The sequence below is a fragment of the Poecile atricapillus genome, chromosome 3 (genome assembly GCF_030490865.1).
Source record: "Poecile atricapillus isolate bPoeAtr1 chromosome 3, bPoeAtr1.hap1, whole genome shotgun sequence".
NCBI lineage: Eukaryota > Metazoa > Chordata > Aves > Passeriformes > Paridae > Poecile > Poecile atricapillus.
Window position 1 is genome coordinate 1,619,768 of NC_081251.1, and position 141,739 is coordinate 1,761,506.

The following is a 141,739-nucleotide window of genomic DNA, read 5'->3' on the forward strand; positions in this document are numbered from 1 at the left end:
CCCACGATTTCCTGGGATTTTGGGATCGTGGGATTATGGGATGATGTCCTTGTCCCTTCTGCACAGACCATCCACAGCGTTATCCCTGTCCCACGATTTCCTGGGATTTTGGGATCACGGGATCATGGAATTATGGGATTGTGTCCTTGTCCCTTCTTCTCAGCCAACCCACAGCCTTACCGCCATCCCAAAATTTCCTGGCATCTCGGGATCGTGGGACAGCGGGATCTGGGAATCCCGCCATCCCAGGAACCATGGGATTCCAGGATCCGGGAATCCGGCCATCCCGGGCACCACAGGATTCTGGGATCCAGGAATCCCACCATTCCAGAAACCACGGGATTCCGGGATCCGGGAATCTGGCCATCCCAGGCACCACAGGATTCCAGGATCCGGGAATCCCGCCATTCCAGGAACCACGGGATTCCGGGATCCGGGAATCCGGCCATTCCAGGAACCACGGGATTCCAGGATCTGGGAATCCACCCATCCCGGGCACTGCGGGATTCCGGGATCCCCGGACCCACCCCGGCCGTCCCCACCAACCCCGGTCCTCTCCCTTCCCCCACCCTCCATTCCCACGGGAGCTTTTCCAGGGATCCGCGTCCTTCCCAGCCGTTATTCCCGATATTCCCGTTGTTATTCCCGATATTCCCGTTGTTATTCCCGATATTCCCGTCGTTATTCCCGGCGGGATCCTAGATCATCCCGGCCATGTAGGGCGGCAGGAAGAGCCCCACGGTGCCCAGCAGGCAGACGATGATGAAGATCCAGAGGAAGATCCGGTCGATCACCATGGCCACGTATTTCCAGTCCTCCTTCACCTGCCACCGGTGGGAAAAAAATCCCTCGGGAATCCCTTCCCGGGAATCCCTTCCCGGGAATCTCCTGGGGGTAGGAGAGCACCCAGAACTTTCTGGGAATTTTCCTGGCTTGGGAAAATCGGGAGTTTTCCCAGGAATCCTTGGGGAGCTGATCCAAGATTTGGGAAAAGGGCGGGAGAGGGATCCCCGGCATTCCCGAAGGGAGCAGGAGCTGGAGGAACCCGTGAGGGACCCTTGAGGGACCCGGGAATCTTCCTGGAGGTGGGAGGTGGATCACGGATCTTCTCCCGGGTTTTGGGGTCCTCGGGAATCAAACCTGGCTCCCCGAACTGATCATTCCCATTTTTTGGGATCTCTGGAATCAAATCTGGATCCCAGAACTTTCCCATCCCAATTTTGGGATCTCCAGACCCATCCACAAATCCCAGAACTTCCCAGTTTTTTGGGATCTCCATCCCCACCTACAAATCCCAGAATTCCCCAATTTTTGGGGATCTCCACCCCCATCCCCAAATCCCAGAACTTCCCCAATTTTGGGATCTCCACCCCCATCCACAAATCCCAGAACTTCCCCAATTTTAGGGATCTCCAGCCCCATTCCCAAATCCCAGAATTTCCCCAATTTTGGGATCTCCATCCCCATCCACAAATCCCAGAACTTTCCCAGCTTTGGGATCTTCACTCCCATCCACAATCCCAGAACTTCCTCATTTTTTGGGATCTCCTGCCCCATCCCCAAATCCCAGAACTTCCCCAATTTTAGGGATCTCCACCCCCACCCATGAATCCCAGAACTTTCCCAATTTTGGGATCTTCACCCCCATCCCCAAACCCCAGAACTTTCCCTTCCCAATTTTGGATCCTCAGGAACCAATCGTGGATCCCAGAACTTCCCAATTTTGTGATCTCCACCCCCACCCACAAATCCCAGAACTTTCCCAGTTTTGGGATCTCCACCCCCATCCACAAATCCCAGAACTTCCCAGTTTTTGGAGATCTCCAATCCCATCCCTGGATCTCAGAACTTTCCCTTCCCAACTTTGGGATCTCCAGCCCCATCCACAAATCCCAGAACTTCCCTTCCTATTTTTGGATTGTCAGGAACAAACTGTGGATCCCAGAACTCAATTTTGGGATCTCCACCCCCATCCCCGAATCCCAGAACTTTCTCAGTTTTAGGGACCTCCAGACCCATCCATAAATCCCAGAACTTCCCCGATTTTGAGATCTCCAGCCCCATCCACAAATCCCAGAACTTCCCTTCCTATTTTTGGATCGTCAGGAACAAATTGTGGATCCCAGAACTCAATTTTGGGATCTCCATCCCCATCCCCGAATCCCAGAACTTTCTCAGTTTTATGGACCTCCGGACCCATCCACAAATCCCAGAACTTCCCAATTTTGGGATCTCCAGACCCACCCCTGGATCCCAGAACTTTCCCGTCCCAATTTTGGATCTCCACCCCCATCCACAAATCCCAGAACTTCCCCATTTTAGGGACCTCCAGTCCCATCCCCAAATCCCAGAATTCCCCAATTTTTGGGGATATCCAGTCCCATCTACACATCCCAGAACTTCCCCAATTTTGGGACCTTCATCCCCAAATCCCAGAACTTTCCCAATTTTAGGGATCTCCAGTCCCATCCCTGAATCCCAGAACTTCCCCATTTTTTGGGATCTCCATCACCATCCACAAATCCCAGAACTTTCCCAATTTTTGGGATTTCCAGCCCCATCCCCAAATCCCAGAACTTCCCCAAATCCCAGAACTTCCCCAATTTTAGGGATCGCCACCCCCATCCCCAAATCCCAGAACTTCCCCGTTTTTTGGGATCTCCATCCCCAGCCCAGGATCCGGGCACTCACGGAGCAGTCGGCGTCCTCGGCCCGCAGGTGATCGGCGATGTACTGCACCCCTTCCAGTGCCTTCAGCATCCGGGGAGACAGCGCCAGGCCCCGCTCCGAGCCTTCCTCCTCCTCCTCCTCCTCCTCCTCCTTCTTCCCCCCCTTGGACGAGCCTCGCCCCGCCGAGCCCCCGGAGCCTTTCCCGGCTCGGTTGTAGCGGAATTGCCTTTCCCGGGATTCCACGGGGCGGCCGGGATAGCTCTTCTCCTCTTCCTCCTCCTCCTCCTCTTCTTCCTCCTCCTCCTCCTCCTCCTCATCCACGTCGGTCTCCAGCCAGCAGCGGGAGGTGCTCAGCCCGCTCCCGGCCGGCTCGTACTGCCCCCCGCCCCCTTCGGCCGGCACCGGCCTCCGCATGAGGATGCGGGGCGGCAGCAGGTCCAGGAAGAGGCGGCGCACCCAGCGCGGCATGGCGTGCGTGCCGGGCGAGCGGTGGTGCACGTTGAGCACGAAGACGGTGATGATGATGGAGAGGGTGACGAAGATCATGGTGAAGAGCAGGTACTCGCCGATCAGCGGGATGACCAGCGAGGTGGAGGGGATGATCTCGGTGATGAGCAGCAGGAAGACGGTGAGGGAGAGCAGGACGGAGATGCAGAGCGTGATCTTCTCGCCGCAGTCGGAGGGCAGGTAGAAGACCAGGACGGTGAGGCAGGAGATGAGGAGGCAGGGGATGATGAGGTTGATGGTGTAGAAGAGCGGCAGGCGGCGGATGACGAAGCAGAAGGTGATGTCCGGGTAGATCTCCGTGCAGCAGTCGTACTTCTTGGAGTTGTAGGTGCCGGTGGCGTCGATGATGGCCCACTCGCCGCTCTCCCAGTAGTCCTTCAGGTCCACCTGGTGGTCCATGTTCTCCAGGTCGATCTTGGCCTTGTCGTAGGTCCAGGAGCCGAACTTCATCTTGCAGTTCTGCTGGTCGAAGGGGAAGAAGGTGACGTCGATGCTGCAGGAGCTCTTGTAGATGGCCGGCGGCACCCAGGTGACCGTGCCGTCCCACAGCAGCTGAGCCTTGGTCATGTGCGTCACCGCGAACTCACCGTCGGCGCTGGAAAACAGGGAATGACGGGATAATGGGATATGGGATATGGGATATGGGATAATGGGATAATGGGATAATGGGATATGGGATAATGGGATAATGGGATAATGGGATAATGGGATAACGGGATAATGGGATAATGGGATATGGGATAATGGGATAATGGGATAATGGGATAATGGGATAATGGGATAATGGGATAATGGGATGGAGGTGCCGTCCCACAGCAGCTGAGCCTTGGTCATGTGCGTCACCGCAAACTCACCGTCGGCGCTGGAAAACAGGGAATAACGGGATAACAATGGGATATGGGATAATGGGATAATGGGATAATGGGATTGGGAATGATGGGATATGGGATAATGGGATAATGGGATAATGGGATAATGGGATAATGGGATAAGGGATAATGGGATGATGGGATAATGGGATATGGGATAATGGGATAATGGGATAATGGGATATGGGATTGGGAATGGGATAATGGGATAATGGGATAATGGGATATGGGATATGGGATAATGGGATAATGGGATAATGGGATATGGGATAATGGGATAATGGGATAATGGGATAATGGGATGGAGGTGCCGTCCCACAGGAGCTGAGCCTTGGTCATGTGCGTCACCGCAAACTCACCGTCGGCACTGGAAAACAACGAGATAACAATGGGATAACAATGGGATAATGGGATTTGGGATAATGGGATAATGGGATAATGGGATAATGGGATAATGGGATATGGGATAATGGGATATGGGATATGGGATAATGGGATATGGGATCTGGGATAATGGGATAATGCGATATGGGATAATGGGATATGGGATAATGGGATAATGGGATAATGGAATAATGGGATGATGGGATAATGGGATATGGGATAATGGGATATGGGATAATGGGATAATGGGATATGGGATAATGGGATATGGGATAATGGGATAATGGGATAATGGGGTAATGGGATAATGGGATATGGGATAATGGGATGGAGATGCCTTGGAAGAACAGGTGCACATTGGTCATGTGCGTCACCGTTAACAGGGAATGGGATAACGGGAACAGGAATGGGATGGGACTCAGGGAAGGGAAGGGATTTTGGGAAGGGATTTTGGGAAGGGATTTTGGGAAGGGACTCAGGGATTGGATTTCGAGACGGGATTTTGGGAAGGGATTTCGGGAAAGGATTTTGGGAAGGGATTTTGGGAAGGGATTTTGGGAAGGGACTCAGGGAAGGGACTCAGGGAAGAGATTTTGGGAAGGGATTTTGGGAAGGGATTTAGGGATGGGATTTAGGGAAGGAATTTCAGGAAGGGATTTTGGGATGGGACTCAGGGAAGGGATTTTGGGAAGGGACTCAGGGATGGGATTTCGGGAAGGGATTTCAGGGAAGGGATTTCGGGAAGGGATTTCAGGAAGGGATTTCGGGATGGGATTTCGGGATGGGATTTTGGGAATTCCCAGGAATCCGCCGGGCCGGCCGGGTGTCCCACTTGTTGTAGAGGACGATATCCGGGATCCAGATCATCTCGGAGGGCACGCGGATGGAGGTGACGTTGTCGTACTCGGCCGGATCCCAGCGCAGTTTGTAGTCGCTCCATTCCTGCCGGGACACCCCGAGCGAATCCATGGGGACATTCCCGGGAATTCCATTGGGGAATTCCTGGGAAGGGCCAATCCCAAAATCCTGGACTTTGGGATTTTGGGATTTTGGGATAAGGGCTCCTACCTGCTTCAGCCAGACGTTGGTGGTCATCATCTGGTTCTTCTCATCCTGCGCTGGGAAAAGAGGGATCAGCCGGGAGATCCCGAGGGATCCTCCCGAAATCTGGGATTCCAGCGGGACCGGCTGCTGAGGCCAGCCCGGGAATGAGATTTCCTGGGAATTCTGGTCGGCAGAGGGCAGCAGGGAATGGATTTCCTGGGAATTGTGGTTGGCAGGGAATGGATTTCCTGGGAATTGTGGGCAGCCGGGAATGGATTTCCTGGGAATTCTGGGCATCAGGGAATGGATTTCCTGGGAATTCTGGTTGGCAGGGAATGGATTTCCTGGGAATTGTGGTTGGCAGGGAATGGATTTCCCGGGAATTGTGGGCAGCCGGGAATGGATTTTGGCAGGGAAGGGCTGGGAGAGGGAATGGGAGGGAGGGGTGGGGAGAGAGGGAGAGAGGGATTGGGAGAGAGGGATTTAGGATAGAGGGATTGGGATAGAGGGATTTGGGATAGAGGGATTGGGATTTGGGATAGAGGGATTTGGGATAAGGGAGAGGGATTGGGATAGAGGGATCGGGATTTGGGATAGAGGGATCGGGATTTGGGATAGAGGGATTGGGATATGGGATAGAGGGATTGGGATATGGGATAGAGGGATTTGGGATAGAGGGATTGGGATAGAGGGATAAAAGGATACCGGGATATGGGATAGAGGGAGAAAGGGACTGGGATAGAGGATAGAGGGAGAAAGGGATGGAGGGATTTGGGATAGAGGGATTGGGATGGGGAGAGAGGGATTGGGATTAAAGGAGAGGGATTGGGATTTGGGATAGAGGGATTGGGACAGAGGGATTGGGATAAGGGATGGAGGGATTGGGATATGGAATAGAGAGATTGGGATAGAGGGATTGGGATAAGGGATGGAGGGATTTGGATTAAAGGAGAGGGATTGGGATTTGGGATGGAGGGATTGGGATGGGGAGAGAGGGATTGGGATTAAAGGAGAGGGATTGGGATATGGGATAGAGGGATTGGGATAGAGGGATAAAAGGATAACGGGATATGAGATAGAGGGAGAGAGGGATCAGGATTTGGGATGGAGGGATTGGGATAAGGGAGAGGGATTGGGATAAGGGATGGAGAGATTGGGATAAGGGATAGAGGGATTGGAATGGGGAGAGGGATTGAGATTTGGGATGGAGGGATTGGGATATGGGATAGAGGGATTGGGATATGGGATAGAGGGAGAAAGGGATGGAGGGATTTGGGAGAGAGGGATTTGGGATAGAGGGACTGGGATAGGGGATGGATGGATTGGGATAAAGGGATTGGGATAGGAGGAGAGGGATTTGGATTTGGGATGGAGGGATTGGGATAGGAGGAGAGGGATTGGGATTTGGGATGGAGGGATTGGGATATGGAATAGAGGCAGAAAGGGATGGAGGGACTTGGGATAGAGGGATTTCGGGACTGGGATTTGGGATAGAGGGATTTGGGATTGAGGGATTGAGATTTGGGGTAGATTGGGATTGGGATAGGGGATAGAGGGATTGGGATAAGGGATAGAGGGATTAGGATGGGAAGAGGGATTGGGATTTGGGATAGAGGGATTAGGATGGGAAGAGGGATTGGGATTTGGGATAGAGGGATTGGGATGGGGGAGAGAGGGATAAAGGGATCGGGATGGGGGATGGAGGGTGGGACATGAGGGGACAGAGGGATAACGGGATACGGGATAACGGGATAACGGGATACGGGATATGGGATAACTGGACAACAGGATACAGGATACAGGATAACGGGATAACGGGATAACAGGATATGGGATAACAGGATAACGGGATAACGGGATAACGGGATAATGGGATAACGGGATAACGGGATAATGGGATAACGGGATACGGGATAACGGGATAACGGGATACAGGATACAGGATAATGGGATAACGGGATAACGGGATACAGGACACAGCTCCCATCCACAGAAATCCCAGAGAGCTCTGTGATCCCCAAAGTCTCCGGTCCTGGATCGGGATCACCCTTAAGGACCCATCCTGAAATTCCGGGATCCCAGCCTCCCGCGGAATCCCGGGAATCACGCACCACGTCGATGAGCTGGGCGATGGAGAGCCCGAAGCGGACGATGACGACGTCGGAGGTGTTGGGAACGGGCCGGGACCAGCGGTTGTATCCCGAAAAAAGGCGCTTGAAGAGCCGGTCCTCGGCGTGGCTCCGGCGCTGGCCCGCGGCTGTGCCGGGAATTCCGGGAATTCCGGGATTTAGGGATCCGATCCATCCCGGATCCATCCCCCGGCCCTCCCCATCTCCCATCTCCCTGGTGGTGGCACCGGTTTGGGAACATTCCCAAGGGTTGGGATGGGAACATTCCCCAGGGTTGGGATGGGAAGATTCCCAAGGTCTGGGATGGGAACATTCCCGAGGTTTGGGAACATTCCCGAGGTTTGGGATGGGAAGATTCCCAAGGTCTGGGATGGGAACATTCCCGAGGTTTGGGATGGGAACATTCCCGAGGTTTGGGATGGGAAAAAAGGTTGGAAAAAAGATGGGAAAAGGATGGAAAATGGGGTGGGAAAGGGGGAAAAACAGGGATGGGAAAGGGGTGGAAAAAGAAGGGAAAAAGAGATGGAAAAGGATCGGAAAGGGATGGGAAAAGGGATGGGAAAAGGGGGGAAAGGGATTGAAAAGGGAGGGAAAAAGGGATGGGAAAGGGATGGAAAAAATTATGGAAAAGGGATGGAAAAAGGGATGGGAAAAGGATGGAAAAGGGTGGGGAAATGATGGAAAAAGAGATGGAAAAGGGGTGGAAAAAAAGATGGGAAAAGGATGGAAAAAGGGGTGGGAAAGGGGGTGGGAAAGGGGGAAAAACAGGGATGGGAAAAGGATGGAAAAGAGGTGGGAAAAAGATGGGAAAAGGGGGGGAAAAGGGGTGGAAAAAGGCAAGGAAAAGGGATGGAAAAAGGGATGGAAAAGGGATGGAAAAAAGGGATGGGAAAGGGGTGAGAAAATGATGGGAAAGGATGGAAAAAGGGATGAAAAAAGATGGGAAAAGGACGGAAAAAAGGGGTGGGAAAAGGAGGGAAAAGGGGGGAAAAGGGTTGGGAAAAAAGATGGGAAAGGGATGGAAAAGGGATGGGAAAGGGACGGGAAAAGGATGGGAAAAAGGATGGGAAAAGAGGGGGTAAGGTTTGGAAAAAAAATGGGAAAAGGATGGGAAAAGGGGTGGAAAAAGGGATGGAAAAAAATGGGAAAAGGGATGGAAAAAGGGATGGGAAAAGGAGGGAAAGGGGGCAGAAAGGGGGTGGGAAAATGGGTGGAAAAAGAATGGGAAAAATGATGGAAAAGGATGGGAAAGGGATGGGAAAAGGGGGAAAACAGGAATAGGAAAAGGGATGGGAAAAGGGGTGGGAAAGGGATGGAAAAGGGATGGAAAAAGGGGTGGAAAAAAGGGTGGAAAAGGATGGGAAAAGGATGGAAAATGGGGTGGGAAAAGAGGTGGAAAAAGGGATGGGAAAAGGGATGGGAAAATGATGGAAAAGGGAGGAAAAAGGGGTGGAAAAGGATGGGAAAGGGTTGGAAAAAAAATTGGAAAAGGATGGGAAAAGGATGGAAAAAAGATGGGAAAAGGGATGGAAAAAAAAGATGGGAAAAGGACGGAAAAAAGGGGTGGGAAAGGGAGGGAAAAGGGGGGAAAAGGGGTGGGAAAAAAGATGGGAAAGGGATGGAAAAGGGACGGGAAAGGGACGGGAAAATGATGGAAAAAAGGATGGGAAAGGGATGGGAAAGGGACGGGAAAATGATGGAAAAGGGTGGGAAAGGGATGGGAAAGGGACGGGAAAATGATGGAAAAGGGTGGGAAAAGAGGGGGTAAGGTTTGAAAAAAAAATGGGAAAAGGATGGGAAAAGGGATGGGAAAAAAGATGGGAAAAGTATGGAAAAAGGGATGGGAAAGGGAGGGAAAGGGGGCAGAAAGGGGGTGGGAAAATGGGTGGGAAAAGAATGGGAAAAATGATGGAAAAGGATGGGAAAGGGATGGGAAAAGGGGGAAAACAGGAATAGGAAAAGGGATGGGAAAAGGGATGGGAAAAGGGGTGGAAAATGATGGAAAAGGGAGGAAAAAGGGGTGGAAAAAGGATGGAAAAGGATGGGAAAAGGGATGGAAAAAAGGGGTGGAAAAGGGAGGAAAAAGGGATGGAAAAGGATGGGAAAAGGGGGGGGAAGGGTTGGAAAAAAATGGGAAAAGGGGTGGAAAAAGGGGTGGAAAAAGGGATGGAAAGGGATGGGAAAAGGATGGAAAAAAAGATGGGAAAGGGATGGAAAAGGATGGAAAAAAGGGGTGGGAAAGGGGTGGGAAAATGACGGAAAAGGGGTGGAAAAAGGGACGGAAAAATGGATGGAAAAGGATGGGAAAATTATGGAAAAAGGGATGGGAAAGGGGTGGGAAAAATATGGGAAAAAGGGGTGGGAAAGGGAGGGAAAAAGGGATGGAAAAAAAATGGGAAAAGGATGGAAAAAGGGGTGGAAAAAGGGGTGGAAAAAGATGGGAAAAGGGATGGAAAAGGATGGGAAAAGGATGGAAAAAAGATGGAAAAAGGGATGGAAAAAAAGATGGGAAAAGGGACTCAGGGAGGGAGGGCCCTGCACATCCCAACCCTCACGCTCCAGGCAATCGGGAATGGGAATTTCCCGGGAATCGGGATGGGAATGAGGCCCCAGCACCCATCCCAAACCCCTTCCAAGCTTTTCCAGAGGTTTTATCCAGGAATTCGTGTGAATTCCCAAAAAACTTGGAATTTATTTCAATTCTAATCAGCCTTGGGGGTGGGAATTGGGGAATTCTGCTGGAAACCGAATCCCACTTTTCCCCCCAGCATTCCCACATTTTTTGGGAGCCCCTTCCCGAATTTTCCGGGCCGGATCCTCAAGGAAACGACGCCCATCCCAGCCTGGCCGGTGGAAAACTGGGAATTCTCGGCTCTTCCCGAGTTTTTTTCCCCCCCTCTCTGGGAATTCCGGTGGGAGGAGGAATTGGGAAAAACTCCCGGGAAAAGCGGATCCGACCTTACCCGGCTGGAAAAGGAGGAAGCAGCAGAAGAAAAGCGGGAAAATCCCAGGGGAAAAGCATCCCAGGGATCCCATCCTGGGAATTACAACGGGAAAAAATCCCTCTGGAAAAGGAGCTCGGAGGGATCCAGGGAATTCCGGAGGCGTCTCCGTGGATTTGGGCCCCGTCAGCGCTCCTGGGTTTCGTCCCTGGGAAAGAGCGGAAAGTTCCAGGAATATTCCCGAAGTTTTGGGTCAAAATCCTGGGATTTTGGGGGTTTGGAGGATCCCAAAGGTTCTCTGGAGGAGCTGGGAGATGATCCCGGGGAAAATATTCCCAAAATTCTGCTTCCCAGTCCTTGGGAATGGGGAAAAATCCAGGGATTCATCCATGGATTTCCCTCCTCAAATCCCTGGAAAAGGAGGAATCCCACCTAAGGAAAATATTCCCAAAATTCTGCCTCGCTTTCCTTGGGAATGGGGGAAATCCAGGGATTTGCTGCTTTTCCAAGGATTTTTCCATGGATTTCCCTCCTCAAATCCCTGGAAAAGGAGGAATCCCACCCAAGGAAAATATTCCCGAAGTTCTGCTTCCCGGTCCTTGGGAATGGGGGAAATCCAAGGATTTGCTGCTTTTCCAAGGATTTTTCCATGGATTTCCCTCCTCAAATCCATGGAAAATCAAGCCAAGGAAAATATTCCCGAAATTCTGCTTTTCTGTCCTTGGGAATGGGGGAAATCCAAGGATTTGCTGCTTTTCCAGGGATTTATCCATGGATTTCCCTCCTCAAATCCCTGGAAAAGGAGGAATCGAAAATATTCCCTAAATTTTGCTTCCCAGTCCTTGGGAATGGGGGAAATCCAGGGATTTGCTGCTTTTCCAGGGATTTTTCCATGGATTTCCCTCCTCAAATCCCCAGAAAAAGGAGGAATCTCTTCCCGAAATCCCATCCCGGGATATTCACAGGAATCCCGGAATTCTTTGGGTGCTCCGAGATTCCCGAATTCCCCGGGGCAGGGAAATTTTCCCTCTTCCCATTTTCCCCACATTTTATCCCCTCAGGATTCAAATCCTGGAATTTCATGGGATTAAAAAATAAACCAAATTCCCACCGGGAATGGGAAAAGTTGGGAATTGGGATGGATTTGGGAGGGGGGGAGGGGAGATGGTTCCTTCTTCCCAAATCCTGCGGCATTCCCTGGAAAAATTCCTCCCTCTCGGGGCTTTTCCAAGGTTTTTCCAGGGTTTTTTTTTCCTGGATTCTGCATCTTTCTCCATTCCCTGGGAAAATTCCTCTGCTTTGGAGCTTTTCCAGGGTTTTTCCGGGATTTTTCCAGGATTTTCCCAAGGTTTTCCCTTGACCCCTCATCCCTCTCCATCCCCTGCAGAAATTCCTCCCCCTCAGAGCTTTTCCAGGATTTTTCCGGGATTTTTCCGGGTTTTTTCCAGGATTTTCCCAAGGTTTTTCCTTGACCCTGCACCCTCTCCATCCCCTTCAAAAATTTCCTCCCTCTGAGGACTATTCCAGGATTTTTCCAGGGTTTTTCCTGGATTTTCCCAGGATTTTTCCTTCCTCCCTCATCCCTCCCCATCCCCTGCAGAAATTCCTCCCCCTCGGAGCTTTTCCAAGGCTTTTCCCCATTTTTCCAGGATTTTTCCAAGGTTTTTCCTTGACCCCTCATCCCCCTCCATCCCCTGCAGAAATTCCTCTCTCTCGGAGCCTCTCCATGATTTTTCCAGGATTTTTCCAGGATTTTTCCAGGATTTTTCCTTGACCCTGCACCCCCCTCCATCCCCTGCAGAAATTCCTCCCTCTAAAGACTTTTCCAAGCCTTTTCCAGGATTTTTCCAAGGTTTTTCCTCCCTCCCCCACCCCTCTCCATCCCCTGCAGGAATTCCTCCCCCTCAGAGCCTTTCCAAGGTTTTCCTCATTTTTTCCAGGACTTTTCCAGGATTTTTCCAGGGTTTTTCCAGGATTTTTCCTTGACCCTGCACCCCTCTCCATCCCCTTCAGAAATTCCTCTCTCTTGGAGCCTTCCCATGATTTTTCCAGGATTTTTCCAGGATTTTTCCATACTCCTGCACCCCCCTCCATCCCCTGCAAGAATTCCTCTCTCTTGGAGCTTTTCCAAGGCTTTTCCAAGGTTTTTCCCCATTTTTCCAGGATTTTTCCAAGGTTTTTCCTTGACCCCTCATCCCCCTCCATCCCCTGCAGAAATTCCTCCCCCTCTGAGCTTTTCCAAGGTTTTCCTCATTTTTTCCAGGATTTTTCCAGGGTTTTCCCAGGGTTTCTCCATGATCCTCCATCCCTCTCCATCCCCTGCAAAAATTCCTCTCTCTCGGAGCCTCTCCATGATTTTTCCAGGATTTTTCCGGGATTTTTCCATACTCCTGCACCCCCCTCTATCCCCTGCAGGATTTCCTCTCCCTCAGAGCCTTTCCAAGGTTTTTCCCCATTTTTTTCTGGGATTTTTCCAGAGTTTTCCCTTGATCCCCCATCCCCCTCCATCCTCTGCAAGAATTCCTTCCCCTCGGAGCTTTTCCAGGATTTTTCCAGAGTTTTTCCAGGATTTTTCCAAGGTTTTTCCAGGATTTTTCCTTGACCCTGCACCACTCTCCATCCCCTGCAAAAATTCCACCCCTCGGAGCCTTTCCATGATTTTTCCATTATTTTTCCAGGATTTTCCCAAGGTTTTTCCTTGACCCCTCATCCCTCTCCATCCCCTGCAGAAATTCCAACCCCTCAGAGCCTTCCCAAGGTTTTTCCAAGGTTTTTCCAGGATTTTTCCAGGATTTTCCCTTGATCCCTCATCCCTCTCCATCCCCTACAAAAAATTCCTCCCTCTAAGGACTTTTCCAAGATTTTTCCAGGGCTTTTCCCCATTTTTCCAGGATTTTTCCAAGGTTTTTCCTCCCTCCCCCACCCCTCTCCATCCCCTGCAGGAATTCCTCCCCCTCAGAGCCTTTCCAAGGTTTTCCTCATTTTTTCCATGATTTTTCCATGATTTTTCCAGGGTTTTTCCAGGATTTTTCTTTGACCCTGCACCCCTCTCCATCCTCTGCAGAAATTCCTCTCTCTCGGAGCCTCTCCATGATTTTTCCAGGATTTTTCCAGGATTTTTCCAGGATTTTTCCAGGATTTTTCCATACTCCTGCACCCCCCTCCATCCCCTGCAAGAATTCCTCCCCCTCTGAAGACTTTTCCAAGGTTTTTCCCGGATTTTTCCCGGATTTTTCCAAGGATTTTCCTTGTTCCCCCATCCCCCTCCATCCCCTGCAGGAATTCCTCCCTCTAAAGACTTTTCCAGGATTTTTCCAGGATTTTTCCAGGGATTTTCCCGGATTTTTCCAAGGATTTTCCTTGATCCCTCATCCCTCCCCATCCCCTGCAGGAATTCCTCCCCCTCTGAGCTTTCCCAAGGTTTTTCCAAGGCTTTCCCAAGGTTTTTCCAGCGGCAGCAGCAGCTCCCGCAGATCCCAACCCTCCTTCCCGATCCTCCCGCATCCCAAGGAATTCCCGGCTGGAATTTTCCCTCCCTCCCTCCGCTCCTGGAATTCCCGAGCGCTTTTCCCGGAATCCTGGAAAAAAAAAACAACTCCCGGCATCAGGAATTGGGGGAAAAAACCAAAAAACGGGAATTTCTGGGATTTCAAATCCACCCGGGAAAGATTCCCAGGAATTTTTCGGGAATTCCAACCCGGGGGGAACTTCCCGGGGAAACTTTCCAGCTCTTCCCAAGAGCGGGAATCGCGGAGATTCGCCGGGAAAAAAGGAAAAAATTCCCGATTTTCCCAGCGGGAATCCAAGGAATTTCCTTACCTGCTCCCGGACGAGATTCCCGAGCCGCTCATTCCCGCTGGAAAATCGGGATCGGGAGCGCTCCCAGGGAAAAAAAAATCCGGGATGAGGATGGGGAAGGCTCCGGGAGGGCGGAGACTCCTGGGAATGGGGAGGAGGGAAAATCCTGGAAAAGCTGGGAAGGAGCGGCGGGAATGAGGATTTGGGAATGAGGAGCGGGAAGGGATTTGGGAAAGGGAAGGATGGGGAGGGAATTTTTTTGGGAATTCGGGATGGGAATGGGAAGAAAGGGTTGGGAATTTGGGATGAGGATGAGGAAGGAATCAGGGAATGAGGGAAGGAGGATTTGGGAAAGGATGGATTAATCGGGATTTTTTTTGGGAATTTGGGATGGGAATGGGATGAAAGGGTTGGGAATTCGGGATGAGGATGAGGAAGGAATCAGGGAATGAGGGAGGGGAAGGATCGGGAAAGGATCAGGAAAGGGTTTGGGAAAGGATCAGGAAAAGACTGGGAAAGGACGGATTCGCTGGGAATTTTTTTGGGAATTCGGGATGGGAATGGGATGAAAGGGTTGGGAATCCGGGATGAGGATGAGGAAGGAATCAGGGAATGAGGGTGAGGAAGGATCGGGAAAGGATTTGGGAAAGGACGGATTTGCCGGGAATTTTTTGGGGAATTCGGGATGGGAATGGGAAAAGGGACTGGAAATTTGGGATGAGGATGAGGATGGAATCAGGGAATGAGGATTGGGAAAGGATTTAGGAAAGGAGGGATTCACCGGGAATTTTTTTGGGAATTCGGGATGGGAATGGGAAGAAAGGGTTGGGAATTCGGGATGAGGAAGAAATCAGGGAATGAGGGAATCGGGGAATGAGGGCAGGAAAGGATTTGGGAAAGGATTTAGGAAAGGACGGATTTGCCGGGAATTTTTTGGGAATTGGGATGGGAATGGGATGGGGAGAGGGAATAAAGGGCTGGGAATTCGGGATGAGGATGAGGAAGGAATCAGGGAATGAGGATTTGGGAAAGGATTTGAGAAAGGACGGATTCACCGGGAATTTTTTGGGAATTTGGGATGGGGATCAGGATGGAATCAGGGAATCAGGGAATGAGGGCAGGAAAAGATCGGGAAAGGATTTGGGAAAGGACGGATTTGCTGGGAATTTTTTGGGGAATTCAGGATGGGGATGGGAAGAAAGGGCTGGGAATTCGGGATGGGGAAGAAATCAGGGAATGAGGGAATGAGGGAAGGAGGATTTGGGAAAGGATTTGGGACGGATTTGCCGGGAATTTTTTTGGGAATTAGGGATGGGGAGAGGGAAGAAAGGGCTGGGAATTCCGGATGAGGATGAGGAAGGAATCAGGGAATGAGGATCAGGAAAGGATTTGGGAAAGGACGGATTTGCCAGGAATTTTTTGGGAATTTGGGATGGGAATGGGATGAAAGGGCTGGGAATTCGGGATGAGGAAGAGGAAGGAATCAGGGAATGAGGATCGGGAAGGGATTTGGGAAAGGAAGGATTTGCCGGGAATTTTTTTTGGAATTCGGGATGGGAATGGGAAGAAAGGGTTGGGAATTCGGGATGAGGACGAGGAATCAGGGAAGGGCTCGGAGCGGGGAAGGAGGGGTTCAGAATCCCGGGGGATCCCAAATCTTGGGGATCTTGGAAATTCGGGAATGTTTTCCCCAGGAGCCCCCCGGGGATTTCCAGGGATTGGGAATTTCCCTGGGAAAAAACCAGGATGGGAGCCATGGGATGAGCGCTTATCCCAAAAAAAAAACCCTGGGAAAAATGGGAATATTCTGGGAATATTCTGGGAATATTCTGGGAATATTCTGGGAATATTCTGGGAATATTTTGGGAATATTCTAGGAATATTTTGGGAATATTTTGGGAATATTTTGGGAATTTTATGGAATTTTTCCACTGGAAAACATCGAGGGAATGGGGACAGGGAACTGGGAATATTCAGGGAATTCCAGGAAAATCGTATGAGAATTCCAGGAAGATTCCAGGAAAATTCCAGGAAGATTCCAGGAGAATTCCAGGAAAATTGCAGAAGAATTCCAGGAAAATTCCTCGCAAAAAATCTTTTCCCACCTTTTTTTTTTTTTTTTCCCTTTTTTTTCGGCAGAGATTCCCCAAAATCCCTGGGATTCCCAAAAATCCCCCCCAGGATTCCCAAAAATTCCTTGGGAGCCCCTAAAATCTCTCCAGGATTCCCAAAATTCCCTCTGGGATTCCCAAAAATCCCACTGGGACTCCTGAAATTCCTCAGGAAATCCCCAAAATCCCACAAGGACCCCAAAAATTCCCACTTTGACCCCCCAAAATTCCCACTCCGATCCCAAAAATCACACTTTGATCCCAAAAAATCCTCCTGGAACCCCCAAAAAATCCTCCCGGGACCCCAAAAAATCCTCCCAGAACCCCCCAAAATCCTCCTGGAACCCCCAAAAAATCCCACTTTGACCCCAAAAAATCCCAGTTTGATCCCCAAAAATTCCCCTGGAACCCCAAAAATCCCCATGGAACCCCAAAATCCTCCTGGAAACCCAAAAAAATCCTCCTGGAACCCCCAAAAATCCCACTTTGATACCAAAAAATCCACCTTGGACCCCAAAAATCCCCATGGAACCCCAAAATCCTCCTGGAAACCCAAGAAAATCCTCCTGGGACCCCAAAAAATTCCACTTTGATCCCAAAAAATCCTCTCGGAATCCCAAAAAATCCTCCTGGGACCCCAAAAAATCCCAGTTTGATCCCAAAAAATCCTCCTGGAACCCCCAAAATATCCTCCCAGAACCCCAAAAAATGCCCCTGGAACCCAAAAGAATCTTCCTGGAACCCCAAAAATCTCTCTGGAACCCCAAAAATTCCCCTGGAACCCCAAAAATCCATCAGTCACCCCAAAAAAATCCCACTTTGATCCCAAAAAATCCTCCTGGAACCCAAAAAATCCCATTTTGATCCCAAAATATCCCCCCTTGGACCCACTAAAACCCCCCTGGGACCCCAAAAAATCCCACTTTGATCCCAAAAAATCCTCTCGGAACCCCCAAAAAATCCTCCCGGCGCCCCAAAATCCCCCCCGGCGGCTCCAAATTCCTGGAAAATCCCGGGATTTGGGGAAAATCGGGAATGGGGCGGAGGCCGGGGCCCCGCGGAGGGGGCGTGGCTTCCAGGAGGGGGCGTGGCCTCGGCGATGGGGGCGTGGTCTCTACGATGGGGGCGTGGCCACAGCGAGTGGGCGTGGCTTCAATAACGTGGATTGGCTCATTAAGGGGCGTGGCTTAGCCGAGGGGGCGTGGCCTGAGCTCTGCCAAAGTCCGAGGTCGCGGGTTCGAGTCCCGGCTCCGACCATGGCGGCCCCGGCGCGGCGGGCGGTGCTGTTCGACCTTGGCGGCGTTTTGCTCACGCCGGGCCTTCAGCACTTCCTGAGCTCCTGCGAGAGCGAATGGGCCTTGCCCAGGTAGGGCACGGCTCGCTCCGGTTCGCTCCGGTTCGGTTCCGGTTCGGTTCCGCTCCGGTCCGAACCTCCCGGACTCCGCGCGGCCGAACGCGCCCGCCCGCGAGTTAAAGCGCGCCCCGCTCTGCCCGAGAACCGCAAAAACAACGCGGCCATTTTGTGTTTGACGGCGCCGCCCGCACCGGAGTTTGCGGCTGGAAATTTTGGGGTTTTTAAGGCGGGAAAAGAAAAAATTTGGGAATAAAAAATTTGGGAAAAGAAAAAATTTGGGATGAAAAATTAGGGATTTTGAGGCGGAGGAGGGGTGGGAGAATCCCTGTGGATGCGGGACAGCGCTGGAAGCAATTCCCCAGCTGGGATTTTCTTGGGAATGCTGGGGGAGTTGAATTAATAATTAAAAATTAATTAAAAATTAATAGGATTAATTAATAATTAAGCCCATCCCAGCGCGGGAATGCTGGCGGAGAACCGGAAAAACCGGGATTTGGAGATCCCAAAAGTTGCCGAGCGGGTTGGAAAAGCCGCGGGGAGGAGGGGGAGGGAGAAAAAAAATGGGAAAAATGGGAAAAATCGATCCCGGAAAAAAATGGGATCGTAAATTCCCGGGAAAAAAAAATTGGGATCGTAAATTCCCGGGAAAAAAAAATGGGATCGTAAATTCCCGGGAAAAAAAATGGGATAATGAGTTCCTAAAAAAAAAATGGGATAATAAATTAATCCAGGAAATGGGATAATGGATTTCCCAAAAAATAAATGGGATAATAAATTCCCAAAAAAAAAATTGGGATAATAAATCCCAAAATATTGGGATAATAAATCCTGAAATATTGGGATAATAAATTCCCAAAAAAATGGGATAATAAATTGTAAAAAAATGGGATAATAAATTGTAAAAAATGGGATAATGGCTTCCCAAAAAAATTGGGATAATAAATCCCGGAAAAATAAATGGGATAAAAAATTCCCAATAAAATTGGATTATAAATTCCCCCCAAAAATTGGGATCATTAAATCCCAAAAAAATGGGATAATTAATCATAAAAAATGGGATAATTAATTGCAAAAAATGGGATAATAATTCCCAATAAAATTAGATAATAAATCCCAAAAAATGGGATAATTAATTCCCAATAAATGGGATAATTAATTCCCAATAAATGGGATAATTAATTGCAAAAATGGGATAATAAATCCCAAGAAATGGGATAATAAATCCCAATAAATGGGATAATTAATCATAAAAAATGGGATAATTAATCATAAAAAATGGGATAATAAGTCCCTAAAAATGGGATAATTAATTCCCATAAATGAGATAATAAATCCCAAAAAACCGGGATTATAAATCCCAAAAAATGGGATAATAATTCCCAATAAAATGGGAAAATAAATCCCAATAAATGGGATAATTAATTAAAAAAAAAATGGGATCATAAATCCCAAAAAATGGGATAAAAAATCCCTAAAAAATGGGATCATAAATCATAAAAAATGGGATAATTAATTTAAAAAAATGGGATAATAATTCCCAATAAAATGGGATTATAAATCCCAAAAAACTGGGATAATTAATTCCAAAAAAATGGGACAGTTAATCCCAAAAAATGGGATAATTAATCACAAAAAATGGGATAATTAATTGCAAAAATTGGGATAATAGTTCCTAATAAATGGGTTAATAAATCCCCCAAAAAATGGGATAATTAATTCCAATAAATGGGATAATTAATCCCCAAAAAATGGGAAAATGAATTTAAAAAAATGGGAAAATTAATTCCAAAAAATGGGATAAAAATTCCCAATAAATGGGATAATAAATTCCTGAAAAAATGGGATAATAAATAAAAAACCCCAGGATAATTAATTCCAATAAATGGGATAATTAATCCCAATAAATGGGATAATTAATTCCAAAAATGGGATAATAAATCCCAATAAATGGGATAATAAATCCCAAAAAAATGGGATGATAAATCCCAATAAAAAGGATAATAAATCCAAATAAATGGGATCATAAATCCCTAAAACATGAGATAATTAATCCCAATAAATGGGATAATAATTCCCAATAAATGGGATAATAAATCCCCCCAGAAATGGGAAATAAATCCCTAATAAATGGGATAATTAATTCCAATAATAGGGGTAATAAATCCCCAATAAAATGGGACAATTAATTCCCAATAAATGGAATAAATCCCCCAATAAATGGGATAATAAATTCCAAAAAAATTGGGATAATAATTCCCAATAAATGGGAAAATAAATCCCAAAAAATGGGATCATTAATTCCAAAAAAAATGGGTTAATTAATTACAAAAATGTTATAATAATTCCCAATAAATGGGATAATTAATTCCAATAAATGGGATAATTAATTCCAAAAATTGGGATAATAGTTCCTAATAAATGGGATAATAAATCCCCCCAAAAATGGGATAATTAATTCCAATAAATGGGATAATTAATCCCCAAAAAATGGGAAAATAAATTTTGAAAAATGGGATAATTAATTCCGAAAAATGGGATAAAAATTCCCAATAAATGGGATAATAAATTCCTGAAAAAATGGGATAATAAATAAAAAAACCCAGGATAATTAATTCCAATAAATGGGATAATTAATTACAAAATATGGGATAATTAATTCCCAATAAATGGGATAATAATTCCCAATAAATGGGATAATAAATCCCAAAAAAATGGGATGATAAATCCCAATAAAAAGGATAATAAATCCAAATAAATGGGATCATAAATCCCTAAAAAATGAGATAATTAATCCCAATAAATGGGATAATAATTCCCAATAAATGGGATAATAAATCCCCCCAGAAATGGGAAATAAATCCCTAATAAATGGGATAATTAATTCCAATAATAGGGGTAATAAATCCCCAATAAAATGGGACAATTAATTCCCAATAAATGGAATAAATCCCCCAATAAATGGGATAATAAATTCCAAAAAAATTGGGATAATAATTCCCAATAAATGGGAAAACAAATCCCAAAAAATGGGATCATTAATTCCAAAAAAAATGGGTTAATTAATTCCAAAAATGGGATAATAATTCCCAATAAATGGGATAATTAATTCCAAAAAATGGGATAATTAATTCCAAAAAATGGGATAATTAATTCCAAAAAATTGGGATAATAAATCCCAAAAAAATGAGATAATTAATTCCTATAAATGGGATAATTAATTACAAAATATGGGATAATAAATTCCCAATAAATGGGATAATTAATTCCAAAAAATTGGGATAATAAATCCCAAAAATTTGGATCATAAATCCTGGAGCAAACGGGGTCTCCCGGTCGATTTTTTTGGGAATTTCTCATTCCTGGGATTTGTTGGGATTGATCCCGGGAGTCGCGATTCCCAAAATTCCTCAGGCAGAGCCCAGGATTTCTGCCTCAGTTTCCCTGGAATTGGGAATTTGGGATCTGGGATTTTGGGATTTGGGGTTTGGGATTGGGGATTGGGATTGGGAATTTGGGATCTGGGATTTGAGGTTTGGGCTCTGGATTTGGGATTTGGGATCTGAAATTTGGGATTCGGGATTTGGGAATTGCGGATGGGGATTTGGGATTTCGAATCTGGGATTTGGGGTTTGGGAATTGGGATCTGGGATTGGGAATTTGGGATTTGCGATTTGGGATTGGGATCTGGGATTTGGGATTGGGATTGGGATTTGGGATTTGGGGTTTGGGAATTGGGGTTTGGGATTTGGGATCTGGGATTGGGAATTCAGGATTTGGGATTTGGGATCTGGGATCGGGAATTGGGATTGGGTTTGGGATTTGGGATTGGGATTAGGTTTGGGTTTGGGATTTGGGATCTGGGATTTGGGATCAGGATCTGGGATTTGGGATCTGGGATCCGGAATTCAGGATTTGGTATTTGGGATTGGGATCTGGGATCAGGGATTTGGGATCTGGGATCTAGGATTGGAATCAGGGATCTGGGATCTGGGCTTTGGGATTTGGGATTTGGGTTTGGGATCTGGGATCTGGAATTCAGGATTTGATATTTGGGATCTGGGATCAGGGATTTGGGATCTGGGATTTGGGATTTGGGATTTGGGATCTGGGATTTGGGATTTGGGATCTGGGATTTGGGATTTGGGATCTGTGCTCTGGGGTTTGGGATCTGAGATCTGGGATGGGGCTCTGGGATCTGGGATTTGGGATCTGGGATCCGGAATTCAGGATCTGGGATCTGGGATTGGGTTTGGGATTTGGGGTTTGGGATCTGGGGTTTGGGATTTGGGATCTGGGATCTGGGATTTGGGATCAGGGATTTGGGATCAGGGTTTTGGGATCAGGGTTTTGGGATCTGGGATCAGGGATCAGGGATTCCCATCGTGGCTGTTCCCGGCAGGAATTTCCTGCGGGACGCGCTGTTCTCCGGCGGATCCCAGAGCCCGTATTCCCGAGCCTCGCGCGGACACATCACCCTCAGCCAGGTGGGAATTCCGGGAATTCTGGGAATTCTGGGAATTCTGGGAACGGCCCCAATGATCCCTGGAAAAACCCCGGAATTCCCACGGGAGCAGCGGGAAGGACAAATTCCCCTTCTGGGATTTTGGGAGCAATTCCCGGGAAAAGGCGCTCAGGCCTCAGGAGTCGCCGTTCCCGGAGGATTCCGGAACTTTTCCAGCCGGGAATTTCCCGGATTCCGGGATTTTTCCAACCAGGAATTTCCTGGATTCCGGGATTTTTCCAGCTGGGATTTTTCCCAGATTCTGAGTTTTTTTCCAACCAGGAATTTCCTGGATTCCTGGGATTTTCCAGCCGGGAATTTCCTGGATTCCAGGATTTTTCCAATCAGGAATTTCCTGGATTCCTGGGATTTTCCCAGCTGGGATTTATCCCAGATTCCAGGACTTTTCCAATGGGAATTTTTCCCGGATTTCGTGGCTTTTCAAGCCAGGATTTTTCCTGGATTCTGGGGTTTTTCCAGCTGGAATAACTCCCAGATTCCCTGACTTTTCCCATGGGAATTTCCCAGATTCCAGAACTTTTCCCATGGGAATTTCCCAATTTCTTGGATTTTTCCCACTGGGGAATTTCCCAGATCCCAGAACTTTTCCAATGGAAATTTCCCCAAATTCCAGAACTTTCCCACCAGGAATTTCCCAGATTCCAAAACTTTCCCAGTGGAAATTTCCCCAAATTCCAGAACTTTTCCAGTGGAAATTTCCCCAATTCCAGAACTTTTTCCACTGTGAATTTCCCAATTTCTTGGGGTTTTCCCACTGGGAATTTCCCCAAATTCCAGAACTTTTCCAATGGAAATTTCCCAATTTCTTGGGTTTTTCCCACTGGGGAATTTCCCAGATCCCAGAAATTTTCCCATGGAATTTTCCCCAGTTCCAGAACTTTTCCCATGGGGAATTTCCCGAATTCCCCACCTTTCCCACCTGGGAATTTCCCCAAATTCCAGAACTTTTCCAATGGGGAATTTTCCATCTCTGTGGGTTTTTCCCACCAGGAATTTCCCCAATTCCAGAACTTTTCCCATGGAAATTTCCCAATTTCTTGGATTTTTCCCACTGGGGAATTTCCTGGATCCCAGAACTTTTCCCACCGGGAATTCCCCCCTTTCCTGGGTTTTTCCCACCTGGGGAATTCCCTCATTCCCAACTTTTCCCAGCCGGGAATTCTCCTCTCTCCTTGTTTTTTCCAGCTGCTCTCGGAGCTGGATTCCGGCTGCCGCCGTCGCGCCCTTTCCTTGGGAATCGCCATTCCCGAGGGATTTTCCGCCTCCCGGCCCTTCCAGGAGCTCCGGGAGCGGGCGCGGATCCAGGGCCGGATGCTGCGGGCGGCCGGGATCCTGCGCAGGAACGGTGGGAATGCGCCCCTGGAAAAATCCGGGATTTGGGGGGTTTGATTTGGGATGGAAACGGTGAAATCCGGGAAAAAATCCGGGAATTCTGGGATAAAATTTGGGGATTTGGGGATTTTGGGGATCAGGATCCCAGAATTCCTGAAAAAATCCAGGAATTTGAGGATGAAAGTTTGGGATTTGAGGGGTTTTTGGGATCAGATTTCCAGAATTCCTAGGAAAATCTGGGAATTTTAGGGAATTTTGGGATAAAAGTTTGGGATTTGGGGATTTTTGGGGGTCAAAATGATGAAATCCAGGGGGAAAATCTGGAAATTTTAGGGGGTTGGGGATCAGGATTCCAGAATTCCTGAAAAAATCAGGGAATTTTGGGATAAAAGTTTGGGATTTGGGGGATTTTATTTTGGGGTCAAAATGATGAAATCCAGGAAAAAAAATCTGGGAATTTTGGGGGTTTTGGGGATCAGGACTCCAGAATTCCTGAAAAAATCAGGGAATTTTGGGATAAAAGTTTGGGATTTGGGGGGTTTTATTTGGGATGGAAACGATGAAATCCGGGAAAAAATCCGGGAATTTTGGGATAAAAGTTTGGGATTTGTGGATTTTTGGGATCAGGATTCCAGAATTCCTGGGAAAATCGGGGAATTTTAGGGAATTTTGGGATTAAACTTTGGGATTTGGGTTTTTTTGGGGGGTCAAAATGGCCAAATCCAGGAAAAAATCTGGGAATTTTGGGATTTTGGGATCAGAATTCCAGAATTCCTGGGAAAATCAGGGAATTTGGGGTGGGGTTTGGGGATAAAAGTTTGGGATTTGGGGGTTTTGGGGATCCCAAAGGTCCCGGTTGGTCCCAGCAGGAGATCCCACGGGGTCATTCCCACGCCCCAATCCCACCATTCCCGGGGCAGAGAACATTCCCGGGATGGGGGAGGATCTCAGGAACCCCGGGAATTCCTGAGAGAGATCTGGGATGGAGAATTCCCGAGATCTGGGATCGAGCATTCCCGAAATCCGGGATGGGGAATTCCCGAAAGAAATCCGGGATGGAGAATTCTTGAGATCTGGGATTGAGCATTCCCGAAATCTGGGATGGAGAATTCCTGAGATTTGGGATGGAGAATTCCCAAGAGAGATCCAGGATAGAGAATTCCCGAGATTTGGGATGGAGAATTCCCAAGATTTGGGATGGAGAATTCCCAAGGTCCAGGACAGAGAATTCCCAAGGTCCAGGACGGAGAATTCCCAAGGGAATTTTTGTTTTCCCCTCCCCCCAGGATTCCGGACGTGCATCCTCACCAATTCCTTCCTGGACGACTCCGGCTCCGGGAATTTCCCGCCGGCCGCGCTCCGGCGGCGCCTCCGGAGCCAATTCCAGCCGCTGCTGGAATCCTGCCGGATCGGGATGAGCAAACCGGATCCCGGGATTTACCGCCACGCCCTGGAGCAGCTGCAGGCACAGCCACAGGAGGTGCCGGAATTCCCATCCCCAAAAAAAATCCTGGGAATTTGGGGGGTTTGGGAGCTCAAATTCTTGGATTTTCCTGGGAATGGGAAGTCTTGGGAGACACCAAAATCCCAAAAAAATCCTGGGAATTTGGGGGTTTTTGGGAGCTCAAATCCTTGGATGAATCCTTGGATGTTCCTGGGAATGGGAAGTCTCAGGAAGTGCCAAAATCCCAAAAAAATCCTGGGAATTTGGGGGGTTTTGGGGAGCTCAAATCCTTGGATTTTCCTGGGAATGTGAAGTCTCAGGAAGTGCCACAATCCCAAAAAAATCCTGGGAATTTGGGGGGTTTTTGGGGTCTTGAATCCTTGGATTTTCCTGGGAATGGGAAGCTCCTGGAAATGCCAAAATCCCAAAAAAAATCCTGGGAATTTGGGGTTTTTTGGGAGCTCAAATTCTTGGATTTTTTAGGGAATGGGAAGTCTTGGGAGGTGCCACAATCCCAAAAAAAATCCTGGGAATTTGGGGGTTTTTTTTGGGATCCCAAATCCTTGGATGAATCCTTGGATGTTCCCAGGGATTTGAAGCCTCAGGAGATCCCAAAATCCCCAAAATCCACGGCCGGGAGGATTTTTCCCGCCATCGGATCCGAGCCGGGGCCATTCCCGGTTTTTATTCCAGGTGATTTTCCTGGATGAACTGGAGGAAAACCTGGAGCCGGCGCGGGAATTGGGAATGGCCACGATCCTGGTCCGGGACACGGAATCCGCTCTCCGGGATCTGCAGGAGCTCTCCGGGATCCAGGTGTGGGGAAATAAAACCCCGGAATTCCCAAGATTCCCGGGATTGTGGGAATTCCCACGGAATTCCCGGAGATCTTTCCGTGCTCCCCATTCCCGCAGCTCCTGGGCCCAGAGGAGCCGCTGCCGACCCCCTGCGCTCCGGGTGACGTCGCCCACGGATACGTCTCCATCCGGGTCCGGAAAAAGGCGGGAATGGGCGGGAATCCAGGCTGGGATCTGCTGGGAATGGGAATGGGCGGGAATCCAGGCTGGGATCGGCTGGGATCTGCTGGGAATGGGAATGGGAAAGATTCCAGGCCTGGATCTGCTGGGATCTGGGTGGGGTTCCAGGCTGGGATTCCAGGCTGGGAATGGGAATGGGAAAGATTCCAGTTTGGGATCTGGGAATGGCCGGGATTCCAGGCTGGGATCTGCTGGGATCTGATGGGATCTGCTGGGAATGGCCGGAATTCCAGGCTGGGATCTGGAAATGGGAGAGATTCCAGGCTGGGATCAGCTGGGATCTGGGAATGGGAGAGATTCTGGGCTAGGATCAGCTGGGATCTGTTGGGAATGACTGGGAATTACTGGGAATGGCTGGGATTCCAGGCTGGGATCTGGGTGGGATCTTCTGGGATCTGCTGGGAATGGCCGGAATTCCAAGCTGGGATCTGGAAATGGCAGAGATTCCAGGCTGGGATCTGCTGGGATCTGGGAATGGGAATGGGAATGGGAAAGATTCCAGGCTGGGATCTGGGAATGGGAGAGATTCCAGGCTGGGATCAGCTGGGATCTGTTGGGAATGACTGGGAATTACTGGGAATGGCTGGGATTCCAGGATGGGATCTGCTGGGATCTGCTGGGAATGACTGGGATTCCAGGCTGGGATCTGCTGGGAATGGCTGGAATTCCAGGCTGGGATCTGGGAATGGGAAAGATTCCAGTTTGGGATCTGGGAATGGCTGGGATTCCAGTTTGGGATCTGGGAATGGGAAATATTCCAGTGTGGGATCTGGGATTCCAGGCCAGGATCTGCTGGGTTCTGGGAATGGGAATGGGAAAGATTCCAGGCTGGGATCTGCTGGGAATGGGTGGGAATGGCTGGGAATGGCTGGAATTCCAGGCTGGGATCTGGGAATGGGAGATTCCAGTTTGGGATCTGGGAATGGGCGGAATTCCAAGCTGGGATCTACTGGGATCTGCTGGGAACAGCCAGGATTCCAGGCTGGGAATGGGAATGGGTGGAATTCCAGGCTGGGATCTGCCAGGATCTGGGTGGAATTCCAGGCTGGGATCTGCCAGGATCTGGGTGGGATTCCAGGCCGGGATTCCAGGCTGGGATCTGCCGGGATCCAGGAATGGATCACGGAGCTGCTTCAGCCTTTGGGAATTCTCCGGGCATTCCAGGAGCTCCGGAATTCCAGGCCAGAGAGGGCTCTGGGCTCCGGAATTGTGGCTGCCGGCCTGGGGGAATTCCCGTTTTCCTGGGATCCCTGAGGAAAGAATTCCCATTTTCCCAGGAATCCCTGAAGAATTCCCATTTTCCCAGGATCCCTGAGGAAGGAATTCCCAGAATCCCTGAGGAAGGAATTCCCATTTTCCCCGGAATCCCTGAGGAGTTTTCCCGGGATCCCTGAGGAATTCCCATTTTCCCAGGAATCCCTGAGGAATTTTTCCTGGGATCCCTGAGGAATTTTTCCCAGGAATCCCGGAGGAATTTTTCCTGGGATCCCTGAGGAAGGAATTCCCATTTTCCCGGGAATCCCTGAGGAATTTTCCCATGATCCCTGAAGAATTTCCATTTTCCTGGGATCCCTGAAGAATTCCCATTTTCCCAGAATCCCTGAAGAGTTTTCCCGGGAATCCCTGAGGAATTTTTCCCAGGAATCCCTAAGGAAGGAATTCCCATTTTCCCGGGATCCCTGAGGAAGGAATTCCCATTTTCCCAGGATCCCTGAGGAGTTTTCCTGGGATCCCTGAGGAATTTTCCCGTGATCCCTGAAGAATTTCCATTTTCCTGGGATCCCTGAGGAATTTTTCCTGGATCCCTGAGGAAGGAATTCCCATTTTTCCAGAATCCCTGAAGAATTCCCATTTTCCCGGGATCCCTGAAGAAGGAATTCCCATTTTCCCAGAAATCCCTGAAGAATTCCCATTTTCCCAGAATCCCTGAGGAATTTTTCATGGGATCCCTGAGGAATTTTCCTGTGATCCCTGAGGAATTCCCATTTTCCCAGAATCCCTGAGGAAGGAATTCCCTTTTCCCAGGAATCCCTGAAGAATTCCCGTTTTCCCAGAATCCCTGAGGAATTTCCCCGGGATCCCTGAGGAAGGAATTCCCATTTTCCTGGAATCCCTGAAGATCTCCCATTTTCCCAGAATCCCTGAGGAGTTTTCCTGGGATCCCTGAGGAATTCTTCCCAGGAATCCCTGAGGAAGGAATTCCCATTTTCCCAGGATCCCTAAGGAAGGAATTCCCATTTTCCCGGGATCCCTGAAGAAGGAATTCCCATTTTCCCTGGATCCCTGAAGAATTCCCATTTTCCCGGGATCCCTGAAGAATTCCCATTTTCCCAGGAATCCCTGAGGAATTTTTCCTGGGATCCCTGAGGAAGGAATTCCCGTTTTCCCGGGATCCCTGAGGAATTTTTCCAGGAATCCCTGAGGAATTTTCCTGGGATCCCTGAGGAATTTTTCCCAGGAATCCCTAAGGAAGGAATTCCCGTTTTCCCGGGATCCCTGAAGAATTCCCATTTTCCCAGGAATCCCTAAGGACGGAATTCCCATTTTCCCAGAATCCCTGAGGAAAGAATTCCCTTTTTCCTGGGATCCCTGAGGAATTTTTCCCAGGAATCCCTAAGGAAGGAATTCCCATTTTCCTGGGATCCCTGAGGAAGGAATTCCCATTTTCCCTGGATCCCTGAGGAAGGAATTCCCATTTTCCCTGGATCCCTAAGGACAGAATTCCCATTTTCCCAGGATCCCTGAGGAAGGAATTCCCATTTTCCCGGGATCCCTAAGGACGGAATTCCCATTTTTTTTTCCAGCCGGGAGTTCGTCTGCACTTTGCGGAGCTGGGCCAGGGCCCCGTGATCTGCCTGTGCCACGGATTCCCGGAATCCTGGCTCTCCTGGCGCTTCCAGGTGACCCAAAAATCCCGGGAATTCACCCCCGGCCTTGGGGGGGAGGAGGGAAAGGATCAATCCCAGCCGGAATTCCCGAGGGAATTCCCGAGGATCCGTGGGAATTCCGCTCTTTTCCCGCCGCAGATCCCGGCCTTGGCCGACGCCGGATTCCGGGTGATCGCCCTGGAAATGAAGGGATACGGAGAATCCACGGCTCCGCCGGGTGAGCACGGAATTCCCGGGAATTTTTTTGGGATTGGGATGTGGGGGGGACGGGAGGGGATGGAGATGGGAAAATTGGGAATGTTGGTGGGGAATTCCTGGAATTTTTAGGGGTTTTTTGGTGGGGATGGGGAGGGAAAAGGAGGAAAAATGGGGAAAAGGAGAAAGATTGGGAAAAGGGAAGGGAAAAATTGGGAAAAGGAGGAAAAATTGGGAAAAGGAGGAAAAATCAGGAAAAAGGAAGGGAGAAATTGGGAAAAGGAGGAAAATTGGGAAAAGGAGGAAAAATCGGGAAAAAGAGAAAAAATTGGGAAAAGGGAAGGGAAAGATTTGGAAAAGGAGGAAAAACGGGAAAAGGAGAAAAAATTGGGAAAAGGGAAGGGAAAGATTGGGAAAAGGAGGAAAAATTGGGAAAAGGGAAGGGAAAAATCGGGAAAAGGAGGGAAAATGGGGAAAAGGAAGGAAAATTGGGAAAAGGGAGGGAAAAATCGGGAAAAGGAGGAGAATTTTGGGAAAAGGGAAGGGAAAATCGGGAAAAGGGAAGGGAAAAATTGGGAAAAATCGGGAAAAAATTGGGAAAAGGGAAGGGAAAATTGGGAAAAGGAGGAAAAATCAGGAAAAGGAGGAAAAATTGGGAAAAGGAGGAAAAATCGGGAAAAGGAGGAAAAATTGGGAAAAGAGAGAGGAAAAATTGGGAAAAGGAGGAAAAATTGGGAAAAGGGAAGGGAAAAATCGGGAAAAGGGAAGGAAAGATTGGGAAAAGGAGGAAAATTGGGAAAAGGGAAGGGAAAAATCAGGAAAAGGAGGAAAAATCAGGAAAAGGAGGAAAAATTGGGAAAACGGAGAGGAAAAATTGGGAAAAGGAAGAAAAATCAGGAAAAGGGGAAAGATTGGGAAAAGGAGGGGGGAAATTTGGGAAAAGGAGGAAAATCGGGAAAAGGGAAGTGAAATTTGGGAAAAGGGAAAGGAAAAATTGGGAAAAGGAGGAAAAATCGGGAAAAGGAGGAAAATCAGGACAAGGGAAGGGAAAAATCGGGAAAAGGGAAGGGAAATTTGGGAAAAGGAGGAAAAATCAGGAAAGGGAGGAAAAATTGGGAAAAGGAGGAAAAATAAGGAAAAGGGAAGGGAATAATTGGGAAAAGAGAGAGGAAAAATTGGGAAAAGGGACAGGAAAAATCGGGAAAAGGAGGAAAAATCAGGAAAAGGGAAGGGAGAAATTGGGAAAAGGAGGAAAAAATCGGGAAAAGGGAAGGGAAAATTGGGAAAAGGAGGAAAAATCGGGAAAAGGGGGAAAAATGGGGACAATGGAGGAAAAATCGGGAAAAGGAGGAAAAGTTGGGAAAAGGGAAGGGAAAGATCGGGAAAAGGGAAGGGAAAAATCAGGAAAGGGAGGAAAAATTGGGAAAAGGAGGAAAAATCAGGAAAAGGGAAGGGAAAAATTGGGAAAAGGGGGAAAATTGGGAAAAGGGAAGGGAAAATTGGGAAAAGGAGGAAAAATTGGGAAAAGGAGGGAAAATCAGGAAAAGGGAAGGGAAAAATTGGGAAAAGGGGGAAAATTGGGAAAAGGGAAGGGAAAATTGGGAAAAGGAGGAAAAATTGGGAAAAGGAGGAAAAAATTGGGAAAAGGGAAGGGAAAATTGGGAAAAGGAGGAAAAATCGGGAAAAGGAGGAAAAATCGGGAAAAGGGAAGGAAAAATCGGGAAAAGGGGGAAAAATTGGGACAATGGAGGAAAAATCGGGAAAAGGAGAAAAAATCGGGAAAAGGGAAGGGAAAGGTCGGAAAAAGGGAAGGGAAATTTGGGAAAAGGGAAGGGAAAAATCAGGAAAAGGAGGAAAAATTGGGAAAAGGAGGAAAAAATTGGGAAAAGGGAAGGGAAAATTGGGAAAAGGAGGAAAAAATTGGGAAAAGGGAAGGGAAAATTGGGAAAAGGAGGAAAAATCGGGAAAAGGGACAGGAAAAATTGGGAAAAGGGACAGGAAAAATCGGGAAAAGGAGGGAAAATGGGGAAAAGGAGGGAAAATTGCGAAAAGGGAAGGAAAAAATGGGGACAATGGAGGAAAAATCGGGAAAAGGAGGAGAATTTTGGGAAAAGGGAAGGGAAAGTTGGGAAAAGGGAAGGAAAGATTGGGAAAAATCAGGAAAAAATTGGGAAAAGGGAAGGGAAAATTGGGAAAAGGAGGAAAAATCAGGAAAAGGAGGAAAAATTGGGACAATGGAGGAAAAATTGGGAAAAGGAGGAAAAATTGGGAAAAGGGAAAGGAAAATCTGGAAAAGGAGGAAAAATCGGGAAGGGGGGAAATTTGGGAAAAGGGAAAGGAAAAATCGGGAAAAGGGAAGGGAAAGATTGGGAAAAGGAGGGAAATGGGGGAAAAGGAAAATCAGGAAAAGGAGGAAAAATCAGGAGAAGGAGGAAAATCGGGAAAAGGAGAAAAAATTGGGAAAAGGGAAGGGAAAGATTTGGAAAAGGAGGAAAAATTGGGAAAAGGGACAGGAAAAATCGGGAAAAGGAGGAAAAATTGGGAAAAGGAGGAAAAATTGGGAAAAGGGAAGGGAAATATTGGGAAAAGGAGGAAAAAATTGGGAAAAGGAGGGAAAATGGGAAAAGGAGGAAAAATCTGGAAAAGGAGGAGAATTTTGGGAAAAGGGAAGGGAAAATTGGGAAAAGGGAAGGAAAGATTGGGAAAGAAGGGAAAATTGGGAAAAGGGAAGGGAAAAATCGGGAAAAGGAGGAAAAATTGGGAAAGAAGGGAAAATTGGGAAAAGGGAAGGAAAGATTGGGAAAAGGAGGAAAAATCGGGAAAAGGGAAGGGAAAAATTGGGACAATGGAGGAAAAATCAGGAAAAGGAGGAAAAATTGGGAAAAAGGAAAGGAAAAATCAGGAAAAGGAGGAAAAATCAGGAAAAGGGAAGGGAAAAAGCGGGAAAAGGGAAGGGAAATTTGGGAAAAGAGGAGGGAAAAAATCCCAGAAAAAATGGGGAAAAAAATGAGGGAAAAATTCAGGAAAATTCGGGAAAATTTGGGAAAAATTCCTGAAAAAAGAGGGAGAATCCGAGGGGAAAGGGAGGGGGAAAAAAGGGGGGAAAAGGAGGAAAAAAACAGAAAAATTGGGAAAAATGGGGAAAAGGAGAAGGAAAAAAACAGGAAAAATTGGGAAAGGGAGGAAAAAAAAACAGAAAAAATGGGGAAAAAATGAGGGAAAAATTCGTGAAAAATTCCTGAAAAAAGAGGGAGAATCAGAGGGGAAAAGGAGGGGGGAAAAGGGGGGAAAAAGGAGGAAAAAATTGGGAGAAATTGGGAAAAAAAGGGAAGAAAAATGAGGGAAAAAAGAGGAAAATGCAGGAAAAATCGGGAAAAAGAGAGGGAAAAAACCCGGGGAAAAATGAGGGGAAAATTCGGGAAAATTTGGGAAAAATTCCTGAAAAAAGAGGGAGAATCAGAGGGGAAAAAGGAGGGGGGGAAAAGGGGGGAAAAAGGAGGAAAAAACCAGAAAAAATTGGGAAAAATTGGAAAAAATTGGGAAAATGAGAAGGAAAAAAACAGGAAAAATTGGGAAAGGGAGGGAAAAAAAATCCCAGAAAAACGGGAAAAAAATGAGGGAAAAATTCAGGAAAATTCGGGAAAATTTGGGAAAAATTCCTGAAAAAAGAGGGAGAATCCGAGGGGAAAGGGAATGACGGATCCGGCGTTTTTCCCGGCAGATATCCCGGAATATTCCCAGGAGCAGATCTGCAAGGTGAGGAATTTCTGGGAATGAGGGAGGCTGGGAAGGGCCGATCCCGACGGGATCTGATCCCGATCCCTCGTCCTTTTCCCAGGATTTTGTGACTTTCCTGGATAAACTGGTGAGGAACCCGGAGGGATCCGGATTGATGGGAAAAGTTGGGAATTCTCGGCGTTCCTGGGAAATTTGGGAATTCTTGGGATGGGCAATGTTCCCGGGGGAGGGATTTTAGGGATGGGATCCCGATCGGTTTTCCAGGGGATCCGGGGATTTCTGGGATGGGAAATTTGGGAATCACGGCTGGGAGAATTCCAGGATTTCTGGGAATCGCGGCTGGGAGAATTCCAGGATTTCTGGGAATCAGAGATGGAAGAATTCCAGGATTTCTGGGGTGGGAAATCTGGGAATCACGGCTGGAAGGATCCGGGGATTTCTGGGAATCAGAGATGGAAGAATTCCAGGATTTCTGGGATGGGAAATATCCCAGAAAAAAGAGGAAAAAATCAGGGGGGGGAAAGGAGGGGGAAAAGGGAAAATTAAAGGGAAAAAAAGGAGAAAAAAATCCCCAAAAATGGGGAAAATTCCAGAAAAAAGAGGGAGAATTGGGGGGAAAAGGAGGGGAAAAAAACAGGGAAAAATGGGAATTTAAAACAGAAAAAAGGGGGAAAAGAGAGGAAAAAAAGGGAAAATTAAAGGGAAAAAAAGGAGAGAAAAATTCCTGAAAAAATGGGGAAAAGGAAGGAAAAAAGGAGGGAAAAATGGGGAAAATCCCAGAAAAAAAGAGGGAGAATCGGGGGAAAAGGAGGGAAAAAAAACAGGGGAAAATGGGAATTTAAAACAGAAAAAAGGGGAAAAGAAGGGGGAAATGGGAAAATTAAAGGGAAAAAAGAGAGAAAAAAAATCCAGGAAAAAGATTTGGAATACAAAGAAAAAAACGGGGAAAAGAAGGGGAAAAACGGGAAAATTAAAGAAAAAAAACAAAGAAAGAATAAAAAAAAAAAATGGGGAATATAAATGGAAAAAAAAAGATAAAAAATCCGGGAAAAAAATGGGAATGCAAAAAAAAAATGGGGAAAAAGAGGGAAAAAAAGGAGAGGGAAAAAGGGGAAAATTAAAGGGAAAAATGGGGAAAAAATCCAGAAAAAAACGGGAAAAGGGGGAAAAAAGGAGGAAAAAAAGGGGAAAAATCCCAGAAAAATGGGGATAATTGGGAGGGGAAAAAGGAGGGAAAAAACCGGGGAAAATGGGAATATGAAACAGGAAAAAAGGGAAAAGGAGAGGAAAAATGGGAAAATTAAAGGGAAAAAAACTGGAATAAAAAATCCCAAAAAATGGGGAAATTAAAGGGAAAAAAAAGGATAAAAAATCCGGGAAAAAAATGGGAATGCAAAAAAAAAATGGGGAAAAAGAGGGAAAAGAAGGAGGGAAAAGAAGGAGGGAATAAATTTTGGGAATTTCCCGTTTTCCGTAGGGAATTCCGCGGGTGATCCTGGTTGGGCACGACTGGGGCGGCGCCGTGGCCTGGAACATGGCTCTGTTCTACCCAGAGAGGCTCCGGTGAGTCCGGAATAAATCCTGGAAAATTCCGGAAAATCACGGAAAATATCCTGGGAAATCCTGGGAAATCCTGGAAATCCTGGGAAATCCTGGAAATCCTGGAAATCCTGGGAAATCCCAGAAAAATCCCAGAAAATCCCAGAAAATCCTGGGAAATCCTGGAAAATCCTGAAAAATCCCAGACAATCCCAGAAAGTCACAGAAAATTCTGGAAAATCCCAGAAAAATCCCAGAAAAATCCCAGAAAATCCCAGGAAATTCCAAGAAAAAACCTTAAAATTCTGGGAAATTCCAGAAAATCCCAGAAAAATCCCAGAAAGTCCCAGAAAGTCCCAGAAAATTCTGGAAAATCCCAGAAAAATCCCAGAAAAATCCCAGAAAAAATCCCAGAAAACCCCAGAAAATCTGGGAAAAATCCCAGAAAAATCCCAGAAAATCCCAGAAAAATCCCAGAAAACCCCAGTAAATTCTGGAAAATCCCAGAAAATCCCATAAAAAATCCCATAAAAAATCCCGAAAAAAATCCTGGAAAAAATCCCAGAAAAATCCCAGAAAAATCCCAGAAAATCCCAGAAAAATCCCAGAAAATCCCAGAAAATCCCAGAAAAATCCCAGAAAACCCCAATAAATTCTGGAAAATCCCAGAAAATCCCATAAAAAATCCCATAAAAAATCCCGAAAAAAATCCTGGAAAAACCCAGAAAATCCCAGAAAACTCCCAGAAAACCCCAGTAAATTCTGGAAAATCCCAGAAAATCCCATAAAAAATCCCATAAAAAATCCCGAAAAAAATCCTGGAAAAAATCCCAGAAAAAATCCCAGAAAAATCCCAGAAAATCCCAGAAAATCCCAGAAAAATCCCAGAAAACCCCAGAAAATTCTAGAAAATCCCAGAAAATCCCATAAAATCCCCTAAAAAATCCCATAAAAAATCCTGGAATAATCCCAGAAAAAATCCCAGAAAAATCCCAGAAAATCTGGGAAAAATCCCAGAAAATCCCATTGAAAATCCCAGAAAATCCCAGAAAAATCCCAGAAAACCCCAGAAAATTCTGGAAAATCCCAGAAAATCCCAGAAAATCTCATTAAAAAATCCCATAAAAAATCCTGGAAAAAATCCCGGAAAAAATCCCAGAAAAATCCCAGAAAATCCCAGAAAATCTGGGAAAAATCCCAGAAAATCCCAGAAAATTCCAGAAAATCCCAGAAAATCCCAGAAAATCCCAGAAAATCCTGGAATTCCCAGAGCCGTGGCCTCGCTGAACACTCCGTACCGCCCGGCCGATCCCAGCGTGGATATCATGGAAAAGTTGGAATCTCATCCTGCCTTCGATTACCAGTTCTACTTCCAGGAGCCGGTGAGAATTCCTGGATTCGATCCCGGGGTTTTTTTTGGGATCCAGTGCCTGGGTTGGGCTGATCCCGGTTTTTTTTTCTGGGATTTTTCCGTAGGGAGTGGCGGAAGCGGAGCTGGAAAAGGACGTGGGAAGGACCCTGAAGATCCTGATCCGCTCCTCGAGCCGGGAGGTGACGCTGGGATTCGGGATCGGGATCGGGATCGGGATTGGAATCGGGATTCGGGATCGGGATTGGGATTTGGGATTCAGGATCGGGATTGGGATTGGGATCGAGATTGGGATCAGGATCGGGATTTGGGATTGGAATCGGGATTGGGACTCAGGATCAGGATCGGAATCGGGATTGGGATTGGGATTGGGATCGGGATCGGGATTCGGGATTCAGGATCGGGATTGGGATCGGAATCGGGATTGGGATTGGGATTGGGATCAGGATCGGGATTCGGGATCGGGATCGGGATCGGGATTCAGGATCGGGATTGGGATTGGGATCAGGATCGGGATTGGGATTGGAATCGGGATTGGGATCGGGATTTGGGATTGGGATTGGGATTGGGATTCAGGATCGGGATTGGGATTGGGATCGAGATTGGGATCAGGATCGGGATTTGGGATTGGAATCGGGATTGGGACTCAGGATCAGGATCGGAATCGGGATTGGGATTGGGATTGGGATTCAGGATCGGGATTGGGATCAGGATCTGGATTCAGGATCGGGATTCAGGATTGGGATTGGGATTGGGGTCGGGATCGGGATTGGGGTCGGAATCAGGATTGGGATTGGGATTGGGATTGGGATCGGGATTCAGGATCGGGATTCGGGATCGGGATTGGGATTTGGGATTCAGGATCGGGATTGGGATTGGGATCAGGATCGGGATTGGGATTGGAATCGGGATTGGGATCGGGATTGGAATCGGGATTGGGATCGGGATTTGGGATCGAGATTGGGATCAGGATCGGGATTCGGGATTGGAATCCGGATTGGGATCGGGATCAGGATTGGGATCGGGATCAGGATTGGGATCGGGATTCAGGATTGGAATCAGGATCGGGATTGGGATTGGGATTGGGATCAGGATCGGGATCGGGATTGGCATTGGGATTCAGGATTGGAATCAGGATCGGGATCGGGATCCAAAAATTCCGGAGGAATCCCTGAGTTTTGGAGCATCCCAGATTCCCCCTTTTTTTTTTTTTTTTCCCCTGGGAATTCCTGGAGTTGGGCTCCGGAATCTCTCGGGATCCTCCCGGAATTCCCGGGAATTCCGGGTGGATCCCGAGGTTCATTTCCTGCTGCTCCCCCAGGATCGCCTGCCCGGAGGCCTCGACATGAGCAGGGTCCGCGAGAAAGGTCGGGAATCCCGGGAATGGGGGATCCCCTGGGATTTGGGGGGGATCCGGGAATGGGGGGAATCCCTTGGTATTGAGGGGGATCCCGGGAATGGGGGATCCCCTGGGATTTGGGGGGGATCCGGGAATGGGGGGAATCCCTTGGTATCGAGGGGGATTTGGGAATGGGGGATCCTCTGGGATTTGGGGGGGATTTGGGAATGGGGGGTTTGGGAATTTGGAGGATCCTGGGGGATTTGGGGGGATCCTGAGAATGGGAGATCCGGTGGGATCCGGGAGGGATCCGGGAATGGGGAGGGGGATCCCAAGGGGTTTGGGGGGATTTGGGAATGGGGGGGATCCCCTGGGATCAGGGGGGATCTCGGGGGGAATTTGGGAATGGGGGATTTGGGAATCGGGAGGATCCTGGGGAATTTGGGGGATCTGGTGGGATTTGGGAATGGGGGATCCCCTGGGATTTGGGGGGATTTGGGAATGGGGGGATCCAGTGGGATTTGGGGGGATTGAGGGGATTGAGGGGATCTTTTGGGATTTGGGGGATCCAGCGGGGTTTGGGAATGGGGGATCCCCTGGGACTGGGGGGATCCGCTGGGATCTGGGGAAAGGCGAGAGGAAGGGAGAATGGGGGGATCCTGTAGGATTGGGGAACCCTGAGGGATTTTGGGGATCCCGAGGGATTTGGGGAGGATCCCGAGGGATTTCTGAAGGGAATTCTGAAGGGGAATCCCCAGGGATTGGGGAATCCCAAGTGATTTGGGGGAATCCCGAGGGATTTGGGGAATTCTGAGGGATTTGGGGGATCCGGAAGGATTTGAGGGAATCCCGAGGGATTTGGGGACCCCAAGGGATTTTGGGAATTCCAAGGTATTTTGGGAATGCTGAGGGATTTCGAAGAGATCCTGAGGGATTTTGGGGAATCCCGAGTGATTTGGGGGAATCCCGAGGGATTTTGGGGATCCCAAAGGATTTGGGGGAGATCCCAAGGGATTTCTGAAGGGAATTCTGAAGGGGAATCCCAAGGGATTTGGGGGAATTCCAAGGGATTTTGGGAATCCCACAGGATTTGGGGGGGATCCTGAGGGATTTGGGGGGGATCCTGAGGGATTTGGGGAATTCTGAGGGATTTGGGTGATCCCGAGGGATTTGGGGGTGATCCCGAGGGGGGTCCTGGGGGCCGTTCCGGGTGGATCCCTCTCCTCCCAGGGGGGCTCCTGGTGGGATTCCCGGAAAACCCCCCCGGCAGCCGCCTGCTGCCCCCTCCGGAGCTGGAATATTACATCCAACAATTCCGGAAATCCGGATTCAGGTGGGATCCCGGGATCCATCCCCCGATCCCCCCAGAGCTCCTGGGATTCCCTGGAATTCCCGGGGTTCCCGGGGATTTCCGGGATTCCCTGGGATTCCCGGGGTTCCCTGGGATTCCCGGGGTTCCCTGGGATTCCTGGGGTTCTCTGGGATTCCCGGGGTTTCCTGGAATTCCCAGGATTCCCTGGAATTCCGGGCACATTCCCGTTTTTCCTAGGGGTGCCCTGAACTGGTACCGGAACATCAGAGCCAACTGGGAATGGGCCCTGCGCGCCCGACACCGCAAGGTGGGAACGGATCCCGAGCACGATCCCGATCCTGATCCTGATCCTGAGCCCGATCCCGATCCTGATCCTGATCCTGAGCCTGACACTGATCCTGATCCTGATCCTGATCCTGAGCCTGAGCCCGATCCTGATCCTGATCCTGATCCTGAGCCCGATCCTGATCCTGAGCCTGAGCCCGATCCTGAGCCTGATTCCAATCCTGATCCCGGTCCCAGTCCCGAGCCCAATCCTGATCCTGATCCCAATCCTGATCCCAATCCTTGTCCCAGTCCTGACCCTGATCCCCATCCTGATCCTGATTCCAGTCCTGATCCCCATCCTGATCCTGATCCTTAGCTCCATCCCAATCCTGATCCTGATTCTCATCCTGATCTTAATCCCAGTTCCAATCCCGATCCCAATCCTGATCCTGATCCTGATCCTGAGCCCGATCCTGATCCTGATCCCAATCCCAGTCCTGATTCCAGTCCCCATCCAGATCCTGATCCTGATCCCAATCTCAATCCTAAACCTGATCCTGATCCCGATCCTGATCCCAATCCTGATCCTGATCCTGATCCCGATTTTAATCCTGATTCCAGTCCTGATCCTGATCCCGATCCCATTTCCCCTCCTCTGGATCCCGTCTGGATCCCCTGGGGATCCCCCATTTTCCCTCCTTTCCTGCTGGATCCCCCCAATTCCTGGCTGGATTCCCTTGGGATCCCCCAAATCCCATTTTCCCCCTCGGGATCTACCGGGGATCCCCCATTCCCATTCCCATCCCCATTCCCATCCCTGTTCCCATCCCCATTTTCCCATTCCCATTCCCATCCCTGTTCCCATTCCCATCCTTCCCATCCTTCCCACCACTCCCACCACTCCCATTATTCCCATTATTCCCATTATCTCCATTATTCCCATTATCTCCATTATTCCCGTTATCCCCATTATTCCCATTATCTCCATTATTCCCATTATTCCCATTATTCCCATTATTCCCTTTGTTCCCGTTATTCCCGTTGTTCCCGGTGTTACTCCCACTATAATTCCCGGTGTCGTTCCCGTTATTCCCAGTGTTATTCCCACTGTTATTCCCAGTGTTATTCCTGCTGTTATTCCCGTTGTTCCCACTGTTATTCCCTCTGTTTTTCGCATTATTCCCGCTGTTATTCCCATTATTCCCGTTGTCATTCCCGGTGTTAGTCCCACTGTTCCTGTCATTCCTGCTGTTATTCCTGGTGTTCTCATTCCCTCTGTTCCCGTTGTCATTCCCGCTGTTCTCATTCCCATTATTCCCGCTGTTATTCCCGTTATTCCTGCTGTTGTTCCCATTATTCCTGCTCTTCTTATACCCGCTATTCCCGCTGTTTGTTGTTATTCCCGCTGTTCTCCCCATTATTCCCGTCATTCCCACTGTCGTTATTCCCGTTGTTCTCATTCCCACTGTTCTCCCCGTTATTCCCGTTCCCGTTATTCCCGCTGTTCCTGTTATTCCTGTTCCTGTTATTCCCACTGTTATTCCCGGTGTTGTCATTCCCGCTGTTCCCAGTGTTATTCCCGCTGTTCCCGTTCCTGTTATTCCCGCTGTTCCCATTATTCCCACTGTCATTCCCTCTGTTCCCGGTGCTGTCATTCCCGCTGTTCCTGTTATTCCCAGTGTCGTTATTCCCGGTGTTATTCCCGTTCTCATTCCCACTGCTTTTCCCGGTGTTATTCCCGCTGTTGTTATTCCCGCTGTTCCCGCTGTTCTCCCTGTTATTCCCGGTGTTGTTATTCCTGCTGTTCCCATTGTTCCTGGTGTTGTCATTCCCTCTGTTCCCGGTGTTATTCCCGCTCTTCCCGGTATTGTCATTCCTGCTGTTCCCTCTGTTCTCATTCCCATTATTCCCGCTGTTCCCGTTCCTGTCATTCCTGCTGTTCCCACTGTTGTTATTCCCGCTGTTATTCCCGCTGTTCCCGTTATTCCCGTTGTTTTTTCCCGTTTTTCCCAGCCGTCTCTCCCGGCGCTGTTGGTGACGGCCGGGAAGGATCCGGTGCTGGCGCCCGCCCTGAGCCACGGCATGGAGAGATGGGTGAGAGAGCCGGGAATTCCCAGAATTCCAGGGGGAAAAATGGGAATTCTGCAGGGAAAATGGGAATTCTGCGGGGAAATGGGAATTTGGGGGGGGAAAAGGGGAATTCTGGGGGGAAATGTCTGGGGAAAGAAATCTGGGAGTTGTGGGGGAAATCTGGGAATTCTGGGGAAATCTGGGGAAAATCCAGGAATTATGGGAGAAGTTGTGGAGTTCTGGGAAAAATCTGGGAATTCTGGAAAAATTGGGGAACAAATCTGGGAATTCTGGGAAAGTCTGGGGCAAATCTGGGAAGAAAATCTGGGAAAATTATCTGGGAAAAAATCTGGGAAAAAATCTGGGAGAAATCTGGGAATTCTGGGAAAAATCTGGGGAAAATCTAGGAAAAAAATCTGGGAGAAAAAATCTGGGAGAAATCTGGGAAAAAAAAAATTTGGGAACTCAGGGAAGATCTGGGAAAAATCTGGGAATTCTGGGAAAAATCTGGGAAAAATCTGGGAAAAAAATCTGGGAAAAATCAGGGGAAAATTTGGGAGTTCAGGGAAAAAATCTGGGAATTCTGGGAAAAATCTGGGAATTGTGGGAAAATAGAGGGAAAATTTGGGAGTTTGGAGGAAAATGTGGGAAATAAATCTGGGAAAAGTCCAGGAATTCTGGGTAGCGCTTGATTCCCGATGGATTCCCGATGGATTCCCGGGATTCCCAATGGATTCCTGATGGATTCCCGATGGATTCCCGATGGATTCCCGATGGATTCCCGATGGATTCCCGGGATTCCTGATGGATTCCCGATGGATTCCCGGGATTCCGGGTGGATTCCAGGTGCCGCGGCTGCAGTGGAGGCACATCCAGGACTGCGGCCACTGGACCCAGCTGGAAAGGTGGGAATTCCCCATTCCCAGGAATTCCTGGGAATTCCGGCTCCCCATTCCTGAGAATTCCAGTTCCCACATTCCCTGGAATTCTGGATTCCACATTCCCAGGAATTCTGGGAATTCCAGCTCCCCATTCCCAGGAATTCCAGGAATTCTGGCTCCCCATTCCCAGGAATTCCCAGAATTCCAGCTCCCCATTCCCAGGAATTCTGGATCCCACATTCCCTCCTAAAAACCGGGATCTCCCCCATTCCCAGGAATTCCTGGGAATTCCAGCTCCCCATTCCTGAGAATTCCCAGAATTCTGGCTCCCCATTCCCAGGAATTCCAGGAATTCTGGCTCCCCATTCCCGAGAATTCCAGTTCTCACATTCCCAGGATTTCTGGATTCCACATTCCCAGGAATTCTGGGAATTCCAGCTCCCCATTCCCAAGAATTCCCAGAATTCTGGATCCCCATTCCCAGGAATTCCAGTTCTCACATTCCCAGGAATTCTGGATTCCCCATTTCTGAGAATTCCCAGAATTCTGGTCCCCCATTCCCAGGAATTCCCGGAATTCTCTCCGCAGGCCGGCCGAGGTGAACCGGATCCTTCTGGAATGGCTGGAGCAGCTCCCCCCGGATCCTCCTTTTCCCGGGAATTCCAAGCTTTGAGCGGGAATTTTCCCCTTTGGAATTTCCTTTGGAATTTTCCCCCTTTGGAATTTTTCCCTTTGGAATTTTTTTCCCTTTGGAATTTTCCCCCTTTGGAATTTCCTTTGGAATTTTTTCCCCTTTAGAATTTTTTTCCCCTTGGAATTTTCCCCTTGGAATTTTTCCCTTTTAGGAATTTCCTTTGGAATTTTTTTCCCTTTGGAATTTTTCCCTTTGGAATTTTTTTCCCTTTGGAATTTTTTCCCTTTGGAATTTTCCCTGTTTTAGGAAATTTTCCCTTTAAAATTTTTCCCTTTGGAATTTCCTTTGGAATTTTTTCCCTTTGGAATTTTTTTCCCTTTGGAATTTTTTTCCCTTTGGAATTTTCCCCCTTTTAGGAATTTTTCATCTTTGGAATTTCCTTTGGAATTTTCCCCCTTTAGAATTTTTTTCCCCTTGGAATTTCCCCCTTTGGAATTTCCTTTGGAATTTTTTTTCCCTTTGGAATTTTTTTTTCCCTTTGGAATTTTTTCCCCTTGGAATTTCCATTTTCCACCTGGAAACCTCGGAAAAATTCCAGGATTTTTTTTGGGAAAGGATTTTCTGGGAATTTTCTGCTGGATTTGGGCTTGGCTCGGCTCCCTGAGCCCATTCCCGGCTTTTCCCGGGAGAATCCCAGAAATTTTCATGGAATAATCAATAATTAATAATTAAAAATCAATTTATTTGCTGGTTACTAATTAATATTCATTAACCTCTCGTTAATATTAATAAACAGCTCATTAATATTCATGAACTGGTGACAAATTTTCCTTTCCCGGCAATTCCCAGATCCCTGAAATCCTTGGGAAGGCGCCCCTCCCCCACCCCGGGCCCACAGAATTCCCAGAATTCCCAAAAAATTCCCAAAGAAAAATTCCCAAAAAAAATCCCAGTAAATCCCAAAAATAATTCCCAAGAAATTCCCCAAGAATTCCCAAAAAATTCCCAGTAAATCCCAAAAATAATTCCCAAAAAATTCCCAAAGAATTCCCAAAGAATCTCCCAAGAGTTCCCCAAGAATTCCCAGGGATTTCCAGGGAATTCCCCAAAGAATTCCCAAATAATTGTCAGTAAATCCCAAAGAATTCCCCAAAGAATCCCCCAAGAATTCCCAAACAATTCCCAAAGAATTCCCAAAACATTCCCTAAAAATTCCCAAAGATTTCCTGAAGAATTCCCACAGAATTCCCAAAGAATCCCCCAACGAACTCTCGATAAATCCCAAAGAATTCCCGAAGAATTCCCAGTAAGGAATTTCCCAAAGAATTCCCAAAATATTCCCCCAAAATTTCCAAAGATTTCCTGAAGAATTCCCAAAAAATTCCCAATAATTCCCAAAATATTCCCCCAAGAATTCCCAAAATATTCCCCCAAAATTCCCAAAGATTTCCCAAAGAATTCCCAAAGAATCCCCCAAGAATTCCCAAAGAATTCCAAGGAATTTCCAGGGAATTCCCACAGAATTCCCAAATAATTGTCAGTAAATCCCAAAGAATTCCCAAAGGATTCCTGAAATATTCCCCAAAAATCCCCAAAGATTTCCTGAAGAATTCCCAAGAATTACCCAAAGAATTCCCAAAGAATTCCTGAAATATTCCCCAAAATATTCCCCCAAAATTCCCAAAGATTTCCTGAAGAATTCCTAAAAAATTCCCCAATAATTCCTTGGAAATTCCCAAATAATTCTCAGGAATTTCCAAGGAATTCACCAAAGAATTCCCAAAATATTCCCCAAACATTCCCAAATAATTCCCAATAATTCCCACAGAATTCCCAAAGAATTCCCAAAAAATCCCAAAAACTTCCCAAATAATTCCCAAAAAATTCCCAAATAATTCCCAAAAAATTTCCAAATAATTCCCACAGAATTCCCAAAGAGTTCTCACAGAATTCCCAAAGAATTCCCAAAATATTCCCCAAACATTCCCAAATATTTTCCAAATAATTCCCAATAATTCCCACAGAATTCCCAAAGAATTCCCAAAAAATCCCCCAAAAAATTCCCAAAAAACTCCCAAAAAATTCCCAAATATTTCCCCAAGAATTCCCAAGAATTCCCACAGAATTCCCAAAGAATTCCCAAAAAATCCCCAAAAAAATCCCAAAAAATTCCCAAAAAATTCCCAAGTATTTCCCCAAGAATTCCCAAAGAATTCCCAAAAAACCCCAAAAAATTCCCTAAAAAATTCCCAAAAAATACCCAAATAATTCCCAAAAAATTCCCAAATAATTCCCACAGAACTCCCAAAGAGTTCTCACAGAATTCCCAAATGATTCCCAAAATATTCCCCAAACATTCCCCAATAATTCCCACAGAATTCCCAAAGAATTTCCCAACAATTCCCAAAAAATTCCCCAAAATTCCCAAATATTTCCCCAAGAATTCCCAAGAATTCCCACAGAATTCCCAAAGAGTTCTCACAAAATTCCCAAATAATTCCCAGGAATTTCCAGGGAATTCCTCCAGAATTCCCAAATTTCCGGGGCCATTCCCAAATTCCTGGGGTTTTTTTGGGGTTTTATTCCCAAATTTTATGGAATAAATTTGGGGAATTATCAAGAAAATCTTTGGGAATTCTGTGGGAATTCTTTGGGAATTCTTCAGGAAATCTTTGGGAATTTTTGGGGAATATTTTGGGAATTCTTAGGGAATTCTTTGGGAATTGTTTGGGGAATTTTTTGGGAATATTCTGGGAATTTTGGGGGGGATTTACTTGGGAATTGTTTGGGAATTCTGTGGGAACTCTTTGGGAATTCCCTGGAAATTTCTGGGAATTCTTTGGGAATTTTTTGGGAATTCTTGGGGAATTCTTTGGGAATTCTTCAGGAAATCTTTGGGAATTTGGGGGGAATTCTTTGGGAATTGCTTGGGAATTGTTTGGGAATTATTGGGAATTATTGGGAATTCCTGGGGATTTACTGGGAATTCTTTGGGAATTTGGGAATTCCTGAGCTGGGAACGCTCTGGGAATTTGGGAATTGCTGGAAATTTGGGAATTGCTCAGCTGGGATCGCTCCAGGAATTTGGGAATTCCTCTGGAAATCTGGGAATTGCTCACCTGGGAATGCTCTGGGAATCTGGGAATTCCTCCAGGAATTTGGGAATTCCTGAGCTGGGAAAGCTCCGGGAGTTTGGGAATTCCTTTGGGAATTCCGGAATCCTCTCAGAAATCCCAAATTCCCGGGAATTCGGCGCCGCCCCTCCCCCCTCCGGTGGCCTCTGGATAATCCCAAGGAATTTTTGGGATCAATCCCGACCTTTGGCCCGAGCCCATCCCGGGATTTGCCGGGGCCGGAGGTCAAAAAAACTCGGGAAAAACAAAAACCTTTGGAATTCTCGGAGCTCCTTCCCAGCTCCAGCCGGGAGCTTTTCCAAAGGGAAAAAATTCCCGGGATTTGGGGGTTCCCTTCCCAACCCAGGAGCCGGAAATTCCCCCAAATCCCAAAATCCCGGGAATATTTTTCCTTTTTTCCAAGAATTCCCTGCCCAAATCCCAAAATCCCTGGAATTTTCCCCCTATTTTTCCCATTTTTCCCCTCTTTTCCCAGGAATTCTCGCCCCAAATCCCAAAATTTTTGGGAACTTTTCCCTCTTTTCCCCTTTTTCCCAGGAATTCTCTGCCTTGGACCCCCCTGGTGCTCCCCAAATTCCAAAATCTTTGGAATTTTCCCCATTTTTCCCAGGAATTCCTTCCCAAAATCCCCAGAACACCTGGAATTTTTTTCCCCATTTTCCCCCTTTTTTCCAGGAATTCCCGCCCCAAATCCCAAAATTTCGGGAACTTTTTCCCCATTTTTCCCCATTTTTCCCTCTTTTCCCAGGAATTCTCTGCTCGAACCCCCAAAATCCCGGGAATTTTTCCCTCTTTCCCCTTTTTCCCAGGAATTCTCTCCCCAAAGCCCAAAATTTTGGGAACTTTTTCCCATTTTTCCCTTTTTTCCAGGAATTCTCTCCCCAAATCCCCAAAATCCCGGGAATTTTCCCCCCATTTTTCCCATTTTTTCCCTCTTTTCCCAAGAATTCCCCCAAATCCCAAAATCCCGGGAATCTTTTCCCTTCTTTCCAGGAATTCTCACCCCAAATCCCAAAATCTCTGGAGTTTTTTCCTTCTTTCCCAGGAATTCTCTGCCCAAATCTCCAAAATTTCGGGAATATTTTCCCTCTTTCTCCCTTTTTCCCAGGGATTTTCCAGGTTTTCCCAGGAATTCTCTGCTTGAACCCCCAAATTCCTGGATTTTCCCCCATTTTTCCCCTTTTTCCCAGGAATTCTCTGCCCAAATCCCAAAATCCTTGGGATTTTCCCCCATTTTTCCCAGGAATTCCCTGCCCAAATCCCCAAAATCCCTGGAATTTCCCCCATTTTCCAGGTTTTCCCAGGAATTCTCTGCTTGAACCCCCAAAATTTCTGGAATTTTTCCCTCTTTTCCCCTTTTTTCCAGGAATTCTCTCCCCAAATCCCAAAAATCCCTGGAATTTCCCCCATTTTTCCCTTTTTCCCAGGAATTCCAGCCCCAAATCCCCAAAATCCTGGGAATTTTCCCCCCATTTTTCCCATTTTTTCCCTCTTTTATCAGGAATTCTCACCCCAAATCCCCAAAATCTCTGGAGTTTTTTCCTTCTTTTCCAGGAATTCTCTGCCCAAATCTCCAAAATTTCGGGAATATTTTCCCTCTTTCTCCCTTTTTCCCAGGGATTTTCCAGGTTTTCCCAGGAATTCTCTGCTTGAACCCCCAAAATTTCTGGAATTTTCTGCCATTTTCCCCTTTTTTCCAGGAATTCTCTCCCCAAATCCCAAAATCCCGGGAATTTTTCCCCATTTTCCAGGAATTCCAGCCCCAAATCCCCAAAATCTCTTGAATTTTCTCCATTTTTCCCAGGAATTCTCTGCTCGAACCCCCAAAATCCCTGGAATTTTTCCCTCTTTTCCCCTTTTTCCCAGGAATTCCTTCCCCAAATCCCAAAATCCTTGGGATTTTCCCCCATTTCCCCATTTTTCCCAGGAATTCCCTGCCCGAATCCCCAAAATCCCTGGAATTTCCCCCATTTTCCAGGTTTTCCCAGGAATTCTCTGCTTGAATCCCCAAAATCCCTGGAATTTTTCCCTCTTTTCCCCTTTTTTTCAGGAATTCTCTCCCCAAATCCCAAAATCCCTGGAATTTTTCCCCATTTTTCCCAGGAATTCCCTGCCCAAATCCCCAAAATCTCTGGAATTTTCCCCATTTTTCCAGGAATTCCCTCCCGCAATTCCCGGCTCCAATCCCGGCCCCGCCCCGCCCCCTCCTCCCTCTGGAATTTCGCAATTCCCGAGGGAAGAATTCCCGAGGCTCTTCCCGGTTTTTCCGCCATTCCCGAGGAATTCCCGAGCCGGGAGCGCGCTCGGATCCAGCGGGATCGGCCCCGAAATTCCAACCGGGAATTCCCAGCGAGGCTCCGGGATGGTGAGAAAATTCCAAGCGGGAATTTTTTCCCGGTTTTTTTTTTGTTTTCTTCCCCTCCCCCCCCTCCTCCCCATGCTGGAGAAATTTGGGAATCCGAGCAGGGAAAAAATTGGGGGAAAAATGGGAAAATTCCCTGGAAAAATGGGAAAATTCCCCGGGGAAAATCCGGGAAATTCTCCGGGAAAAATCGGAACATTCCTGGGGGAAAATGGGGAAAAATTCCCAGGAAAAATCCGAAAATTCCTGGGGAAAATAATCCAAAAAATGCCGGGAAAAAATGCGAAAAATCCCGGGGGGAAAATCCAAAAATTCCTGTGGAAAAATCTGAAAATTCCCAGGGAAAAATAAAAAAAATTCCTGGGAAAAATTTTTAAAAATCCTGGGAAAATCCGGGAAATTCCCGGGGGGAAAATCCAAAAATTCCTGTGGAAAAATCTGAAAAATCCCCGGGAAAAAACCCGAAAATTCCCGAGAAAAACCCAAAAATTCCCAGGAAAAATCCGAAAATTCCCGGGGGAAAAAATCCAAAATTTCCCTGGGAAAAATCCGGAAAATTCCCCGGGAAATAATCCCAAAAATTCCCGAGAAAAAATAAAAAAATTCTCGGGGAAAAATGGGGGAAATCCCCGGGAAAAAAATCCAAAATTTCCCGAGAAAAACCCAAAAATTCCCAGGAAAAATCTGAAAATTCCGGGGGGAAAATGGGGAAAAATCCCTGGAAAAAAAAATCCAAAAAATTCCCGGAAAAAAAATGAAAAATATTCTGGGAAAAATCGGAAAATTCCTGGAAAAATCTAAAAATTCCCCGGGAAAAAAATCGGAAAATTCCTGGGGAAAAATCCGGAAAATTCCCGGGGGAAAATGGGGAAAAATCTCCGGGGAAAAAAACCCCAAAAATTCCCGGGAAAAAATCAAAAAATTCCTGGGAAAAATCGGAAAATTCCCGGGGAAAAATTCCCAGGAAAAATCGGAAAATCCCCGGGAAAAAAAATCCAAAAATTCCCTGGGAAAAATTCGGGAAATTCCAGGGAAAAAAAACCCAAAAATTCCCGGGAAAAAAAATCCAAAAATTCCCGAAAAAAACCCAAAAATTCCCGGAAAAAAAACCCCAAAAATTCCCAAAAAAAACCCCAAAAATTCCCAAAAAACCCCAAAAATTCCCGGGAAAAACCCCGAGAATTCCCAGGAAACCTCGGTGGGAATTTTCCTTCCCGATCCAGCTGAAAATTCCCGGGATTTTGGTGCTTTTGGAGTTTTTTTTTCCCGATTTTCCTGCTCGGATCCCGAGTTTTTCTTGGATTTGGGAAGAGGCCGCCCCTCCCCCCCCTCCCCCACCCTCATTCCCGGTTTTTTTTTCTGGGATCTTTGGAATTTCTTCCCGAAATTCCCGGCCCGGGATGGGGGGGGTGGGGGAGGGGAGGGAGGGGGGGGAGGGGGAGGGCTGGAATTCTTTGGGAATTTTTTGGGAATTCTTTGGGAATTCTTTGGGAATTTTTTGGGAATTCTTTGGGAATTATTTGGGAATTTTTTGGGAATTCTTTGGGAATTTTTGGGGAATTTTTTGGGAATTTTTTGGGAATTCTTTGGGAATTTTTTGGGAATTTTTTGGGAATTATTTGGGAATTATTTGGGAATTCTTTGGGAATTCGGGAATTGGGGAATTTTGGAAGGGAAAGGAAATTGGGAAGGGAATTTTTGGGAATTTGGGAAAGGAAATTGGGGAAGGATTTTGGGAATTTGGGAAGGAATTCAGGAATTTGGGGAGGGAATTTGGGGATTTGGGAATTTTGGGATTTGGGAATCTGGGAAAGGAAATTGGGAGAGGATTTTGGGAGGGGAATTCGGGGATTTGGGGATTTGGGAATTTGGGAATTTGGGAAAGGAATTCAGGAAGGGAATTTTGGAGCGTTTGGGAATTTGGGGCAGGAATTTGGGAAAATAATTTGGGAAGGGAAAGGAATTTGGGAAAGGATTTTGGGAGGGAAATTTGGGAATTTGGAATTTGGGAATTTGGGAATTTGGGATTTTGGGAATTTGGGAAGGGAAAGGGAATTTGGGAATTTGGGGATTTGGGGATTTGGGGAAATTGGGAAGGGAATTTGGGGAATGGAATTTGGGAATTTGGGAAAGGAAAGGAATTTGGGAATTTGGAAATTTGGGAATTTGGGAAGGAATTTGGGGAGGTAATTTGGGAATTTTGGAGTTTGGGAATTCAGGAAGGGGAAGGAATTCAGGAATTTGGGAAATGAATTTGGGAAGGGAAAGGGATTTGGGAATTTGGGAAGGAATTTGGGGCTGGAATTTGGGAATTTGGGACAATAATTTGGGAAGGGAAAGGAAATTGGGAATTTGGGAAGGGAATTCAGGAGTTTGGGATTTTGGGAATTTGGGAAGGGAAAGGAATTTGGGATTTAGGGAAAGGAAAGAAAACTGGGAAGGGAATTTGGGAATTTGGGAATTTGGGGAGGGAATTCAGGAGTTTGGGAATGGAATTTGGGGATTTGGGGAATTTGGGAAGGGAATTTGGGGAGGGAATTTGGGAATTTGGGAAAGGAAAGGAATTTGGGGATTTGGGGAGGGAAATTGGGAATTTTGGAGTTTGGGAATTCAGGAAGGGGAAGGAATTCAGGAATTTGGGAAATGAATTTGGGAAGGGAAAGGGAATTTGGGGATTTGGGGATTTGGGGATTTTGGGATTTTGGGAAAGGAAATTGGGAAAGGATTTGGGGGATTCAGGAATTTGGGATTTATTTGGGAATCTGGGAATCTGGGAAATGAATTTGGGAAGGGAAAGGAAATGGGGAATTTGGGAAGGAATTTGGGGAGGAACTTTGGGAATTCAGGAATTTGGGAATTTGGGAAGGGAAAGGAAATTGGGAATTTGGGAAGGAATTTGGGGCGGGAATTTGGGAATCTGGGAAAGGAAATTGGGGCTGGAATTTGGGAATTTGGGGCAATAATTTGGGAAGGGAAAGGAAATTGGGAATTTGGGAAGGGAATTCGGGAGTTTGGGATTTTGGGAATTTGGAAAGGGAAAGGAATTTGGGATTTAGGGAAGGGAAAGAAAACTGGGAAGGGAATTTGGGAATTTGGGAATTTGGGGAGGGAATTCAGGAGTCTGGGAATGGAATTTGGGGATTTGGGGAATTTGGGAAGGGAATTTGGGGAAAGGAATTTGGGAATATTGGGAAAGGAAAGGAATTTTGGGATTTGGGGAGGGAAATTGGGAATTTTGGAGTTTGGGAATTCAGGAAGGGGAAGGAATTCAGGAATTTGGGAAATTAATTCGGGAAGGGAAAGGGAATTTGGGGATTTGGGGATTTGGGGATTTTGGGATTTTGGGAAGGGAAAGGAAATTGGGAAAGGATTTGGGGGATTCAGGAATTTGGGATTTATTTGGGAATTTGGGAATCTGGGAAATGAATTTGGGAAGGGAAAGGGATTTGGGAATTTGGGAAGGAATTATTTGGGATGGGGATTTTGGGGATTTTGGGGATTTGGGGATTTCGGGATTTGGGGATTTGGGGATTTTGGGAATTTGGAAATTTGGAAATTCGGGGATTTTGGGAATTTGGGAGGGATTTGGGAACCATCCCTGGGATCCCAGGTGGGAATGGGGGAAGGGAAGGGAGGGAAATGGGATCCAGATCCCGATCCTGGGCCGGGATCAGCTCCAGCCCCTCCGGATTTCCTTGGAATGACCCCAAATTCCCTTGGGATCAACTCCAGCCCCTCCAGATTCCCTGGGATGATCCCGATCCCATCGGGATCGGCTCCAGCCCCTCCAGATCCCAAATCTCCCTCATCCCCACGGAATGTGATCTGGATTTCCCGGGATGATCCCAATTCCCTCAGGATCGGCTCCAGCCCCTCTGGATCCCCCCGGGATGATCCCAATCCTGCCAGGATTGATTCCAGCCCCTCCCGATTTCCTGGATCGATCCCAGCTCCCCCCCCAGGATCGGCTCCAGCCCCTCTGGATTCCCAAATCTCCCTGATCGCCACGGAATGGGATCTGGATTTCCCGGGATGATCCCAAATCCCTTGGCATCGGCTCCAGCCCCTCCGGATCCCCTCGGAATGATCCAAATCCCTTGGGATCGATTCCAGCCCCTCTGGATCCCCTCGGCATGATCCTGATCCCTCAGGATGGATTCCAGCCCCTCTGGATCCCCTCAGGATAATCCTGATCCCACTGGGATCAATTCCATCCCCTCTGGAGTCCCTTGGAATTATCCCAAATCCGTTGGGATGGATTCCAGCCCCTCCGGATCCCCTCAGGACGATCCCGATCCCTTGGGATGGATTCCAGCCCCTCCGGATCCCCTTGGGATGATCCCAATTCCCTTAGGATCGATTCCAACCCCTCTGGATTCCCTTGGAATGACCCCAAATCCCTTGGGGTCGACTCCAGCCCTGCCTGATTCCCCGGGACAATCCCAATTCCCTTGGGATCGATTCCAGCCCCTCTGGATCCCCTCAGGATGATCCTGATCCCCCTGGGATCGATTCCAGCCCCTCTGGATCCCTTTGGAATGACCAAAATTCCCTTGGGATGGATTCCAGCTGGGATCCAGATTTCCCGGGAATGATCCTGATCCCTCGGGATCGGCTCCAGCCCTGCCAGATTCCCTGGGACAATCCCGATCCCTTGGGATCCATTCCAGCCCCTCTGGATCCCCTTGGGATGATCCTGATCCCACTGGGATCGATTCCATCCCCTCTGGATTCCCTTGGAATGATCCCAAATCCCTTGGGATCCATTCCAGCCCCTCTGGATCCCCTCAAGATGATCCCCAATTCCCTTGGGATGGATTCCAGCCCCTCTGGATCTCCATGGTCACCACGGGCTGGGATCCAGATTCCCTTGGGAATGATCCTGATCCATTTGGGATCAGCTCCAGCCCCTCCAGATCCCCTCGGGACGATCCAAATTCCCTTGGGATGGATTCCAGCCCCTCCGGATCTCCATGGTCACCACGGGCTGGGATCCAGATTTCCCGGGAATGATCCCGATCCCTTGGGATGGATCCCGGCCCCTGCGGATCCCCTTGGGAATGATCCCGATCCCTTGGGATGGATCCCGGCCCCTGCGGATCCCCTTGGGAATGATCCCGATCCCTCGGGATGGATCCCGGCCCCTCCGGATCCCCTTGGGAATGATCCCGATCCCTCGGGATGGATCCCGGCCCCTGCGGATCCCCGGAGCCGATCCCTGGGGATCTCCCCCCGCAGGTGGAGGGTGAATCCGGGTTCCGGTTCTGGAACTGGTCCCGCACCTACGGCTGCAGCCCCGAGCTGCTCTTCCGACCACGGTCCCTGCACGAGCTGAGACAGGTACGGCCAAAGGGAATGGGAACAACAACAATGGGAATAACGGGAATAACAACAACAACAGGAATAACAACAGTGGGAATAACAACAATGGGAATGGGAATAACAACAGCAACGGGAATAACAACACCGGGAATAACAACGGGAATAACAATGGGAATAACAACGGGAATAACAACAGCACTGGGAATAACAACAACGGGAATAACAACGGGAATAACGGGAACAGCGGGAATAACAGCACTGGGAATAACAACAGCGGGAATAACTGGAATAACAACAATGGGAATAACAACAATGGGAATAACAACAATGGGAATAACAACAATGGGAATAACAACAATGGGAATAACAACAATGGGAATAACAACAATGGGAATAACAACAATGGGAATAACAACAATGGGAATAACAACAGCACTGGGAATAACAACAGCACTGGGAATAACAACAACGGGAATAACAACAGCAATGGGAATAACAACGGGAATAACAACAGGAAAAACAACAATGGGAATGACAACAGCAGGAATGACAACACTGGGAATAACAACAACACTGGGAATAACAACAATGGGAATAACAACAATGGGAATAACAACAACGGGAATAACAACAACGGGAATAACAATGGGAATAACAACAGTGGGAATAACAATGGGGAAAATAACAACAGCAACGGGAATAACAACAATGGGAAAAAAAAGGGGAAAAAATGGGAAAAACAATGGGAAAATAACAATGGGAAAAACAACAATGGGAAAAACAACAATGGGAAAAACAATGGGAAAAACAACGGGAAAAACAACGGGAAAAACAATGGGAAAAACAAGGGGGGGAAAAAAGGGGGGGAAAAAAGGGGGGAAAAAAAGGGAAACAACAGTGGGAAAAACAATGGGAATAACAACAATGGGAAAAACAATGGGAATAAACAGCAATGGGAAAACAACAACAGCGGGAAAAATAACAATGGGAAAAACAAGGGGGAAAAAAAGGGAAACAACAGTGGGAAAAACAATGGGAAAAATAATGGGAAAAATAATGGGAAAAACAAGGGGAAAAACAATGGGAAACAACAACAGGGAAACAACAATGGGAAAAACAATGGGAAAAACAAGGGGGGAAAAAAGGGAAACAACAACGGGAAAAACAACAGGAAAAACAACAACAGTGGGAAAAACAATGGGAAAAATAATGGGAAACAACAGCAGGAAAAACAACAACGGGAAAAACAATGGGAAAAACAATGGGAAAAACGATGGGAAAAATAATGGGAAAAACAATGGGAAAAACGATGGGAAAAATAATGGGAAAAACAATGGGAAAAACGATGGGAAAAATAATGGGAAAAATAATGGGAAAAACAAGGGGAAAAACAACGGGAAAAACAATGGGAAAAACAACGGGAAAAACAATGGGAAAAACAACGGGAAACAACAATGGGAAAAACAACGGGAAACAACAATGGGAAACAACAGCAGAGATGGGAATTCTGGGATGGGAAAACAATGGGAATTCTGAGCTGGGAAACAATGGGAATTCTGAGATGGGAAACAATGGGAATTCTGAGCTGGGAAACAATGGGAATTCTGAGCTGGGAAAACAAACAGCAACGAGAATTCCAGGATGGGAAACCAGCAACGGGAATTCTGGGATGGAAAAGAATGGGAATTCTGGGATGGGAAACAGCAATGGGAATTCACAGCCGGGAAAAACAGCAGGAATTCTGGGATGGAAAAACAGCGGGAATTCTGGGATGGAAAAACAGCGGGAATTCTGGGATGGAAAAACAGCGGGAATTCTGGGATGGAAAATGGGAATTCTGGGATAGAAAAACAATGGGAATTCTGGGATGGGAAATGGGAATTCTGGGATGGGAAAGCAACAGAATTTGGGATGGATTTTTCCAGCCCATTCCCGGTGTTTCTGGGATGGATTTTTCCAGGATATTCCCAGTGTTCATGGATTGAGTTTTCCAGCCCATTCCCAATGTTTCTGGGATGGATTTTCCAGGATATTCCCACTGTTTATAGATTGGTTTTTAGGGATATTTCCGGTGGTTTTGGGGATGGATTTCCCACCCCATTCCCGGTTTTTGGGATGGGTTTTCCTGGTGCCCATTCCCACTGTTCCAGGGATGGATTCTCCCGGTGCCCATTCCCAGTTTTTGGGATGGATTTCCCTGTGCCATTCCCAGTGTTTCAGGGATGGATTTTCCTGGGCCATTCCCGGTGTTTCAGGGATGGATTTCCCACCCCATTCCCGGTGTTTTTCCAGCAGATCCTGGGATGGATTTCCCAGCCCATTCCCACTGTTCCAAGGATGGGTTTTCCCGGTGTCCATTCCCGGTGTTTTTGGGGATGGATTCTCCCGGTGCCCATTCCCAGCATTTGGGATGGATTTTCCCTGCTCCCATTCCCGGTGTTTTTGGGGATGGATTTTCCAGCCCATTCCCGGTGTTTTTCCATAGATTCTGGGTGGGTTTTCCAGGACATTCCCAGTATTTGGGGTGGATTTTCCAGGCCATTCCCAGTGTTTTTGGGATGGATTTCCCAGCACATTCCCGGTGTTTTTAGGATGGATTTCCCAGCACATTCCCGGTATTCCAGGGATGGGTTTTCCAGGCCATTCCCAGTGTTCAGGGGTGGATTCTCCCTTGGCCATTCCCGGTATTTTTCCAGCAGATCCTGGGATGGATTTTCTGGGACATTCCCGGTGTTTTTGGGATGGATTTTCCATCCCATTCCCGGTGTTTCTGGGATGGATTTTTCCAGGACATTCCCAGTTTTAATAGATTGGTTTTTAGGGATATTCCCAGTGTTTTTTGGGATGGATTCTCCCATGCCCATTCCCAGTGTTTTTCCTGCAGATCCTGGGATGGGTTTTCCTGGTGCCCATTCCCAGTGTTCAGGGATGGATTTCCCAGCCCATTCCCAGTTTTTAGGATGGATTTTCCAGCCTATTCCTGGTATTCCAGGGATAGATTTTCCTGCACCATTCCCGGTGTTTTTGGGGATGGATTTTCCAGCCCATTCCCATTGTTTTTCCATAGATCCTGGGTGGGTTTCCCAGCCCATTCCCAGTTTTTGGGATGGATTTTCCAGGCCATTCCCGTTGCCCATTCCGGGTGTTGTTTCCCGTTCCGGCAGATCCTGGGATGGATTTCCCAGGCCATTCCCGGTGTTTTTTGGGATGGATTTCCCGGCTCCCATTCCCGGTGTTGTTTTTTGGGATGGATTTTCCCGTTGCCCATTCCCGGTGTTGTTTTCTGGGATGGATTTTCCCGTTGCCCATTCCCGGTGTTGTTTTCTGGGATGGATTTTCCCGGCTCCCATTCCCGGTGTTGTTTTGGGGATTGACTTCCCCGGCTCCCATTCCCGGTATTCCAGGGATGGATTTTCCCAGTGTCCATTCCCAGTGTTGTTCCCATTCCGGCAGATCCTGGGATGGATTTCCCAGCCCATTCCCGGTGTTTTTTGGGATGGATTTCCCAGCCCATTCCCGGTGTTTTTTGGGATGGATTTCCCAGCCCATTCCCGGTGTTGTTTTTTGGGATGGATTTTCCCAGTGCCCATTCCCGCTGTTCCTGGTGATGGATTTTCCCGGTGTCCATTCCCGGTGTTTTTGGGGATGGATTCTCCTGGTGCCCATTCCCAGCATTTGGGATGGATTTTCCCTGCTCCCATTCCCGGTGTTTTTGGGGATGGATTTTCCGGGCCATTCCCATTGTTTTTCCATAGATTCTGGGTGGGTTTTCCAGGACATTCCCAGTATTTGGGGTGGATTTTCCAGGCCACTCCTGGTATTCCAGGGATGGATTTTCCCTGCTCCCATTCCCGGTGTTTTTGGGGATGGATTTCCCAGCACATTCCCGGTATTCCAGGGATGGGTTTTCCAGGCCATTCCCAGTGTTCAGGGGTGGATTCTCCCTTGGCCATTCCCGGTATTTTTCCAGCAGATCCTGGGATGGATTTTCTGGGACATTCCCGGTGTTTTTGGGGATGGATTTTCCAGCCCATTCCCGGTGTTTTTGGGGATGGATTTTCCAGCCCATTCCCATTTTTTTTGGGATGGATTTTTCCAGGACATTCCCAGTTTTAATAGATTGGTTTTTGGGGATATTCCCGGTGTTTTTTGGGATGGATTCTCCCATGCCCATTCCCAGTGTTTTTCCTGCAGATCCTGGGATGGATTTCCTGGGGTTTTTTGGGATGGATTTTCCCGTTGCCCATTCCCGGTGTTGTTTTTTGGGATGGATTTTCCCGTTGCCCATTCCGGGTGTTGTTTTTTGGGATGGATTTTCCCATTGCCCATTCCGGGTGTTGTTTTTTGGGATGGATTTTCCCGTTGCCCATTCCAGGTGTTGTTTCCCGTTCTGGCAGATCCTGGGATGGATTTCCTGGGGTTTTTTGGGATGGATTTTCCCGTTGCCCATTCCGGGTGTTGTTTCCCGTTCCGGCAGATCCTGGACCTGGCGCGCCGGCGGCAGAAGAGGGTGAAGGTGCTGGGGGGGGGTCACTCCCCCTCGGACATCGCCTGTTCCCAGGATTTCCTCATCCACATGGGAAAACTCAACCGCGTCCTGCAGGTGGGAAACGCCGCATTCCCGGGAAAAAACACCCGGAAAATCCCGGGAATCCACACGGGAATGGCTGCTCCACACGGAAAAATCCCCGAGCTGACTTTTCCCGGGAATTTTCCCCCTCCCAGAGCGGAGGAGGGAGGAATTTTGGGAATATTCGGGGGGTTTGGGAAGGGTTTGAGGGGTTTTTTTGGGAATTTTTTGGGAATTTTTTTGGAATATTCTGGGATTTTGGGAAGGTTTTTTGGGAATTTTTTCGGGAATATTCCGGGATTTTGGGAAGGGTTTGAGGGGTTTCTGGGAATTTTTGGGATTTTTTTGGGAATATTCTGGGGTTTTTGGAAGGGGTTTTTTTGATTTTTTTTTGGGAATTTTTTGGGATTTTTTTGGGAATATTCCGGGATTTTGGGAAGGGTTTGAGGGGTTCTTTGGGAATTTTTTGGGAACTTTTTGGGAATATTCCGGGATTTTGGGAAGGGTTTGAGGGGTTCTTTGGGAATTTTTTGGGAACTTTTTGGGAATATTCTGGGATTTTGGGAAATTTTTGGGAATTTTTTGGGAATATTCCGGGATTTTGGGAAGGGTTTTTTGGGACTTTTTTGGGATTTTTTGGGGAGTATTTCAAGATTTTGGGAAGGGTTTGAGGGGTTTTTTCGGAAGGGTTTTTGGGAATTTTCTTGGGATTTTTTTGGGAACTTTCCAGAATTTTGGGAAGGATTTGAGGGGTTTTTTGGGGAATTTTTTGGGATTTTTTTTTTAATATTCTGGGATTTTTGCAAGGGTTTGAGATTTTTTGGGGAATTTTTGGGGAATTTTTTTGGAATATTCTGGGATTTCAGGAAGGGTTTGAGGGGTTTTTTGGGAATGTTTTGGGAATATTCTGGGGTTTTGGGAAGGGTTTGAGGGGTTTTTAGGAATTTTTTGGGAATTTTTTTGGAATATTCCAGGATTTGGGGAAGACTTTGAGGGGGGGTTTTTTGGGATTTTTTTGGGAATTTATTTTTTCATTTTCCAGGATTTTTGGGAATATTTTGGGAATATTCTGGGATTTTTTGAAGTGTTTGAGGGGTTTTTTGGGCGGAATTTTTTTTTAATATTCTGGGATTTGAGGAATTTTTTGGGAATATTCTGGGATTTTGGGAAGGGTTTTTGGGGAAGGGTTTTTTAGGAATTTTTTGGGAATTTTTTAGGAACGTGCCGGGATTTTGGGAAGGGTTTGAGGGTTTTTTTTGGCAATTTTTTGGGAATAGTCCAGGATTTTGGGAAGAGTTTTTTGGAAATTTTTTGGGAATTTTTTGGGAATATTCTGGGATTTTGGGAAGGGCTTTTTGGAAATTTTTTTGGGAGTTTTTTGGGAATATTCCAGGATTTTGAAAAGTGTTTGAGGGGTTTTTTGGGAATTTTTGGGGGAATTTTTTGGGAATATTCCTGAATTTTGAGAAGGGTTTTTTGGGAATTTTTTGGGAATATTCCAGGATTTTGGGAAGGGTTTTTTGGGAAATTTTTGGGAATTAATTTTGGAACATTCGGGGATTTGGGGAAGGGTTTGAGGGGTTTTTTTCGGGGAATTTTTTGGGAATATTCCGGGGTTTTGGGAAGGGTTTGAGGGGTTTTTTGGGAATTTTTTGGGAATGTTCCCACATTTTTTAGGAATTTTTGGGGAATTTTTTAGGAATATTCTGGGATTTTGGGAAGGGTTTTTTGGGAATTCTTGGGAATTTTTGGGGGATTTTTTTGGGGAATTTTCTGGGATTTTGGGAAGGTTTTTTTGGGAAATTTTTTTTGGAATTTTTTTGGAATATTCCAGGGTTTTGGGAAGGGTTTTTTGGGAATTTTTTGGGAATATTCTGGGATTTTGGGAAGGGTTTTGGGAATTTTTTGGGAATTTTTTGGGAATATTCCAGGGTTTGGGAAGGGTTTTTGGGGAATTTTTGGGGGGGATTTTTTGGGAATATTCCTGAATTTTGGGAAGGGTTTTTTGGGAATTTTTTGGGAATTTTTCTGGGAATATTCTGGGATTTTGGGAAGGTTTTTAGGGATTTTTTTTTTTTAATATTCCAGGATTTTGGGAAGGGTTTGAGGGGTTTTTTTTGGGAATTTTTTGAGTATTTTTTTGGGAATATTCTTGGATTTTGGGACGGGGTTTTTTGGAATTTTTTGGGAATTGTTTCTTTGGGGATTTTTTTGGGAACGTTCCGGGATTTTTTGGGAATTCTCTGTTCCAGGTGGACAAGGAGAAGCTGCAGGTGAAGGTGGAGGCCGGAATTCTGCTCTCGGAGCTGAACCTGGAGCTGGACAAACACGGGATGGCCCTGGCCAAGTGAGAGCCGACGGGAATAACAACAACGGGAATAACAACAACGGGAATAACAACAATGGGAACAGCGGGAATAACAACAACGGGAATAACAACAATGGGAATAACAACAACGGGAATAACAACAACGGGAATAACAATGGGAATAACAACGGGAATAACAACAATGGGAATAACAATGGGAATAACAATGGGAATAACACCCGGAATAATGGGAATAACCAGGAATGACAGCAGGAATAACAATGGGAATAACAACGGGAATGGGAGCGGGAATAACAATGGGAATAAATTATGGGAATGATGGGAATGGTGGGAATGGGAATGGGGATGGGGATGGGAATAATGGGAATGGGAGTCGGAATAACAACAGGAACAACAGTGGGAATAACAGAGTAATGGGAATAACAATGGGAATGGGAGCGGGAATAACAACGGGAATAACGGCCGGAATAACAGTGGGAATAATGGGAATGGGAGTGGGAATAACAACCGGAATAACAATGGGAATAATGGGAATAACAACGGGAATAACAATTGGAATGGGAGCGGGAATAACAACAGGAATAATGGCTGGAATAACAGCGGGAATAACCGGGAATAACAGCAGGAATAATGGGAATGGGAGCGGGAATAACAACGGGAATAACAACAGGAATAATGGGAATAACAACAGGAATAACAATGGGAATAACAACGGGAATAACGACGGGAATAATGGGAATAACAACTGGAATAATGGGAATAACAATGGGAATAACAATGGGAATAACAACGGGAATAACAATGGGAATGGGAGCCAGAACAACAACGGGAATAAGGGAAATAATGGGAACAATGGGAATGGGAGGAGGAATTAATGGGAATAAATGATGGGAATGATGGGAATGGTGGGAATGGGAATGGGAATAACAGCAGGAATAACAACGGGAATAACGGCCGGAATAACAGCGGGAATAATGGGAATGGGAGTGGGAATAACGGGAATAAGGGGAAGAATGGGAACAATGGGAATGGGAGCAGGAATAATGGGAATAATAGGAATAAACGATGGGAATGATGGGAATGGGAATTCCCATTCCCGGTTTTTTTTTTGTTTTTCCCAGTTTAGGAGCCGTGGCCGAGGTGACGGCGGCCGGAGTCATCGGAACCGGGACCCACAACACCGGGATCAGCCACGGAATCCTGCCCACACAGGTGCCGGAATTCCCGGAATTCCTCCCAGAATTCTTCCTGGAATTCTTCCCAAAATTCCACCAGGAATTCTTCCCAGAATTTTTCCCAGAATTCTTCCTGGAATTCTTCCTTGAATTCCTCCCTGAATTTTTCCCAGAATTCTTCCTGGAATTTTCCTGGAATTCTTCCTGGAATTCTTTCTGGAATTCTTCCTGGAATTCTTTCTGGAATTTTTCCCGGAATTCTTCCCTGAATTCTTCCTGGAATTCTTCCTGGAATTCTTTCCAGAATTCTTTCCAGAATTCTTCCCAGAATTCTTCCCGAAATTCTTCCTGGAATTTTTCCCAGAATTCTTCCCGAAATTCTTCCTGGAATTCTTCCTAGAATTTTTCCCAGAATTTTTCCCAGAATTTTCCTGGAATTCCTCCCGGAATTCCTCCTGGAATTCTTCCTTGAATTCTTCCTGGAATTTTCCTGGAATTCTTCCCAGAATTCTTCCTGGAATTTTTTCCAGAATTTTTCCCAGAATTCCTCCGGGAATTCTTCCCGGAATTCCCAGAGACCGCCCAGAAACTTTGGGAATTTTGGATCAGGAGAGAGGAATCTGGGAATAGCCGGCAGAAATCCGGGATGGGGGAATTCCAGGATTGGGATTTTTGGGGATTTTTTGGGGATTTTGCTGCTCCAGGTTTATCCCGGTTGGGAATTCCCATCCCGAGGAAAAATTCCAGGGAAAATCACAATTCCAACACTCCCAGTGTCGGATTTCTCCCTTTTTATCCCAAATATCCGATGGGAAAATTCCCTGGAATCTGAGCTGGGAATTCCTGGAATTCTTGGAATTCTTGGAATGTTCAGAGCGGGGCCGGGAGTTGGAGAATCCTGGTGGATCCAGCTCGGGATATTCCCAAATTCCCGGAGATTCACGGAATCCCGACCTCCTCATCCCGGAATTTTGGGAGGGAATTCCCGGCCGGGCTGGAATTCCCAAAAAATCCCTGGGAGCATCCAAGGAAAAGCCGGATCAGGCTGGGAATGGAATGGGATTGGGAATCCGTGGATCCCATCCCAAGGAATTCCGGGATTCCGGGATCCAGGATGTTCAGGATGGATCCTGAGGGATTTTTATGGAATTCTGGGATAGGGAGACCCTTCCTGGAGTCCCCAATTCCCAGGGAATTCCCAAAATTCCTTCCCTTGGGATGGGGCTGGATCCAACCCCAGGCTGGGAATGGAGAGAATTCCATGGGAAAAAAAAAGGGGAAAAAATTGGGATTTGGGCTGGAATTCCCTGGAAAAATCAGGAGGAATTTGGAATTTGGGAACTGGGAAGGAATTTCCAGGGAAAAGTGGGAAGAATTTGGGATTAGGGCTGGAATTCCCTAGAAAAACCGGGAATAATTTGGGATTTGGGCTGGAACTTTTTGGGAAAAGGGAGAGGAATTTGGGATTTGGGAATTGGGCTGGAATTCCCTGGAAAATGGGGAAAAATTTGAGATTTGGGCTGGAATTTTTTGGGAAAAGAGGGAGGAATTTGGGATTTGGGGTGGAATTTCCAGGGAAAATGGGGAAAAATTTGGGATTTGGGCTGGAATTTGGAATTGGGAAGGAATTCCTTGGAAAAATGGGGAAGAAAGGGGATTTGGACTGGAATTCCCTGGGGAAATGGGGAATAATTTGGGATTTGGGAAGGAATTTGGGAATTGGGCTGGAATTTCCCAGGAAAAGGGAGAAGAAATGGGATTTGGGCTGGAATTCCCTAGAAAAACCGGGAATAATTTGGGATTTGGGCTGGAACTTTTTGGGAAAAGGGAGAGGAATTTGGGATTTGGGAATTGGGCTGGAATTCCCTGGAAAAACCGGGAATAATTTGAGATTTGGGCTGGAATTTTTTGGGAAAAGAGGGAGGAATCTGGGATTTGGGGTGGAATTTGGGATTTGGGCTGGAATTCCTTGGGAAAAGAGGGAGGAATTTGGGATTTGGGAAGGAATTTGGGATTTGGGCTGGAATTCCTTGGGAAATGGGGAAAAATTTGGGATTTGGGCTGGAATTTCCCGGGAAAAGTGGCAAGAATTCCCGGCAGATCCATCTGGAATCCAGAATTCCCCTCCCCCCCCGCAGGTTGTGGCTCTTTCCCTGCTCCTGGCTTCCGGAGAAATCCTGGAATGTTCGGAATCGCTGAATCCCGAGGTTTTCCAGGCGGCTCGGCTCCACCTGGGATGTTTGGGAATCGTCCTCTCCGTCACCTTCCAGTGCGTCCCGGAATTCCGGCTGCGCGAGGTCGCCTTCCCCTCCACCCTGCCCCAGGTGCGCCCGGAATTCCCGACGGAATTTGGGGAATTTTTGGGGAATTTTTTCGGGGCGGTTCCGTGGTTTCTGAGGTTTCGCCTCGGAAATTTGATCCCATTTTTCCCACCCCTCCATTCCCACTTTTCCCCCTTTTCCCTCCATCCATTCCCATCCATCCTTTTCCCCATCCATTCCCTCTTTTCCCTCTTTCCTTTTCCCCCTTTTCTCTCCATCCATTCCCGGTTTTCCCACATTTCCCCTCCATTCCCACTTTTCCCATCCATTCCCACATTCCCTCCACCCTTTTCCCCTTTTCCTCTCCCACTTTTCCCCCTCCTTTCCCACTTTTCCCCCTTTTCCCTCCATCCATTCCCACATTCCCTGCATCCATTCCTGGTTTTACCCCTGTCCATTCCCACTTTTCCCTCCATCCATTCCCGGTTTTCCCCACCCATTCCCACTTTTCCCCATTTTCCCATCCATTCCCACATTCCCTGCACCCTTTTCCCCTTTTCCATTCCCATTTTTCCCTCCATCCTTTCCCCCTTTTCCCACCTCTTTCCCCCTTTTCCCCCATCTTTTCCCACTTTTCCCTCCATCCATTGCCCCTTTTCCCACTTTTCCCCCTGTCCATTCCCACTTTTCCCCCTTTTCCCATCCATTCCCACATTCCCTCTTTCCTTTCCCATTTTTCCCATCCTTTTCCCCCTTTTCCCTGTTTCCTTTCCCATTTTTCCCACCCCTCCATTCCCACTTTTCCCCCTTTTCCCTGGATCCATTCCCATCCACCCTTTTCCCCATCTTTTCCCCCTTTTCCCTCTTTCCTTTCCCACTTTTCCCTCCCCCCATTCCCACTTTTCCCTCCGTCCATTCCCAGTTTTCTCATCCTTTCCCACTTTTCCCCCTTTTCCCTCCATCCATTCCTGGTTTTCCCCCTTTCCATTCCCACTTTTCCCCCTTTTCCCATCCATTCCCACATTCCCTCCATCCTTTTCCCCCTTTCCTTTCCCACTTTCCCCCTCCATTCCCACTTTTCCCACTTTCCCTGCATCCATTCCCAGTTTTCCCATCCATTCCCCCTTTTCTCTCCATCCTTTTCCCTCTTTCCATTCCCACTTTTCCCTCCACGCATTCCCACTTTTCCCGCTTTTCCCTTTCATTCCCACTTTTCCCATCCATTCCCACATTCCCTCCACCCTTTTCACTTTTCCCACTTTCCCCCTTTTCCCCTTTCCATTCCCACTTTTCTCTCTATTTTTCCCATTTTTCCCACCCCTCCATTCCCACCTTTCCCCCTTTTCCCTGTTTCCATTCCCATTTTTCCCTCCATCCTTTCCCCCTTTTCCCACCTCATTTGCCCTTTTCCCCCTTTTCCCATCCATTCCCCCTTTTCCCCCATCTTTTCCCACTTTTCCCTCCACCCATTCCCACTTTTCCCTCCACCCATTCCCACTTTTCCCCCCATCCATTCCCACATTCCCTGCATCCTTTTCCCTGCTCCCTTTCCCACTTTTCCCATCCTTTCCCCCCTTTTCCCTCCACCCATTCCCACTTTTCCCCCTTTTCCCATCCATTCCCCCTTTTCCCTCTTTCCTTTCCCACTTTTCCCATCCTTTTCCCCCTTTTCCCTGTTTCCTTTCCCACTTTTCCTCTCCATTCCCACTTTTCCCTCCAGCCTCTCCCACTTTTCCCACTTTTCCCACCATCCTTTCCCAGCTTTCCCACCATCCATTCCCACTTTTCCCTGTTTCCCCTCCATTCCCACATTCCCTCTTTCCTTTCCCACTTTTCCCATCCTTTTCCCCCTTTTCCCTCCCCCCATTCCCACTTTTCCCTCCCCCCATTCCCACTTTTCCCACCCCTCCATTCCCAGTTTTCTCATCCTTTCCCACTTTTCCCTCTTTTCCCTCCATCCATTCCCACATTCCCTCCATCCATTCCTGGTTTTACCCCTGTCCATTCCCACTTTTCCCTCCATCCATTCCCGGTTTTCCCCACACATTCCCACTTTTCCCCCTGTCCATTCCCACTTTTCCCCCTTTTCCCATCCATTCCCACATTCCCCGCACCCTTTTCCCCGTTTCCATTCCAACTTTTCCCACTTTTTCCCACTTTTCCCATTTTTTTCCACTTTTTCCCTCTTTTCCCCCTCCCCCCTCCATTCCCCGTTTTTCCTGGAATTCTCCATCCCCAGGAATCCGCTCCCCCTCCCCCCTCTCCTCATCCCGACCTTCCCCGTCCTCCGGCTCCCGAAATATCCCAAAATATCCCGGAATGTTCTCCCGGAATGTCCCGGGAATGTCGCCGCCCTCATCCCGACCTTCGCCCTGATCCCGACTCCCGCCTTTCATCCCGGGATAATGAGAGCCGCGGAAAACCGGGAATGGGAGCCCGAGATAACCGGGAATGAAGGGATTCGGATAATTGGGAATGATGAGGGGCTCAGATAATTGGGAATGGGAGCCGGAGATAACCGGGAATGAAGGGAGACGGATAATTGGGAATGAGGGACGAGGTTAATTGGGAATGATGAGGGGCTCAGATAATTGGGAATGAGGGATGCAGAAAACCCGGAATGAGGGATGCAGATCTCCGGGAATGATGAGGGGTTCAGATTTCTGGGAATGATGAGGGGTTCAGATAATTGGGAATGATGAGGGGCTCAGAAAACTGGGAATGATGGGGGTGCCCAGAAAACCGGGAATGAGAGCCAGAGATAATGGGGAATGAGGGGTTCAGGTTTCTGGGAATGAGGGATTAAGATAATTTGGGAATGGGTTCAGATAATCAGGAATGGGTTCAGATAATTTGGGAATGAGGGATTCAGAAAACTGGGAATGAGGGACTCAGATAATTTGGGAATGAGAGGCAGAGATAATTTGGGAATGAGGGGTTCAGATTTCTGGGAATGAGGGACTCGGATAATTGGGAATGAGGGATTCAGAAAACCGGGAATGATGATGGGCTCAGAAAACCAGGAATGAGAGCCAGAGATAATTTGGGAATGAGGGGTTCAGATTCCTGGGAATGAGGGATTCAGATTTCCAGGAATGAGGAATTCAGAAAACCAGGAATGAGGGATTCAGATCTCCAGGAATGAGGGATGCAGAAAACTGGGAATGAGGGATTCAGATAATTCGGAATGATGAGGGGCTCAGGAAACCGGGAATGAGAGCCAGAGACAACCGGGAATGAGAGGTTCAGATTTCTGGGAATGAGGGATTCAGATAATTTGGGAATGATGAGGGATTCAGAAAACTGGGAATGAGGGGTTCAGATCTCCGGGAATGTCGGGCGCGGATCCCTTGGAGCCGGGATTGTGGAATTTCCCCGTCCCCGTTTGCCCCCGGATCGGCTCCCGGGGATTCCGAAGGCCGGGAATGAGGGGGAGGATCCGGGAATGTTTTGGGATGGGAGAATTCCCGGTTTTTCTGTGGATTCTCAAAGGGATTCACTGGGAATTGAATCCTGGCCCTGCTCCACCTTCCCAGACAGGAATTCCAGCCCAAATCCCAAATTCTTCCCAGTTTTCCCAGGGAATTCTGGCCCAAATCCCAAATTTCTCCTGTTTTTCCCATGGAATTCCCTCCATTCCCAGCCTGGGGTTGGATCCAGCCCCATCCCAAGGGAAGGAATTTTGGGAATTCCCTGGGAATTGGGGACTCCAGGAAGGGTCTCCCTTCCCAGAATTCCATAAAAATCCCCCGGGATGGATCCTGAGCCTCCTGGATCCCGGAATGGCTTCAATAATTCACAAATAATTCCAGAATAATTCCCAAAAAATTCCTAAATAATTCCAGAGTCATTCCAGAATCATTCCCAAAAAAATCCAGAATAATTCCCAAATAATTCCCAAATAATTCCCGAATAATTCCAGAATAATTCCCAAATATTTCCCCAGTAATTCCCAAAAAATTCCCAAAAAATTCCTGAATAATTCCAGGTTCATTCCAGATCCAATCCCAGGCTGGGAATTGTGGGAATTCCCTGGGAAAATGGGGAGGATCTGCCAGGAAGGAATTCCTGGAAAAGATTCCCAGGAAATGATTCCCAGGGAATATTCCCAGAAAATATTTCCAGGAAAAAAAACCCAGGGAATATTCCCAAGAAATATTCCCAGAAAATATTTCCAGGGAAGATTCCCAGGAACTTTTTCCCAGGGAATATTCCCAGAAAATATTCCCAGGAAAAAAATCCCAGGGAATATTCCCAAGAAAGATTCCCAGGAAATATTTGCAGGATTTTTTTTTTCTCCCCTGGGAATTCTGGATCCCAAAATCCCGGAATTCCTTGGGATGGGATCCATGGGATTCCCAGCCCGATCCCGCTTTTCCTTTCCCCTCTCCCCCCCTTCCCAGAGCTGCAGATTCCCAGGAAAATTCCCATCCCTTTATCCATGGATTCATCCCTGATCCCATCCCAGGAAAAAAAAAACAGGGAGAAGACGCCAAAAATCCGGGAAAAAAACTCCGGGAATGTGGGAAAAGAATTCCCGGGAAGGTCAGGGAAGGACGGGCTCAGCATTCCCGGGATTTCAGGATCAATCCCGAGGATTTGTGGGATAATCCCGGATCAGCGGCTCCCGGAGTCCTTGGGAAGGATTTGGGATGGGATGGGAAGGGCGGGAGGAGGGAATTTCATGGAATCCTGGAATTCCGGAATGGATCAGGAATCCTGGCCCCCTGGGAATTTCCCAGTATTCCCAGTTGGTTTTCCCTGATTTCCCAGTATTCCCAGATTTCCCAGTATTCCTGGTTTGTTTTCCCAGTATTCCCAGATTTCCCAGTATTCCCAGTTTGTTTTCCCAGTTGTTTATTCCCGGCAGGTCCTGGAGCAGCACCTGAGCCGCTCGCGGTATTCCCAGTATTCCCAGTATTCCCAGTATTCTCAGTATTCCCAGTATTCCCAGTAGTTTGTTTTCCCTGATTTCCCAGTTTTCCCAGATTGTCCAGTATTCCCAAATTTCCCAGTATTCCCGGTTTGTTTTCCCAGATTTCCCAGTATTCCTAGTATTCCCGGTTTTTCCCAGTTTGTTTTCCCAGTATTCCCAGTTTGTTATTCCCAGTTTGTTATTCCTGGCAGGTCCTGGAAGGGCTGGAGCAGCACCTGAGCCGTTCCCAGTGTTCCCGGTGTTTATTCCCAGTTTTTCCCAGTATTCCCAGTTTTTATTCCCAGTGTTTATTCCCGGCAGGTCCTGGAAGGGCTGGAGCAGCACCTGAGCCACTCGCAGTATTCCCAGTATTCCCAGTTTTTATTCCCAGTTTGTTATTCCCGGCAGGTCCTGGAAGGGCTGGAGCAGCACCTGAGCCGATCCCAGTGTTCCCGGTGTTTATTCCCAGTTTTTCCCAGTGTTCCCGGTGTTTATTCCCGCTGTTTATTCCCAGTTTTTCCCAGTATTCCCGGTGTTTATTCCCGGTGTTTATTCCCAGTTTTTATTCCCGGCAGGTCCTGGAAGGGCTGGAGCAGCACCTGAGCCCATCCCAGTGTTCCCGGTGTTTATTCCCAGTGTTTATTCCCAGTGTTCCCGGTGTTTATTCCCAGTTTTTCCCAGTGTTCCCGGTGTTTATTCCCGGTGTTTATTCCCGGCAGGTCCTGGAAGGGCTGGAGCAGCACCTGAGCCGATCCCAGTATTCCCGGTGTTTATTCCCAGTTTTTCCCAGTATTCCCAGTGTTCATTCCCAGTGTTTGTTCCCGGCAGGTCCTGGAAGGGCTGGAGCAGCACCTGAGCCGTTCCCAGTATTTTCGCTTCCTGTGGTTCCCGCACAGCGACAACGTCCGGATCATCTACCAGGATCCCACCCAGCAGGCAGGGATCCACCCCATCCCCATCCATCCCGGGATCCAACCCCGATCCCGATCCATCCCGGGATCCACCCCATCCCGATCCATCCCGGGATCCACCCCATCCCGATCCATCCCGGGATCCCGATCCACCCGATCCCGATCCATCCCGGGGATCCACCTGACCCCGGGGATCCAACCCTGATCCATCCCGGGATCCCGATCCACCCGATCCAAATCCATCCCGGGATCCCGATCCACTTGATCCCAATCCTGATCCATCCCAGGGATCCCGATCCCGATCCATGCCAGGGATCCACCTGACCCCAGGGATCCACCCGATCCTGATCCATCCCGGGATCCTGATCCGCTCTATCCCAATCCCAATCCACCCCGGGGATCCAACCCCGATCCCGATCCTGATCCATCTCAGGATCCCCATCCTGATCCATCCCAATCCCGATCCACCCCGGGATCCCGATCCACTCGATCCCCATCCCGATCCATCCCGGGATCCCAATCCCGACCCATCCCGGGATCCACCCGATCCATCCCGGGGATCCAACCCCGATCCTGGGGATCCCAATCCTGATCCATCCTGATCCTGATCCATCCCGGGGATCCAACCCTGATCCGTCCTGGGATCCCAATTCCGATCCATCCCGGGGATCCCAATCCCGATCCATCCCGATCCATCCTGGGGATCATCCAACCCCCATCCATCCCGGGGATCCGCCTGATCCATCCCAGGGATCATCCATGATCCCGATCCTGATCCAAATCCATCCCGGGGATCATCCTGCTCCCATCCATCCCGGGAATCCGCCTGATCCATCCCGGGGATCCGTTCCCATCCATCCATCCCAGGGATCATCCAACTCCCATCCATCCATCCCGGGAATCCCGATCCACTCAATCCAGTCCGGAGATCCGTTCCCATCCATCCATCCCGGGGATCCCGATCCACTCAATCCAGTCCGGAGATCCGTTCCCATCCATCCATCCATCCCGGGGATCCCGATCCACTCAATCCAGTCCGGAGATCCGTTCCCATCCATCCATCCTGGGGATCCCGATCCACTCAATCCAGTCCGGAGATCCGTTCCCATCCATCCATCCTGGGGATCCACTCCCGTCCATCCCAGGGATCATCCAACCCCGATCCATCCCAGGGATCCACTATGATCCATCCTGGGGATCATCCACGATCCTGGGAATCCACCCCCATCCCAGGAATCTGCCACAATCCCAGGAATCCACCCTGATCCCAGGAATCTTCCCCCATCCCAGGGATCCGCCCCAATCCCGGGGATCCACCCCAATCCCTCCATCCCAAGGTTCCACCCCCAACCCGTCCATCCCAGGAATCCACCCTGATCCCAGGGATCCATCCCAATCCCGGGAGTCCACCCTGATCCTGGGAATCCACCTCAATCCTGGGAATCCACCCCAATCCCAAGGATCCACCCCAATCCCAGAAATCTGCCACGATCCCGGGAATCCACCCCGATCCCGGGAATCCACCCCAATCCCGGGAATCCACCCCGATCCTGGGAATCCACCCTGATGCTGGGAATCCACCCCGATCCCAGGAATCCACCCCAATCCCGGGGATCCCATGGAAAAGAGATTGGGGGATGGGGATGGGCTCACGCTGCGCTCCAGGATCCGGGAATGCCGGGAATTCCCAACTTCCTGGGATCGTCCCGGGAATCCCAAGCTTCAGGAATCCTGGGAATTCCAGGGATGGATTTGGGGCGGAATTTTGGGAATGGGATCTCCCAGCATTCCAGGCTCCTGGAATTCCCTGGAATTTCCATGATCTTGGGATCATCCCAGCAATTCCAGGGATGGATTTGGGGTGGGAAGAGGGAATTTGGGGGGAATCCCAGGAATTTCCAAACTCTTGGGATCATCCCAAGAATTCCAGGCTCCAGGAATCCTGGGATTCTCAAGTTCTTGGGATCATCCCGGGAATTCCAGGGATGGATTTGGGGTGGGATTTGGGGAATTTTGGGAATGGGATCTCCCAGCATTCCATGCTCTGGGAATCCCGGGAATTTCCATGATCTTGGGATCATCCCAGGAATTCCAGGCTCTGGGAATCCTGGGATTTTCAAGTTCTTGGGATCATCCCAGCAATTCCAGGGATGGATTTGGGGTGGGATTTTGGGAATTTTGGGAATGGACTGGATTCCAACTGCGTTCTATAGTCTGGAATTCCAGGGATTTTCCATGATCTTGGGATAATCCCAGGAATTCCAGGGATGGATTTGGGGTGGGAAGAGGGAATTTGGGGGGAATCCCAGGAATTTCCAAACTCTTGGGATCATCCCAAGAATTCCACGCTCTTGGAATCCTGGGATCTTCAAGTTCTTGGGATCATCCCGGGAATTCCAGGGATGGATTTGGGGTGGGATTTTGGGAATTTGGGAATGGACTGGATTCCAACTGCGTTCCATAGTCTGGAATTCCAGGGATTTTCCATGATCTTGGGATCGTCCCGGGAATTCCAGGATTTTCCATGCTCTTGGAATCCTGGGATTTTCAAGTTCTTGGAATCTCCCCAGCAATTCCAGGGATGGATTTGGGGCGGGATTTTGGGAATGGGATCTCCCAGCATTCCATGCTCTGGGAATCCCAGGAATTTCCATGATCTTGGGATCATCACAAGAATTCCAGGCTCTGGGAATCCTGGGACTTTCAAACTCTTGGGATGATCCCAAGAATTTCAGGATTTTCCACGCTCTTGGAATCCTGGGATTTTCAGGTTCTTGGGATCATTCCAGGAAATCCAGGGATGGATTTGGGGCGGGATTTGGGGAATTTTGGGAATGGGATCTCCCAGCATTCCAGGCTTTGGGATTCCGGGGAATTTCCATGATCTTGGAGTCATCCCGAGAATTCCAGGGATGGATTTGGGGTGGGATTTTGGGAATCTCCCAGCATTCCATGCTCCTGGAATTCCCCGGAGTTTCCAAGATCTTGGGATCATCCCAAGAATTCCAGGATTTTCCATGGTCTTGAAATCCCAGGATTTTCAAGTTCTTGGGATCATCCCGGGAATTCCAGGGATGGATTTGGGGCGGGATTTTGGGAATGGGATCTCCCAGCATTCCATGCTCTGGGAATCCCAGGAATTTCCATGATCTTGGGATCATCCCAGCAATTCCAGGGATGGATTTGGGGTGGGATTTTGGGAATCTCCCAGCATTCCATGCCCCTGGAATCCCAGGATTTTCCAAGATCTTGGCAATTCCAGGAATGAATTTGGGGTGGAAATCCCGGGAATTTTCCCATCTCTTTGGATCATCCCATCAATTCCAGGATTTTCCCAGATCCGGCCGTTCCCCTCCCTGGGATTTTGGGATATCGGGAATGTCGGGATTCCCTTCTCCAGCCCCTCCCCCTCCAACATTCCCAGTTTTTTTCTCCCGGAATTCCGCAGGCTCCGCGCTCCTCGTCCAGCTGGTTCTGGGATTACGCCGTGGGATTTTATCTCCTGGAATTCCTGCTCTGGATCAGGTGCGGGAAAAACCTCGGGAAGGGAAAAATTCCCAATCCCGATTTTCCTGGAATTTTCATTTTCTTGGGAATGAGGGGAGGGGGGTCCCGTTTTCCTGGGGAAAAAAAAAAAAAAGGAGGGATTTGGGAATTTTGGGTGGGGGGGAGATTTTTTTTTGGAATTTCTTTTGGGGAATATTTTGGGAATATTTTTTTGGGGAATATTTTTTTGGGAATATTTTTTTGGGAATTTTTTTTGGGAATATTTTGGGAAATTTTGGGGGGGAATTTTTTTTGAATTTTTTTTTGAGAGTTTTTTTGGGGAATATTTTGGGAATATTTTTTGGGAATTTTTTTGAGGGGGAATATTTTTATTTATTTTTTTAGGGCAATTTTTGGGGATTTTTTGGGGGAAATTTTTTTGGGGAATATTTTGGGAATTTTTTTGGGGGGGAATTTTTTGGGGGGGATTTTTTTGGGGGGAATATTTTCTTGGGAATTTTTTTGGGGAATTTTTTTTTTAGGAGTATTTTTTTGGGAATTTTTTTGGGAATTTTTTGGGGGGGGAATTTTTTTTTGAGAATTTTTTTTGAGAATTTTTTTTAGGAATATTGGGGGAATTTTTGGGGGGGAATTTTTGGGAATTTTTTGGGGGGAATATTTTTTTGGGAATTTTGGGGAAATCTTTTTTTGAAATATATTTTTTGGGAATAATTTTTTGGGAATATTTTGGGAATATTTTTTTGGGGGGAATATTTTTTTTAGGAACATTTTTTGAGGGATTTTTTTGGGAATTTTTTGGGGGGGATTTTTTGGGGGGATTTTTTTGGGGGGAATTCTTTTGGGGAATATTTCTCTGGGAATTTTTTGGGGGGAATATTTTGGGAATATTTTGGGGGGGATTTTTTTTCGGAAATATTTTTTTGGGGAATATTTTTTTGGGAATATTTTTTGGGGAATATTTTTTTTGGGGAATTTTTTTTGAGGGAATATTTTTTGGGGGGAGTTTTTTCCTATGGAAGCGTTTGGGATTGGTGGTTGGGGCCCTCTGGTGTCCAATTTTGGGATTTTCATGGAATTTTGGGAAAGGAAATCCAGGGATTTTCTGGGATTTGGGGTTTTTTTGGGATACCCCAGGAATTCCTTCCCAAATCCCAAATCCCTCCCCGTTTTCCCAGGGAATTTCCTCCATTCCCAGCCTCGGATTGGATCCGGAATTAGCCTGGAATTATTTGGGAATTATTTGGGAATTATTTGGGAATTATTTGGGAATCAGCCGGGAATTATTCGGGAATTATTCTGGAATTATTTGGGAATTTTCCTGGAATTAATTGGGAATTATTTGGGAATTTTGGGGAATTATTCTGGAATTATTTGGGAATTATTGAAGCCATTCCGGGATCCAGGAGGCTCAGGATCCATCCCGAGGGATTTTTATGGAATTCTGGGATAGGGAGACCCTTCCTGGAGTCCCCAATTCCCAGGGAATTCCCAAAATTCCTTCCCTTGGGATGGGGCTGGATCCAACCCCAGGCTGGGAATGGAGAGAATTCCATGGGAAAAGGGGGAGAAATTTGGGATTTGAGCTGGAATTCCCTCAGAAAAATGGGAGAAATTTGGGTTGGAATTCCATGGGGAAAAACAGGAGAAATTTAGGAAGGAATTCCATGGGAAAAACGGGGAGAAATTTGGGATTTGGGCTGGAATTTCCTGGGAAAAGTGGGATAAATTTGGGATTTGGCTCAGAATTCCCAGCTGGGAGGGGCCGGAATTCCCAGTGAATCCCCGCGAGCATCCAAGGAAAACCTGGATCCCCCTGGAATGGGATCGGAGCTCCTTTCCCAGCGCCCATCCCGGGATTCCCGGGATTCCCGGGATTCCCAGAATTCCCGTTTTTTTTCCCGGCAGCTCCTTCTTTCCCGGCCTGGTGGTTTGGATCAACCGCCTCTTCTTCCGGCTCCTCTTCAATTCCCGGCTGGAAAACGTCGACCGCAGCCACCGGATCCTCACCTACGAGTGCCGCTTCCGCCAGCACGTCCAGGACTGGGCCATCCCCATGTAGGGATCCCAAAATTCCCAAATTCCCATGGAATTCCCAAATTCCCAGTCCAGGACTGGGCCATCCCCATGTAGGGATCCCAAAATTCCCTGGAATTCCCATGGAATTCCCAAATCCCATGGAATTCCCAAATCCCAAATTCCCAAATACCGAATTCCCACTCCCATGGAATTCCCAAATCCCCAAATTCCCAAATCCCAATTCCCTGATCCTGGTCCAGGGCTGGGCCATTCCCATGTAGGAATTCCCAAATCCCATGCAATTCCCAATTCCCAAATTCCCATTCCCATGGGAATTCCCAAATCCTGGCCCCTTCCCATGTAGGAATTCCCAAATCCCGACCCATTCCCTTGGAATTCCCAAATCCCAGTCCAGGGCTGGGCCATTCCCATGTAGGAATTCCCAAATTCCCAAATTCCCATTCCCATGGAATTCCCAAATCCTGGCCCCTTCCCATGTAGGAATTCCCAAATCCCAGTCCAGGGCTGGGCCATTCCCATGTAGGAATTCCCAAATTCCCTAATTCCCATTCCCATGGAATTCCCTGGAATGGCCCCTTCCCATGGGAATTCCCTGATCTCAGTCCAGGGCTGGGCCATTCCCATGGAATAATTCCCAAATCCCAAATTCCCATTCCTGTGGGAATTCCCTGGTCCTGGGTGATTCCCATGGGAATTCCTGGATCCCAGCCCCTTCCTGGAATCTCTCCAAGCCCAGAATTCCCTGGATGAGGAGCAAATCCCTGGGAAGAGGATCTGGATCGGGGCCACCCTTTCCAGCGGGAATCATGGATCCCTCCAGATCCCAAATCCCAGGATCCCAATCCCAGGATCCCAATCCCAGGATCCCAAATCCCAGGATCTCAAATCCCAGGATTTCAATCCCAGGATCCCAATCCCAGGACATTCCTCATCCAACACAAAAATTTCAGGATTTTTCCTGGGAATAATCGGGGCTGGATTTTCCCAGGAATAATGAGGTCAGGATTTTCCCAGGAATAACTGGGGCTGGATTTTCCTGGGAATAACCGGGACTGGATTTTTCCAGGAATAACGCGATCAGGATTTTTCCCTGGAATAACGGGGTCAATAACGGGGGCTGGATTTTCCTGGGAATAACAGGATGGATTTTTCCCTGGAATAACGGGGTCTGGATTTTTCCGGGAATAACGGGGTCAGGATTTTCCTGGGAATAACGGGATGGATTTTCCCAGGAATAACTGGGGATGGATTTTTCCAGGAATAACCAGGGCTGGATTTTTCCCTGGAATAACGGGATCAGGATTTTTCCCGGGAATAACGGGATCAGGATTTTTCCCTGGAATAACGGGGTCAGGATTTTCCCGGGAATAACTGGGACTGGATTTTCCTGGGAATAACCAGGGCTGGATTTTTCCAGGAATAACCGGGGATGGATTTTTCCGGGAATAACGGGGTCTGGATTTTCCCGGGAATAACGGGGTCTGGATTTTCCCGGGAATAACGGGGTCTGGATTTTTCCCGGGAATAACGGGGTCTGGATTTTTCCCGGGATCAGCAGCCGGACCAAGGAGGCTCTGCTGGAGCTGCAGGCGGCGCTGGACGGGAATCCCGGGATCGTGGCGCACTTCCCGGTGGAGATCCGCTTCTCCCGGCGGGATGAGATCCCGCTCAGCCCCTGCTTCCAGCGGGACAGCTGCTTCATCAACATCATCCTCTACAGGTCACAAATCCCGGGAATTCCCAACCTTTTCCCGGGAATTCCGACACTTTCCTCAGGGAATTCCCACTTTTTTCCAAGGGAATTCCCACCCCACTTTTCCCAGGAATTCCCAACCCCCTTTTCCCTGGGAATTCCCACCCTCCTTTTCCCAGAGAATTCCAACCCTTTTCCCAAGAATTCCCACCCTTATCCCAGGAATTCCCACCCCCCCACTTTTCCCAGGGAATTCCAACCCCCTTTTTGAATTCCAACCTCCCTTTTCCCAGGAATTCCGACCCCCTTTTCCCAAAGAATTCCCAACCCCCCTTTCCCAGGGAATTCCAACACTTTTCCCAGGGAATTCCAACCCCCCTTTTCGAATTCCAACCTCCCTTTTCCCAGGAATTCCGACCCCCTTTTCCCAAAGAATTCCCAACCCCCTTTTCCCAGGGAATTCCCAACCTTTTCCCAGTCCTAGGATCCCAAATCCCTGGGAAAAAGAGAGATCCAGATCGAGGGACCCCATTCCCAATCCGGGAATCCCAAATCCCTGGGAAGAGGAGACCCCATTCCCACTGGGAATCTGGGCATGGAGATCCCTCTGGATCCCGATCCCGGGATCCCAAATCGGGATCAGGGCCCCCATTCCCAGAATTCCCGAGGTCCCAAATCCCCAGGAAGGGAAGGGATCCAGATCAGGGGTCCCATTCCTGATCCCAGAATCCCAAATCCCTGGAACAACAGGGATCTGGATCAGGGCCCCCATTCCCGGTGGGAATCCCAGGATCCCAAATCCCTGGGAAGAGCAGGGATCCAGACTGGGGGCCACATTCCCAGCAGAATTCCCAGGATCCCAAACCACTGGGAAAAAAGGGACCCCATTCCCAATCCCAGGATCCCAAATCCGGATCAGAGACCCCATTCCCAGTGGGATCGTCCCAGTCCCAGGATCCCAAATCCCTGGAAAAAAAGGGATCCAGATCGAGGGACCCCAATCCCAATCCCGGGATCCCAAATCCCTGGGAAGAGCAGGGATCTGGATCAGAAGCCCCATTCCCAATCCCAGGAATCCCAAATCCAGATCAGAGACCCCATTCCCAGTGGGACTGTCCAAATTCCAAGATCCCAAATCCATGGGAAGAGCAGGGATCCAGATCAAGGGACCCCATTCCCAATCCGGGAATCCCAAATCCCTGGGAAGAGGAGACCCCATTCCCACTGGGAATCTGGGCATGGAGATCCCTCTGGATCCCGATCCCGGGATCCCAAATCGGGATCAGGGCTCCCATTCCCAGCAGAATTCCCAGGATCCCAAATCCCCAGGAAGGGAAGGGATCCAGATCAGGGGTCCCATTCCTGATCCCAGAATCCCAAATCCGGATCAGAGACCCCATTCCCAGTGGGATCGTCCCAGTCCCAGGATCCCAAATCCCTGGGAAAAAGAGAGATCCAGATCGAGGGACCCCATTCCCAATCCGGGAATCCCAAATCCCTGGGAAGAGGAGACCCCATTCCCACTGGGAATCTGGGCATGGAGATCCCTCTGGATCCCGATCCCGGGATCCCAAATCGGGATCAGGGCCCCCATTCCCAGAATTCCCGAGGTCCCAAATCCCCAGGAAGGGAAGGGATCCAGATCAGGGGTCCCATTCCTGATCCCAGAATCCCAAATCCCTGGAACAACAGGGATCTGGATCAGGGCCCCCATTCCCGGTGGGAATCCCAGGATCCCAAATCCCTGGGAAGAGCAGGGATCCAGACTGGGGGCCACATTCCCAGCAGAATTCCCAGGATCCCAAACCACTGGGAAAAAAGGGACCCCATTCCCAATCCCAGGATCCCAAATCCGGATCAGAGACCCCATTCCCAGTGGGATCGTCCCAGTCCCAGGATCCCAAATCCCTGGAAAAAAAGGGATCCAGATCGAGGGACCCCAATCCCAATCCCGGGATCCCAAATCCCTGGGAAGAGCAGGGATCTGGATCAGAAGCCCCATTCCCAATCCCAGGAATCCCAAATCCAGATCAGAGACCCCATTCCCAGTGGGACTGTCCAAATTCCAAGATCCCAAATCCATGGGAAGAGCAGGGATCCAGATCAAGGGACCCCATTCCCAATCCGGGAATCCCAAATCGCTGGGAAGAGGAGACCCCATTCCCACTGGGAATCTGGGCATGGAGATCCCTCTGGATCCCGATCCCGGGATCCCAAATCGGGATCAGGGCCCCCATTCCCAGAATTCCCGAGGTCCCAAATCCCCAGGAAGGGAAGGGATCCAGATCAGGGGTCCCATTCCTGATCCCAGAATCCCAAATCCGGATCAGAGACCCCATTCCCAGTGGGATCGTCCCAGTCCCAGGATCCCAAATCCCTGGGAAAAAGAGAGATCCAGATCGAGGGACCCCATTCCCAATCCGGGAATCCCAAATCCCTGGGAAGAGGAGACCCCATTCCCACTGGGAATCTGGGCATGGAGATCCCTCTGGATCCCGATCCCGGGATCCCAAATCGGGATCAGGGCCCCCATTCCCAGAATTCCCGAGGTCCCAAATCCCCAGGAAGGGAAGGGATCCAGATCAGGGGTCCCATTCCTGATCCCAGAATCCCAAATCCCTGGAACAACAGGGATCTGGATCAGGGCCCCCATTCCCGGTGGGAATCCCAGGATCCCAAATCCCTGGGAAGAGCAGGGATCCAGACTGGGGGCCACATTCCCAGCAGAATTCCCAGGATCCCAAACCACTGGGAAAAAAGGGACCCCATTCCCAATCCCAGGATCCCAAATCCGGATCAGAGACCCCATTCCCAGTGGGATCGTCCCAGTCCCAGGATCCCAAATCCCTGGAAAAAAAGGGATCCAGATCGAGGGACCCCAATCCCAATCCCGGGATCCCAAATCCCTGGGAAGAGCAGGGATCTGGATCAGAAGCCCCATTCCCAATCCCAGGAATCCCAAATCCAGATCAGAGACCCCATTCCCAGTGGGACTGTCCAAATTCCAAGATCCCAAATCCATGGGAAGAGCAGGGATCCAGATCAAGGGACCCCATTCCCAATCCGGGAATCCCAAATCCCTGGGAAGAGGAGACCCCATTCCCACTGGGAATCTGGGCATGGAGATCCCTCTGGATCCTGATCCTGGGATCCCAAATCGGGATCAGGGCTCCCATTCCCAGCAGAATTCCCAGGATCCCAAATCCCTGGGAAAAGAGGGACCCCAATCCCAATCCCGGGATCCCAAATCCGGATCAGGACCCCCATTCCCAGAATTCCCAGGATCCCAATCCCGGGAAGGGGAGGGATCCAGATCAGGACCCCCATTCCCAGAATTCCCAGGATCCCAAATCCCCGGGAAGGGCAGGTCTGGGGTCGGGAATTCCCGGGATTCCGGGGCTGACTCCGGCCGGGATCCGGCGCATTCCAGGCCCTACGGGAAGGAGATCCCGAGATCCCGGTACTGGGACATCTACGAGGGGATCATGAGGAAACACGGGGGGAGACCCCACTGGGCCAAGGTACCGGGAAAACACCGGGAATGGGCCGGGAAAAACCGGGAATGGGCTGGGAAAACACCGGGAATGGATCGGGAAAACACCGGGAATGGGCCAGGAAAAAATGGGAATGGGCCGGGAGAAACACCGGGAATGGAACGGGAAAAAATGGGAATGGAACGGGAAAAACACCAGGAATGGGCCGGGAAAAATGGGAATGGATCAGGGAAACACCGGGAATGGATCAGGAAAAAACTGGGAATGAATCAGGAAAAAACTGGGAATGAATCAGGAAAAAACCGGGAATGGATCAGGAAAAAACCAGGAATGGATCAGGGAAACACCGGGAATGGGTCAGGGAACACCGGGAATGGGAAGGGAACACCGGGAATGGGAAGGGAAACGCTGGGAATGGATCAGGAAAAACGGGAATGGAATGGGAAAAACACTGGGAATGGATCGGGAAAACACCGGGAATGGATCACAGAACACCGGGAATGGGCCGGGAAAAACACCGGGAATGAACCGGGAAACACCGGGAATGGGCTGGAAAAACCGGGAATGGAGCGGGAAAAACACTGGGAATGGGACCGGAAACACTGAGAAAGGATCAGGAAAAAACCGGGAATGGGCCGGGAAAACACCAGGAATGCCCCGGAAAAACCGGGAATGGGCCACAAAAACCGGGAATGGCACCGAAACACCGGGAATGGGCTGGGAAAAACACCGGGAATGGGTTGGGAAAAACACCGGGAACGGATCAGGGAACACCGGGAATGGATCGGGAAAAACACCGGGAATGGGTTGGGAAAACATCGGGAATGAGCCGGAAAAAAACACTGGGAATGGGCCGGGAAAAACCAGGAATGAACTGAGAAAACCGGGAATGGGCTGAGAAAAACTGGGAATGGACCAGGGAACACCAGGAATGGATCAGGGAAACACCGGGAATGGATCGGGAAAAACACCGGGAATGGGCTGGGAAAACCAGGAATGGATCAGGAAACACCGGGAATGGGCTGGAAAAACTGGGAATGGGCTGGGAAAAACACCGGGAATGGCACCGGAAAAACCAGGAATGGATCAGGGAACACCAGGAATGGATCAGGGAACACCGGGAATGGATTGGGAAAAAACCGGGAATGGATCAGGGAACACCGGGAATGGATCAGGAAAAACACCAGGAATGGGCTGGGAAAACCAGGAATGGCACCAGAAACACCGGGAATGGGCTGGAAAAAAACAGGAATGGATTCAGAAAACTGGGAATGGGCTGGGAAAAACTGGGAATGGAACCAGAAACACCGGGAATGGGCCAGGAAACACCGGGAATGGACCAGAAAACCAGGAATGGATCGGGAAACACCAGGAATGGGCTGGAAAAACTGGGAATGGGCTGGGAAAAACACTGGGAATGGCACCGGAAAAACCAGGAATGGATCAGGAAACACCGGGAATGGATCAGGAAAAAACCGGGAATGGGCTGGGAAACACCGGGAATGGGCTGGAAAAAAATGGGAATGGGCCGGGAAAAACACTGGGAATGAATCAGGGAACACCGGGAATGGATCAGGGAACACCGGGAATGGATCAGGGAAAACCAGGAATGGATCAGGGAACACCCGGAATGGATCAGGGAACACCGGGAATGGATCAGGGAACACCCGGAATGGATCAGGGAAAACCAGGAATGGATCAGGGAACACCGGGAATGGATCAGGGAACACCCGGAATGGATCAGGGAAAACCGGGAATGGATCAGGGAACACCCGGAATGGATCAGGGAACACCGGGAATGGATCAGGGAACACCCGGAATGGATCAGGGAAAACCGGGAATGGATCAGGGAACACCCGGAATGGATCAGGGAACACCCGGAATGGATCAGGGAAAACCGGGAATGGATCAGGGAACACCAGGAATGGATCAGGGAACACCCGGAATGGATCAGGGAAAAACACCGGGAATGGATCAGGGAACACACGGAATGGATCAGGGAAAACCGGGAATGGATCAGGGAACATCGGGAATGGATCAGGAAAAAACCGGGAATGGATCAGGGAACACCGGGAATGGAGGGAGGGATTTTTTTTCCAGAGGGAAACTGAGGCACGGGAAAGGGAAGGGGATCCCAGGGAAAAAAAAAAATGGGAAAAATTCCCTCCTGGACATTCCCAGATTTGGGAAAATTGGGAATTTTGGATGGAAAATGATCCCAATCCCAGGAAATGGGGTTTTTCCAGAGGGAAACTGAGGCATGGGAAAGGGATTCCAGAAAAAATTCCTTCCTGAGCATTCCCAAGTTTGGGAAAATTGGGATTTTTCATGGAAATTTGGGAATTTGTCATGGGAAAATTGGGATTATCCTGGAGAAATTGGGATTGTGATGGGAAAATTGGGATAATGCAGGAAAAAATGGGAATTTTTCTTGGAAAATTGGGAATTTTGTCTGGGAAAAAAGGGGATTTGTCCCATAAAAATGGGAATTTATCCCAGGAAAACGGGAATTTATTCCAGGAAAAAATGGGAATTTTCCCCAGAAAACTGGGAATTTCTTCCGGGAGATTTTCCCCTGAAAATCAGGAATTTCTCCCAGAAAAATGGGAATTTCCCCCAGAAAATTGGGAATTTCTTCTGGAAAACTGGGAATTCTCTTCAGGAAAAATGGGAATTTCTCCCAATGGGAATTTTCATGAAAAAATTGGGAATTTTCCCCCTGAAAATCAGGAATTTCTCCCGGAAAAATGGGAATTACCCCAGGAAAATCGGAATCACCTTCCTGTGCCTCAGTTTCCCTCTGGAAAAATCCCTCCCTTTTTCCAGGATTGGGATCGATTTTCATGGAAAAATCCCAAATTCGGGAATTTTCAGGATGGAATTTTTCCCAAATTTTTGGGGGTTTTTTTGGGGGGGGGATCCCCTTTCCCGTGCCTCAGTTTCCCTCTGGAAAATCCCTCTCATTTTCTGGGATTGGGAAAATTTTCCCCTTTAAAAATCCCAATTTTCCCAAAATCTGGGAATTTTTTTCTCCGTTTTTTTTCTTATTTTCAGGGATGTTTTACCCCCGTGCCTCAGTTTCCCTCTGGAAAAATTCCTCCTATTTTTCCAGGATTTGGGATCGATTTCCATGAAAATTCCCAATTTTTCCCAAATCTGGGAATGCTCAGGAGGGAATTTTCCCCATTTTTTCCTTTTTTTAGGGATCCCTTTCCCGTGCCTCAGTTTCCCTCTGGAAAAATCCTTCCCAATTCCCGGGATTTGGGATCGATTTCCTGCAAAAATTCCCAATTTTCCCAAAATCTGGGAATTTTTTTCTCCGTTTTTTTTCTTATTTTTAGGGATATTTTACCCCCGTGCCTCAGTTTCCCTCTGGAAAAATTCCTCCTATTTTCCGGGATTTGGGATCGATTCCTACCCAAAATTCCCAATTTTTCCCAAAATCTGGGAATGCTCAGGAGGGAATTTTCCCATTTTTGTTTTTGGGGTTTTTTTAGGAATTTTACAGGAAAAACGGGAGGAGGGATTTTTCCAGAGGGAAACTGAGGCACGGGGTAAAAAATCCCTAAAATAAGAAAAAAACGGGAAAAATTCCTTCCGGAACATTCCCAGATTTTGGGAAAATTGGGATTTTTCCATGGAAATCGATCCCAAATCCTGGAAAATGGGCGGGATTTTTCCAGAGGGAAACTGAGGCACGGGGGTAAAATATTCCTAAAAATAAGAAAAAAAATGGGAAAAAAATTTCCCAGATTTTGGGGAAAATTTGGGAATTTTAACAGGAAATTGATCCCAAATCCCGGGAATTGGGAAGGATTTTTCCAGAGGGAAACTGAGGCACGGGGGAAAATATTCCTAAAAATAAGAAAAAAAAAAGGGAAAAAAAATTCCCAGCTTTTGGGAAAATTGGGAATTTTTGCAGGAAATCGATCCCAAATCCCGGGAATTGGGAGGGAATTTCTGGAGGGAAACTGAGGCACGGGAAAATGAAAGGAATCCCAAAAAAAAATATGGGAAAAATTCCTTTCAGAACATTCCCAGATTTTGGGAAAATTGGGAATTTTAACAGGAAATCGATCCCAATCCATGAAAATGGGAGGGATTCTCCAGAGGGAAACTGAGGCACGGGGGCAAAAGATCCCTAAAATAAGAAAAAAATGGGAAAAATTCCTTCCAGAACATTCCCAGAATTGGGGAAAATTGGGATTTTTCCATGGAAATCGATCCCAAATCCTGGAAAATGGGAAGGATTTTTCCAGAGGGAAACTGAGGCACAGGGGGGTAAAACATCCTTAAAAATAAGAAAAAAAATGGGAAAAAAAATTCCCAGCTTTTGGGAAAATCGGGAATTTTAACGGGAAATTGATCCCAAATCCCGGGAATTGGGAGGGAATTTCCAGAGGGAAACTGAGGCATGGGAAAAGATCCCTAAAATAAGAAAAAAATGGGAAAAATTCCTTCCAGAACATTCCCAGATTCTGGGAAAAATTGGGATTTTTCCATGGAAATCGATCCCAAATCCTGGAAAATGGGAAGGATTTTTCCAGAGGGAAACTGAGGCACACAAAAAGCAAAAGGGATCCCTAAAAAAAAAAAGAGGGAAAAATTCCTCCTGAGCTTTCCCAGAATTGGGGAAAAATTGGGAATTTTGGATGGAAAATGATCCCAAATCCCAGAAAATGGACGGGATTTTTCCAGAGGGAAACTGAGGCACGGGGGAAAATATCCCTAAAAATAACAAAAAAAAACGGGGAAAAAAATTCCCAGATTTTGGGAAAATTGGGAATTTTAACAGGAAATTGATCCCAAATCCCAGGAATTGGGAAGGAATTTCCAGAGGGAAACTGAGGCATGGGAAAATGAAAGGAATCCCAAAAAAAAAAATGGGAAAAATTCCTTTCAGAATATTCCCAGATTTGGGAAAATCGGGAATTTTAATGGGAAATCAATCCCAATCCCAGGAAATGGGAGGGATTTTCCAGAGGGAAACTGAGGCACGGGAAAGGGATCCCTAAAAAAAAGGAAAAAATGGGAAAAATTCCTTCCAGAACATTCCCAGATTTTGGGAAAATTGGGATTTTTCCATGGAAATCAATCCTAATCCCGGAAAAAAGGAGGGATTTTCCAGAGGGAAACTGAGGCACGGGGGAAAATATTCCTAAAAATAAGAAAAAAAATGGGAAAAAAAATCCCAGATTTTGGGAAAATTGGGAATTCTCCTGGAAATTGATCCCAATCCCAGGAATTGGGAAGGATTTTTCCAGAGGGAAACTGAGGCACGGGGAAAGATCCCTAAAATAAGAAAAAAATGGGAAAAATTCCTTCCAGAACATTCCCAGATTCTGGGAAAAATTGGGATTTTTCCATGGAAATTGATCCCAATCCCGGAAAAAAGGAGGGATTTTCCAGAGGGAAACTGAGGCACGGGGGGGTAAAATATCCCTAAAAATAAGAAAAAAAATGGGAAAAAAAATCCCAGATTTTGGGAAAATTGGGAATTTTTGCAGGAAATCGATCCCAAATCCAGGGAATTGGGAGGGAATTTCTGGAGGGAAACTGAGGCACGGGAAAATGAAAGGAATCCCAAAAAAAAATATGGGAAAAATTCCTTTCAGAACATTCCCAGATTTTGGGAAAATTGGGAATTTTAACAGGAAATCGATCCCAATCCATGAAAATGGGAGGGATTCTCCAGAGGGAAACTGAGGCACAGGGGCAAAAGATCCCTAAAATAAGAAAAAAATGGGAAAAATTCCTTCCGGAACATTCCCAGATTCTGGGAAAAATTGGGATTTTTCCGTGGAAATCGATCCCAAATCCTGGAAAATGGGCAGGATTTTTCCAGAGGGAAACTGAGGCACGGGGGGGTAAAAATCCCTAAAAATAAGAAAAAAAAAAGGGGAAAAAAAATTCCCAGATTTTGGGAAAATTGGGAATTTTAACAGGAAATTGATCCCAAATCCTGGAAAATTGGAAGGATTTTTCCAGAGGGAAACTGAGGCACGGGGGAGTAAAAATCCCTAAAAATAAGAAAAAAAAAACGGGAAAAAATTCCCAGATTTTGGGAAAATCGGGAATTTTAACGGGAAATCGACCCCAATCCATGAAAATGGGAGGGATTCTCCAGAGGGAAACTGAGGCACGGGAAAAGATCCCTAAAATAAGAAAAAAATGGGAAAAATTCCTTCCAGAACATTCCCAGATTTTGGGAAAATTGGGAATTTTAACAGGAAATCGATCCCAATCCATGAAAATGGGAGGGATTCTCCAGAGGGAAACTGAGGCACGGGGGTAAAATATTCCTAAAAATAAGAAAAAAAATGGGAAAAAATTCCCAGAGTTTGGGAAAATCGGGAATTTTAACGGGAAATCAATCCCAATCCATGAAAATGGGAGGGATTTTCCAGAGGGAAACTGAGGCACGGGGGGGAAAATATTCCTAAAAATAAGAAAAAAAAATGGGAAAAAAAATTCCCAGAATTGGGGAAAATTTGGGAATTTTCCTGGAATTTTTCCCGCCTCAGGCTCACAGCTGCACCCGGAATTTTCCATGGGAAAATGGGGAAAATGGGGATTTGTCCAGGAGAAAATTGGGAATTTCTCCTGGAAAATCGGGAATTTCTCCAGGGAAAATTGGGAATTTTAACAGGAAATCGATCTCAAATCCCAGAAAACAGAAGGGATTTTTCCAGAGGGAAACTGAGGCACGGGGGGGTAAAAATCCTTAAAAATAAGAAAAAAAATGGGAAAAAAATTCCCAGCTTTTGGGAAAATTTGGGAATTCTCCTGGAATTTTTCCCGCCTCAGGCTCACAGCTGCACCCGGAAGGATCTGGAGCTGATGTATCCGGAATTCCCGAAATTCTGCGCCCTCCGGGAAAAGCTGGATCCCGACGGGATCTTCCTCAACGCCTACCTGGAAAGAGTCTTCTGCTGAAATCCCGGGAAAAATCCCGGAATTCCCGGGAAAAATCCTGGAATTCTGGGGAATTCCAGAGGGGTTTTTTGGTCATTTGATGAAAATAAAATGTGGAGAGAGATTTTCATGGAAAATTTGGAATTTTCTGGGGGAAAATGGGAAAAATGGGGATTTATCCAGCAGAAAATTGGGAATTTCTTCTGGAAAATTGGGAATTTTCCCAAGAAAATTGGGATTTTTTCCTGGAAAACTGGGATTTTTTACCCAGGAAAATGGGAATTTCTCTGGAGAACTGGGAATTTTCTGTGGGAAAATGGGGAAAATGGGGATTTATCCACCTGAAAATTGGGAATTTCCCCTGGAAAATTGGGAATTTCTCCCTGGAAAATGGGAATTTCTCCTAGAAATCTGGGAATTTTCCCCAGGAAATGGGAATTCTCACAGAAAACCAGGGAATTTGCTCTGAAAAAATGGGAAAAATGGGAATTTGTCCACTTGGGAATTTCTCCCAGAAAACTGGGAATTTTCCATGCAAAAATGGGGAAAATGGGGATTTATCCAACAGAAAATTGGAAATTTCTCCCAGAAAATCAGGATTTTTCTTGGAAAAATGGGAATTTCCCCTGGAAAACTGGGAATTTTCCCCAGGAAATGGGAATTTTCCCAGAAAATCAGGGAATTTGCTCTGGGAAAATGGGAAAAATAGGGATTTGTCCAGCAGAAAATTGGGAATTTCTCCCTGAAATCAGGGATTTCTCTTGGGAAATTGGGAATTTTTCCTGGAAAACCGGGAATTTTCCTCAGGAAAATGGAATTTTTTCCTGGAAAACTGGGATTTTTCCCCAGGAAAATGGGAATTTCTCTGGAGAACTGGGAATTTTCTGTGGGAAAATGGGGAAAATGGGGATTTATCCACCTGAAAATTGGGAATTTCCCCTGGAAAATCGGGAATTTCCTCAGGAAAATGGAAAAAATAGGAATTTTCCCCAGGAAAATTGGGAATTTTCCCCAGGAAAATGGGGATTTCTCCTGGAAAACCGGGAATTTTCTGGGGGAAAATATCAGGATTTATCCAGCAGAAAATTGGGAATTTCTCCTGGAAAATCGGGAATTTCTCCCAGGAAACCAGGAATTATCCCCAGGAAAATGAGAAAAAATGGGAAAAATGTCCACCTGAAAATTGAGAATTTTTTCGTGGAAAATTGGGAATTTTCCCCAGGAAAATGGGGAAAAATGGGGATTTATCCAGCAGAAAATGGGGATTTCTCCTGGAAAACTGGGAATTTCTCCCAGAAAATCAGGGATTTTTCTCAGGAAATCGGGATTTTCTCTGGAAAACTGGGAATTTCTCCTGGAAAATTGGGATTTTCCTCTGGGAAAATGGGAAAAAAGGGAATTTATCCAGAACAAAATTGGGAATTTCTCCCAGAAAAACAAGAATTGCTCCCAAGGGAAAAGGACCCAGAATCCTGGAAAAATCCTGGAATTCTGGGAGGGATTGGATCAAACCCCTCAACATTCCCAACCCCATTCCCAAGAATTCCCAGGAATTCCATGGATCAAACAAGGAGATAAAAAATCCCAAATTCCCATCCCAAATCCCCTTTATTTTTGGGATACTCCAGCAATTTTCCCATCATTTTTTCCCATCATTTTTCCATCATTTTTTCCACCCTTTTCCCATCATTTTCCCACAATTTTCCCATCATTTTCCCATTATTTTTTCGCATAATTTTTTCATCATTTTCCCATCATTTTTCCATCTCTTTTCCCATCATTTTTCCCATCATTTTCCCATCATTTTTCCATTTTTTTTCCCCATTTTCCCATAATTTTTTCCCATCTTTTTTCCCATCATTTTCCCATCATTTTTCCATCATTTTTCCATCCCTTTTCCGATCCCTTTTCCCATCATTTTTCCATCATTTTCCCACAATTTTTCCCATCATTTTTTCCCATCATTTTCCACCATTTTCCCATCATTTTCCCATTATTTTTTCCCACTATTTTTTCCCATAATTTTCCATCATTTCCCCACCATTTTCCCATAATTTTTCCATCATTTTTTCCATCATTTTTTTCCACTCTTTTCCCATCATTTTCCCACCATTTTCCCATCATTTTTCCATCCCTTTTCCCATCATTTTTTCCATCATTTTCCCATCATTTTTTTTCCATCATTTTTCATCATTTTCCCACCATTTTCCCATCCCTTTTCCCATCGTTTTTCCATCATTTTTCCATTTTTTCCATCATTTTCTATCATTTTCCCATCATTTTCCCATTATTTTTTCCCATCATTTTTCCATCATTTTCCCAACCCTTTTCCCATCATTTTCCCACCATTTTCCCATCCCTTTTCCCATATTTTTTCCATCATTTTTCCCATCATTTTTCCATAATTTTTCCATATTTTTTCCCCATTTTCCCATAATTTTTTTCCATCACTTTCCCACCATTTTCCCATCATTTTTCCATCATTTTTTCCATCATTTTCCCATCATTTTCCCACCCCTTTTCCCACCATTTTTTCCCATCATTTTCCCATCATTTTTCCACCATTTTCCCATCCCTTTTCCCATATTTTTTCCATAATTTTTCCCATCATTTTCCCATCATTTTTTTCCATCATTTTTTCCATCATTTTTCCATATTTTTTCCCCATTTTCCCATGTTTTTTTTCCATCATTTTCCCATCATTTTCCCATATTTTTTTTCCATCATTTTCCCATCATTTTTTCCCATCATTTTTCCACCATTTTCCCATCCCTTTTCCCATAATTTTTTCCCATCATTTCCCCACCATTTCCCCATCACTTTTCCCTTCATTTTCCCCATCATTTTTCCCATCATTTTTTTCCATCACCCCCCCCCTCACCCCCTCCCCTCCCCCTCCCCCAATCCATTATCCCATTTTTTTTTCCCCTCCATCCCATTCCCATCTCTTTTCCTTCCCCTCCCATTATCCCGGGATCTTTTCAGGGGCTCCACTCCAGATCCATTTGCCCTCCTCCTCCTCCTCTTCCCGAGCTTTTTCATTCCCATTGATTTTCCCATCCCTTTTCATCCCGGGATGAATGGAAAACCCTCGCAGCAGCCGAGCTCATCCCGACTTTGGCGTCACAGGCGGAGACGGCTCCGGGAAACACAAAAAAACCGGGAGAAGCTTCTGGAAAAAACAAAACAAATCCCATTTTTCACCCATTTTTATCCTCTTTTCTCCCTATTTTTCGCACATTTTTCCCCCATTTTTACCCCATTTTTCCCCATTTTTTCCCTGTTATTTTCCCCCATTTTTTCCCTGTTTTTCTTCCCCATTTTCCCCTATTTTTTTCCTGGTTTTCCCCAGGTTTTCCCTTTTTTCCCCTGTTTTTTCCCCGTTTTTTTCTGGTTTTTCCCATTTTTCCTGTTTTTTTCCCGTTTTTCCTGTTTTTGCCCCATTTTTTCCTGGTTTTCCATTTTTCCCCATTTTTTTCCTGTTTTTCCCGCATTTTTTCCTGTTTTTTTTTTCCATTTTTCACTGGTTTTTCCCTATTTTTGCCCATTTTTCCCCATTTTTTCCTGGTTTTCCCCATTTTTTCCTGTTTTTTCCCTATTTTTCCCCATTTTTTCCTGTTTTTTCCCTATTTTTCCCCATTTTTTCCTGATTTTCCCCAGGTTTCCCCCTTTTATCCAGAGTTTTCCCCATTTTTTTCACTTTTTCCTCATTTTTTCCTGTTTTTTCCCCCACTTGTTCCTGGTTTTCCCCATTTTTCCCATTTTTCCCCATTTTTCCTGGTTTTCCCATTTTTACTGCTTTTATCCATTTTTTTCCTCATTTTTGCCCATTTTCCTGTGGTTTTCTCCAGGTTTCCCCCTTTTTTCTGGATTTTCTCCTGTTTTCCTCATTTTTTCCAGGTTTCTCCCATTTTTTCCCATTTATTTCCCATTTTCCTGGTTTTCCCCAGTGTTTATCCTCTTTTCTCCCTATTTTTCCACATTTTCCCCCCATTTTTCCCCTTTTTTCTCTGATTTTTCCCCATTTTCCCCCATTTTTCCTGGTTTCCCCCAGGTTTTCCCATTTTTTCCTGTTTTTTCCTCATTTTTTCCTGGTTTTCCCCAGGTTTTCCCATTTTTCCCATTTTATCTGGTTTTCCATTTTCCCCCATTTTTTTCCTGTTTTTTCCCCATTTTTTTTCTTTTTTTCCCCCTTTTTTTCCTGGTTTTCCCCATTTTTTCCTGGCTTTCCCACTTTTACTAGTTTTTGCCCATTTTTTCCTCATTTTTGCCATTTTTTCCTGGTTTTCCCCATTTTTTCCTGGTTTGTCCCTATTTTTTTTCCTCATTTTTGCCATTTTTTCCTGGTTTTCCCCATTTTTTCCTGGTTTGTCCCTATTTTTTTTCCTCTTTTTTCCCATTTTTTCCTGTTTTTTCCCCATCTTTTCCCTATTTTTTCCCACTTTACCCCATTTTTACTGCTTTTCCTCTTTTTACTGGCTTTTGCCCATTTTTTTCTCATTTTTGCCTATTTTTTCCTGGCTTTCGCAGCTTTTCCCATTTTTTGCAGGTTTCTCCCATTTTTTCCCATTTATTTCCCATTTTTCCTGGTTTTCCCCAATTTTTTCCTCTTTTCTCCCTATTTTTGCACATTTTTCCTATTTTTCCCCATTTTTTCCTGGTTTTCCCCTGGTTTTCCCATTTTTCCAGGGTTTTCCCCATTTTTTCCTGGATTTTCCCATTTTTTTCCTGTTTTTTCCCCACTTTTTCTTTTTTCCCCCATTTTTTCCTGTTTTCCCCCATTTTTCCCTGTTTTTTCCCTATTTTTGCCCATTTTTCCCCATTTTTTCCTGGTTTTCCCATTTTTTCCTCTTTTTTCACATTTTATCCTGGTTTCTCCCATTTTTTCCATTTATTTCCCATTTTTCCTGGTTTTCCTCATTTTTTCCTCTTTTCTCCCTATTTTTCCACTTTTTTTCTATTTTTCCCCATTTTTTCCCAGATTTTTTCCCCATTTTTTCCCTGGTTTTCCCCAGTTTTTCCCATTTTTCCCCCATTTTTCCCGTTTTTTCCCCATTTTTCCTGGTTTTCCCATTTTTCCTGTTTTTTATACAGTTTTTTCCTCATTTTTGCCCAATTTTTCCCTATTTTCCCCCAGGTTTTCCCATTTTTCCCATTTTTTTCTCATTTTTTCCTGTTTTTTCCCCATTTTTTCCTATTTTTTCCCCAATATTTTCCCTTTTTTCCATCTTTTCCCCAGGTTTTCCCATTTTTCCTGGTTTTCCCCATTTTTTTCCTCTTTTCTCCCTATTTTTGCCCATTTTTTCTATTTTCCCCATTTTCCTCCATTTTTCCCCTTATTTTTTCCCTTTTTTCCCCATTTTTTCCTGTTTTTTCCTCTTTTTTCCCTATTTTCCCCCATTTTTCCCCATTTTTCCTGTTTTTTCCCCATTTTTTTCCATTTATTTTCCATTTTTCTTGGTTTTCCCCATTTTTTCCTCTTTTCACCCTATTTTTGCCCATTTTTTCTATTTTTCCCCATTTTCCCCATTTTTTCCCTGATTTATTCCCATTTCCCCCCATTTTTTCCAGGTTTTTCCCCATTTTTCCCATTTTTCCCCATTTTTTCCTCTTTTTTCCCCATTTCTCCTTGTTTTTTCCCCATTTTCCCCCATTTTTTCCCTGATTTTTTCCCATTTCCCCCATTTTTTCCTGTTTTTTCCCATTTTTCCCCATTTTTCCCCATTTTTTCCTCTTTTTTTTCCCATTTCTCCTTGTTTTTTCCCCATTTTCCCCATTTTTTCCCAGTTTTTCTCCTCTTTTTCCCTATTTTCCCCATTTCCCCCTTTTTTCCCCAGCTTTTCCCATTTTTCCCAGTTTCTTTCCCTTTTTCCCCATTTCCTCCCAATCCTTTCCCCATAAAAATCCCCAAAAACCCCCAAAACTCCCCCCAAAAAAAAACCATTGGAAAAACCCCAAATCCCCACAAATCCCAGGATTTTGGGGTTGTTTTTTTTGGGTTGTTTTTCCCATTTTTCCATCCCGGGATTTGTGGGATTTGAGCTTCTCCGCGATTTTCTCATCCGGGTGCGATTCCCGTTCCCGGAGAAACCGGGAACGACGTTCCCGAGGAACCCGATCCCCTCGGAAAGGTCGGAACATCCCGAATTTCCCCCAAATCCGGGAGCTTGGAAAAAACCTCCCCGAGCCAGGATTGGGATGAGATGGAAAAATCCATTCCAGGAAAATCATCCCGGCTGGAAAATTCCAATTTTCCCCATTTTTCCCCAATTTTTTTCCTGGTTTTTCCCATTTTTTCCTGTTTTTTTTCCGGTTTTCCCATTTTTTCCTGGTTTTTTCCTGGTTTTCCCATTTTTTTCCTGTATTTTTTCCCATTTTTTTCTGGTTTTCCCCATTTTTTTTCCCTGTTTTTCCCCAGGTTTTCCCATTTTTCTCTTTTTTTTTTCCTCATTTTTCCCCAATTTTTTCCTGGCTTTTCCCATTTTTTTCCATTTATTTTCCATTTTCTTTTTCCTGTTTTTTCCCATTTTTTCCTGGTTTTTTCCCGGTTTTCCCATTTTTCCCTGGGTTTTTTTTCCCATTTTTTTCTGTTTTTTTCCCATTTTTCTCATTTTCCCTGTTTTTTTCCTGGTTTTCCCATTTTTTCCATTTTTTTCCCCATTTTTTCCTGTATTTTCTCCTGGTTTTCACCATTTCTTCCTGTATTTATTCCTGGTTTTCCCATTTTTTTTCCTGTTTTTCCCCAGGTTTTCCCATTTTTTCCTGGTTTTTTCCCACTTTTTCTGTTTTTTCCCATTTTTTCCCATTTTTTCCTGTTTTTTCCCCTTTTTCCCCATTTTTTTTTCTGATTTTCCCCTGATTTTCCCCTTTTTTCCTGTTTTTTTTCTCCATTTTTTCTGGGTTTTCCCATTTTTTCTGTTTTTTCCCCAAGTTTCCCCTTTTTTTTTTTCTGTTTTTTTTTTCCCCATTTTTTCCTGTTTTTTTTCCCATTTTCCCCCATTTTTCCACGTTTTTTCCCCATTTTTTTTCCTGTTTTTCCCTACTTTTGCCCATTTTTTCCTATTTTTCCCCTGGTTTTCCCATTTTTTCCAGGTTTTTCCCATTTTTTTCTGTTTATTCTCCATTTTCCCTGGTTTTCCCCATTTTTTTCTGTTTTTTTTCCCAGTTTTCCCATTTTTTTCCATTTTTTCCCTGCTTTTCCCCAGGTTTTCCCATTTTTCTCATTTTTTTTTCCTCATTTTTCCCCAATTTTTTCCTGGTTTTTCCCATTTTTTCCCATTCTTCCCTGTTTTTTTCCTGGTTTTTCCCATTTTTCCCTGTTTTTTTCCCAGTTTTCCCCATTTTTTTTCCTGGGTTTTTTTCCCATTTTTTTCCGGTTTTCCCCATTGTTTTCCCCCAGGTTTTTCCATTTTTCTCATTTTTTTCCCTCATTTTTCCCCAATTTTTTCCTGCTTTTTCCCATTTTTTTCCATTCTTCCCTGTTTTTTTCCTGGTTTTTCCCATTTTTCCTGGTTTTATCCCGGTTTTCCCATTTTTCCCTGGGTTTTTTTTCCCATTTTTTTCTGTTTTTTTCCCATTTTTCTCATTTTCCCTGTTTTTTTCCTGGTTTTCCCATTTTTTCCATTTTTTTCCCCATTTTTTCCTGTATTTTCTCCTGGTTTTCACCATTTCTTCCTGTATTTATTCCTGGTTTTCCCATTTTTTTTCCTGTTTTTCCCCAGGTTTTCCCATTTTTTCCTGGTTTTTTCCCACTTTTTCTGTTTTTTTCTCATTTTTTCACATTTTTTCCTGTTTTTTCCCCCTTTTTCCCCATTTTTTTTTCTGATTTTCCCCTGATTTCCCCCTTTTTTCCTGTTTTTTTTCTCCATTTTTTCTGGGTTTTCCCATTTTTTCTGTTTTTTCCCCGGGTTTCCCCTTTTTTTTTTTCTGGGTTTTTTTTCCCCATTTTTTCCTGTTTTTTTCCCATTTTCCCCCATTTTTCCATGTTTTTTCCCCAATTTTTTTCCTGTTTTTCCCTACTTTTGCCCATTTTTTCCTATTTTTCCCCTGGTTTTCCCATTTTTTCCAGGTTTTTCCCAATTTTTTCTGTTTATTCTCCATTTTCCCTGGTTTTCCCCATTTTTTTCTGTTTTTTTCCCCAGTTTTCCCATTTTTTTCCATGATTTTCCTCCATTTTTCCCCAGGTTTTCCCATTTTCCCCATTTTTTCCTGTTTTTCCCCAGGTTTTCCCATTTTTCCCAGTTTTTTTTCCCCATTTTCTGGTTTTTCCCATTTTTCCCATTTTTTCCTGTATTTTTTTCCTCTGGTTTTTCTCCTTTTTTTTCCCATTTTTTCCTGTTTTCCCCCCGGTTTTCCCATTTTTTCCTCTTTTTTCCAATTTTTTCTATTTTTTCCCATTTTTCCTTTATTTCCTGATTTTTTCCCGGTTTTCCCCATTTTTTCCCTGTTTTCCCCATTTTTTCCTGGTTTTCCCCAGGTTTTCCCCTTTTTTCCCTATTTTTTTCCCCATTTTCCCCCAAATTTTTCCTGTTTTTTCCCTGTTTTTTCCCATTTTTTCTGGTTTCTCCCATTTTCCCCAATTTTCCCAAGTTTTCCCATTTTTTCCTGTTTTTTCCCTATTTCTTCCTGATTTTTCCCATTTTTACTGCTTTTATTCAGTTTTTTCCTCATTTTTGCCCATTTTCCCCAGGTTTTTCCCATTTTTCCCCCATTTTTTCCACCCAATTTTTCCCATTTTTTCCCCATTTTTTTCCCCATTTTTTTCCCATTTTCCCCCAAATCCCACAAAAACCCCGGGAATTTTTTCCCCCCCTTAAAGGAACCCCCCATTCCCAACGGGATCCCAACCCTGGGAATTCCAGGAATTCTGGGAATTCCAAACCCGAATTTCCCAAATTCCCATTTCCCAACCCCAAAATTCCAAGATTTCCCCAAATATTTTATTTTTATTTTATTTTATTTTATTTTATTTTATTTTATTTTATTTTATTTTATTTTATTTTATTTTATTTTATTGTATTGTATTGTATTGTATTGTATTGTATTGTATTTTATTTTATTTTATTTTATTTTATTTTATTTTATTTCATATTTTATTTTATTTTATTTTATTTCATATTTTATTTCATTTCATTTCATTTCATTTTTTATTCTATTTTATTTTATTTTATTTTATTTCATTTTTTATTTTATTTTTTTTTATTTTTATTTTATTTCATTTCATTTCATTTCTTATTTTATTTTATTTTATTTTATTTCATTTCATTTCATTTCATTTCATTTCATTTTTTATTTTATTCTATTTTATTCTATTTTATTTCATTTTATTTAATTTCATTTTATTTAATTTCATTTTTATTTTATTTTATTTCATTTCATTTTATTTTATTTTATTTTATTTTATTTGTATTTTTTGGGGGGATCCCGAAGGATTTTCCGGGACCTTCCCAAAAAAATTCCAGGAAAATTCCGGATCCGGGAACTCTCCGGGATTTCCGACCCCTCCTCCGGGAGCCGATTTCCCGTTATCCCAAAAAAAATCGGGATGAGGGAAAAAATGGGAATTTTCGCTCCCAAAAATAAATCCGGGAATGGGAAAAGAGCCGGAAACCGGGAGGGGATTGGGGATTTGGGATTTTGGGATTTTGGGATTTGGGGATTTGGGATTTGGGATTTGGGGATTTGGGATTTGGGATTTGGGGATTTGGGATAAATTTGGGGTTTGGGATTTGGGATTTGGGATTTGGGATTTGGGGATTTGGGATTTGGGATTTGGGGATTTGGGATTTGGGATTTGGGGATTTGGGGATTTGGGATTTTGGGATTTGGGATTTGGGATTTGGGGATTTGGGATTTGGGGATTTGGGATTTGGGATTTGGGATTTGGGATTTGGGATTTGGGATGGGATAAATCTGGGATGGGTTTGGGAGGATTTGGGATTTAGGTTTTGGATTTGGGATTTGTTTGGGATTTGGGGTTTGGGGGTTGGGGGTTGGGGGTTGGGGTTCGGGATAAATTTGGGATTTGGGATAGAGTCAGGATGAGTTTGGGATGGGTTCGGGATTTGGGATAAGTTTGGGATTTGGGGTTTGGGGTTTGGGATTTGGGATGGGTTCGGGATAAATTCAGGATCCAGGATTTGGGGTGGATTTGGGATCTGGGATGGATTCAGAGTGGATTTGGGATAAACCTGGGATGGATTTGGGGATGGGATTTGGAATTCAGGATTTGGGGTTTGGGATTTGGGTTCAGGACAAATTCAGGATCCAGGATTTGGGATTTGGGACGGGTTCAGGATAAATTCAGGATTTGGGATTTGGGATTTTGGGATGGGGTTGGGATTTGGGATAAATTCAGGATTTGGGGTGGATTTGAGGTTTGGGATGGGTTCAGGATAAATTCAGGATCCAGGATTTGGGATAAATTCAGGATTTGGGGTTTGGGATTTGGGTTCAGGATAAATTCAGGATTTGGGGTGGATTTGGGGTTTGGGATGGGTTCAGGATAAATTCAGGATCCGGGATTTGGGATAAATTCAGGATCTGGGATTTGGGACGGGTTCAGGATAAATTCAGGATCCAGGATTTGGGATAAATTCAGGATCTGGGATTTGGGATTTGGGTTCAGGATAAATTCAGGATCCGGGATTTGGGATAAATTCAGGATCCGGGATTTGGGATAAATTCAGGATTTGGGATAAATTCAGGATCCGGGATTTGGGATAAATTCAGGATCCGGGATTTGGGATAAATTCAGGATTTGGGATTTTGGGATGGGGTTGGGATGGATTTGGGGTAAACCTGGGGTGGATTTGGGGTGGGTTTGGGATTTGGGATAAATTCAGGATTTGGGATAAATTCAGGATCCGGGATTTGGGGTGGATTTGGGGTTTGGGATGGGTTCAGGATAAATTCAGGATCCGGGATTTGGGATAAATTCAGGATCTGGGATTTGGGATTTGGGTTCAGGATAAATTCAGGATCCGGGATTTGGGATAAATTCAGGATCCATTCAGGATTTTCCACAATTCCCCCCAACCCCTCCCCTTCATTCCCGGTTTTTTCCCATCCCGCTTTTCCCGCCCCCTGGGGCCCCTCCTTCCTTCCCTGGGATAAATAAATTCGGGATCGGGATAAATTCGGGATTTGGAAATTCGGGATCGGGAGCAGGAGCAGCGCTGGGAACGCTCCGGATCCCAAAAAAAAACCGGGAAAGGAGCGGCCGGGATCCCAATCCCAGGTAAATCCACGGGAAAGGGAAGGAGAGGGGAGAGAAAGTGGAAAATAAAATAGAAAATAAAATGAAATGAAATTTAAAATCAAATAAAATATAAAATATAAAATATAAAATATAAAATATAAAATATAAAATATAAAATATAAAATATAAAATATAAAATATAAAATATAAAATATAAAATATAAAATATAAAATAAAATAAAAGAGAAAATAAAAGGAGAAAATAAAATAAAATGAGATAAAATGAAATGAGATAAAATGAAATAAAATAAAATAAAATAAAATAAAATAAAATAAAATAAAATATAAATAAAATAAAACATAAAATGAGATAAAATGAAATAAAATATAAATAAAATAAAATAAAATATAAAATAAAATATAAAATAAAATAAAATAAAATTAAATTAAATTAAATAAAATAAAATAAAATAAAATATAAAAAAACATATGAAATGAAATGAAATAAAATGAAATATAAAATAAAATGAAATATAAAATGAAATAAAATCTAAAGCAAAATAAAATAAATATAAATATAAATATAAATGTAAATGTAAGTATAAGTATAAATATAAGTATAAATAAAAAAAATAAAAATAAAAATAAAAATAAAAATAAAAACAAAAATAAAAATATAAATATAAATATAAATATAAATATAAATATAAATATAAATATAAATATAAATATAAATATAAATGTAAATAAGAATAAAAATAAAAATAAAAATAAAAATATAAAACTAAATATAAATACAAATATAAATATTCCAAAGAGTTTTGGCCTCTGGAAATCCCGGATTTTTTCCCTAAAAAAAATCCGGGCATCCCAGGAGGTTTTTCCAGGTTTTTCCCCTCTGGAAATCCCAGATTTTTCCCTAAAAAACGTCTGTAAATCCGATTTTTCCCCCCTAAAAAAATCCGGGAATCCTCAGAATTTTCCCTAAAAAAATCCGGGAATCCCAAAATTTTTTCCAGGTTTTTCCCTTCTGCAAATCCCAAATTTTTCCCTAAAAAAATCCTGGAATCCTCGGTCTTTTCCCTTAAAAAATCTGGGAATCTCAAAAGTTTTTCCAGGTTTTTCCCCTCTTCAAATCCCAGATTTTTCCTTAAAAAAATCCCGGAATCCTCGAACTTTTCCCTAAAAAAATCCCAAATTTTTCCCTAAAAAATTCCGGGAATCCTCAGAATTTTCCCTAAAAAAATCCGGGAATCACAAAAGTTTTTCCAGGTTTTTGCCCTCTAGAAATTCCAAATTTTTCCCTAAAAATATTCCGGGAATCCCAAAATTTTTTCCAGGTTTTTCCCTCTTCAAATCCCAAATTTTTCCCTAAAAAAAAAATCTGGGAATCCTCGGACTTTTCCCTAAAAAAAATCCCAGATTTTTCCCTAAAAAATTTCCCTTTTCCCGGATTTTTCCCGATTTTTTCCATGGAAATCGATCCCAAATCCCGGAAAACCGGAGGAGGGATTTTTCCAGAGGGAAACTGAGGCACGGGAAAAGGATTCCTAAAATAAGGAAATAAAAAAAATGGGGAAAATTCCTTCCAGAACATTCCCAGATTTGGGAAAAAAAATCCCCGTGCCTCAGTTTCCCTCTGGAAAAATCCTTCCTCCCGTTTTCTGGGATTTGGGATCGATTTCCCACAATTCCCCGTAAAATTCCCGGTTTTCCCAGAGGGAAACTGAGGCACGGGTTTTCCCAGATCTGGGAATGTTCTGGAGGGAATTTTTCCCATTTTTTTTTAGGGATCCCCATCCCTTTCCCCGTGCCTCAGTTTCCCTCTGGGAAAAGTCCCTCCCCCCATTTTCCGGGATTGGGGCTGGGATAATTTTCCCATAATTCCCCGTAAAATTCCCGGTTTTCCAGAGGGAAACTGAGGCACGGGAAAATGATGGGGATCCCGAAAAAAAGGAAAAAAAAGGGGGGGGGAAATTCCTTCCAGAACATTCCCAGATTTGGGAAAAAAATGGGATTTTCCCATGGAAATCGATCCCGGAAAACGGGAGGAGGGATTTTTCCAGAGGGAAACTGAGGCACGGGAAAAGGGAAGAAGATCCCTAAAAAAAAAGAAGGGGGAAAAATTCCTTCCAGAACATTCCCAGATTTTGGAAAAATGGGATTTTCCCATGGAAATCGATCCCAGAAAACGGGAGGAGGGATTTTTCCAGAGGGAAACTGAGGCACAGGGAAAATGAAAGGGATCCATTAAAAAAAAGCGGGAAAATTCCTTCCCGAGCATTCCCAGATCTGGGGAAAATCTGTGCCTCAGTTTCCCTCTGGAAAACCGGGAATTTTACAGGGAATTGTGGGAAAATGATCCCAAATCCCGGAAAACGGGAGGAAGGATTTTTCCAGAGGGAAACTGAGGCACAGGTGGGATTTTTTGGGGTTTTTTTCCCCAGATTTGGGAATGCTGGGGAGGGAATTCTTTTATCCCATTTTTCCAAAATCTGGGAAATCTCAGGAAGGAATTTTTCCATATTTTTTGTCGGGGGTGGCTGATCTCTTTCCCGTGCCTCAGTTTCCCTCGGGAAAAATCCCTCCTCCCGTTTTCCGGGATTTGAGATCGATTTCCATGGAAAAATCCCAATTTGGGAAAATTCCCTCCCGAGCATTCCCAGATTTGGAAAAAACCGGGATTTTCCCATGGAAATCGATCCCGGAAAATGGGAGGAGGGATTTTTCCCAGAGGGAAACTGAGGCACAGGGAAAATGAAAGGGATCCCTAAAAAAAAAAGGGGGGAAATTCTCCCGAGCATTCCCAGATCTGGGAAAAATCCTTGCCTCAGTTTCCCTCTGGAAAACCGGGAATTTTACGGGGAATTGTGGGAAATCGATCCCAAATCCCGGAAAATGGGAGGAGGGATTTTTCCAGAGGGAAACTGAGGCACGGGTGGGATTTTTTGGGGTTTTTTTTTTCGCAGATTTGGGAATGCTGGGGAGGGAAATTTTTTTATCCCATTTTTCCGAAATCTGGGAAATCTCAGGAAGGAATTTTTCCATAATTTTTTTCGGGGGTGGCTGATCTCTTTCCCGTGCCTCAGTTTCCCTCGGGAAAAATCCCTCCTCCCGTTTTCCGGGATTTGAGATCGATTTCCATGGAAAAATCCCAATTTGGGAAAATTCCCTCCCGAGCATTCCCAGATTTGGGAAAAACCGGGATTTTCCCATGGAAATCGATCCCGGAAAATGGGAGGAGGGATTTTTCCAGAGGGAAACTGAGGCACAGGAAAAGGAAAGGGATCCCTAAAAAAAAAAGGGGGGGGAAATTCCCCCGAGCATTCCCAGATCTGGGAAAACCCGTGCCTCAGTTTCCTTCTGGAAAACCGGGAATTTTTCGGGGAATTGTGGGAAAATAATCCCAGCCCAAATCCCGGAAAATGGGGGAAGGGATTTTTCCAGAGGGAAACTGAGGCACGGGAAAAGGGAAGAGGAACCCCCCCCAAAAAAATGGGAAAAATTCCTTCCAGAACATTCCCAAATCCGTGAAAAATGGGATTTTTTTTCCATGGAGAAAGCTCCCGATCCCGGAAAACGGGAGAAAGGATTTTTCCAGAGGGAAACTGAGGCACGGGAAAAGGAATGAGATCCCTAAAAAAAGAAAAAAAAAAAGGGAAACAATTCCTTCCAGAACATTCCCAAATCCGGGAAAAAAATGGGATTTTTTTTCCATGGAAATCGATCCCGGAAAATGGGAGGAAGGATTTTTCCAGAGGGAAACTGAGGCAGGGGGAAAATGAAAGGGATCCCTAAAAAAAAAGGGGGGGAAATTCCTTCCAGAACATTCCCAGATCTGGGAAAACCCGTGCCTCAGTTTCCCTCTGGAAAACCGGGAATTTTACGGGGAATTGTGGGAAATCGATCCCAAATCCCGAAAAACGGGAGGAAGGATTTTTCCAGAGGGAAACTGAGGCACGGGAAAGAGATCCCTGTAATTAAAAAAAAAAAAAAAAAAAAAAAAGAGAAAATTTCCTTCCAGAACATTCCCAAACCCGGGAAAAAAAATGGGATTTTCCCATGGAAATCGATCCCGGAAAACGGGAGGAGGGATTTTTCCCAGAGGGAAACTGAGGCACGGGGAAAGGAATGAGATCCCTAGAAAAAGAAAAAAAAAAAATGGGAAAAAATTCCTTCCAGAACATTCCCAAATCTGGGAAAAAAATGGGATTTTCCCATGGAAATCGATCCCGGAAAATGGGAGGAGGGATTTTTCCCAGAGGGAAACTGAGGCACGGGATAAGGAATGAGATCCCTAAAAAAAAATGGGAAAAATTCCTTCCCGAACATTCCCAGATTTGGGAAAAATTGGGATTTTCCCAAGGAAATCGATCCCAAATCCCAGAAAATGGGAGGAGGGATTTTTCCAGAGGGAAACTGAGGCACGGGAAAAGGAAAGGGATCCCTGAAAAAAAGGGGGAAAAAAAAGGGAAAAATTCCTTCCAGAACATTCCCAAATCCGGGAAAAAAATGGGATTTTCCCATGGAAATCGATCCCGGAAAACGGGAGGAGGGATTTTTCCAGAGGGAAACTGAGGCACGGGAAAAATGAAAGGGCTCCATTAAAAAAAAGCGGGAAAATTCCTTCCCGAGCATTCCCAGATCTGGGAAAACCCGTGCCTCAGTTTCCCTCTGGAAAACCGGGAATTTTACAGGGAATTGTGGGAAAATGATCCCAAATCCCGGAAAACGGGAGGAGGGATTTTTCCAGAGGGGAAACTGAGGCACGGGAAAGAGATCCCTGTAATTAAAAAAAAACAAAAAAAAACAAAAAAAAAAAAGGGAAAATTTCCTTCCAGAACATTCTGAAATCCGGGAAAAAAATGGGATTTTCCCATGGAAATCGATCCCAGAAAATGGGAGGAGGGATTTTTCCAGAGGGAAACTGAGGCACGGGGAAAGGGAAGAAGATCCCTAAAAAAAAAGGGAGAATTCCTTCCAGAACATTCCCAGATCCGTGAAAAATGGGATTTTTTTTTCCATGGAGAAAGTTCCCGATCCCGGAAAACGGGAGGGATTTTTCCAGAGGGAAACTGAGGCACGGGAAAAGGAATGAGATCCCTAAAAAAAGAAAAAAAAATGGGAAAAACTCCTTCCCGAACATTCCCAGATTTGGGAAAAATGGGATTTTCCCAGAGAAATGGATCCCAAATCCCGGAAAATGGGAGGAGGGATTTTTCCAGAGGGAAACTGAGGCACGTGAAAAGGAAAGGGATCCCTAAAAAAAAGGGGGGGAAAAAAGGGAAAAATTCCTTCCAGAACATTCCCAAATCTGGGAAAAATTGGATTTTTCCATGGAAATCGATCCCGGAAAATGGGAGGAAGGATTTTTCCAGAGGGAAACTGAGGCACGGGATAAGGAATGAGATCCCTAAAAAAAAAAAGGGAAAAATTCCTTCCAGAACATTCCCAAATCCGGGAAAAAAATGGGATTTTCCCATGGAAATCGATCCCGGAAAATGGGAGAAAGGATTTTTCCAGAGGGAAACTGAGGCACAGGGAAAATGAAAGGGATCCCTAAAAAAAAAAAGGGGGGGAAATTCCTTCCAGAACATTCCCAAATCTGGGAAAAAAATGGGATTTTCCCATGGAAATCGATCCCAAATCCCGGAAAACGGGAAGAGGGATTTATCCAGAGGGAAACTGAGGCACGGGAAAAGGAAAAAGATCCCTAAAAAAAAGGGGAAAAAAAAAGGGAAAAATTCCTTCCAGAACATTCCCAGATTTGGGAAAAATTTTGGATTTTCCCATGGAAATCGATCCCGGAAAACGGGAGGAGGGATTTTCCCAGAGGGAAACTGAGGCACGGGAAAAGGAATGAGATCCCTAAAAAAAGAAAAAAAAAAAGGGAAACAATTCCTTCCCGAACATTCCCAGATTTGGGAAAAATTTGGGATTTTCCCATGGAAATCGATCCCAAATCCCGGAAAATGGGATTTTCCCCAGAGGGAAACTGAGGCACGGGAAAAGGGAAGAAGATCCCTAAAAAAAAATGGGGAAAATTCCTTCCAGAACATTCCCAAATCCGGGAAAAAAATGGGATTTTCCCATGGAAATCGATCCCAAATCCCGGAAAATGGGATTTTCCCCAGAGGGAAACTGAGGCAGGGGGAACCCAAGCGGATCCTGAAGGAATTCCGGGAATTTCTCACCGGGGATTTTTTTTCCCGGGATTTTTCCCTCAGCTCATTCCCGATTTTCCGGGCCGGGATGGGGTCGGGAATGGTTCCGGTGGCGCTGGCGCTGATCCTCTGGAATTCCCTGGGAACTTCGGATCCGTGCCCGGAGAATCCGGAATGTCGGGATCCAGGAGGAGATTCCGGAATTCCGGTAAAATCCTTGGGAATGGGGAATGGGGAATGGGAATTTTTTGGGAAAATTTTTGGGAACAAATCCCAAAAAAAAATGGAAAGAATTCCCAAAAAAATTAAAAAAAAATGGGATTAAATCCTAAAAATCTGTAAAAATGGAGGGATTTGGGAGTGGGAATTTTCCTGGAGATATTTTGGGATCAAATCCCAAAAAAAAATTGAAAATAATTCCCAAAAATTCCCCCCAAAAATGGGATTAAATCCCAAAAATGCCCTAAAAAATTGAGGGATTTTGGGATTAAATCCCAAAAATTCCCAAAAAAAGGGAGGGGTTTGGGAGTGGGAATTTTCCCATTTTTTGGGAAATTTTGGAGATTTTTTGGGATCAAATTGCGAAAAATTCCAAAAATTTCAGGGATTTGGGGATCAAATATCCCAAAAAATCCTTAAAAATGGAGAGATTTGGGAATTTAATCCAAAAAATCCCAAATATTTGAGAGATTTGGGAATCAAATCCCAAAAACTCCAAAAAAAATTGAAGAATTTGGGAATTAAATCCCAAAAATCCCCCAAAATTTGAGGGATTTGGGAATTAAATCCCAAAAATTCCAAAAAACTGGAGGGATTTGAGAGTGGGAATTTTCCTGGAGATATTTTGGGATCAAATCCCAAAAAAAAAATTGAAAATAATTCCCAAAAATTCCCCCCAAAAAATGGGATCAAATCCCAAAAATTCCCTAAAAACTGGAGGGATTTGGGAATGGGAATTTTCTCATTTTTTGGGAAATTTTGGAGATTTTTTGGGATCAAATTGCGAAAAATTCCAAAAATTTCAGGGATTTGTGGATCAAATATCCCAAAAAATCCCTAAAAATGGAGAGATTTGGGAATTTAATCCAAAAAATCCCAAAATATTTGAAGGGATTTGGGAATCAAATCCCAAAAATCCAAAAACAATTGAAGGATTTGGGGATTAAATCCCAAAAATTCCAAAAAACTGGAGGGGTTTGGGAGTGGGAATTTTCCTGGAGATATTTTGGGATCAAATCCCAAAAAAAAAATGAAAATAATTCCCAAAAATTCCCACCAAAAAATGGGATTAAATCCCAAAAATCCCCTAAAAAATTGAGGGATTTTGGAATTAAATCCAAAAAAAAAAAAAAAAGAAAAAAATCCCAAGAATTCCCAAAAATTACTTTAAAAAAAAAAAGGAGGGATTTGGGAATTAAATCCCCCAAAAAAATCCCTAAAAATTGAGGGATTTGGGAATTAAATCGAAAAATCCCTAAAAATTGAAGGGTTTGGGAATCAAATCCCAAAAACTCCCAAATATTTCAGTGATGTGGGAATCAAATCCCAAAAAAAAAGCCAAAAATTGGAGAGATTTGGGAATTAAATCCAATTAAATGAAATTTGGGAATTAAATGTTTGATTGATTTGGGAATTAAATCCCAAAAATCCCTAAAAATGGAGGCATTTGAGAATTTAATCCCAAAAATTCCAAATATTTGATTGATTTGGGAATTAAATCCCAAAAAAAATCCCCCAAAAAAGAGGGATTTTGGAATGGGAATTTTCCCAGGGATTTTTTGGGATCAAATTGCGAAAAATTCCAAAAAATTTCAGGGATTTGGGAATTAAATCCCCCCCAAAAAATCCCTAAAAATGGAGAGATTTGGGAATCAAATCCCAAAAAATCCAAAAAAAATTGAAGAGTTTGGGAATCAAATTCCAAAAAATCCCCCAAAATTTGAGGGATTTGGGAATTAAATCCCAAAAAAAATCCCCCCAAAAATTTGAGGGATTTGGGAATGGGAATTTTCCCGGAGATTTTTTTTTGGGATCAAATCTTTCAGATTTTTTTTTTTGGGATCAAATCCCAAAAAATCTGAAATATTCCCCCAAAAAAATTCCCAAATCTGGGAATTCCCAAATCCCGTTCCATCCCAGAATTCCTGGTGGGAATTGTTTGGGAATGGGGGGAGGAATTGGGAGATTCCCGTTAAAAAAGTGCTGGGAAATTTGGGAATTCCTTGGAATCAAGAGGGGAACGGGAATTCCGGGATGGAACGGGATTTGGGAATTCCCAAAATTTGGGAATTCTCCAGGATCACGTGAGGAATGGGAATTCTGGGATTTGGGAATTCCCAGATTTGGGAATTCCCTGGAATTACGCATGGAATGGGAATCCTGGGATGGAATTCCATGTGGGAATCATTCGGGAATGGGGGGAGGAATTGGGAGACCCCCAGAAGAAAACGCTGGGAAATTTGGGAATTCCTGGGAATCAAGAGGGGAACGGGAATTCCGGCATGGAACAGGATTTGGGAATTCTCTGGGATCACGTGAGGAATGGGAATTCAGGGATTTGGGAATTCCCAGATTTGGGAATTCTTTGGGATCACGTGATGAATGGGAATTCAGGGATTTGGGGATTCAGGGATTTGGGAATTCTCTGGGATCACATGTGGAATGGGAATTCTGGGATTTGGGAATTCCCAGATTTGGGAATTTTCTGGGATCAAGAGGGGAATGGGAATTCCAGCATGGAACAGGATTGGGGAATTCTCTGGGATCGTGTGTGGAATGGGAATTCAGGGATTTGGGAATTCCCAGATTTGGGAATTCTCTGGGATCAAGAGGGGAACGGGAATTCCGGCATGGAACAGGATTTGGGGAATTCTCTGGGATCATGTGTGGAATGGGAATTCAGGGATTTGGGAATTCCCAGATTTGGGAATTCTCTGGGATCATGTGATGAATGGGAATTCAGGGATTTGGGAATTCAGGGATTTGGGAATTCTCTGGGATCACATGTGGAATGGGAATTCTGGGATTTGGGAATTCCCAGATTTGGGAATTTTCTGGGATCAAGAGGGGAATGGGAATTCCAGCATGGAACAGGATTTGGGAATTCTCTGGGATCGTGTGAGGAATGGGAATTCAGGGATTTGGGAATTCCCAGATTTGGGAATTTTCTGGGATCAAGAGGGGAACGGGAATTCCGGGATGGAACAGGATTTGGGAATTCTCCGGGATCACGTGAGGAATGGGAATTCAGGGATTTGGGAATTCAGGGATTTGGGAATTCTCTGGGATCATGTGTGGAATGGGAATTCAGGGATTTGGGAATTCAGGGATTTGGGAATTCTCTGGGATCATGTGTGGAATGGGAATTCTGGGATTTGGGAATTCCCAGATTTGGCAATTCTCTGGGATCACGTGATGAATGGGAATTCTGGGATTTGGGAATTCCCAATGGGAATGGGGAGAGGAACTGGGAGATTCCCATTAAAGAAACACCGGGAAATTCAGGAATTCCCCAAAATTCCCCAAAATTCCCCAAAATTCCCCAAAATTCCCCAAAATTCCCAGCCACTCTCTCCTCTCAGGGAATTCCCTGCTCTCCCTCCAGGCCTGCCCGGGATCCTGCCGCTCCCGCCTTTCCTGGGAATCTCCGTTTTTTCCCGGGATGGGGGAATGGCAGCCGCTGTCGGCGGGACCCCGGGGTTACGTGATGAGCCACTTCCGATGGAACCGCTTCGGCCGCAAAAACAGCAGCGATCCCAACAGCCGGAAACGGGAATTCCATCCCGGCATCATTCCCGCCTTTTCCCGGATCTGGGAAGAGGCGGGAAAAGACGGGAAGCGCTCGTATTCCATGGAGCACTTCCGATGGGGGAAACCCGTGGGGCGCAAGAGGAGGCCGGTCAAGGTCTACCCCAACGGAGCCCAGGAGGAATGGGAGGAGAATTCCCAGCCGGAATTCCGGCGGGAAGAGCCGTGGGGTGGGGAGGGGGAGGAAGAGGAAGAGGAAGGGGGTTGGGAATTGCCCTGGGATTCCCGGAAGGAAAAGCGCTACGGGGGATTCATGAGCGCGGAGCGGAGCCGGAGGCCGCTGGTGACGCTCTTCAAGAACGCCATCGGGAAAAGCTTTTCCAAGGATGGGCAGTGAGGGAGGGGAAAAAAAAACCGGGAAAATCCTGGAAAATCCATGGGGAAAAAACCGGGAAAACCCCATGGGAAAAAAAAACGGGAAAAAAAAAGCGGGAAAATCCCGCCCCACCCCCCCCACCCCCCGTAGTGTCCCCTTAGCGCTTCGTCCTTCGGAATAAAGGGAGAAATCCCGGGATTCCGGGCTGGGAATTCTGGGATGGATCCTCCCTCCTCCCACCCCTCGGGTGGGAATTCTTGGGAATTCCTGGGAAATGCTGGGAAGGAGGGATGGAAAAAATTCCCGAAGAAAATAAAGGAAAATTCCGGATGAAGAGAGTTCGGGGAAAAAAAATCGGGAATTGGGGATGGAGCCGAAGGTTGGGAATGGGGGGGGGGAATTTTGGGGTGAGGGAATTCCCAGATTGGGAATTCTGGGAAGGAACTGGGAATGGAATTCCCATGGGAAAAGGTGGGAATTGGGATTTGGGATTTTGGGAAGGAATTCCCAGAGAATCCCTGGGAGTATCCAAGGAAAAGACGGAACATCCCGGGATTGGTGGGAATGGGGATGGGATTGGGAATCCGTGGATCCCATCCCAAGGAATTCCGGGATTCCAGGATCCAGGATGCTCAGGATTCATCCCGAGGGATTTTTATGGAATTCTGGGATAGGGAGACCCTTCCTGGAGTCCCCAAGTCCCAGGGAATTCCCAAAATTCCTTCCCTTGGGATGGGGCTGGATCCAACCCCAGGCTGGGATTTGGGCTGGAATTCCCTGGGAAAAACGGGGAGGAATTTTGGGAAGGAATTCCCGGAGAATTCCTGGATCCCTGGGAGCATCCCAGGAAAGGTTGGAATGGGATTTGAGCTCCCTTCCCATCCCAAAAATTCCAGGATTCCCCCAAATCCAAAATTCCCTTGGGAAAGCGCTGGAGCCCCTCTCGTTATCCCGGGGGAAATCCAGGAATGGGGGATCGGCCTTCGGAATTCCGCTGCTTCCGTTGGAGCCGAGCCCAACTCCGGGAACGCCAAATTCCATGGGAACCGTTCCCGGAGCCGCCAATCCCGATCCCAACACCAATCCTGATCCCGATCCCGATCCTGATCCCAACCCCAATCCTGACTGCAATCCCGATCCCGATCCTGATCCCGATCCTGATCCTGATCCCGATCCCAACCCCAATCCTGATCCTGATCCTGATCTCGATTCCGATCCTGATCCCAATCCTGATCCCGATCCTGATCCTGATCCCAACCCCAATCCTGACCGCAATCCCGATCCCGATCCTGATCCTGATCCTGATCCTGATCCCGATCCCAACCCCAATCCTGATCTCCAATCCTGATCCCAATCCCGATTCCAGTCCTGATCCCGACCCCAATCCTGACCCTGATCTCTGATCCCAATCCTGATCCCAATCCCGATTCCGATCCCGATCCTGGCCCCAGTCCTGATCCTGATCCCGATCCTGATCCAGATTTCCGATCCTGATCTCAATCCCTATCCTGATCTCTGATCCCGATATTGACCCCAGTCCCGATCCGATCCCGTTCCTGATCCTGATCCCGTTCCCATTCCTGATCCTGATCCTGACCCCAATCCTGACCCCAATCCTGATCCCAATCCCAATCTGGATCTCTGATCCTGATCCCGATCCTGACCCCAATCCTGATCCTGATCCCGATCCTGATCCCAATCCCAATCCCAATCCAGATCTCTGATCCTAATCCTGACCCTGGTCTCTGATCCCAATCCTGATCCCAACCCCAATCCCAACCCAATCTTGATCCCGTTCCCGATCCTGACCCCAATCCCAATCCTGATCCCCATCTCTGATCCTGATCCCAATCCCGACCCCAATCCCAACCCAATTCCGATCCCGTTCCCGATTCTGATCCCAATCCTGATCCTGATCCCGACCCCAATCCCGATCCAATCCCAATCCCAATCCCAATCCCAATCCCAATCCCAATCCCAATCCCAATACAGATCTCTGATCCTGATCCTGACCCCAATCCTGACCCTGATCCTGATCCTGATCCCAACCCAATCCTGATCCTGTTCCTGTTCCTGTTCCTGATCCTGACCCCAATCCCCATCCCGATCCCAACCCTGATCCTGGCCCCAATCCCAATCCCGATCCCAATCCTGACCCCAATCCCGATCCCAATCCCAATCCCAGATCCTGCTCCCAATTCCCAATCACAACCCCAATCCTGACTCCATCTCAATCCCAATCCGGATCTCTGATCCTGACCCCGATCCCGATCCCGATCCTGACTCCAATCCTGATCCAGGTCTCCGATCCGGATCTCTGATCCTGACCCCAATCCCAATCCCAATCCTGACTCCAATCCTGATCCAGGTCTCCGATCCGGATCTCTGATCCTGACCCCAATCCCGATCCTGATCCAGATCCCGATATTGACCCCAATCCTGACCCAATCCCAATCCTCTTCCCGATTCCAATCCCAATCCCCATCCCGCCCCTGATTCCCGATCCCGCCCCCAATTCCCAATCCCAATCCCACCCCCGATTCCTGATCCCGATTCCCGATCCCACCCCCGATTCCCGATCCTGATTCCTGATCTCAATCCCCGATCCCCGATCCCAATTCCCACCCCCGATTCCCGATTCCTGATCCCAGTTCCTGATCCCGATTCCTGATCCCAATCCTGCCCCCAATTCCCAATCCCAATCCAGCCCCTGATTCCCAATCCCGATTCCTGATCCCGCCCCTGATTCCCGATCCCAATCCCGCCCCTGATTCCCAATCCCGCCCCTGATTCCCGATCCCGATTCCCGATCCCGATTCCTGATTCCGATTCCCGATTCCCGATTCCTGATCCCAATTCCCGATTCCTGCCCCCAATTCCCGATTCCTGATCCTGATTCCTGCCCCGATTCCTGATCCCGATTCCCAATTCCCGCCCCCGATTCCTGATCCCGATTCCTGATCCTGGTCCCCGATCCCGATTCCCGATTCCCGCCCCTGATCCCCGATTCCCAATCCCGATTCCTGATCCAGCCCCTGATTCCCAATCCCAATTCCCGCCCCTGATTCCCGATTCCCGATTCCTGATCCTGATTCCTGCCCCTGATTCCTGACCCCAATCCCTGATCCCAATTCCCACCCCCGATTCCCGATCCCTGATCCTGATCCCCGATCCCAATTCCCGATTCCTGATCCTGATTCCTGATCCTGATTCCTGATCCTGATTCCCGATTCCCACCCCTGATTCTGATTCCTGGTCCCGATCCCCAATTCTGATTCCTGATCCTGATTCCTGATCCCAATCTCCAATTCTGATTCCTGATCGAAATTCCTGATCCCAATCCCTGATCCCGATTCCCGCCCCCGATTCCTGATTCCCAATTCCTGATCCCAATTCCCGCCCCCGATTCCTGATTCCCAATTCCTGATCCCAATTCCCGCCCCCAATCCCCGATTCCTGATTCCCAATTCCTGATCCCGATCCCAATTCCCAATTCCTGATCCTGATTCCCACCCCCGATTCCTGATTCCTGATCCCCACCCTCGATTCCCGATCCCGATTCCCGCCCCCGATCCCGATCCCGATTCCGGCGGGTCACAAACACCAATCCACGCCTTCTCCGACAGAATTTATGGATCCGGAACACAAAACTCCGGGGGGCGGCTCCCGGCAATTCCCGTTTCCCCCTCCCCACCATCCCTGAGCTCGCAGCTCCCGGAATTCCGAAAAAACCCCGGGAAAAAAAAAAGAAAATCCCTTCCCGAGGGGCTCGGGGGCTCCTGATCCCGGCGGAGATTCCCGAGGATTCCTCAGGAATTCTCCAGCACCTGGTGGGGGAGGGGGACGGATCCGGCTTTTTCCCGGCCCTTGAGGAAGAAGGTGAGGAGCTCCCCTTTGCCCTTGACGTAGACGGCGCCGCGCCGGACGAAGCGGAACCCGAATTCCTTCAGGATCTGCTGCGTCTCCTCCACCACCTGAGGGGAATTCCGAAGGGAAAAACGGGGAATTTGGGAAGAGGGGAATTCCAAAGGGAAAAAAAAATGGGAATTTGGGAATTTCGCCCTTCTTCCCCGGGATGGGAAAAGAGGGGTAAAAGGAAAAAGGGAGGGGAAGGAGGGGATGGATTCCGGGTGTGGGGATTTGGGAAGGGAGAGTTGGTGGGAATTCCTGGATGGGATGGAATTCCCAGAGAATCCCTGGGAATATCCAAGGAAAAGCTGGAGCGGCCTGGGAATGGGATGGGGTTGGGAATCTGTGGAGCCCAGCCCAAGGAATTCTGGGATTCTGGGACTGAGGATGTTCAGGATCCATCCCGGGGGATTTTTATGGAATTCTGGGAAGGGAGACCCTTCCTGGAGTCCCCAATTCCCAGGGAATTCCCAAAATTCCTTCCCTCGGGATGGGGCTGGATCCAACCCCAGGCTGGGAATGGAGGGAATTCCCTGGGAAAAGGGAGCTCAGGCCGGGATCTTGGGAAGGAATTCCCCGCTGGGCTGGAATTCCCAGGGAATTCTTGGGATTGTCCAAGGAAAAGCTGGAGCAGGATGGGAATGGGATGGGAATTTGTGGATCCCATCCCAAGGAATTCCGGGATTCCGTAAGCCTGTGAGTCCAGGGAGTCCTGGCTATTCATTCCCCATTCCCAGACATTCCTGGACGTGATTCCCGGTGATTCCTGGACGTGATTCCCGGTGATTCCCACCTGGATGTTCCCCATGACTCCGGTGGATTCCCGGTGATCCCTGGGAACTCATTCCCCATCCCCCCCGACATTCCCAGTGATTCCTGGACATTCCCAGTGATTCCCAGCTATTCCCAGCTATTCCTGGTGATTCCCACCTGGATGTTCCCCATGACTCCGGGCGGATTCCCGATGATCCCTGGACATTCATTCCCCATCCCCCCATCCCCCCAGACATTCCCGGTGATTCCCAGACACAATTCCCAGTGAGATTCCCAGTGATTCCCACCTGGACATTCCCCATCCCCCAGGACATTCCTGATGAGATTCCCGGCTATTCCCACCTGGACGTTCCCCATCCCCCCAGGAAATTCCTGGTGATTCCCAGACACAATTCCCAGCTATTCCCGGCCATTCCCACCAGGATGTTCCCCATGACTCCGGTGGATTCCTGGTGATCCCTGGGAACTCATTCCCCATCTCCCAGGACATTCCCGGTGATTCCCAGTGATTCCCAGTGGGATTCCCGCCCCATTCCCACCTGGATGTTCCCCATGACTCCGGTGGATTCCCGGTGATCCCTGGCTATTCATTCCCCATCCCCCAGGACATTCCCGGTGATTCCCGGTGATTCCCAGTGATTCCCAGCTATTCCCACCCCATTCCCACCTGGATGTTTCCCATCCCCCAGGACATTCCCGGTGATTCCCAGTGATTCCCAGTGATTCCCAGTGAGATTCCCGCCCCATTCCCACCTGAATGTTCCCCATGACTCCGGTGGATTCCTGGTGGTTCCTGGCTATTCATTCCCCATCCCCCAGGACATTCCCAGCGATTCCCAGCGATTCCCAGTGATTCCCAGCGATTCCCAGCGATTCCCAGTGATTCCCAGTGAGATTCCCGCCCCATTCCCACCTGGATGTTCCCCATGACTCCGGTGGATTCCCGGTGGTTCCTGGCTATTCATTCCCCATCCCCCCATCCCCCCCAGACATTCCCGGTGATCCCTGGACATTCCCAGTGATTCCCAGCGATTCCCGGTGATTCCCAGCTATTCCCACCCCATTCCCACCTGGATGTTGCCCATCACTCCGGTGGATTCCCGGTGATCCCTGGCTATTCCCAGTGATTCCCAGTGATTCCCAGTGATTCCCAGTGATTCCCAGTGATTCCCAGCTATTCCCAGTTATTCCCAGTGAGATCCCCGCCCCATTCCCACCTGGATGTTCCCCATGACTCCGGTGGATTCCCGGTGGTTCCTGGCTATTCATTCCCCATCCCCCAGATATTCCCAGTGATTCCCAGTGATTCCCAGTGATTCCCAGTGAGATTCCCGCCCCATTCCCACCTGGATGTTCCCCATCCCCCAAGACATTCCCGGTGATTCCCAGTGATTCCCAGTGATTCCCAGCTATTCCCACCCCATTCCCACCTGGATGTTTCCCATGACTCCGGTGGATTCCTGGTGGTTCCTGGCTATTCATTCCCCATCCCCCAGGACATTCCCGGTGATTCCCAGTGATTCCCAGCGATTCCCAGCTATTCCCGCCCCATTCCCACCTGGATGTTTCCCATGACTCCGGTGGATTCCATCCTGCTGGCCACGTTGACGGTGTTGCCCCAGATGTCGTAGTGCGGCTTCCGGGCGCCGATGACTCCGGCCAGCACCGCCCCCTTGTTCATCCCTGCCAGGAGAATTCCCGGGATTATCCCCGGAATTCCCAGAATTCCCGGGATTCCCAGAATTCCCGGACTTGCCAATGCGCAGCATGAAGTTGTTGAAGGACTGGTAGTTGATGTTCATCAGCGTCACCTTCATGGCCAGCGCGAAGTCAGCCAGGTCGGCCAAGTGCTGCCAGCGCTCCTTGTCCGAGCGGGGATCCGGCTGAGGAGAAAATCCCGGGAATCGGGGACAGAACGGATCCAACGGACACGGCCGGGGAGAGGGGGGATGAGGGGGATGAGGGAGATGAGGGAGATGATGGGGATGAGGGAGATGAGGGGGATGATGGGGATGAGGGAGATGAGGGGGATGATGGGGATGAGGGAGATGAGGGGGATGATGGGGATGAGGGAGATGAGGGGGATGATGGAGATGATGGAGATGGGAGATGGAGATGGGAGATGGAAGATGATGGAGATGGAGATGGGACATGGAGACAGAGACGGAGATGGAGATGATGGAGATGGAGATGGGAGATGAGGGAGATGGGACGTGGAGATGGAGATGGAGATGAGAGATGAAGATGATGGGAGATGATAGAGACGGAGATGGGAGATGATGGAGATGATGGAAATGGAGATGAGGGAGATGGGAGATGGAGATGGAGATGGAGATGGGAGATGGAGATGATGGGGATGATGGAGATGGGAAATGGAGATGATTATGAAAATGATGGAGATGGGAAATGGAGATGATTATGAAAATGATGGAGATGGAGATGGAGATGGAGATGGAGGCGATGGAGATGGAGATGGGAGATGAGGGAGATGGGAGATGGAGATGGAGATGGGAGATGAAGATGATGGAGATGATGGAGATGGAGATGGGAGATGATGGAGATGATTGAAATGGAGATGAGGGAGATGGGAGATGGAGATGGAGATGGAGATGGGAGATGGAGATGATGGAGATGGAGATGGGAGATGGAGATGATGGAGATGGAGATGATGGGGATGATGGAGATGGGAAATGGAGATGATGGAGATGATGGAGATGATGGAGATGGGGATGGGAGATGATGGAGATGGAGATGATGGAGGTGATGGAGGTGATGGAGGTGATGGAGGTGATGGAGGTGATGGAGATGGAGATGATGGAGATGGAGGAGATGGGAGATGGGAGATGATGGAGATGGAGATGGGACATGGAGACAGAGATGGAGATGGAGATGATGGAGATGATGGAGATGGAGATGATGGAGATGGAGATGGAGATGGGAGATGGAGATGATGGGGACGATGGAAATGGAGATGGAGATGATGATGAAAATTATGGAGATGGAGATGGAGATGATGGAGATGGAGATGGGAGATGATGGAGATGGGACATGGAGATGGAGATGATGGAAATGATGGAGATGGAGATGGGAGATGATGGAGATGATGGAAATGGAGATGAGGGAGATGGGAGATGGAGATGGAGATGGGAGATGGAGATGATGAAGATGGAGGAGATGGAGATGGGAGATGGAGATGATGGAGATGGAGATAGGAGATGGGAGATGGGAGATGGAGATGATGGAGATGGAGATGGGAGATGAGGGAGACGGGACATGGAGATGGAGATGGAGATGATGGAAACGATGGAGATGGAGATGGAGATTATGGAAATGATGGAGATGGAGATGAAGATGAGAGATGAAGATGATGGGAGGTGATAGAGACGGAGATGGGAGATGATGAAGATAATGGAAATGGAGATGAGGGAGATGGAGATGATGGAAATGGAGATGAGGGAGATGGGAGATGGAGATGGAGATGGGAGATGGAGATGATGGAGATGGAGATAGGAGATGGGAGATGGAGATGGAGATGATGGGGATGATGGAGATGGAGATGGAGATGGGAGATGGAGATGGAGATGGGAGATAGAGGTGGTGGAGATGGAGATGGAGATGGAGATGATGGAAACGGAGATGGAGATGATAGACATGGAGATAGAGATGATGGAAATGATGGAGATAGAGTTGGAGATGGAGATGAAGGAAATGGGAGATGGGAGATGGAGATGGGAGATGGAGACGGAGATGATGGAGATGGTAGATGGAGATGGGAGAGGGAGATGGGAGATAGAGATGATGGAGATGATGGGGATGGAGATAGAGATGATGGAGATGGAGATGGAGATGGAGATGGAGATGGAGATGGGAGATGGAGATGGGAGATGATGGAGATGGAGATGGGACATGGAGACAGAGATGGAGATGGAGATGATGGAGATGGAGATGGAGATGGAGATGGAGATGGGAGATGGACATGATGGGGATGATGGAGATGATGGAGATGGAGATGATGGAGATGGAGATGGAGATGGGAGATGGAGATGATGGAGATGATGGAGATGGAGATGGAGATGGAGATGGGAGATGGAGATGGAGATGGAGATGGAGATGGAGATGATGGGGATGATGGAGATGGAGATGGAGATGATGGAGATGGAGATGGGAGATGATGGAGATGATGGAAATGGAGATATGGGAGATGGAGATGGAGATGGGAGATGAAGATGGGAGATGGAGATGGAGACGGAGATGATGGAGATGGGAGATGGAGAAGATGGAGATGATGGAGATGGAGATGATGGAGATGATGAAGATGGAGATGATGGAGATGGAGACTATGGAGATTATGGAGATAATGGAGATGGAGATGGAGATGGAGATGATGGGGATGATGGAGATGGAGATGGAGATGGAGATGGAGATGGAGATGATGGGGATGATGGAGATGGAGATGACGGAGATGGAGATGAAGGAGATGATGGAGATGAGGGAGATGGAGATGAAGACGTGACACCCAGCTGTGACACCCCCCAGCTGTGACACCCAGCTGTGACACCCAGCTGTGACACCCCCCAGCTGTGACACCCACCAGCTGTGACACCCCCCAGCTGTGACACCCCCCAGCTGTGCCCCCAGGGCCGGTTCCGGGCCTCCTGGGTCCATTCCCCGTTCCCGGGGGTGTCCGGGGGCGGATCCCGGGCTGACCTTGGCTCCGAATCCGTTGGCGCCGGCGTCGGGCGTCACCCCCGAGGCGGCCATGTAGGTGCTGCCGATGGTCTTGATCTTGGTGATGCAGCGGAACTGGGGCTCGTCCAGCAGCTGCGCACGGACACAAATCCCGGGATCGACCCCGGAGCCCAGATATTCCCAAAATTCTCACCCGGATATTCCCAAAATTCCCACCCGGATACTCCCAAAATTCCCACCTGGATGTTCCCAAAATTCCCACCCGGATATTCCCAAAATTCCCACCCGGATATTCCCAAAATTCCCACCTGGATGTTCCCAAAATTCCCACCTGGATCCCCCCTGGATATTCCTGAAATTCCCACCTGGATATTCCCAAAATTCCCAGTCTGATCCCACCTGGATATTCCCAAAATTCCCACCTGGATCCCACCTGGATATTCCCAAAATTCCCACCTGGATATTCCCAAAATTCCTACCTGGATCCCGCCTGGATATTCCCAAAATTCCCAGTCTGATCCCACCTGGATATTCCCTGAGATTCCTGCTGTGATCCCACCTGGATATTCCTGAAATTCCCAGTCTGATCCCACCTGGATATTCCCAAAATTCCCACCTGGATGTTCCCAATTATTCCCAGTCTGATCCCACCTGGATATTCCCAAAATTCCTGGTCTGATTCCACCTGGATATTCCCAAAATTCCCAGTCTGATCCCACCTGGATATTCCCAAAATTCCTGGTCTGATCCCACCTTGACATTCCTGAAATTCTCACCTGGAACCCAGCCCGGACGTTCCCGAAATTCCCAGTCTGATCCCACCTGGATATTCCCAAAATTCCCACCTGGATCCCACCTGGATATTCACAAAATTCCCACCTGGATGTTCCCAATTATTCCCAGTCTGATTCCACCTGAATATTCCCAAAATTCCTGGTCTGATCCCACTGGGATATTCCCAAAATTCCCACCTGGATCCCACCTGGATATTCCCAAATTCCCAGTCTGATCCCACCTGGATATTCCCTGAGATTCCTGCTGTGATCCCACCTGGATATTCCTGAAATTCCCAGTCTGATCCCACCTGGATGTTCCCAAAATTCCCACCTGGATGTTCCCAATTATTCCCAGTCTGATTCCACCTGGACATTCCCAAAATTCCTGGTCTGATCCCACCTGGATATTCCCAAAATTCCCATCTGATCCCACCTGGATATTCCCGAAATTCCTGCTGTGATCCCACTTGGATATTCCTCATCCCACCTGGCCATTCCCAGTTATTCCCAATAAATCCCACCTGGATATTCCCAGGGATTCCCAGTCTGATCCCAATGGATATTCCCCGCAATTCCTGCTGTGATCCCACCTGGATAATCCCCATCCCAAGAATTCCCATCCTGGCCAGGAATTCCCATCCATCCCTAATCCTGACTGGAATTCCCATCCATTCCCCATCCCAGCAATTCCCATCCATTCCCCTTCCCAGGAATTCCCATCCCAGCCAGGAATTCACATCCATTTCCTATCCCAGGAATTTCCATCTTGGCCAGGAATTCCCACCCATTTCCCATCCCGGGAATTCCCATCCATTCCCCATCCCAGGCAGGAATTCCCGCCCATCCCCCATCCCAGCAATTCCCATCCTGGCCAGGAATTCCTGCCCATTCCCCATCCCAGGAATCCCCATCCATTCTCTGGGAATTCCCGCCCATTCCCCATCCCAGCAATTCCCATCCTGGCAGGGAATTCCCATCCATTCCCTATCCCAGGAATTCCCATCCATTCCCTATCCTGACTGGAGTTCCCATCCATCCCCCATCCCAGGAATTCCCATCCATTCCCCATCCCAGGAATTCCCATCCATTCCCCATCCCAGCAATTCCCATCCATTCTCTGGGAATTCCCATTAATTTCCCATCCCAGGAATTCCCACACATTCCCCATCCCAGGAATCCCCGTCCATTCTCTGGGAATTCCCGCCCATTCCCCATCCCAGGAATCCCCATCCATTCTCTGGGAATTCCTGCCCATTCCCCATCCCAGGAATCCCCGTCCATTCTCTGGGAATTCCTGCCCATTCCCCATCCCAGGAATCCCCATCCATTCTCTGGGAATTCCCGCCCATTCCCCATCCCAAGAATCCCCATCCATTCTCTGGGAATTCCCGCCCATTCCCCATCCCAGGAATTCCCATCCCAGCAATCCCCGCCCATCCCCCATCCCAGCAGGCAATTCCTGTGGGTTCCCCATTCCAGTCGGGAATTCCGGCCGGTAATTCCGGTCATTATTCCAGTCCCACATTCCTGTGGGTCCCACATTCCCATGGTTCCCACATTCCCGTCATTCCCATGGTTCCCACATTCCCATCATTCCCATGGTTCCCACATTCCCATCATTCCCACATTCCCGTCATTCCCGTGGTTCCCACATTCCCGTGGGTCCCACATTCCCGTCATTATTCCCATGGTTCCCACATTCCCATGGGTCCCACGTTCCCGTCATTCCCATGGGTCCCACATTCCCGTGGTTCCCACATTCCTGTTGGTCCCACATTCCCGTCATTCCCATGGTTCCCACATTCCCATGGGTCCCACATTCCCATCATTCCCGTGGTTCCCACATTCCCGTCATTCCCGTGGTTCCCACATTCCCATCATTATTCCCATCATTCCCATCATTCCCGTGGTTCACACATTCCCATCATTCCTACATTCCTGTCATTCCCATGGGTCCCACATTCTTGTGGGTCCCACATTCCCGTCATTCCCGTCATTCCCACATTCCCGTCATTCCCGTGGTTCCCACATTCCCATGGGTCCCACATTCCCATCATTCCCGTGGTTCCCACATTCCCAACATTATTCCCGTCATTCCCATCATTCCCGTGGTTCCCACATTCCTGTCATTCCTGTGGGTCCCACATTCCCGTGGGTCCCACATTCCTGTCATTATTCCCGTGGTTCCCACATTCCCATCATTCCTACATTCCTGTCATTCCCGTGGGTCCCACATTCCCATCATTATTCCCATCATTCCCATCATTCCCGTGGTTCCCACATTCCCAACATTATTCCTGCGGGTCCCACATTCCCGTGGTTCCCACATTCCTGTTGGTCCCACATTCCTGTCATTATTCCCGTGGTTCCCACATTCCCATCATTCCTACATTCCTGTCATTCCCGTGGGTCCCACATTCCCATGGTTCCCACATTCCCATCATTATTCCCGTGGTTCACACATTCCAGTCATTATTCCCATCATTCCCATCATTATTCCCGTGGTTCCCACATTCCCATCATTCCTGTCATTCCCGTGGTTCCCACATTCCCATCATTCACGTGGATCCCACATTCCCTTCATTCCCACATTCCCGTCATTCCCATGGGTCCCACATTCCTGTGGTTCCCACATTCCCATCATTCCCGTCATTCCCACATTCCCGTCATTCCCATGGGTCCCACATTCCTGTGGTTCCCACATTCCCATCATTCCCGTCATTCCCACATTCCCGTCATTCCCGTGGTTCCCACATTCCCATCATTATTCCCGTCATTCCCATCATTCCCGTGGTTCCCACATTCCCAACATTATTCCCATGGTTCCCACATTCCCATGGTTCCCACATTCCCATCATTATTCCCATGGTTCCCACATTCCCGTGGTTCCCACATTCCCATCATTCCCATCATTCCCGTGGTTCCCACATTCCCATCATTTTTCCCATGGTTCCCACATTCCCATGGTTCCCACATTCCCGTGGTTCCCACATTCCCATCATTATTCCCATGGCTCCCACATTCCCGTAGTTCCCACATTCCCGTGGGCCATCATTCCCGCGGGTCATTCCCGCATTCCCGGGCACTGACGGCGTCGAAGTCGGAGATGATCTCGTTGAGGAAGCGCAGGCACTCGATGCCGCCGTTGTTGATGCTCTCCTCGGTGTAGAAATCCGCAAAGTTGGGCAGGGAGGCGAACATCACCCCGATCTCCTCGTACGACTGACTGTACAACTCCTGGAATTGTTATCCCAACGGGAATCATCGTTATCCCGACAGGAATTATCCCAACGGGAATTCCAGAGGTGAACATCACCCCAATCTCCTCGTACGACTGGCTGTACAACTCCTGGAATTGTTATCCCAACGGGAATTATCCCAATGGGAATTCCAGAGGTGAACATCACCCCGATCTCCTCGTACGACTGACTGTACAGCTCCTGGAAATGTTATCCCAACGGGAATTATCCCAATGGGAATTCCAGAGGTGAACATCACCCCGATCTCCTCATACGACTGGCTGTACAGCTCCTGGAATTGGGAATTGTTATCCCGATGGGAATCATCGTTATCCCAACGGGAATTATCCCAATGGGAATTCCAGAGGCGAACATCACCCCGATCTCCTCGTACGACTGACTGTACAGCTCCTGGAATTGTTATCCCAATGGGAATCATCATCATCCCAACAGGAATCATCATTATCCCAATGGGAATTATCCTGACAGGAATTCCAGAGGTGAACATCACCCCGATCTCCTCGTACAACGGACTGTACAACTCCTGGAACTGTTATCCCGATGGGAATCATCGTTATCCCGACGGGAATCATCCCAATGGGAATTACGGGCAGGGAGGTGAACATCACCCCGATCTCCTCGTACGACTGGCTGTACAGCTCCTGGGAATCGGGAATTGTTATCCCAATGGGAATTCCAGAGGTGAACATCACCCCGATCTCCTCGTACGACTGACTGTACAGCTCCTGGAATCGTTATCCCAATGGGAATCATCATCATCCCAACGGGAATTATCCCGACAGGAATTCCAGAGGTGAACATCACCCTGATCTCCTCGTACGACTGACTGTACAGCTCCTGGAATTGTTATCCCAACGGGAATCATCGTTATCCCGACGGGAATTATCCCGATGGGAATTCCAGAGGTGAACATCACCCCGATCTCCTCGTACGACTGACTGTACAACTCCTGGGAATCATCGTTGTCTCGATGGGAATTATCCCAACGGGAATTGGGAATCACACTGGGAATTATCCCAACAGGAATAAATTATCCCACTGGGAATTATCCCAATGGGAATCATTATCACACCGGGAATCATCATCCCGCCAGGAATTATCCCAACGGGAATTATCCCAATGGGAATTGGGAATCCCACCCGGAATTATCCCAATGGGAATAATCCCACTGGGAATTATCCCAGTGGGAATTATCCCAATGGGGATTACAGGCAGGGAGGCAAATTAATTATCCCGATGGGAATTAATTATCCTGATGGGAATTAATTATCCCGATGGGAATTAATTATCCTGATGGGAATTAATTATCCCGATGGGAATTAATTATCCCAACGGGAATTATCCCACCAGAAATTGGGAATCACACCGGGAATTAACCCAATGGGAATTAATTATCCCACCGGGAATCATCCCACTGGGAATTATCCTGCCAGGAATTATCCCAATGGGAATTATCCCGATGGGAATTGAGAATCACACCAGGAATTAATTATTCCCCCTGGAATTATCCCACTGGGAATTATCCCACTGGGAATTGGGAATCACACTGGGAATTATCCCACCCGGAATTAATTATCCCAACAGGAATCATCCCACCCGGAATTATCCTGATAGGAATTATCATCCTGCCAGGAATTATCCCACCGGGAATTATCCCACCGGGAATTCCAGAGGGCGCCCGAGACAGGAGCAGTCAGGGATGGGTCACTCGGGATTTGTGGGATGGAGGGAAATTGGGATTATGGGAATGGGGTTGGGAATCCGCGGATCCCATCCCAAGGAATTCCGGGATTCCGGGATCCAGGAGGCTCGGGATCCATCCCGAGGGATTTTTGTGGAATTTTGGGAAAGGAAATCCAGGGGTTTTCTGGGATTTGGGGTTTTTTTGGGATACCCCAGGAATTCCTTCCCAAATCCCAAATCCCTCCCCGTTTTCCCAGGGAATTCCCTCCATTCCCAGCCTGGGATTGGGAATGAACCTGGAATTATTCAGGAATTATTCAGGAATTATTTGGGAATTATTCTGGAATTATTTTGGGAATTATTTGGGAATTATTCTGGAACTATTTGGGAATTATTTGGGAATTATTCAGGAATTTTTTGGGATTTTTTTTTTTAATTATTCTGGAATTATTTGGGAATTATTGGGGAAATATTCAGGAATTTTTCAGGAATTATTTGGGAATTTTTCGGGAATTATTCAGGAATTATTTGGGAATTATTTGGGAATTATTCGAGAATTATTCTGGAATTATTTGGGAATTATTCTGGAATTTTGGGGGAATTATTCCGGAATTATTTGGGAATTATTGAAGCCATTCCGGGATTCCGGGATCCAGGATGTTCAGGATCCATCCCGAGGGATTTTTTATGGAATTCTGGGAAGGGAGACCCTTCCTGGAGTCCCCAATTCCCAGGGAATTCCCAAAATTCCTTCCCGGGGAGGAGTCGGGATGGGGACGGAGCCAGAATCCGAAGGGATAATGCTGGGATAACGCGGGAAAGAAGCAGGGAAAAAAAAGGGAAAAAAGGGGGGGAAAAGTGGGGAAAAGCAGGGAAAAGCAGGGAAAAGTAGGGAAAAAGTGGAGGAAAAAACAGGGAAAAAATGGGGAAAAAAGTGGCAAAAAAAGCAGGAGAAAGCGGGGAAAAAGCAGGAAAATCAGGAAAAAGTGGGAAAAATCGGGAAAAATCAGGAAAAATTGGGAAAAAGTGGGAAAAGGCAGGGGAAAATCAGGAAAAAAGTGGAGAAAAAACAGGATAAAAGCAGGAAAAAGTGGGGGAAAAGTGGGGAAAATCAGGGAAAAAGTGGGGAAAAGCGGGAAAAAGTGGGACAAAGCAGGGAAAAATCAGGAAAAAGTGGGAAAAATCAGGAAAAAGCAGGAAAAATGCGAGAAATAGTGGGGAAAAAGTGGGGAAAAAAGCCGGAGAAAGTGGCAGAAAAAGCAGGAAAAATCAGAAAAAAAGTGGGGAAAAGTGGGAAAAATCAGGGAAAAGCGGGAAAAAGTGGGGAAAAAAACGGGGAAAAAAGCGGCAAAAAAAGCAGGAGAAAGCTGGGAAAAAGCAGGAAAAATCAGGAAAAAGTGGGAAAAATCAGGAAAAAAGTGGAGGAAAAAAAACAGGAAAAAAACAGGGAAAAAAGTGGCCAAAAAAGCAGGAGAAAGCGGGAAAAAAGCAGGAAAAATCAGGGAAAAAGCAGGAAAAAAGCAGGAAAAAGTGGGGGGGAAACAGGAAAAAAGTGGGGAAAAAAGCAGGAAAAGAAGCAGGAAAAAGTGTGGAAAAAGCAGGAAAAATCAGGAAAAAGCGTGAAAAGAAGGGAAAAAGCAGGAAAAAGAGGGGAAAAAAGCGGGAAAAATCAGGAAAAAATGCAGGAAAAATCGGGGAAAAAGCAGCGAAAAAAGCAGAAAAAAGCAGGAAAAAAGTGTGGGAAAAAAGCAGGGAAAAGTGGGCAGAAAGCGGGAAAAATCAGGAAAAAGCAGGAAAAAAGTGGGGGAAAAACAAGGAGAAGTGGGAAAAAAGGGGAAAAGGGGGAAAAAGCAGGAAAAATCAGGAAAGATCAGGAAAGAAGTGGGGGGAAAACAGGAAAAAAGTGGGAAAAAGCAGAGAAAAAAGCAGGAGAAAGTGGGGAAAAAGCAGGAAAAAGCAGGAAAAAATGGGAAAAAGTGGGGGAAAAGCAGGAAAAAGTGGGAAAAAGTGGGAAAAGGCTGGAAAAAAGTGGGGGAAAAACCAGGAAACAAGTGGGAAAAAAACAGCAATAAAAGCAGGAAAAATCAGGGAAAAGCGGGAAAAATCAGGAAAAAGTGGGAAAAAAGTGGGGGGAAAACAGGGAAAAGTGGGAAAAAAGGGGAAAAGAGGGGAAAAATCAGGAAAAATCAGGAAAAAGCAGGGAAAAAGCAGGAAAAATCGGGGGGAAAGTGGGAAAAATTAGGAAAAAGCGGGAAAAAGGGGGGAAAAAAAACAGGAAAAAAGAGGGGAAAAAGCGGAAAAAAGCAGGGAAAAAAGCAGGGAAAAGTGGGGAAAAGTGGGAAAAATCAGGAAAAAGTGGGAAAAAGAGGGAAAAAGTGGGAAAAAGCAGGAAAAAAGTGGGGGAAAAAAACAGGAAAAAAGAGGGAAAAAAGCAGCGAAAAAAGCAGAAAAAAGTGGGGAAAAAGCAGGAAAAATCTGGGAAAAGCAGGAAAAAGCAGGGAAAAAGTGGGAAAAAGCAGGAAAAAGCAGGAAAAATGGGAGAAATAGTGGGGGAAAAGTGGGGAAAAAGCAGGAAAAAAGTGGAGGAAAAAACCAGGAAAAAGCGGGGGAAAAGGCGGCAAAAAAAGCAGGAAAAAGAGGGGAAAAAGCAGGAAAAATCAGAAAAAAGTGGGAAAAAAGGGAAAATCAGGAAAAAGTGGGGAAAAGTGGGAAAAATCAGGGAAAAGCGGGAAAAAACGGGGAAAAAAGCGGCAAAAAAGCGGCAAAAATAGCAGGAGAAAGCGGGGAAAAAGCAGGAAAAATCAGGAAAAAGTGGGAAAAAGTGGGGGAAAAATGGGAAAAAATCAGCAAAAAAATGAAGGAAAAAGCGGGAAAAACCAGGGGAAAATCAGGGAAAAAGTGGGAAAAAGCAGGAAAAAAAGCAGGAAAAAGTGGGGGGGAAAATAGGAAAGAAGCGGAGAAAAAAGCAGTGAGAAAAGCAGGAAAAAGCGGGGAAAAAGCAGGAAAAAAGTGGGGGAAAACAGGAAAAACACGGGAAAAGTGATAAAAAAGGGAAAATCAGGGAAAAGCGGGAAAAAGCAGGAAAAATCGGGGGGAAAGTGGGAAAAATTAGGAAAAAGTGGGAAAAAGCGGGGAAAAAGCAGGAAAAAGTGGGAAAAAGTGGGAAAAAGCTGGAAAAAAGTGGGGGAAAAACCAGGAAACAAGTGGGAAAAAAACAGAAATAAAAGCAGGAAAAAGCTGGGCAAAAAGCAGGAAAAAGAGGGGAAAAAGCGGGAAAAAGTGGGAAAAAACAGGAAAAAGAGGGGAAAAAGCAGGAAAAATCAGGAAAAATTGGGAAAAATTGGGAAAAATCAGGGAAAAGCGGGAAAAAGCGGGGAAAAAAGTGGCAAAACAGCAGGAGAAAGTGGGGAAAAAGCAGGAAAAATCAGGAAAAAGTGGGAAAAAGCGGGAAAAAATCGGGAAAAAAGCGGGAAAAGCAGGAAAAAGGTGGGAAAAAGTCGGGAATACGGACCTCATCCCGCTTTTTGGAGCCCAGGAAGTGTCGGGCCACGTGCTCGGGCAGCATGTTGGCCACCAGGGCCTCGTTCCAGCGGCGCATCTCGGAGACGCGCTCCTTCTGCTCGTGAACGTCCGCCTTCCACAGGAACAGCGTCCGCGCCAGCCGCTCCACCTGGGAGGGAATGAGCCGGATAACCGGGATAACCGGAATGGCGGCGGGAATGACCGGAATGGCGGGAATGACGGCGGGAATAACGGGAATGGGAGCGGGAATGGAGAGGGAATGACGGGGCGGGAATGGGGGCGGGAATGGGGGTGGGAATGACGGGGGAATAACGGGAATGGGGGCGGGAATGATGGGGGAGGAATGGGAATGATGGGGGAATAACGGGAATGGGGGCGGGAATGATGGGGGAATAACGGGAATGGGGGTGGGAATGATGGGGGAATAACGGGAATGGGGGCGGGAATGGGGTGGAAATGATAGGGGAATAACAGGAATGGGGCGGGAATAACGGGAATGGGGGCGGGAATGGGGCGGGAATAACGGGAATGGGGACGGGAATGGGGACGGGAATGGGGGCGGGAATGGGGGCGGGAATGGTGGGGGAGGAACAGAAATGGAGGCAGGAATGGGGGTGGGAATGGTGGGGGAATAACGGGAATGGGGGTGGGAATGATGGGGGAATAACGGGAATGGGGGTGGGAATGATGAGGGAGGAATGGGAATGGGGGTGGGAATGATGGGGGAATAACGGGAATGGGGGCAGGAATGGTGGGGGAATAATGGAAATGGGGGCGGGAATGACAGGGGAATAACGGGAATGGGGGCGGGAATGGCGGAGGAGGAATGGGAATGATGAGGGAATAACGGGAATGGGGGTGGGAATGATGGGGGAATAACGGGAATGGGGGCGGGAATGGGGTGGGAATAACGGGAATGGGGGTGGGAATGATGAGGGAATAACGGGAATGGGGGTGGGAATGATGGGGGAATAACGGGAATGGGGGCGGGAATGATGGGGGAATAACGGGAATGGGGGCGGGAATGATGAGGGAATAACGGGAATGGGGGCGGGAATGGTGGGGGAGGAATGGGAATGGGGGCAGGAATGACGGGGGAATAACAGGAATGGGGGCGGGAATGATGAGGGAATAACGGGAATGGGGGCAGGAATGACGGGGGAATAACGGGAATGGGGGCAGGAATGGGGCGGGAATAACGGGGGAATAACGGGAATGGGGGCGGGAATGGGGTGGAAATGATAGGGGAATAACAGGAATGGGGCAGGAATAACGGGAATGGGGACGGGAATGGGGGTGGGAATGGTGAGGGAATAACGGGAATGGGGACGGGAATGGTGGGGGAGGAATGGGAATGACGGGGGAATAGCGGGATTGGGGGCGGGAATGACGGGGGAAAAACGGGAATGGGGGCGGTGGGAGTGAACGGGGCGGGGGAGAGGGTGGTGAATAATGGGGTAATAGTGGGGGAGTGGTGGGGTAATAATGGGTTAATAATATATGAATAATGGGTTGATAATGGGGTGATAATGGGTTAATAATGGGGTGATAATGGATTAATAATGGGTTAATAATGGGGCGATAATGGGGTTGATAATGGGGTGATAATGGGTTAAATATGGGTTAATAATGGGGCGATAATGGGGCGATAATGGGTTAATAATGGGTTGATAATGGGGTGATAATGGGTTAATAATGTGGTGATAATGGGTTAATAATGGGGTGATAATGAGGTGATAGTGGGGTAATAGTGGGGTGGTGATGGGGTAATAATGGGGCAATGGTGGGTGGTAATAAGGTGGTAATGGGGTAATAATGGGGTGACAGTGGGGTAATAATGGGTTAATAATGGGGTGACAGTGGGGTAATAATGGGGTAATGGTGGGGTGGTAATAAGGTGCTAATGGGGTAATAATGGGGTGGCAAAGGGGTAATAGTGTGGTACTGGTGGGGTAATAATCCATTAATGGTGGGGTCATAATGGGGTAATAATGGGGTAATAGTGGGGTGATAATGGGGTAATAACGGGTTAATAACGGGTTAATAATGGGGTGATAATGGGGTAATAGCGGGGTAATGATGGGGGTAATAGTAGCGTGATAATGGGGTGGTAATGGGGTAATAACAGGATAATGGGATAATGGAATAACAGGTAATGGGAAAATGGGATAACGGGATAACGGGATAACGGGATAACGGGATAATGGGATAATGGGATAGTGGGAAGGAAGGAGCAGGAAAAGGAAAGGAAGGAGAAGGAGAAGGAGAAGGAGAAGGAGAAGGAGAAGGAGAAGGAGAAGGAGAAGGAGAAGGAGAAGGAGAAGGAGAAGGAGAAGGAGAAGGAGAAGGAGAAGGAGAAGGAGAAGGAGAAGGAGAAGGAGAAGGAGAAGGAGAAGGAGAAGGAGAAGGAGAAGGAGAAGGAGAAGGAGAAGAAGGAGGAGGAGGAGAAGGAGAGGGGAAGGCAGGAGCCCCTTGGCAGCCACTCACGTGCCGGGAGAAGTAGTAGAAGCTGAGCATCACCACGAAGATCATGGCGGTCATGGAATACTTGGAGGGCACCAGCACGGACCTGCCGGCCAGCAGGGCACATTCCCGAGGGATTATCCCAGGGAATTCCGGCCCCGGTCCCGGCCCCTCCCCGCCCCCGTCCCTTACGAGCCCTGCTGGCCGCGCCGGCGGTCGTACTGCTCCAGGACGGGCTCCCAGGCCGAGAAGTTGAGGGCGCCGGTGGTGGCGGTGATGGAGACCATGAGGCTGAGCTTGACCATGTGGCTGACCTGGACCAGCATGACGGTGGCCACCAGGGCCAGCAGGGCGATGTGGCTGTAGCACTGGGGCTGCTCGGCGCAGCCGCCGGAACCGGCCGGCCACGAGGTGCCGTTGGTCAGCGGCCAGCGGTGGCGGAGGCAGCCCAGCTGGGGACACGAGGGTGGGCTCAGAGCGGGGACACGGTGGCCACCAGGGGGATGGAGATGGCAAATCCCACCCCTCATGGTGGCCCCAATGTCCCATTGGCCACCACACCGCAGTGCCCATGGTGGCCCAGCTGGGGACACGAGGGTAGGCTCAGAGCGGGGACACGGTGGCCACCAGGGGGATGGAGATGGCAAATCCCACCCCCCATGGTGGCCCCAATGTCCCATTGGCCACCACACCGCAGTGCCCATGGTGGCCCAGCTGGGGACACGAGGGTGGGCTCAGAGCGGGGACACGGTGGCCACCAGGGGGATGGAGATGGCAAATCCCACCCCTCATGGTGGCCCTGATGTCCCATTGGCCACCACACCAAGGTCCTCATGGTGGCCCAGCTGGGGACACGAGGGTGGGCTCAGAGAGGGGGCACGGTGGCCACCAGGGGGATGGAGATGGCAAATCCCACCCCCCATGGTGGCCCCGATGTCCCGTTGTGGTCCCCATGGCAGCTGAGCTGAGACATGGTGGCCACCATGACCACCAGGATGATGGACCTGTCATATTTGGGTTCCTCCTCATGGTGGCCCCGATGTCCCTTTGGCCACTACCCCGTGGTCCCCATGGTGGCCCAGCTGGGGACACAAAGATGCCACCAGCATGGGGACATGGTGGCCACCATGACCACCATGACCACCATGGCCACCATGACCACCACGGCCACCATGACCACCATGGCCACCATGACCACCATGGCCACCATGGCCATCATGACCACCATGGCCACCATGACCACCATGGCCACCATGGCCACCATGGCCATCATGACCACTATGACCACCATGGCCATCATGACCACCATGGCCACCATGACCACCATGGCCACCATGACCACCATGGCCACCATGGCCCCCATGGCCACCATGACCACCATGGCCACCATGGCCATCATGACCACCATGGCCACCATGGCCCCCATGGCCACCATGACCACCATGGCCACCATGGCCATCATGACCACTATGACCACCATGGCCATCATGACCACCATGGCCACCATGGCCACCATGGCCACCATGACCACCATGGCCACCATGACCACCATGACCACCATGACCCCCATGGCCACCATGACCACCACGGCCACCATGACCACCATGGCCATCATGACCCCCATGGCCACCATGACCACCATGGCCATCATGACCACCATGGCCACCATGGCCATCATGACCACTATGACCACCATGGCCACCATGACCACCATGGCCACCATGACCACCATGGCCACCATGGCCCCCATGGCCACCATGACCACCATGGCCACCATGGCCATCATGACCACCATGGCCACCATGGCCCCCATGGCCACCATGACCACCATGGCCACCATGGCCATCATGACCACCATGACCACCATGGCCCCCATGGCCACCATGGCCACCAGCATGATGGAGCTGCCATATTTGGGCTATTCCTAAAAGCCACCACCCCATGGTGGCCCTGATGTCCCATTGGCCACCACACCAAGGTCCTCATGGTGGCCCAGCTGGGGACACAAAGATGCCACCAGCATGGGGACATGGTGGCCACCATGACCACCATGACCACCATGGCCACCATGACCCCCGTGGCCACCATGACCACCACGGCCACCATGACCCCCATGGCCACCATGGCCCCCATGGCCACCATGACCACCATAGCCACCATGACCACCATGGCCACCATGGCCACCATGACCACCACGGCCACCATGACCCCCATGGCCACCATGGCCCCCATGGCCACCATGACCCCCATGACCACCATGGCCACCATGACCACCATGGCCACCATGACCACCATGGCCACCAGCATGATGGAGCTGCCATATTTGGGCTGTTCCTAAAAGCCACCACCCCATGGTGGCCCTGATGTCCCATTGGCCACCACACCAAGGTCCTCATGGTGGCCCAGCTGGGGACACAAAGATGCCACCAGCATGGGGACATGGTGGCCATCATGACCCCCATGGCCACCAGCATGATGGAGCTGCCATATTTGGCTTCCTCCTCAGAGCCACCACCCCGTGGTGTCCCCGATGTCCCTTTGGCCACCAGCCCGTGGTCCCCAGGTGTCCCCTCACCCACCATGTCCACCACGTCGGCGGCGGTGACGATGGCGATGGCCGCCATGGCCCAGGCGTTGCGTGCCCAGCGCGTCCGGTCGATCCAGGTGGAGAAGGCCACCAACTTCCGGGGGAAGGCCTGCGGTGACACCAGCACAGCGGGGACCGTCACCTGCGGCCACCGTGTCCCCGAGGAGCGCCCAGGATGTCCCCAGGGCACCTCCGGGATGTCCCCAGGTCACATCCGGGATGTCCCCAGGGCACCTCCGGGATGTCCCCAGGTCCCCTCCAGGATGTCCCCAGGTCACCTCTGAGCTGTCCCCAGGTCACCTCCGGGATGTCCCCTGGGCACCTCATGGATGTCCCCAGGTCACATCCGGGATGTCCCCAGGGCACCTCATGGATGTCCCCGTGTCACCTCGGGACTGTCCCCACATCACCACCAGGATGTCCCCGTGTCACCTCCAGGATGTCCCCAGGTCCCCTGGGGCTGTCCCCGTGTCCCCTGGGGCTGTCCCCATGTCCCCTGGGGCTGTCCCTGTGTCCCCTCAGGCTGTCCCTGTGTCCCCTCAGGCTGTCCCCATGTCCCTTCAGACTGTCCCCATGTCCCCTCAGGCTGTCCCCGTGTCCCCTCAGGCTGTCCCCGTGTCCCCTGGTGCTGTCCCCATGTTCCCTCTGGCTGTCCCCGTGTCCCCTGGGGCTGTCCCCATGTCCCTGTGTCCCCTGGGGCTGTCCCCATGTCCCTTCAGACTGTCCCCATGTCCCCTGGTGCTGTCCCCGTGTCCCCTCAGGCTGTCCCCATGTCCCCTCAGGCTGTCCCCGTGTCCCCTCAGGCTGTCCCCATGTCCCCTGGGGCTGTCCCCATGTCCCCTCAGGCTGTCCCCATGTCCCCTCAGGCTGTCCCCATGTCACCACCATGATGTCCCCATGTCCCCTGGTGCTGTCCCCGTGTCCCCTGGGGCTGTCCCCGTGTCCCCTGGGGCTGTCCCCATGTCCCCTCAGTGCTGTCCCCGTGTCCCCTGGGGCTGTCCCCGTGTCCCCTCAGGCTGTCCCCGTGTCCCCTGGGGCTGTCCCCGTGTCCCCTGGGGCTGTCCCCGTGTCCCCTGGGGCTGTCCCCATGTCCCCTGGGGCTGTCCCCATGTCCCCTGGGGCTGTCCCCGTGTCCCCTGGGGCTGTCCCCATGTCACATTTGGGCTGTCCCCGTGTCACATTTGGGATGTCCCCATGTCCCCGTGTCCCCTGGGGCTGTCCCCGTGTCCCCTGGGGCTGTCCCCGTGTCCCCTGAGGCTGTCCCCATGTCCCCTGGGGCTGTCCCATGTCCCCTGGGGCTGTCCCCGTGTCCCCTGGGGCTGTCCCTGTGTCACATTTGGGATGTCCCCGTGTCCCCATGTCCCCTGGGGCTGTCCCTGTGTCCCCTGGTGCTGTCCCCGTGTCCCCTGGGGCTGTCCCCGTGTCCCCTGGGGCTGTCCCCATGTCCCCTCAGGCTGTCCCCGTGTCCCCTGGGGCTGTCCCCGTGTCACATTTGGGATGTCCCCATGTCCCCATGTCCCCTGGGGCTGTCCCCATGTCCCCTGGGGCTGTCCCCGTGTCTCCTGGGGCTGTCCCCATGTCCCCTGGGGCTGTCCCCATGTCCCCTGGGGCTGTCCCCGTGTCCCCTGGGGCTGTCCCCGTGTCTCACCCGCGGGAAGACGGCAGCCAGGGAGCAGAGGGTGAGCACCAGCAGCAGCACCTCGCCCACCACCAGGGTCACGTAGTTGGTCACCAACCTGCCACCAAAGAAACGCCCGGCGGTGACAACCCGGCGCCACCACCCATCCCCCAGCTGTCCCCAGGCTGTCCCCAGGCTGTCCCCAGGCTGTCCCCAAGCTGTCCCCAAGCCCACCAGGGGTCGATGACGGCCTCCACCAGGGCGGTGAAGAGGAGGACGACGCAGGAGCAGCTGAAGGCGGCGCCGCTCTGCTTCTCCTTCTCCACGGAGAACCGCGTCTCCATCTCGGGGTCGGTGAAGCGCATGGACAAGCGGAAGGTGCTCTTCCCCTTCAGCCTGGAGGGGACGGAGAGCGGTCGGAATTCCGGGGGATTCCCGGGAATTGCTGGGGGTTGGTCCCGGGAAGGGGAAGGGCGCTCACGCCTGGATGGACTCGCGCTCCAGCAGGGCCTCGTTGAGGAGCTGGTTCAGCTCCTGCTCGTTCTGCGCCGCGCCCGCCACGCGCTCGGCCAGGTCCCGCAGACGCAGGCGGCGCCGCGGGTTGGGGAAGGACGGGTTCTCCACCTGTGGGGACAGCGTGGGGACAGCGTGGGGACAGCGTGGGGACATGGTGGGGACATCATGGGGACACCGCGGGTTGGGGAAGGACGGGTTCTCCACCTGTGGGGACAGCGTGGGGACAGCGTGGGGACATGGTGGGGACACTGAGGGTTGGGGAAGGACAGGTTCTCCACCTGTGGGGACAGCGTGGGGACAGCGTGGGGACATGGTGGGGACATGGTGGGGACATCCTGGGGACACTGCAGGTTGGGGAAGGACGAGTTCTCCACCTGTGGGGACGTGGGGACAGCGTGGGGACAGCGTGGGGACAGTGTGGGGACATGGTGGGGACATGGTGGGGACACCGCGGGTTGGGGAAGGACGGGTTCTCCACCTGTGGGGACAGCGTGGGGACAGCGTGGGGACATCATGGGGACAGCGTGGGGACACTGCGGGTTGGGGAAGGACGGGTTCTCCACCTGTGGGGACAACGTGGGGACAGCGTGGGGACAGCGTGGGTGGGGATAGCATGGGGACAGCGTGGGGACATTGTGGGGACACCACGGGTTGGGGAAGGACGGGTTCTCCACCTGGAATGGCAGCGTGGGGACAGCGTGGGGACAGCGTGGGTGGGGACATCGTGGGAACATCACGGGGACATCGTGGGGACATCATGGGGACAGTGTGGGGACACTGCGGGTTGGGGAAGGATGGGTTCTCCACCTGCAGTGACAGCGTGGGGACAGCGTGGGGACAGCGTGGGGACATTGTGGGGACACCGCGGGTTGGGGAAGGACGGGTTCTCCACCTGTGGTGACAACGTGGGGACAGCGTGGGTGGGGACAGCATGGGGACATTGTGGGGACATGGTGGGGACACCGTGGGGACACCGTGGGGACACCGTGGGTTGGGGAAGGACGGGTTCTCCACCTGTGGTGACAACGTGGGGACAGCGTGGGTGGGGACACCGTGGGGACACCGTGGGTTGGGGAAGGACGGGTTGTCCACCTGGAACGGCCTCGTGGTGGCAGCGTGGGGACATCGTGGGGACATCATGGGTGGGGACACCGGGGGTTTGGACATCACAGGTGGGGAGATCATGGGGACATCGTGGGGACATCGTGGGGACATCGTGGGTGGGGACACCACGGGCTGGGACATCGTGGGGACATCGTGGGTGGGGACATGGTGGGGACATGGTGGGGACATCATGGGGACATTGTGGATGGGGACATGGTGGGTGGGGACATGGTGGGGTGGCCAGGGGAGCGGGAATTCTGGGAATGGGCGTTACCTCTCCATCCTCATCCTCGAGCTCCAGGGAGTTCCTGCGGGCGGCCTCGGGATCCTCGGGATCCTCGGGATTCCCGGGATTCCCAGAATACCCAGAATTCCCAGAATTCCCAGAATTCCCGGGATTCCCAGGATTCCCAGGATTCCCGGGATTCCCAGGATTCTCCGGACGCTCCGGGCTGAGGCTCCCGTTGCGCTCGGTGAGCGGTGGAGGGGACACGCCGTGGGACGAGGTCAGGGACAGCTTCTGTGGGGGACACGGTGACAGCGGTGTCCCCAGTGCCACCACCAGGGGTGTCCCCAGTGCCACCACCAGGGGTGTCCCCATGACCCCCAATGTCCCCAGTGCCACCCAATGTCCCCGCTGTCCCCATGGCACCTCTCACCACTCCTCTGACGCCGTGCCTCAGGCCCCCAATGTCCCCAAGGTCCCCAATGTCCCCAGTGTCCCCAGATCCCCCAATGTCCCCAATGCCTCCGATGTCCCCAATGTCCCCAGTGTCCCCAGTGTCCCCAGATCCCCCAATGTCCCCAATGTCCCCAATGTCCCCAATGTCCCCAGTGTCCCCAGTGTCCCCAGACCCCCCAATGTCCCCAGTGTCCCCAATGTCCCCAGTGTCCCCAATGTCCCCAGACCCCCTGCTGTCCCCGCTGTCCCTGTTGTCCCCGTGTCCCCGCTCACCACGCCGTTGATGCTGTGCCTCAGGTCCCCACTGTCCCCAATGTCCCCAATGTCCCCAGACCCCCCAATGTCCCCAGACCCCCCAATGTCCCCGCTGTCCCCAATGTCCTCAATGTCCCCATGTCCCCAATGTCCCCAGACCCCCCGCTGTCCCCGCTGTCCCCGTGTCCCCGCTCACCACGCCGTTGACGCCGTGCCTCAGGCCCCAGAACCCCTGATGTCCCCAATGTCCCCACTGTCCCCAGTGTCCCCAATGTCCCCAATGTCCCCTCTGTCCCCGCTGTCCCCAGTGTCCCTGTGTCCCCGCTCACCACGCCGTTGACGCCGTGCCTCAGGCCCCCAATGTCCTCAATGTCCCTGCTGTCCCCAGTGTCCCCAATGTCCCCAGTGTCCCCAATGTCCCCAATGTCCCCAATGTCCCCTCTGTCCCCGCTGTCCCCATGTCCCCGTGTCCCCGCTCACCACGCCGTTGACGCCGTGCCTCAGGTCCCCGCTGTCCCCAATGGCCCCAATGTCCCCAATGTCCCCAATGTCCCCAGACCCCCCAATGTCCCCTCTGTCCCCCCTGTCCCCAGACCGCCCAGTGTCCCCAGACCCTCCAATGTCCCCTCTGTCCCCGCTGTCCCCGGTGTCCCCGTGTCCCCGCTCACCACTCCGTTGATGCCGTGCCTCAGGCCCCCAGTGCCTCCAATGTCCCCAATGTCCCCAATGCCCCCAGATGCCCCAGTGTCCCCAGACCCCCCAATGTCCCCGTTGTCCCCAATGTCCCCGCTGTCCCCATGTCCCCGCTCACCACGCCGTTGACGCCGTGCCTCAGGCCCCCAATGTCCTCAATGTCCCTGCTGTCCCCAGACCCCCCAATGTCCCCAATGTCCCCAATGTCCCCAATGTCCCCATGTCCCCGTGTCCCCGCTCACCACGTCGTTGACGCCGTGCCTCAGGCCCCCAATGTCCTCAATGTCCCTGCTGTCCCCAGACCCCCCAATGTCCCCAATGTCCCCAGTGTCCCCAATGTCCCCAATGTCCCCACTGTCCCCAGTGTCCCCAATGTCCCCAATGTCCCCTCTGTCCCCGCTGTCCCCATGTCCCCGTGTCCCCGCTCACCACGCCGTTGACGCCATGCCTCAGGCCCCCAGACCCCCTGATGTCCCCAATGTCCCCAATGTCCCCTCTGTCCCCGCTGTCCCCATGTCCCCGTGTCCCCGCTCACCACGCCGTTGACGCCGTGCCTCAGGCCGTGCCGTGGCACCACCACCAGGTAGGTGACGATGCCCTTGTCCCTCAGGTACTCGCAGCGGGAGCCGCCCTCGCCCGGCTCCACCTCGAACTCGCCCTTCAGGCAATCCACGGTGCTCTGCGAGATGTGCACCCGCCTGCCCGGGGACACCGGTGCCACCGCGGCCGTGCCACCACAGCCGTGTCACCACCGCAGTGTCACCACAGGGGTGTCACCACCTCAGTGTCACCACCTCAGTGTCCCCACCGTGTCGTCCCCACCTTGACGTCCCCACCATGACATTCCCACCACGGTGTCCCCACCACACCGTGCCCACCACGGTATCACCGCTGTGGTGTCACCACCGTGGTGTCCCCACCTTGACGTCCCCACCATGACATTCCCACCACACCGTCCCCACTGCAGTGTCACCACAGCGGCGTCCCCACCGTGACATCCCCACCATGGTGTCCCCACCTTGACGTCCCCACCATGACATTCCCACCACGGCGTCCCCACCACACTGTGCCCACCACGGTGTCACCGCAGTGGTGTCACCACCATGGTGTCCCCACCGTGACATTCCCACCATGACATTCCCACCACAGCGTCCTCACCACACCATCCCCACCGTGGTGTCACCGCTGCCATGTCCCCACCGTGGTGTCCCCACCATGACATCCCCACCATGACATCCCCACCATGACATTCCCACCATGACATTCCCACCACGGTGTCCCCACCACACCGTCCCCACCGTGGTGTCCCCACCGTGACATCCCCACCATGACGTCCCCAACATGACATTCTCATCATGGCATCACCACCACACCGTCCCCACCGTGGTGTCACCACAGTGGTGTCACCGCAGCAGCGTCCCCACCGTGGTGTCCCCACCATGACATCCCCACCTTGACGTCCCCACCATGACATTCCCACCACGGTGTCCCCACCACACTGTCCCCACCATGGTGTCACCGCAGCAGCGTCCCCACCATGACGTCCCCACCTCAACATCCCCACCGCAGCATCTCCACCTCAGCGGCGTCCCCATCGTGCTGTCCCCATCACACTGTCCCCACTGCGCTGTCCCCACCACGCCATCCCCACCATGCCATCCCCACCTCAGCATCCCCACCACGCCATCCCCACCACGCCATCCCCACCATGCCATCCCCACCATGCCATCCCCACCATGCCATCCCCACCATGCCATCCCCACCATGCCATCCCCACCATGACATCCCCACCTCAACATCCCCACCATGACATCCCCACCACACTGTCCCCACTGTGATGTCCCCACCTCAACATCCCCACCTCAGCGTCCCCACCACACTGTCACTGGGGTGTCCCCGCCACGACATCCCCACCGCGCTGTCCCCACAGTGATGTCCCCACCATGACGTCCTCACCACGACATCCTCATAACGATGTCCCCACCGCGCCATCCCCATCACAACATCCCCACCATGCCATCCCCACAGTGATGTCCCCACCATGACGTCCCCACTGCACCATCCCCTCCGCAGCGTCTCCACCTCAGTGGCGTCCCCATCGTGCTGTCCCCACCGTGCTGTCCCCACCGTGCTGTCCCCACCACGATGTCCCCACCGCACCGTCCCCACCGCGCTGTCCCCACTGCGCCATCCCCACCGTGACGTCCCCACCATGACATCCCCATAGTGATGTCCCCACCACGCCATCCCTACCGCGCCATCCCCACCATGATGTCCCCACCGCGCCGTCCCCACCGCGCTGTCCCCACTGCGCCATCCCCACCGTGACGTCCCCACCATGACATCCCCATAGTGATGTCCCCACCATGATGTCCCCACGGCGGTGTCCCCACGGCGCCGTCCCCTTGGTGGTGGGCGAGGCTCACCCGGGGATGCCGCCCGCCTCCATCTTGTTGGCCACGGTGACGTCGGTGGACCAGACGTCGAACTGCCAGCGCTTCTGTCCCAGCACGCCGCCCAGCACGGCGCCGCTGTGCACCCCGACGCGCATGTCCACCGCCGTGCGCGTCTGCTCCCGCACCGAGCTGCCGCCCAGAGACGGGACGGACAGCGGAGTCACCGCCGGAATGAGGGAGTGGGAATGGGAATGGGAATGGGAATGGGAAATGGGGATGGGAATGGGAATGGGAATGGGAATGGGAATGGGAATGGGGAATGGGGAATGGGAATGGGAATGGGAATGGGGAATGGTCACAGGGAATGAGGAATGTCGACAGGGAATGGGGAATATCCATGAGGAATGTCAACAGGGAATGGGGAATATCCATGGGGAATGGTCACAGGGAATGAGGAATGTCAACAGGGAATGGGGAATATCCATGGGGAATGGCCGTGGGGAATGAGGAATGTCGGCAGGGAATGGGGAATATCCATGGGGAATGACTGTGGGGAATGAGGAATGTCGACAGGGAATGGGGAATATCCATGGGGAATGACTGTGGGGAATGAGGAATGTCGACAGGGAATGGGGAATATCCATGGGGAATGGCCGTGGGGAATGAGGAATGTCGGCAGGGAATGGGGAATATCCATGGGGAATGGCCGTGGGGAATGAGGAATGTCGACAGGGAATGGGGAATATCCATGGGGAATGGTCACAGGGAATGAGGAATGTCGGCAGGGAATGGGGAATATCCATGGGGAATGGCCGTGGGGAATGAGGAATGTCCACAGGGAATGGGGAATATCCATGAGGAATGTCGACAGGGAATGGGGAATATCCATGGGGAATGGCCGTGGGGAATGAGGAATGTCGGCAGGGAATGGGGAATATCCATGGGGAATGGCCATGGGGAATGAGGAATGTCGGCAGGGAATGGGGAATATCCATGGGGAATGTCGGCAGGGAATGGAGAATATCCATGGGGAATGACTGTGGGGAATGAGGAATGTCGACAGGGAATGGGGAATATCCATGGGGAATGGCCGTGGGGAATGAGGAATGTCGACAGGGAATGGGGAATATCCATGGGGAATGGCCGTGGGGAATATCTGTGGGAATGTCCGTGGGGAACGGGCAGTGCTGGTACGGAACACGGAGTATCCGTGGGGAACGCGGACAAAGCGCAGGGAATGCGGCCGCTCTCCGGCCTCCATTGGAAACAGTCATACCCCATTCCCATCCCATTCCCATTCCCATCCCCCATCCCATTCCCATCCCATCCCATCCCATCCCATCCCCCATTCCCATCCCCCATTCCCATCCCATTCCCATCCCATCCCCCATTCCCATCCCATTCCCATTCCCATTCCCACCCCATTCCCATTCTCATCCCCCATTCCATTCCCATTCCTGTTCCTGATCCCATTCCCATTCCCATTCCTGATCCCATTCCCATTATCCCAATTATTCCCATTATTCCCATTATTCCCAATCCTGTTCCCATCTCCATTCCCATCCTCATTCCCATTCCCATTCTCATTCCCATTTTATCCCAATCCCCATCCCATTATTCCCATTCCAATTATTCGCATTACTCACATTTTTCCCACCCCCATTCCCACCCCCATTCCCATTCCCATTCCCATTATCCCATTATCCCATTATCCCATTCCCATCACATGCCCATCTTATCCCAATTCCAATTCCCTATTCCGATTCCGATTCCAATTCCCATTCCCATTCCCATTCTTCCTATTCCCATTATTCCCATTATTCCCATTATTCCCATCCCCATCCCATTGCCATTCCCATTATTCCCATTATTCCCCTTATTCCCATCTCCATTCCCATCCTCATTCCCATCTTATCCCAATTCCCATTCCCATTTTTTCCATTTTTCCCACTATTCCCATTATTCTCATTATTCCCATTATTTCCATTATTCCCAACCCCGTTCCCATCCCCATTCCCATCTTATCCCAGTTCCCATTCTCCTTATTCCCATTCCCATTCCCATCCCATCCTGTTATTCCATTCCCATTCCCTTCCCCATTATTCCCATTCCCATTACTACCATTATTCCCATTATTCCCACTATTTCCATCATCATTCCCATTCCCATTCCCATTCTTCCCATTCTTCCCATTATCCCATTATCCCATTGTCCCATTCCAATTCCCATCCCCATCCCCATTCCCATTATTCCCCTTATTCCCATTCCCATTCTTCCCATCCCCATCCCATTATTTCCATTCCCATTCCCATTCCCATTATTCCC

At 48.3% G+C, this 141,739-nt stretch overlaps 5 protein-coding genes across 6 annotated transcripts in view; 3 read left to right on the top strand and 2 right to left on the bottom strand.

Annotated features, from left to right (window-relative positions):
• Nucleotides 1–587: 587 nt before the first annotated feature.
• On the bottom strand, nt 588–14,421 carry CHRNA2 (cholinergic receptor nicotinic alpha 2 subunit). Its single transcript, XM_058835284.1, has 7 exons — nt 14,365–14,421; nt 10,567–10,753; nt 7,586–7,731; nt 5,499–5,543; nt 5,263–5,372; nt 2,692–3,772; nt 588–824 (listed from the first exon to the last, which is right to left on the bottom strand). Exons 2-7 carry the CDS (start codon nt 10,637–10,639, stop codon nt 699–701), a joined length of 1,581 nt encoding a protein of 526 aa, XP_058691267.1. The 5' UTR covers nt 10,640–10,753; nt 14,365–14,421; the 3' UTR covers nt 588–698.
• Nucleotides 14,422–17,655: 3,234 nt separating this feature from the next.
• Nucleotides 17,656–45,950, top strand: EPHX2 (epoxide hydrolase 2). 2 transcript variants are annotated; one of them, XM_058834081.1, is made up of 20 exons: nt 17,656–17,820; nt 22,208–22,292; nt 23,516–23,675; nt 24,949–25,142; nt 25,800–25,922; nt 26,021–26,095; nt 28,948–29,043; nt 29,170–29,248; nt 32,948–32,982; nt 33,065–33,091; nt 34,442–34,527; nt 35,774–35,885; nt 35,980–36,054; nt 37,194–37,239; nt 38,442–38,544; nt 38,761–38,830; nt 40,804–40,884; nt 41,707–41,765; nt 42,330–42,430; nt 45,939–45,950. In XM_058834081.1, the coding sequence occupies exons 1-19, from the start codon at nt 17,711–17,713 to the stop codon at nt 42,412–42,414; spliced, it is 1,701 nt and encodes a 566-aa protein (XP_058690064.1). In that variant the 5' UTR covers nt 17,656–17,710; the 3' UTR covers nt 42,415–42,430; nt 45,939–45,950. The 2 variants fall into 2 exon arrangements, with proteins under 2 accessions (XP_058690064.1, XP_058690063.1); XM_058834080.1 differs by lacking the exon at nt 45,939–45,950 and having other exon boundaries at nt 42,330–42,497.
• Nucleotides 45,951–47,720: 1,770 nt separating this feature from the next.
• Nucleotides 47,721–87,131, top strand: LOC131576932 (L-gulonolactone oxidase-like). Its single transcript, XM_058834082.1, has 12 exons — nt 47,721–47,874; nt 53,110–53,211; nt 57,671–57,796; nt 60,016–60,110; nt 61,214–61,304; nt 63,406–63,591; nt 69,272–69,379; nt 72,803–72,879; nt 74,767–74,916; nt 76,454–76,618; nt 80,022–80,112; nt 86,893–87,131. The coding sequence occupies exons 1-12, from the start codon at nt 47,872–47,874 to the stop codon at nt 87,019–87,021; spliced, it is 1,323 nt and encodes a 440-aa protein (XP_058690065.1). The 5' UTR covers nt 47,721–47,871; the 3' UTR covers nt 87,022–87,131.
• Nucleotides 87,132–104,452: 17,321 nt separating this feature from the next.
• POMC (proopiomelanocortin) lies at nt 104,453–108,508 on the top strand. The gene is made up of 2 exons (XM_058834084.1): nt 104,453–104,572; nt 107,969–108,508. Exons 1-2 carry the CDS (start codon nt 104,453–104,455, stop codon nt 108,506–108,508), a joined length of 660 nt encoding a protein of 219 aa, XP_058690067.1.
• Nucleotides 108,509–112,162: 3,654 nt separating this feature from the next.
• ADCY3 (adenylate cyclase 3) overlaps nt 112,163–141,739 on the bottom strand; it is a 48,691-nt gene continuing 19,114 nt past the window's right edge. Inside the window, exons 6-21 of the mRNA XM_058834077.1 lie at nt 139,445–139,603; nt 137,554–137,716; nt 135,833–135,908; nt 135,663–135,796; nt 134,250–134,392; nt 134,003–134,164; nt 133,799–133,886; nt 132,143–132,259; nt 129,756–130,015; nt 129,588–129,669; nt 127,090–127,248; nt 121,726–121,872; nt 117,878–117,991; nt 114,927–115,053; nt 114,729–114,853; nt 112,163–112,461 (exon numbers count right to left, since the gene is read on the bottom strand). Coding sequence (XP_058690060.1) covers nt 112,297–112,461; nt 114,729–114,853; nt 114,927–115,053; nt 117,878–117,991; nt 121,726–121,872; nt 127,090–127,248; nt 129,588–129,669; nt 129,756–130,015; nt 132,143–132,259; nt 133,799–133,886; nt 134,003–134,164; nt 134,250–134,392; nt 135,663–135,796; nt 135,833–135,908; nt 137,554–137,716; nt 139,445–139,603 — 2,221 coding nt within the window. The 3' untranslated portion in view covers nt 112,163–112,296. The remainder of the gene's footprint in view (nt 112,462–114,728; nt 114,854–114,926; nt 115,054–117,877; nt 117,992–121,725; nt 121,873–127,089; nt 127,249–129,587; nt 129,670–129,755; nt 130,016–132,142; nt 132,260–133,798; nt 133,887–134,002; nt 134,165–134,249; nt 134,393–135,662; nt 135,797–135,832; nt 135,909–137,553; nt 137,717–139,444; nt 139,604–141,739) is intronic.

What these genes read in the sequence shown, in the direction of transcription:
- EPHX2 (XM_058834081.1), top strand. Translation starts at nt 17,711, where the DNA reads ATGGCGGCCCCGGCGCGGCGGGCGGTGCTGTTCGACCTTGGCGGCGTT. An exon ending in CGGGATCCTGCGCAGGAACG is followed by an intron (nt 23,676 to 24,948) that starts GTGGGAATGCGC and finishes CCCTCCCCCCAG; the next exon opens with GATTCCGGACGTGCATCCTC. An exon ending in TGACTTTCCTGGATAAACTG is followed by an intron (nt 33,092 to 34,441) that starts GTGAGGAACCCG and finishes CGTTTTCCGTAG; the next exon opens with GGAATTCCGCGGGTGATCCT.
- LOC131576932 (XM_058834082.1), top strand. An exon ending in CCCTGCACGAGCTGAGACAG is followed by an intron (nt 53,212 to 57,670) that starts GTACGGCCAAAG and finishes CCGTTCCGGCAG; the next exon opens with ATCCTGGACCTGGCGCGCCG. An exon ending in GGAGACCCCACTGGGCCAAG is followed by an intron (nt 80,113 to 86,892) that starts GTACCGGGAAAA and finishes TTCCCGCCTCAG; the next exon opens with GCTCACAGCTGCACCCGGAA.
- POMC (XM_058834084.1), top strand. Translation starts at nt 104,453, where the DNA reads ATGGGGTCGGGAATGGTTCCGGTGGCGCTGGCGCTGATCCTCTGGAAT. An exon ending in GAGGAGATTCCGGAATTCCG is followed by an intron (nt 104,573 to 107,968) that starts GTAAAATCCTTG and finishes CTCTCCCTCCAG; the next exon opens with GCCTGCCCGGGATCCTGCCG.
- CHRNA2 (XM_058835284.1), bottom strand. Translation starts at nt 10,639, where the DNA reads ATGGGATCCCTGGGATGCTTTTCCCCTGGGATTTTCCCGCTTTTCTTC. An exon ending in TCGCCCAGCTCATCGACGTG is followed by an intron (nt 5,544 to 7,585) that starts GTGCGTGATTCC and finishes TTCCCAGCGCAG; the next exon opens with GATGAGAAGAACCAGATGAT. An exon ending in CCGAGGACGCCGACTGCTCC is followed by an intron (nt 825 to 2,691) that starts GTGAGTGCCCGG and finishes CACCGGTGGCAG; the next exon opens with GTGAAGGAGGACTGGAAATA.